General features: G+C 37.3%; 14 protein-coding genes, 2 long non-coding RNA genes and 3 pseudogenes across 24 annotated transcripts; 7 read left to right on the forward strand and 12 right to left on the reverse strand.

The window, feature by feature from the left end:
* Positions 1-355: 355 nt before the first annotated feature.
* Positions 356-5,414, reverse strand: LOC133746393 (uncharacterized). 3 transcript variants are annotated; one of them, XM_062174573.1, is made up of 7 exons: positions 5,292-5,414; positions 4,755-4,951; positions 4,223-4,300; positions 2,867-4,128; positions 2,191-2,785; positions 1,146-1,619; positions 356-1,052 (listed from the first exon to the last, which is right to left on the reverse strand). In XM_062174573.1, the coding sequence occupies exons 2-7, from the start codon at positions 4,761-4,763 to the stop codon at positions 807-809; spliced, it is 2,664 nt and encodes an 887-aa protein (XP_062030557.1). In that variant the 5' UTR covers positions 4,764-4,951; positions 5,292-5,414; the 3' UTR covers positions 356-806. The 3 variants fall into 3 exon arrangements, with proteins under 3 accessions (XP_062030557.1, XP_062030558.1, XP_062030559.1); XM_062174574.1 differs by having other exon boundaries at positions 4,755-4,931; positions 5,292-5,402; XM_062174575.1 differs by having other exon boundaries at positions 357-1,068.
* Positions 5,415-10,529: 5,115 nt separating this feature from the next.
* Positions 10,530-12,306, forward strand: LOC133743349 (F-box/FBD/LRR-repeat protein At1g13570-like). The gene is made up of 4 exons (XM_062171247.1): positions 10,530-10,937; positions 11,034-11,641; positions 11,729-11,884; positions 12,018-12,306. The coding sequence occupies exons 1-4, from the start codon at positions 10,742-10,744 to the stop codon at positions 12,291-12,293; spliced, it is 1,236 nt and encodes a 411-aa protein (XP_062027231.1). The 5' UTR covers positions 10,530-10,741; the 3' UTR covers positions 12,294-12,306.
* A 2,141-nt stretch (positions 12,307-14,447) lies between these two features.
* On the reverse strand, positions 14,448-17,699 carry LOC133743670 (F-box/LRR-repeat protein 13-like). The gene is made up of 4 exons (XM_062171676.1): positions 17,613-17,699; positions 16,161-17,231; positions 15,296-15,475; positions 14,448-14,981 (listed from the first exon to the last, which is right to left on the reverse strand). The coding sequence occupies exons 2-4, from the start codon at positions 17,187-17,189 to the stop codon at positions 14,664-14,666; spliced, it is 1,527 nt and encodes a 508-aa protein (XP_062027660.1). The 5' UTR covers positions 17,190-17,231; positions 17,613-17,699; the 3' UTR covers positions 14,448-14,663.
* A 3,389-nt stretch (positions 17,700-21,088) lies between these two features.
* LOC133744782 (putative F-box/FBD/LRR-repeat protein At1g78760) lies at positions 21,089-26,353 on the reverse strand (annotated as a pseudogene).
* A 354-nt stretch (positions 26,354-26,707) lies between these two features.
* LOC133744783 (receptor-like protein EIX2) lies at positions 26,708-29,304 on the forward strand. Its single transcript, XM_062172827.1, has 2 exons — positions 26,708-29,248; positions 29,293-29,304. The coding sequence occupies exons 1-2, from the start codon at positions 26,708-26,710 to the stop codon at positions 29,302-29,304; spliced, it is 2,553 nt and encodes an 850-aa protein (XP_062028811.1).
* A 1,879-nt stretch (positions 29,305-31,183) lies between these two features.
* Positions 31,184-33,816, reverse strand: LOC133741811 (uncharacterized). The gene is made up of 4 exons (XM_062169527.1): positions 33,728-33,816; positions 32,281-33,332; positions 31,818-31,997; positions 31,184-31,517 (listed from the first exon to the last, which is right to left on the reverse strand). Exons 2-4 carry the CDS (start codon positions 33,289-33,291, stop codon positions 31,200-31,202), a joined length of 1,509 nt encoding a protein of 502 aa, XP_062025511.1. The 5' UTR covers positions 33,292-33,332; positions 33,728-33,816; the 3' UTR covers positions 31,184-31,199.
* Positions 33,817-34,506: 690 nt separating this feature from the next.
* LOC133706837 (uncharacterized) lies at positions 34,507-35,740 on the reverse strand. The gene is made up of 2 exons (XM_062132394.1): positions 35,612-35,740; positions 34,507-35,352 (listed from the first exon to the last, which is right to left on the reverse strand). The coding sequence occupies exons 1-2, from the start codon at positions 35,732-35,734 to the stop codon at positions 35,035-35,037; spliced, it is 441 nt and encodes a 146-aa protein (XP_061988378.1). The 5' UTR covers positions 35,735-35,740; the 3' UTR covers positions 34,507-35,034.
* Positions 35,741-37,281: 1,541 nt separating this feature from the next.
* Positions 37,282-40,264, forward strand: LOC133706836 (U3 small nucleolar RNA-associated protein 18 homolog; annotated as a pseudogene).
* A 10,469-nt stretch (positions 40,265-50,733) lies between these two features.
* Positions 50,734-54,134, reverse strand: LOC133706838 (uncharacterized). Of its 3 annotated transcripts, XR_009844743.1 has the most exons (4): positions 53,854-54,134; positions 52,377-52,605; positions 51,883-51,953; positions 50,734-51,481 (listed from the first exon to the last, which is right to left on the reverse strand). It is a non-coding gene; the product is annotated as an uncharacterized LOC133706838 (long non-coding RNA). The 3 variants fall into 3 exon arrangements; XR_009844742.1 differs by lacking the exon at positions 51,883-51,953; XR_009844741.1 differs by having other exon boundaries at positions 51,883-52,605.
* Positions 54,135-54,855: 721 nt separating this feature from the next.
* Positions 54,856-58,738, forward strand: LOC133745504 (receptor-like protein EIX2). The gene is made up of 3 exons (XM_062173588.1): positions 54,856-54,980; positions 55,235-58,267; positions 58,442-58,738. The coding sequence occupies exons 1-2, from the start codon at positions 54,909-54,911 to the stop codon at positions 58,262-58,264; spliced, it is 3,102 nt and encodes a 1,033-aa protein (XP_062029572.1). The 5' UTR covers positions 54,856-54,908; the 3' UTR covers positions 58,265-58,267; positions 58,442-58,738.
* Positions 58,739-60,015: 1,277 nt separating this feature from the next.
* On the reverse strand, positions 60,016-62,691 carry LOC133743315 (F-box/FBD/LRR-repeat protein At1g78750-like). The gene is made up of 4 exons (XM_062171197.1): positions 62,595-62,691; positions 61,149-62,200; positions 60,686-60,865; positions 60,016-60,387 (listed from the first exon to the last, which is right to left on the reverse strand). Exons 2-4 carry the CDS (start codon positions 62,157-62,159, stop codon positions 60,070-60,072), a joined length of 1,509 nt encoding a protein of 502 aa, XP_062027181.1. The 5' UTR covers positions 62,160-62,200; positions 62,595-62,691; the 3' UTR covers positions 60,016-60,069.
* An 884-nt stretch (positions 62,692-63,575) lies between these two features.
* LOC133744784 (uncharacterized) lies at positions 63,576-67,131 on the reverse strand. The gene is made up of 5 exons (XM_062172828.1): positions 66,886-67,131; positions 66,463-66,780; positions 65,040-65,522; positions 64,472-64,651; positions 63,576-64,211 (listed from the first exon to the last, which is right to left on the reverse strand). Exons 1-5 carry the CDS (start codon positions 67,129-67,131, stop codon positions 63,894-63,896), a joined length of 1,545 nt encoding a protein of 514 aa, XP_062028812.1. The 3' UTR covers positions 63,576-63,893.
* A 697-nt stretch (positions 67,132-67,828) lies between these two features.
* On the forward strand, positions 67,829-70,836 carry LOC133743313 (U3 small nucleolar RNA-associated protein 18 homolog). Its single transcript, XM_062171196.1, has one exon. It carries the CDS (start codon positions 68,883-68,885, stop codon positions 70,563-70,565), a length of 1,683 nt encoding a protein of 560 aa, XP_062027180.1. The 5' UTR covers positions 67,829-68,882; the 3' UTR covers positions 70,566-70,836.
* A 1,029-nt stretch (positions 70,837-71,865) lies between these two features.
* On the reverse strand, positions 71,866-75,192 carry LOC133743316 (uncharacterized). Of its 4 annotated transcripts, none has more exons than XR_009863063.1 (4): positions 74,859-75,192; positions 73,905-74,167; positions 72,248-73,611; positions 71,866-72,152 (listed from the first exon to the last, which is right to left on the reverse strand). It is a non-coding gene; the product is annotated as an uncharacterized LOC133743316 (long non-coding RNA). The 4 variants fall into 4 exon arrangements; XR_009863062.1 differs by having other exon boundaries at positions 72,248-73,016; positions 73,411-74,167; XR_009863064.1 differs by having other exon boundaries at positions 72,248-72,654; positions 72,768-74,167.
* A 57-nt stretch (positions 75,193-75,249) lies between these two features.
* Positions 75,250-79,271, forward strand: LOC133743312 (receptor-like protein EIX2). 2 transcript variants are annotated; one of them, XM_062171195.1, is made up of 3 exons: positions 75,250-75,444; positions 75,530-78,800; positions 78,975-79,271. In XM_062171195.1, the coding sequence occupies exon 2, from the start codon at positions 75,534-75,536 to the stop codon at positions 78,795-78,797; it is 3,264 nt and encodes a 1,087-aa protein (XP_062027179.1). In that variant the 5' UTR covers positions 75,250-75,444; positions 75,530-75,533; the 3' UTR covers positions 78,798-78,800; positions 78,975-79,271. The 2 variants fall into 2 exon arrangements, with proteins under 2 accessions (XP_062027179.1, XP_062027178.1); XM_062171194.1 differs by having other exon boundaries at positions 75,251-78,800.
* A 226-nt stretch (positions 79,272-79,497) lies between these two features.
* LOC133745405 (F-box/LRR-repeat protein 13-like) lies at positions 79,498-80,557 on the reverse strand (annotated as a pseudogene).
* Positions 80,558-81,014: 457 nt separating this feature from the next.
* On the forward strand, positions 81,015-84,122 carry LOC133745404 (U3 small nucleolar RNA-associated protein 18 homolog). The gene is made up of 2 exons (XM_062173469.1): positions 81,015-81,302; positions 82,180-84,122. The coding sequence occupies exon 2, from the start codon at positions 82,206-82,208 to the stop codon at positions 83,883-83,885; it is 1,680 nt and encodes a 559-aa protein (XP_062029453.1). The 5' UTR covers positions 81,015-81,302; positions 82,180-82,205; the 3' UTR covers positions 83,886-84,122.
* A 1,072-nt stretch (positions 84,123-85,194) lies between these two features.
* On the reverse strand, positions 85,195-89,493 carry LOC133745963 (calcineurin B-like protein 1). Its single transcript, XM_062174119.1, has 9 exons — positions 89,201-89,493; positions 88,347-88,487; positions 87,756-87,838; positions 87,545-87,604; positions 87,034-87,142; positions 86,876-86,928; positions 86,034-86,114; positions 85,575-85,687; positions 85,195-85,481 (listed from the first exon to the last, which is right to left on the reverse strand). Exons 2-9 carry the CDS (start codon positions 88,423-88,425, stop codon positions 85,418-85,420), a joined length of 642 nt encoding a protein of 213 aa, XP_062030103.1. The 5' UTR covers positions 88,426-88,487; positions 89,201-89,493; the 3' UTR covers positions 85,195-85,417.
* Positions 89,494-99,310: 9,817 nt separating this feature from the next.
* Positions 99,311-103,879, reverse strand: LOC133707083 (FRIGIDA-like protein 3). Its single transcript, XM_062132618.1, has 4 exons — positions 101,937-103,879; positions 100,342-100,890; positions 100,024-100,196; positions 99,311-99,913 (listed from the first exon to the last, which is right to left on the reverse strand). The coding sequence occupies exons 1-4, from the start codon at positions 103,471-103,473 to the stop codon at positions 99,683-99,685; spliced, it is 2,490 nt and encodes an 829-aa protein (XP_061988602.1). The 5' UTR covers positions 103,474-103,879; the 3' UTR covers positions 99,311-99,682.
* Between the last annotated feature and the right edge of the window lie 8,995 nt (positions 103,880-112,874).

A 112,874-nucleotide genomic window follows, 5' to 3' on the forward strand; every position in this document is an offset into this window, starting at 1 on the left:
TTCAAGTAGTTTCAAAGCATCAATCTCGATCAGCAATTTAGTTTAGCTTTATCTAGAAGATTGCCAGATTAGTAACATGAACATTTTAGACCATAACCTTCTTCCAAGTAAAAGTCTAGGACTGAGTGATGAAAGAAAGTTTCTGCAGAACATGCAAAATGCTACAGAACAAAAAAAAAAAAAAATTCTGGGTATCAATTTTAATATAATTCTTCATTAAATAGCTATTCATTTCAAATATCAATCGATGGTCATGGTGAGGAAGTCTTGGTTCTATATATTCTTGATGTTGAATGATGCAACTGACAATAAGAGTAGGGATGGTTGGGATGCTGTTTTCCACCATCTAAAAGGACCACATCACCCGGGATGTGCAAAACAACCAAAAGCAAGTCATTTTGTTGCTTTATCCAACCGAGCATTTCAAATTCGTACAGCCGGTTGTATCACAAGTTAGTCCTTGTCTCCTTGATACCAATCTTTCCAAATCGTACTCATATCGCAGTCCTCTGATCCGAATTACCCCATAATTTCTCTTGTCAAATTTTAATTATCTAGATACTAATCATGTATCATTATAACAACGACGATGTTACAAAGTAAGATATAATCACAATCAGATCGATCGTACCACTCCTAGCCTTGCCCTCTATGGAACATCATGCACTAAAGGATATTCATGTAACCCACAAATGGTCCTCAAATTTTCCAATAACAATGCTGCGGGGCAATTCTAACAAAGAAGAACAAACAGGTCACATGTCTTGTAATTTCGATACTTTGTCATTAGGAAATGGGATAAGGGTTCAATCCCCTTGCAAAGAATCAAAATAGTAAATCCATATTGTCTTCAGAAGTGCAAGAATCAATATCAAGCACAACTGGGTTCTTTTGTGAGACGACCTCGGGCTGTAAGGATTTGAAATGCTCAATGCGACCGAGGTATAGAGTTGCCCATTCTGTGGAACGTTGTTCATGAAATCTTTCCCAGTTTGTTGCTCCATGAGGATTCTTTCTGGTGGGGGCTGGAGTTGGAGGAGGCATTGGATGATCTGTTTTCAAATATACCTGCACAAGATAAGTGATACAAATGACTACTAATAAAAATATACAATTTAAAATAGTATAAATATAAGAAAGCATACCTGGACAAAATGTTCTTCGACAAATCCAATAACAATCACTCTAGTTGATGATATTGAGAATGATGTGGGTGCAGTTCTAAGTGGAAAGAATGTAAAACACTGAACTGAAGACAAATGCATGAGTACGACATTATAACAAGATGCTATAATATGACCCATGTCAGGCATAGTCATCCAATATTTCTTCTGGAAACAACTACCGTCGTAATAGTCCAATGCAACAAGTAATTCATTAACCCTTTGTTCTGAACCAAAGAGTTCGGCATAGCGAGATGAGTTAAGCTTAAGCTCATTTCTTAAGTCCTCCCGCACTTTCACCCATCCAACCAATTCACTGTAACCCATAAATGCTGCTATAGCTCTAAAACCGCAATGGCCATCTCTTGGAACATCCTTTACATGAGAGATATATTGCCTCAATACCGGACATACATCTACAAACTCAAGTTGCTTAGTTGTCTGGATGTCATACACCTGAAAACACGTTGGTATATAACATGGTTATAACACTGAAGATTATATATACTATTTACGTATGGACATATATAGTAGGTGGTTCCAATTAATGATTTGAATTGTTTGAGTTTTACATTTCCACTCAGATCATTTTCGCCTAAATGAAGCGAAATTTTTGTGGTACTCACCTTGAATTAAACAAAGAGACAAAATAATATCAAGTATATATATTCAGTATTATAAGGATAATTCAAGATAATAAACTGGTTATATCATTTTCGCTTTGGCTAAATTGTTGCAGACAATCAGCCAAAAAAAAATAATAATTGTTGCAGACAAGATATATTAATAGATGTCAAGACACTAATGCTTGGATTGCCAAAATGAGCATGCATACAAATTGGTCTAGTGATATAAGTCATTAAGTCTTTCATTTGTAAGTGGAATGTCGTGAGTACGACTCACGATAAATTAATTGCTACATATGAGTTGTTGATTTGATAAAAAAAAAAAAAATGAAGAAGAAGAAGAAGGAATCTCAATGGAAAGGTTGTTTGTAATTTTATATATATATATATATATATTTTACCTCATCCCCTGGCTGCGACTTTTGTGTCGATAAACAAGCATTCGGTGAATTACGTTCAGATTCCACAGTGCCAGGTAAGGATAGAGCAGAACGAGCATTTGTAATAATCTCCTCACTTAACCTAAGTCGTTTCAGCGTCTCATACACATTGGGGGTCGAAGGTTTCAAGCGGGGAAGAGTCCTCCAATGAGAATTGATGCATTCAAGTGGAATAGGTCGACCTTCTTTCATGTACTTGGCAATTTCATGTGCACATGGTAAGCCATGGGTACGTTTTATAGGACAACTACACTCACTATGGTCATCATCTATCTTATTGGCTAGCTTGGCCTGGTCACGGATCATGTCTAATGCATAAATGGAAATAGCCCCATGGAGTCCCTTCAACACTGGGAGCGCATGTTTGTCATTAATGTACCCATTCTTTAAAGATTCCAGAAACGAATTGTCAATTTCTAGGCGAATTTTCTCATTCCGACTATGCATTCTCTGCCAAAACCTGTCGATTGTTGTTTGCTCTACGACTACAGGATCTTTACATTTATTGAAATAATTCTCCCAAATAAATAATAGCAAGTTCACCAAGTTGCAATAGCTGTTAGAGTAGAAGGGCAAATATTAACAGAGGAAACAATTAAATTTGACAAATGAGTAAACTGAAGGTACATTCTCATACCTCATCCTCTTCTGCCGTTTTGTATTCCCAAAGTGCATAACTTTATCTGTCCATGCTGCAACACACGTTTCCTTAAGCTTCGACAAAGTGTTAAAATATTTAACTGCCACTGGATACCCACTTGACTCGCTGCCTAGCTTCGTTAAATCTTGCTGGAAATCGGCTTCAGTACTGGATTCTATCAAACGATTCCACCTCTGATAGAAGGACACCTCGGAATTACCGATCACTGACCTTAATTGGAGAGGATACTCCACAGAAAACAAAAGTTTAGCCGTACTGAAGACGTCGTTACTGGCTTTTATCAGTTTTGTGAGGCAGAAAATCTTGTCATCCAATTCCAAATAGGTGTCGAGAATTACAATATCAGGCATGACAATACCATCATCATCCATTACACCTCGCAATGAAATGAATGAATTTAAGGCCCATTCATAACCACTAGTATATTTTGAAGAAAGGATAGCCGAAGCAACAGGAAATATCATATCAGTTGACGTAACTCCCGAAAACTCTACCGTGGCCCACTCCCATCTCTGACACTGTGTTCGTATTATCAAAACAGTTGGAAATGCGCGTAACAATTCGAAGCTACTGGGGTGTGTCAGAAAGAAGCAGTCAAACACATTGTCCCTCATTGGACTAGTTCTGTGCTTCGCAATGTAATCGTACTCCTCTGCCTTACTCATTAATTGTTGCAATCGAGAACCCTCAGATTTTTTTCTTTTTTGGTGAATTTCATCCTTAAGTTTATCTCTACGCTTCAAACTTTGAACTTCATTGTATATTGTCCTACATGTGGATTTGTTGTGTTTGTCCCTCCCTTTTAGTGCTTTTATTATATCCTTAGGCTTCTCCCGTCTTTTATACATATCCTTCACTACTGACTTCTCCTCTTGACTTAATCTACCCCGAGATGAATGGCCCCTCTGGGGGCGTCCTTCTGTATGATTATGAACTGTATGATTATGAATTCCAGCATCTACCGTTAGCTTCCACTCATTACCAGCAGCTAGCTTCTCACCCCTTAACCGGAAAGGACAATCACACTTCTTTGTTCCGGTACGTCGACCTTTAGCTGTTGTACTTTTTTTGGAACTAATATTTCGTCCATCACATTTTCCGCTCCTCTCACAAGCCAAAGTAACTCCAGGTTTCTTTTTGCCTTCCCCACTGTCAGATCTTAACGCGACAATAGCAATATCATACTCCTTCCCAACATTTTTGGCCCAGATTTTTAACTCTTCTTTGCTGTTGAATGTCTGCGTTACCAAACAATATCCTTTAAGTACGTATATAAACATACAAACAAATTATAAGCAAGCCAGCTAATTTGCAATTCAAGTTAAAGGTTACCTCAGTCGTTGTGAATTCACTAGTGTAATCCCTTGTACATCCACTGCCTACATTATTACCACTTGTTGATGTAGCCACCTGCAAACGAGAAGAGATGACCCAACAGTTTCACAACCAGATCAGGAGTCATATATATTTTATCAAATATGGATAGAAGCATTCCAATTCAAATCAATTTCTTTCTTTCTTTTTTCCTTCTTTTTTGTTGTTGATTTTGAAAGTATTTAAGTTCTCCAGAAATGATTAAGTGATGCTTCAGCAACTCATTGATTGAAATACAGAGAAGCTTATGGTAGAGCGACTCGATTACAGTTGGGAGAACAAATAATTAAGTGAACCTTGCTGACAACTATTCTTTTCAACAAGTCACATTTTCAGAATTATCGAATAGGAAAGGAAATTTTTGTATTCTTTCATATTTTCAAAAACAGAGAAGGAAAAGAAAAAGAAAATAAGAGAAAGGAGGAAGTCGGTCTAGATATCAAATGATTTGAATGCCACATTATTAGTTAGAGAAGATGGAGAAACTTACATGCTCCATGATAGATGGCGGTAATATAATTTTCTACAATTAGTGGTGAAATTGGCTTTGTAGGCTTGGTTGCTTTGAGCGGTGATCTAATCAATCAACGTCTCCAATTCAGATGAATTTACATGATCTCGAACTCGAAGCGTATTTTTCTGCAGTGGATCCACTAGTAGCCTTCACCTTAGAATGAAAAACACAGACTAACGTAACAAAATCATGCATCAATTATTCAATATCATAATTACCACAAAACTATGGACCTTTCATATGATTACTTAATATCTCAATATGTGTACAGCTAGCTATCGCTCTGAATAAAATTTATCTCCTATATAACAAAAATTACTCTACACTGATATATAGCTAGACGCTTCATAGGTGAAAGTACAGGATACTAGTTCAAGCGAAACTGACGAAACTTCTTTTTTCTCCAAATGTTCTTAGCAGAATCATAAGATGAAAAATCAACCAAACAACAACTGAAAAGAACAAGGATTAAACAAAACGATAGAAGCCAGAATACAAAGATGAGAAGATCACCTAAATTATCAGACGGCCTGAGAATATGAACACCACTTATCTGCAACTTTTTGGGTCAACGATGCCTTCCGATTCAGTTTTCAGACTTCAAACAGATGGGAGGCCGGCAAGCAGACTCCAAATCTTCCGACTTCTGATATTATGCATATGCAGAACCTTTAGAGTCAAAGATTATATATGATTGAAAAAGGAAGGTGACAACTTCACGCCAACAATTAAAAACCAAGGAAGGTGACAAACCTTTGTTGACAATATAATAGTTTTGCATATATTGTTAGGGAAACCACCGAGAAGGCGAGAAAGGGGTGGGGAAAGCATTGTTACTGTAATTTGTTAATGGCAGGTCAATATACTTCCTGTGTGGCATTTTAAGATAATTAATTTGAAGCTTTCTAGCTAGCTCCTCAAAATTGCAAATATTTAAACAACTTTCGATATAGATGAGTATGGTTCGTGCTTAGCTGCAATTGCTAGGCCCGTTTGCCATGTAAGATTTCCTCCCCTTATCAGATGGAAGGGGAGGCAGCATGGCCAATGTGAATATTGAAATTCACTGTGCTGCAATGATTATTGCCTTAATGGAGACACGGAGGACTTCACAGGTTGTACCGTTGAGGATTGTAAAGCATATATGCGCGCAATTCCGTTTTTAACTTTACACCCTATTTATCGTGAAGTAAATGGTGTTGCCCATAGATTGGCACACTTTTGTTAGTATTGATTATTTAATTAGATGATTATTGGTTTGACGAAGCTCCTGTGATTATCCATGGATGCACCTATGAAAATTCTTGTACTAGTACTTAAGGTTACGGTAATATGTCCCCCTCGCTATACAAACAATCATCCTTCAATTAATAATAATATTATCAGGCGTGAGGCTGAGCCTCCCAATTAGGTTGGGTTCCAAACCCCGTTTCAAAAAAAAAAAAAAAAAAAAAGACAATTTTCCACCACCACATACAAGTCACCTAATCATACTTGAGGCAATTTTTTTAGTCGGAGTTCTTTTATTAATTGGTCACATGTGATCGATCAAAGAATTCATTTAGCGCCAGAGCGCTATCGAAGAAAAATAATCAATATATAGTTGTACTTGATCACAATTGTTTTCTTAGATGAAATTTATAGGGCTGGCAAGGCCCAGAAAGGGCCGGTTTTCTGATGAAACCGAACCCGATCCTGAAATTTTACTAAGACTGATAACCTCATTCTGAGGCATGGCTTTATCACAGTAAGTGAAACAGTTTCAAAACTTATTCTCATACCTATATGAGGCCTTAGGTCACACCGAATCTCAAATTTTATGGTTTGTGATTTCAGGCACATTTAGCACCTAAGATCATCAATTCTCATGCTAATGGGTGAGAGAAGAGGATTTGGCAAAGGACTTGAAACTGCACTCGAAGCAACTTCATCGTACTCTGCGATTTTTTTGAGGAGAAACTGGTCATTTGAGACCATAGGAAGGTGGTGATTTTGTTGAACTTCGTTGTTTTCTTTCATGCTTTTTTGTTTCTGATTGGTTCAATACATCTGCGATTGTTTTTTATATAATTCTTTTTCGATTTGTTGTTATTAGTATACATAACGCGTCAATATGCTTGAAGTATTAAAGATTGGGCATGATAAAGGTGCAAAGATATTCAGCGCTCCAGTTGAATCCGATCCAACTGATTTGCAGTCCTATATATGCATATAAATTATATTAAGGCTACACTAACGCGTAGGACCTAATGCAAGACAATACACGCGACAGAGTTGGAGGAGAGAAAAGGTCAAATATTGGACAAAGGTAGCCAGAGTGCTGCTATTTGATATCAGCACCCCCACCCCCACCCCCAAGGCCCCAACCCCCTTCTCCCCCATGACGACGAAGAATCATATTATTACTATATTTATTTTATTTTTCTACGTACTTCTTTAATACTCAAGAGAGTTGAAAAAGAGGATGAAAGGGTGGGGAGAGCGATCCAAATAGCTAGTCACATACAAAAACATGGACAATTGATTTCAACACCCCCTTTGAAGATTCACTTAGTCTCGGGCTATCAATTTCAACACGATCTGATAACACGACTCGAAACCTATACAAAATAGAACGAGTTGAACCCGTACAATTAAAAATCGGGTCAGACGCGGGGCAACCCGTCATGACCCATTTAATAAACGGGTCAGCTGCGGGTCAACCCGTCAACATGAAATGAACTTCTATAACCCAATTATGCTACATTTCTTCTTGAAATTTTGGAAAGTGTGAGTATTTGGTCCTAGGATTGGACAATTTGAAATATATTCCTTCATCATTAATTCATTATTGGATTAATTATTTACGACTTATGTATAATTATTTATATTTTTCATCATGTATAGTTTTTAGTGAATTTTAATTAATTCATGCATTTTTTTAGTTAAATGGGTCGCAATGTTAACCCTTAAATGAGTTATTTTTTCTAACACGACACGACCTATTTATTAAATAAGTTAAGCGGGTGGAAACGGGTAACCCATTTCTTATTTTTTGGATTTGAGTTTAAATTTTTGACACGATTATTAAATGGTTTGGTTTGGGATTGTCTCCTGTCACACGACAAATACCTTAACCCAACATGACCCATTCACAACCCTACGCTATATATGGATATAAAGAAAAAAAAGAGGAGGAAAGGGTGGGGAGAGCGATCCAAATAGCTAGTCACATACAAAAACATAGACAATTGATTTCCACACCCCCTTTGAAAACATCGATATTAGGCATGCTAACCACTTCTTCAATACTCAAAGAGAGTTGAAAAAAGAGGAGGAAGAGGGGTGGGGAGAGCGATCCAAATGGCTAGTAGTCACATACAAAAACATGGACAATTGATTTCCACACCCCCTTATAAAACTTCACTTAGTCTCGCTATATAAGGATATACAGAATAGGCCTAGTTACAGCCAAACCACGTACCAACATGTCATCGATATTAGGCATGCGATTCTCCTAGCAATCAACATTTTGAAATATGGAGTAGGAATGTCATGGGATTGGGATCCTTACAATACAATCAGCAACCTCACCTGGATAAAAGCAATTGTTCATATCATTCTCTTTGTGGTCTTTCCCTTCATCTCCATCAAAGTCCATGTCCCTCTAACCACTCATGCCATTACTAGGACTACCAGCACCGGAGTACTCAAGCAACTTGAAGAGCTTTCTGCACCTCTCGCGGTTACACTGGTGGCTGCTGTGCTTATCCTCCCACAAGCTATCTTCTGGTATGCCTACCTCATTATAATTCTCATCCCCTCTTGCCTCTGTGTGCTCAACCGCTTTGCGAATTGGCTCCATATTGTCCTTATTACCATACCAGTTCTTAACGTTGTACTAAGGGCAACCACTCTTCGTTGGCAAGGCGCAGTTGGGCCTGAACCTGATCATAATGAAGCAAGTGCGGGAGACACACAGGGGGTGGAGATGCGATTAGGTGAAGATCCTGAAGCTGGCAGAGTACCAGTCTAGATTACGTAACTTAATTAAAAAAAGCAGTCATTGTCATATTGTGTTCTAGTCCTCTTTCCTTTCTTTCCTTTTCTGTACGATGCTGTATTTTATTTTATTATTATTATTATTTTTAAATAAGAGGATGTTGTATTTTAGAACTTTATAAAAGTGTTTATTCAATGTAATGAGTATTGATCTAAAATTTTGAATAAAGCTATCCCTTGTAATTTTGTAAATATTTTAGAAGATGGGTTCTCTAAGTCAACTAAATAAGATTACCTTTTGGTAATAATTAATAACCAGGATTAAGTAAAAGTTCACATTTTGGGGCCTACAAAATGTTGACACTAGATTTCTTGGAGTCGTGAGTCCAGATATATCTTATCCCCCAAGTTTTTAGTGCTATCTTGATCCTATGCTTGGCCATACCGGCCAGTTTCTCTAACGAAATTTGGATCTCTATCTTCTACGGCCGCACGCCTGCATCCGATTTGAGTTGGATGGGTTTCGGATCCAAATCGTCTCTATGCCAAATTAATCAGTTTGGAACTTTTATATATACCAACCAGCCACCAAGCCATGTTGATGTAATCCGAACAAATCCAAATCTGTCGACTGCGCTGTCCCTACAAGCTCCCGGAGCTTATTGAGAACTTGCAGTTGCAAATAACTCATGCTTCTGGTCCACGGTACCTGGTTTCTCTTTGTTTTCGTAAGAGAAATTAACACCTACAAGGATTAAAGGACATAAAAACAGAACTTAATTATGTAAATACAAGGTACCTAAGACCATTTAAATATTTAAACTCTATCCGCTTCTATTGGTATCACAGTTTACGAGTCCATCTCTAAGCAATTCTTAATTAAAAGACACACAACAAGAAAACTGCAATAAAGGAGGAAACCATCAGGTGAGCCAATTGTTGAATCAAATTCAAATTAAAGAGCGAAAAAATTATATGAATCCGTCATTTTGTTTACTTAATTATTTTTTTTCAAATACTCCCAGAAAAAAAAAAATTATGCCTCGACGAGACACTAGGCTTAAGACGGCCGACTCACGGGTCTCATGTCAACTACAGTCTGCTGTTCAATCTTCAAATCCTTGGCTAGCAAACAGGGAAATATCATTGATGATGGTTTCATGCATGTCATCAAAAGTAGCTAAAGGAGTAATCTAATGGGTAATACCAAAAAGGGTTTTATATGTATAATTCATGACAATTATATTTGCTAAGTTTTTTTTTGAAAGGTTATATTTGCTAAGTTTTAAGTTGATGGGTTCATCCAAAAATTCCATCTTAGAAATAGAGGGGAATTGAAAATCAAACAGTAACAAAAATAAATAAAATAAAAGAGAGAAAAAAGTAAAAAAAAATTCCAACCTTGGAGACGTCCAGAAATTGATCACAGGTATACAAAGGATTGATTTTTCCGGCGGTTTCTCCGGAAAGAGGAAAGTGAAGACCAAAAGAGAAGATAGGGTAATATAGAAACAGATAAAAATATAAAAGATAAAAAGAAAAAACTAAATGTCCGTTTTACCCCTGTAAGATTAAAAAGGGGGCGTATAAGATGAGGGATGAGGCGGGAATGAAAAACCCTAAAAACCACAACCATTGCTATAAGAAGAGTTCGATCTAAAATCGAAGAATAGCTTCTTATATATCTCCTTCAACCATACCATATCTTGAGAGAAGTTAAACTTCATGGTGAATACAGGTTGTGGAAATCGGTCACTCTGACGGTCGAGTTTGAGATAATGGATTGTCATTAACTGCTCTACCAGCTTTCAATTTCGATTTGTTTGGTTTTGGATGCCGGATAAGCTTTTATATCTAGTTTTGTGTCAGTATTTAGTCAACCTAAAAAACCACTGCCATTGTATTAAGTTGATCATTCTTTTGTACCAATTATTTGGGTATTTCAGAAGCAAATAGAGCCACCGAATCGATCTACTTCAAGAATGGAGAAGAAATTTGACAGGCTTAGCAACTTACCTTTTGATGTTCTAGAACAAATTTTGTCATGTTTGCCCATTAAGGATGCAGTGAAAACGAGTGTTTTATCAAGCAACTGGAGGTACAAAACGGCTACGCTTCCAAATCTTGTGTTTGATGATCATTGTATCTCTGGTGAATTCTTATCTGTTAATTCATCGAGCATTGATAGTTACAATAATTACAATTCTCTTATGCTTCCGTATCATCGTTTGTGTGATAAACAGTACTACTCTGCCTGGTGCCCAAACCATGCAGCCATTGTCAATATTGTTGATCACGTACTTTCTTCTCACATTGGTCCCATACACAAGTTCAGGATTTCCCATCCCCATCTTCAAGCCAGCCATGATATTGATAGATGGATTCTTCATCTATCAACAAAGTCTATCAGGGAGTTCAGTCTTGAAATCTTGACATGGCGCCCCTACAGTATCCCTCCATGTCTGTTTTCGTGTCAAGATATTGTTCATCTAGAGTTGTATCATTGTTTGCTAAAACTACCAAGCAAATTCAAAGGTTTTGAGAATTTGAAGAGCATGGACATTCAGCGTGTTCGCCTCTCCCGCCGTGTTCTTGAAAAGCTAATTATTCGGTGTCCACTACTTGAGAGATTGACACTGGCAAACTGTGATGGTTTCAGCCATTTCAAGATTAATGCACCGAATCTCCGGATACTTGACCTTGAAGGTAAATTTGAGGATTTCATTCTCGAAAATACCTCAAATCTGGCTGAGGTTTGCATTGATTTGGACTTCAAGGCTAACCAAAAACAGATTCTCGACTGTAATTCTAGCAATTTGCTCAAATTTTTTGCTGACTTGCCTAATATTAGAAAGCTCAGAGTTCAGAATCAGTTTATAAAGGTAATACATTCTGTGGTGTCATACTTTCACTTGATTATCATTTTGGAATTTGAGCTTATTTATTGAGTTTGCATCCTTTTGCTGCAGTATCTGGCTGTTGGTCCTCTACCAGAAAAGTTGCCTGAACCATGTCGGTATCTTGAATTTCTTTCTGTATGCGTAAGCTTCAGTGATTTGGATGAGATTCTAACTCTTCTAGGCCTTTTGAGAAGCTCCCCTGCACTAAAAGAACTAGAAATTTTGGTGAGTTTCGCTATTTTCATGCATAGACTTTGGTGAATTAAAATTTGCAACCAACACTACTCTGCAGTGTTATAGTTTAAAAGGCAGTGTTTTCCTAAAAGTTCAATATTCTGATGCTATTAACCTTGTGCAGGTCTGCAAAGAAGATAACGCTGGTGGGGGAGAAATGTATTCTGGGCTACATGACAATGTGAGTTGTCAATTCACCCAACTGCAACTTGTTAAAATAACAGGCATCTCTGTCAAAGCTGAATTAGATTTCATCAAATTTCTGCTTTTAAGTTCACCTGTGCTTAAGACGATGACTGTTACGCCTACTTCTGTGAATGATTTTCTGGAACTAGTTGGAGAGTTGCTCGGGTTTAGGTGTGCCTCAGCGAGTGCCAATATAATCTACTTAGAGCCATGACCTCATCAATGAGTTTCTGGAAATAATAGGACATGCTTTCATTAAAAGAATCCTGTTGTGATGCATGGTCTTTATGATGTATCATCTGATAGTTTTTGTGAGCAATTCTCATGCTAGCTGTAAGCTTTCAAGGTTTCAGTTATCCTTATTGAGTCAGATTTTGACCATTTTCCCCCTCGCATACTTAAAATTTGAATCAATGAATCAATCTCTTCTATTAAGAATGTGGATGAGTTCTGAGGAGCAGTTGGCAACTTACTGGATATGTCGAAACATTCTTGGTGCAGGAGCTAGTCCACTATACTTCATTTATTGTGTTGAGAATGAACCGGCTATTGTTGCTCATTTGCATGAGATTTTTCATTTAGACTACTTGTTTTGATTGAAATATTATTTGTTCATGAATGAGGAATAACAAATAAACAATGGATGTGCAGAAACACCATAACAATTGGTATAACTTCTATATATTCTTGTCTGAACCTGCCACTTCCCTTTGTCTGCGCAGTAGTTTTCCTCTCTGATGACCACAATTGTCAGAAGCTGGCCTAGATACTTATCAATTGATCATTGCTTGCACTAAAAGAATGGACAGTAAAACTCTTTGGAAAGCACAGGACTTATTGCAGCAATGCAAACACTAACACCGTGCCACTGCCATAACCAATCTCAGCAGCAGTATCATCCAAACTCCTCATATAAGAATTATTGGCCTTTGTTAAACTCCTAAATGGGTGTGGATCAGAAATGAAGTTCATTTATGCTTCTGATTAACTTTCTGGTCTTCAGGGCTTTGCTACTTGGCTACTGCTTAAAACTTGAGTTAGTGGTTTGTATGGGGCACATAAAAATATGAAGGTAAAAGGCGTAGAGATTTGGGTTTAGGCAAAGATATTTTGATGTTATATCTTGAGGATGACCCCCAGAATTGCCCGTACAGAGATAATGTACCTGAACTCATGATTCATCAATGAATTATAATCAGGACTATCTTTTTTTCTTTTTTGTGTGACTTAATGTAACATACGAAAAACAAAAAAAAAAGGAGAAGAACAATAATTGCCAACACTCCTAAAAATCTTCACAGATCACAAACTAGCTAAGATGTATAATGCATCATCCAATGAGTGTGGGGTTCGATGCAAGTCTCTGTGATAGCTTTTCTGAGCAATTCTCATGCTAGCTGTACGCTTCCAATTATCTATATTGAGCCAGAATAGGACCATTTTCCCCCAGCATACTTGAATCTGATTCACATGAAGCAATCACTTTTGTTAAAAATTTGAACGAGTATTAGGGAGCAGTTTGCTTACCACTGGAAGATATGTCATAAAAATTATGGTCCAATGTTGGAAAGAAGAGAAACTAAACTTTAAGAATGCATGAACTGATAATAAATATAAATTTGAAAAGAATGTATGAATGAATGTACCTAGAAAATCAAAGAGTCAGCTACCTAGCATATTCAAGAGTCCAGCTACTTTTTGAGGAACATTCAAGTCTAATACATGCATGTAGCAACGCACCTGTTCCTCTTCAATACTTTTTGAAGGTTAATATTTTTTTTTTTTTTTGTACTGAGATATAGTTGAGATATATTTCATACTTTTATTTGATGATCAAGTATAATCTGACCATATTCACTGAATTTATTGTTCTGGCGTTCTGCATCCTTTCTTTTTCATTATTTGAGTGTTGGTGCCTCTGCCAAGAAACCTGCCAAAACCATGTCTATATTTGAAGTTTCTTTTTATAAGGATTTGCCTTTTTGTTCTGGAGGAGATTTTAACAGCTTTATGCCTTCTAAGAAGCTCTCCTGCACTACAAGAACTGCAGCTTGAGGTAAGCTTTGTTTGCGGCACACAATATTCTCAGTTGAATTTAAAATTTAAGCAGCTCGATCTAGTCTAAAACAATATTTGCTGGTTTATTTGTTAATATTTCAAGATTCTAATGACACACACCTTGTACAGGGTTTAGGCAAATAAACCTTTTATTTTAGTATTAACAAATAAACCAGATGAGATGATTAAGGTTTTTATTTTATTTGTTTATGAGATGATTCTAATATTTATGTGTATGAGATGATGCCACAACTCATTGTATCCAGTTCATTATTAATGAAGTTTCTTCTTGATAAAAAAAAAAAGGATATACCAATATGCCTCCACATTGAATTCAACTTCCTCAAATGTACTGAATTTTACAGAAAAGAGTTCCAATATACAGAGATTGAGATATCAAAGATTTTACAAACCTACTATTTTCTTACCAACAGAAGTTCTACTACTAGTAGGTATAATAAAACAAGAATAAGAAGAATTACAGGACTAGGGTTTCTTAATAATATCCAAACAGTCTTCAACCAAATTACAACCAATGCAACCTATTTAAAACCCGATGGTAACTCTTACCCATTACACCATCATCATTCAATTCTCTTTCCTTAAACACAACAATGGCAGAAGAAATCTTCTTGAATTTGTTTACCCTCCCTATAACATAGGATTGGCAGGGTAAATAAAATATGACCATTTGTTTCAAATTCGAGGCATTCTCGAGAATATATCTTACAAACTCCAAGGCATTGTTAATATAACCAGTGGAAAGCGCTATAGATACATCCTGAAGCTGATGAACACAATCCAGCTTATGGGATTTCCAGTATTTACTCTTAAATCCACATGCCTGAAAATGAAACAAGCAAATGAATTTAAAATAAATAAAAACCAAAGATAATTTACAAAACAGAAAGATTGGAAATGATCTTCCCATAACTGCACTACTCAGGATGAGTATACCTTGTGCAGATGAGGGTCACACTTATGCAATGCTCTGGAAATAATTAAGCTCCCAAAAAAAAAAAAAACGTCTTACAAAAATTTTGACCATCAATAATACTTCATATTCTAGGTTTTTTTTTTTGACATAATTCTAGACATTTCATTGGTATAAGGTGTTTAGTGTGAGACGGAGAAAAGGCAACATTGACGTTCACTTACTTTCGGTTTACCAATGTGCAAGGAAGGGTAAGATTTTATGTACAAAGTACTCAAATTAGGCATTCCTCTCAGAAGAGAAACCATTGCAGGGACTAGGTCATCAGTCAAGCTCATAATATGCATACTCAAGTAAGTAATATCATCCAATGGTGCATGCACTAGACCTTCCCTGAGCAAAACCTGCAATATCACAAAGATACGGCAAACTCTTAGACGACAAAACTTGTACAGAAAAACTATTAAAAAAAAAATTAGCTAAATTAAAGATCTAAACCCATATCAAGTTTCCTTATTTACATAATCTCATTTACCAAATCAATTGCTCTCTATTTCAGATTTCATGTATTATTTCGAGTTGAGAAAGGTTACAGAAAGAGAAACAGGACATAAAAATATAAATAGTTTCAAAGAAAACCTTAAAAGAAAAATGAAAAAACTGTGATTTTAGTTCTGATTCTATTTGTTCTGCTACCGTTCTCTTATCTCTGTCCTCCTCTTCCCTCCATTAACTTTTAAACAAAAAAGAAAGGGCCCGTTATACAAGTTTCAAAATTAGTATTCTTTCAGACTGATAAATTTACCTATACATGCTTTCTAACAAACCTGAGGCAATACTATGAATTTTACAGTCATCACTAGTATATCAGCAATGGCATCACTCAGTTTCAAAACATTTTGAAGTTTAAGAAACAGAAATACACAATTTATCATTCCCATGCCATAGCCTCATACCCTAGATATATTCCTCGTAATATCCCTGGAAAACATCCAGGAAAATAATCTACATGAGTATATGAACTTCATGTTGCAAAAATCTTGTTTCTGCAAAGGGTCAATTTATCTCTGAAGGGAAGTGCATCTTTACCTTAGCGGTCTCTTCACTCAGAATAAGAACTTTAACCCTGCACAAACTGCAAAGAACCTCAAATGCATTGTCAAAGTCATAGTCATCTCCCTTGTGCTTCAGAAAAATGTGAGCTTTTTCTAAACACATAAATTTCCCCAGATTTTGGTAATTCAACAAATTCCCAATCCACTTCAAATATTTAAGATTTGGAGCAGAAACATTTAATGATCTGGTAGTGCCGCTGCTAGTTTTATAGAATTCCCACTCTATTCTTATCTTTGTAAGCTTCTCACCTGAGATGCCAATATGGCAGAGGTCATTGTTATACATAGAGACAAAGCTAAATGATTCCAAAGACGAGCTTTCCACGGTGAAACTTAGCACACGAACATCAAATAACAATAATTCCTTAATGCATTTGCATGAGTGGGAGATCCATTTTCCAAAGCCATCTTCCATTCTGACATTTGTCAACTTCAAGTATTGGAGATTATTGGAACAAGTAACAGAGGGTGCTTTCAGAATTGTCTGTGTCTTGATCAATAGAGACCTTAAAGATTCACAACGATAGACGCAAGATGGCAATTCAAGCACCGTCCCATCCGATTCAATCCTATTCAATTCAGGCGCCCACAACCTAAGTTCAAGCACTTCAACATTACACCTCACTGCAATAAGGATCCATGTCATCATCCGGAAAACCTCTTCAGAAATGCCTGCACTGAAACTCCAATCAACAAGAAAGTGCTTAATTTTATCATCCCCTCGATGAATCATGTACCTATCTATAGAATTCAACAAGTTGAGTTGTTGCCGCCTGTTTCCTGCCTCAGATGAAGAAACTTCCAATGATGGGGCTGATAGAGAAAAAACTCTGCACATTTTGGACACACTTCCCAGTCGAATGAGATCCCTAAAATCAAGAAATGCAAGAATATGATGAGCAACTTCCGGTGGAGCATTACTCAATCTGTCTACTGTGTAGTCAGCAGAAACTCCTTCGGCTTGAGAACTTGCAGTTGCCAATGACTTATTCATGCGCTCCATAACACTAGGTTTCTGTTCTGTTTTTGCAAGACAAACTTACACCTACAAGGATCAATAACACGAAAACAGAACTATCTTAAATCCATGATATACTTAGCACCAAGCCTACCACCATTTAATCTCTATATGTCTCTAATCTGAAAATAAACCCGAAAGTTTCTATCTTTAAGCGGTTCTTAGGACACCAACTAAAAAAAATAAAAATAAAAATTTGCAAAATTATAAATGTAAAAGGGCATTATGTGCTAATAACCCTTATGGGTCTATCACGGATGGTTAACAGAACCAGAAAATGTACAAGACTAGAGATGATTTTAATCTCTGCTAAAGTTGGAAGCTTTCACCCTCCATCAATGAAATTGAACACATTCCAAAACCAATTGCACTAATCTACATAAATGAGTAGTCGAAAGTATGAATTACCCAAAACTCAGAGCTTTGCGGCGAAGTCGAGAACCACAGAATTTCAGAAGAAGCGCCAACAGTTTTAGGGTTGCAGCGGGAAAACCTGAATTGAGATCCTATCCCAATTCTCATTTTATATAACCACCTTAATAGAAAGTTTGGGCCGAATAGGAATCAGCCCAATTTTGAGGCCCAGGCCCATCACTCTAATTTATTATTATTATTATTATTATTTTTTTTTTTCAAAGAAAAGACTTCAACTATTATGACACCAAGCTCCGCATCATGAATTCGACTTGAGGAAAACACAGGATCGATTTGCAATTTTGCATCAAGTAAGAGTTCTTGGCCTTTGTTTGGTTGCTTCTTTGATGTATTGCTGATTCTCATGCAAGGCTTGGCTACTTGCTACTCCTGCTTAAAACTGGAGTTGGTGGTGTGTGGAGGGTTTATTGTTTAGGGTTCTTAAAATTGAGGGCCTTTTTTTAGGAATCATATATGAAGGTGTGTAGTGATTCGGATCAAGGCGATATTCTTCTGTTTGTCAGTTCAACTTGATCTAGGGCTCTAAAATATTGTAGCTTAAATGAATGATTTTGTTGATATTAAAGATCTACGGTATTCACTAACCAGATAATCAAATTTTAGAAAGTGAACCATATAGAGTGTTTTAAAAACTGCATGTATTTATAATATTTGTGTAATTCAAATGAATGTATGGACTGTACTAGATATGTGAACTTACCTAGAATATCTAAGATTCGAGGCTTCGAGCTATTATAGATGTAAGCACTAGAAGAATTCCTAATAGCAATTCTGTATATTTGCTCCACAGAGTGAAGATGGGTTTCCGAATATATCATAACACCAAGTAGTCCCGTTCTAAAATGAAGATGGAGCTGGATAAACTTAGCAACTTACCTAGTGAGATTATAGACCAAATCTTATACAAAATGCCGATTAAGGAGGCTGTGAGAACATGTGTTTTATCAAGTGAATGGAGATATAAATGGGCTATGCTCTCACATCTTGTGTTTGATGAACAGTGTGACTCAACTCTAGACCACTCCACCTTTGTGGACATTGTTGATCGCATACTCTTACTTCACATTGGCCCCATACACAAGTTCAAGCTTTCTCATCACAAACTTGTAGCCACAAGTGATATCGATCGATGGATTCTTCATCCGTCAAGAAACCCAGTCAAAGAATTCTACAAAATCCCTTCGTGTTTGTTTTCCTGTCAAGATATTATTCATTTAGAGTTATTCACTTGCTTGCTAGAGCCCCCGCCCGCATTTAAAGGCTTTAGGAGTTTGAAGAGCCTTGATATTCAATTTGTAACCCTGGCCCAAGATGTGTTTGCAAATCTGATTCTTTGCTGTACGTCCTTTGCTTGAATCATTGACCCTATTGCACTGGCACGGTTTTACCCTTTTGAAGATTAATGCACCAAACCTCCGATTTCTTGTGGTTGCAGGTGTTTTTAAGGATGTTATTCTTAAAAATACCTCAAATCTTGTTGATGCTATTATTTGTTTGAACTACAATGACCAGGGACGCTTTCTTAGCAGCTCTAGCAATTTGCTCAAGTTTTTTGCTTACCTGCCTCAAATTCAAAGGCTCATATTGGAGAACTACTTTCTAAAGGTAACTGACAGTTTGATTTTATATACTTATAATTTGATCATATTCATTAGGTCTTTTATTTCAGCACTTTTTAATCTGCAGTATTTGGTAACTTGCGAACAAAGCTTCTATACACATTTGCTTGGTTGATCTGGAGGAGTTTTTAACAGTTCTATGCCTTATGAAAAGCTCCCCTGCACTGCAAGAACTAGAACTCGTGGTTAGTTTTTAGTAGTTGAACAAACACCACATTCCTTTTGTAAGGATAAGTTCTGCTTCTGATTGAATTCAAGTTCCACCAATATACAAGCCCTCTCCTCATCCCCATATTACTGGATCTGTCAGAAAATGTATTCCTATTCGAAGAGTGCATAACCACATGATAAGCTCACACTAACCCGTCAATTTGAGATACAATTTTGTAATTTACAACTCTTGCCCGTCCATGCATATTTGAACCTGCTGCTTTATAATTCTCTTTCTTAATCTGTGGAAAATTACTTATATCCTTTTCAATAGAATGCTGGGGTATAGTTTTCAACCAAGCTTATAACTTCGAGATCGAACATGCATGTGTTTAAAGATTGCAAAAGAATTTCAAGATAGATATCATTTGGAATTCTTTATTTGAGTGAATAAATGTTCTGATATAATTGACACTCATCAGATAATCATATGCAGACAGGCCTTACTGTAAAGTTAAAGTATCACTGTTCCTATAACCGGATAATGTTTCTTAACATGCGATAATTTAGGATGAATGCTTATGGGGGTGATCAGAATTCACATAACCTGTGATCAAAGTCATTGTATATGAATATATGATAATGCAGCTAGTCCTGAGGTGCCTATGAATTATTGGCCTGAGAAAGGCGAGATGGAGATATGTGAGTGCTGCTTTGCAATTTGCAATCTGGTTTTGCATGGTAGGGATTCATGATGAGTTCCCAAAACTCCATGGTCACTGATGCAGAGAGGTCCTTTAGTTGCATATTCATGCACTAGAGCTAGCTGGTAAACTACAAACAGTAACCCAAGAGTTGCAAAACAATGGTAAGTTCCTCATTTTGCATCAAGTATGATAATATAACAAATGGCTCGGGACCATATTTCATCATTGTTTTCCCATTCCAGTGAGAATGGATCGACCGTCTAGACTACCTGTGAACATTTTACAACCTAAGTGGCCTATAATGCAGGAAGGATAAAAGTTGTTACTCGCTTTACTAAGCTCATGCATGGCATAACAACGAAATACGGTTGGATTGACATCACATGATGCAGTCAGATCCTCTAAAAAGATGCTACATACCATTGTTCAGATCTCTTTCTTTTCTCATCCTTTCCCAAACTAGGAACCATCAAGCACCTGATACAAAAATGTAAGTAAAGCTAAAGCATTCATGCATGTTAACACAAATAACTATTATCCAAATTCTCAAGGCATGGCCATATAACTTGAACAATGGCTACAATGAATTATCCTTTCAAGTTTTACTTTTCATGATCTTAATTGACATGAAAATCAAAGTGATCTAGCCGACATGAATTCATTAATGGTACTAATGAAAGAATTATTTCCTTACGAAAGATTGTCCTTTTACATAATGGTGTTGAAAGGATTGAAGAAACCATAACATAGCATGATGAGAACCTACGACTTTCTTTGGATGGCCTTGTTTGTGTACGACCCTTGGAATAGCGTTCAGATCAGCCTGCACTAAGTAAACAGTAATTTTTTGATTTCTGCTGCACTAATATATCAACTGCAGATTTTATGTAAAAGCATAAGTTTTACCTCGTTAGTTTCAATTTAAAATATCCTGAACTATAAGCCTATAATCAGTCACTCAACTTGAACTACGTGAATGAAATTGAAAACTCCATGATTGACATCCATCTCCTTTTTCCACAAAATAAAGAAAAAGTTCAAGATGTCGAACACTATTGTTTATAGCAATATTTCACGGCTACATGCCTACAAAGTAACTTAAAACACTGGATACCCTGTATTTTGCATTTGATATACATACTACTGATTTAAGCTCAATAAGATTTGAAACATAAAAATACAATTCCACCCCATTGATAACAATACCAAAAACAGAAATACAAGAGTAGGTTTCCTCCATGCATTCCTCTAAGAAAAGTACAAGATCAGAACCGGTGCAAGTGAAAGAGCTTCCTATAATAACTTTCACCCATTGCTCCATCGTCATACACTCCTCTTTTCTTAAACACAACAGTTGCAGAGGAATTTTTTTTGCTTTTATTTATCCTCTCTATAATATAGAACTGGTGGGGTAAATAACATATGACCATTTTCTTCAATTTCGGAGCATGCTCAAGAATATATGTTGCTAACTCCAAGGCATTAGTAGGATAACCAGTGGAGAGTGCTACTGATACCTCCTCAAGCTGATGAATACAATCCAGATTTTGGGATTTCCAGTATTTCCTCTTAAAACTACAGGCCTGAGAAGGAAAGAAGCAAATGAATTAAAAAAATAAAAAATAGATATAAGCTGAAGAACAGAAAGATACCGGCGATGGGTTATGATGGGTCATCTACGGATACAATGCTCCAGATTGATATTTAAGCTCCAAAGTAACAAATATTACGGACAATTGCTTATTTGCATTAAATATTTGATTCAATAATGCTTCGTATTCTAGACATGTCATTGGAATATAGTGTGTTGTGTGACAGAGGTAGGCAAGGCAATAATGACGTTCACTTACTTTTGGTTTAACAATGTGCAAGGAAGGGTACGAATTGATGTACAAAGTCTTCAAATTAGGCATTCCTCTCAGAAGAGATACCATTGGAGGGACTAGATCACCAGTCAAGTTCATAATATGCATACCAAAGTAAATAGTACCATCCAATGGGGCATGCATGGAACCTTCCCTGAGCAATACCTGCAATATCAGAGATTAAGGCAAACTCTGAAATAGACAAACTTTGAGCAGCCAAACCTGCTAAGAAAAACTGGTGACAACAATTCAGCTCAATGAGACATACTTTCAGTAACTATATAAGCAATCAACCTATAATTAAGAAAAAACTAAACCCATGCCATGATTATTCTTTTTTTTTTTTCATTTACATAATTCATTTACCAAATCAAGTGTTTCTGGTTTTTTGTATTATCTAATCAGAAGGGATGTGGGGGATAACAGCACTGCCACAATACTAATTAATAACAGAATCCCATAGCGTCATAGTCAAAATCAACACAAGTTAATGAGTTTCTTATTGCACATCTCTCGTTTCTACAAAAAGAAAGCTGTCTCTGAACTCTGAAGGGTGATGTATCTTTACCTTAATATATGGTCTCCTCGCTCAGAACAAGTGATTTAACCCTGTAGAAACTGCAAAGAACCTCAAATGCATTGTCCAAGTCATAATCATCTCCCTGACGCTTGAGAAAGATATGAACTTTCTCTAAACACATAAATTTCCCCAAATCTTGGTTATTCAACAAATTCCCAATCCATTTCAAATACTTGAGATTTGGAGCATAAACATTTAATGATCTGGTAATACTGCTGCTAGCTTTACTATTTTCCCACTCTATATTTATCTCAGCAAGTTTCTCACCTGAGATGCTAAAATGACGGGTCACTATTATGGCAATACAACAACGTAAATGATTCCAAAGACGAGCTTTCAATGGTGAAACTTCCCACATGGACATTGTCTAACAATAGTTCCTTAATGCATTTGCATGAGCCCAAGATCCATTTGCCAAAGCCATTATCCATTCTAACACTTGTCAACTTCAAGTATTGGAGATTATTGGAACAAGCAAAGGAGGGTGCTTTAAGAATTGTCTCTGTGTTGATCAACATTGACCTCAAAGATTCACAGCAATAGATGCAAGGTGGCAATTCAGGTTTTGCCCCATCTTTTGTATTCAACCTCAACTCAAGATCAAGCACTTCAACATTGCACCTCACTGCAATAAGGATCCAAGTCATCATTCGGAAACTCTCTTCTGAAATTCCTGCAGAGAAACCCCAATGAATACGAAAGCTCTTTATCTTATCATCCCTGCGACGAATCATATACCTATCTATACAATTCAGCAAGTGCAATTGCTGCTGCCTGTTTCCATACAAGGAAGAAAAATTCAGTGATGGAGTTGATAGATAAAACTCTCTGCATCTTTTGGACATGCTGCCCACGCGAGTGAGATCTTTAAAACCGACCAATGAAAGAATTTGGTGAGCAACTTCGCATGGAACACTACTCAATCTGTCCACCATGGGGTCAGCACAAGCTCCTTGAGCTTGAGAAGTTGCAGTTGCCAATGACTTATGCATGTGTTCCATGATCCTTGGTTTTGCTTTGTTTTTGTTAGAGCAAATTACACCTACAAGTATTGATGACATGCGAACAAAACTAATGTAAATACTAAATACATCATATATCTACTATTAAGCCTACCGCCTACGACCATTTGATCTCTATATGCTTCTAATCTGTATATACATTCGACATTTTATAGGTCTATGTTTGAGCAACTCTTAAACAGCAACAAAAATTGCAATAAATAGAAACTATCAGTCTAGCTAGTTGTTGAACCAAATCCAATATCAGAGAGCAAGAAACAAAACAAGAATTGAAAATTTTTCAATATAAAAGGGGATTACGTGCAACACTGCAAACAACCCTAATTGCTTTCTCCTTCAATGAAATTCAAAATTCATGAAAATAAAAAACCTAAAAACAAAAATTTAAAAAAACTACAGTAATCGTGTATATTAGTATGTGGGATTACCCAAAATCGATTCATCTGATCTGATCCAAAGCCTTGGCGCACTCAATAAGCCCTTGAGGATTTCCGAACAACTGCGAACTCAAGAACTCTTACACCATGTGACACAACCACAGGGTCCCAACAGCTAAAGTTTTTAGAGCACGGAATACATTCAAGATAATGGACGGTTACTGACGTGACAGTGTCCACCAATGTATGCAACTTAAGGCAATTATAGTAGTAGCACATACAATTTTTATTCCAAAACCAGAGATGTCACTATAAATGCAGCAAACAAGTAGAAGATGTATGACGTAATAAGTAGTTGCTACATCCTAGTCCTAGTTCTAATACTTCACTAGCTTAAGCAGGTTATTATACTGATTTGGTATTCCATTGGTCAAATTCACATAGATGAGTCACATGTTCACATGATACGGTAGTTCTACATTCCAAACAAACTCAAAGGAAATACATGGTCACACATAGGTCAAATAAATGAAAACTATATTCACCTGGACTTCCAGTTCCTCGTGTAGATAAGCCAATCCTTGAGCCAAGGAAGAGGGTTCAAAGCCCTGTTGAAAAGATGATCTTCTAAGCTTCTATTAGGCATATATTCATATACCAGTAGCCGTTGAATCCCTTTTTCTCCATTTATAGAGCAATATCCTGGAAGCTTTACTAGATTTGGGTGATTTACCACACCAAGAAATTGAACCTCTGCAAGCCATGCTTTATGACCTTAAGAGCAAAGAACCATAAATACATAAAAATGATAGAGAGGCACACAATGTCTCCAAAATGGGTGTTTAAAAAAGGATAACTTTGAACTTAGAGTTCAGTTGAATATGCGAGACTTTCTCAACAGTTTAAAAGAGTAATGTGATGCATCTTTTACACAGGCCAATATCATCTCAAGGGCTTAATCATTACTTCTATCCATTCTCAAATATAAAGTACTATTTCCACAAAATTTGACAATCTGTTCCAATTCATGTTCTTGAGAGCAAAAATCTCTTTCTTTAGTAACTGGTAAGAGCTTTGTCAGACAAAGAACACTGCATAACATGTTAGGAATAGTTTTCGACAACTGCAAGAAATCCATTTGCCTTATATTAGTATTCACCTTCCTTTTGGTTCTTGCTAACACTGAAAATTAAATTATTCTCTCCACACTCCTAGAGTTCCAGCACCAGATGGATTCCAAGGTCCACAATTGTCATATACCACAGAACTACAAGTAGGGTCGTTAACTAATGTATACCACAGAACTTCCGTGACTTGATCAATAGAAGACATTCAGATTTCTTTCAACCTCAATAGAAAATCATTGTGTCGCATTAAGTTTTTTTCATGCCCTACTCACTTTAGCACATTCTCTATTGATTATGTACTTCCATTTCATTCCCACTCCAATTGGCCAAGAATTAGGAATGACAGGATGGGTTGGTAACCCCATGCCCTTTTTTCCACCCCACTTCCTAGGCCTAGTGCCTGGTGCCTACCATGTATTTTGGGATTATATTGAAGCAGTATACAGGAAGAATTGAATAGTGTTTCTTATAAATCCAATGAAAATCTGAGTTCAACTGACAAGCTATATTAACATGTATATAAAATCATAGAGACCCAATAAATCTACTAAACAAACCATATGTTTATTAACAAATGCAGAACAGGGTCACTACTAGAAGTATAGTCAAATCTTCATGTTTTATAACTATTCTTTAGGAATAAATCAACCCCAAAAACAAACTAATATAATTCACTATCCAATATAATAACACTTTCAGATCAGATTATAATACCATTCAATGCTACCATCACAATCATTCAACATCCAATACTAAGAAAACCAACCAACCAACCAGGTAGTAATGGAGAAAATCCAAGTGGAAGAAAAACAGAGAAAAAATGGAAAAATGAACCAAACAGCTAAAGTTCCGTAATGAAGATAAGAATTGGAACCTGTAAGCTATGTGGATTCAACTTTTTTATGGCAACCAAAATTGGAGTACCCTTGCCATTTTTGGGCTTGATTATTCCTTCATACACACTCCCAAAGCCTCCTTCACCAAGCTTTTGCGACCTGCTGAAGCCATTGGTTGAATCCCTGAGCTCTTGGAATGAGAAAGCCTTCAAATTCTGCTCTTTTTCTCTTTGTACAATTCTGGTATGCTTCTTAGTGAGTGAGTGAGTGAGAGAATGAAAAAAAACCAATGAAGTCAGGAATGAGGATCGGAATTGGGATTCTGGAGACGAAGAATTAAGCTTCCGAGCTCTTTGCGAGATTTCATTAACAAATTTCTAAAAGGAGTTTTCTCAATTTTACAAGAGAAGAGAGCATTGGGCTAGACTTGAGGGCCCAGCCCCAAGTACTACGTCATGTATTTTTTTTTTTTTTTTAATATCACAAAAACTAGTATTCATTCAGGACAGAAAGCATAGAATGATTGTACAAAACTATGACATATTCGAACCACATGATATGAGTGGTGCTGGGTCATCTTCTGTCATATTCTGAGACTGAGACTAAAGAAAATCAATGAAGAAAAAACCAATTTCCAAGTTATGCCAATCAAGTCAGTCAATGAAGCAACTCCATTGCTGTTTCCACAATTATACATGTGTAGTTTCCAAAATCCTTTTGCTTCAACTATATATACTTCACTTTGCTTTTTGCATATCATCTTCATAATCATGTTTTTCAGTATAATGAGTGGTGGGTCTATGCATTCTGTTTTGGTTGGGCTTGTGTGCCTGGCCATTGCCTCTGCTATTTCTTGTTCAAGTGTTGGAAGCTCCAACAACATCATGTGCTTGGAGAGTGAAAGGCATGCTCTTCTCCAGTTCAAACAAGGCCTTGTGGATAAGTCAAATGCTCTTGCCTCTTGGAAAAGTGAGAAAGATTGCTGCAAGTGGAGAGGAATAGCGTGCAACAACCAAACAGGTCATGTCACCAGACTTGATTTCTCCTTTAATTATGATCCATATCTCTATTCTGCTGAAGTTCCTTTAAGTGGTGAAATTAGTCCTTCACTACTTGAATTGCAATATCTAAATTACTTGGACCTCAGTTATATTGATTTTGGAGAAAATATGATTCCCAAGTTCATTGGCTCTTTGAGTCAATTGAAAGAACTCAAACTTGCAGATGCTAATTTTAGTGGACCTGTTCCTCCCCAACTTGGGAACCTCTCTAATTTGCTCACTCTTGATCTTTCCGGGAACGGATATATTCGTTTAGAAAATCTTGAGTGGTTATCTCATCTTTCTTCCTTGAGATACCTGAACATGTCATATCTAGATTTGTCAAAGGTTGTGAATTGGCCACAATCTTTAAGCAAGCTCACTTTACTGACAGAGCTTCAGTTATCTTCCTGTCATCTTCCTGATGTCAATCTAAGATCACTTTCCTTTATTAATTCTTCCACCTCTCTTCAAATTCTTCACCTCTCTGAGAACTCTCTGCTTAATTCTTCAATATTTTATTGGATAGCCAATGTCAGCAGCAACTTTGTCCATATTGATCTCTCTTCCAACAATCTTGAAGGTCCCATCCCAGATGTCTTCACAAGCATGCTTTCTCTAGTAACACTAGATCTGTCACAGAATCAACTTGAAGGTGGGATACCAAAAGGCTTTCAAAACTTATGCAGCTTAGAGTCGTTGACCTTATGGTCAAACCAATTGTCTGAAAACATTGAGGACTCTGTTAAAACCTTGTCTTGTGCTGAGAACACACTTGAGACCTTGGACTTGAGTTATAACCAATTTTGGGGGTACTGGCCAGATTTGAAACGTTTTTCAAAGTTAAGAGTGTTATGGCTTTCCGAGAATCAACTAAATGGGTCTGTACCCGAGAGTGTTGGGCAACTCTCTAGCCTTGAAACATTATATCTCTCCGGGAATTCTTTGAGTGGTGTCATAACAGAAGCCCACTTTTTGAACCTCTCTCGTTTACAGAGTTTGGATCTTTCTGGTAATCGTTTCTCTATCAACCTGAGCTCTGATTGGAATCCACCATTTCAACTTACTGATTGGTTAGGCATGTCCTCTTGCAAGGTGGGCCCAGCTTTTCCCAAGTGGATTCTAAGGCAGACAAATATTACCTATCTTTTTCTCTCTAATGCTGGACTATCAGGAAAACTGCCGAATCTGTCATCGACAAGCTTGCGTTATGTTAACTTGTCTTCTAATCTATTTTCTGGCGCATTGCCATCATTTTCTCCTATGCTACAATACCTGTATCTCTCGAATAATAGGTTTTCAGGACCTTTGTCTTCCTTATGTGCAACGCAGGCTCCAAATTGGGAGTATCTTGACATTTCTAAGAACCTATTGTCTGGGGAGCTTCCTAATTGTTGGATGCAATTTCAAGAATTGCAAGTGTTGGATTTGGGAAAGAATAAATTATCTGGAAAAATACCAAGCTCGTTAGGCAATCTACAGGGAATCGCGATATTGCGTTTACATGATAACAACTTTTCAGGAGAATTGCCTTCTTTAGAGAACTGTACCCAACTATTGATGGTTGACCTTGGCAACAATAAGTTGTCGGGAAAGATACCAACATGGATTGGCCAAAGCCTAACAGACTTGCTGATTCTACGCTTACGGTCCAATGAGTTCAATGGAATCATACCCTTCTCACTGTGCAATCTAGCCACCATTCATGTCTTGGACCTCTCTCACAACAATATTTCAGGAGGCTTGCCACATTGCTTCAATAACATAACCGCCTTGGCTGATGATTCGGGAGTTGGTGGTTTTATTGTGGAACTTGTGTGGAAAGGAATAGAAATTGAGTTTCCCAATATTACAGGTTTGAGAAGCATTGACATTTCAAGCAACTATTTGATTGGGAAAATTCCGCAAAGCATAGCAAATATGACACAGTTGATTTCTCTGAATCTGTCAAGAAACAATTTGATGGGAAAGCTTCCTGAAAACTTTGGTAACTTGAAGATGTTAGAATCTCTTGATTTGTCAAGAAACCAGATATCTGGTAAAATTCCTGCAAGTTTTGCGAGCTTAAACTTTCTTAGTGTCTTGGACTTATCATACAACAACTTGTCAGGAAGAATTCCAACTAGCACTCAACTTCAAAGTTTTGATGCTTCTAAATATATGGGAAATCATGGACTTTGTGGACCACCGCTGACACCAAATTGCTCACGAGATGGAGCAACTCAAGCTGATGATAACAAAGAACATGATAAAGATGGTCTCATAAGCCTGGGATTCTTTATCAGTGTAGTGCTGGGATTCGTCACTGGATTTTGGATGGTCTGCGGCAGTTTACTGCTTAAGACTTCTTATAGATATGCTTATTTCAGATTCCTGGACAATGCAAAAGATTGGATTTTTGTGCGGAGGACACTTCAAAGATAAATGGTAAACTAAGCTACATAATACTTATTTTTTCTAGTGTTTATGTTTTCTGGCTAGATATACTTATAGAAACTCTTTCAAATTTATAGCATAACAATCGTTTGGAAACACAAAATATTTGTTCAATGATTTAGAAATATTGTTTTTTGACTGTCATTTGTTTTGACATGATGTTAGGAGATTCTGGCATTCAGGGAAATGACCCTAATTATCCCGGAAGTAAAAAAATTCAAGGCTTAATGTTGAAGGTTTTCAGATGTCGTTGCTTTCTCTTTCAGCAAGCAGAAATAACTAGTATGCTTGTTTCTCTTGAGAAATGTGTATGAATAATGGATTGTATGTAGCATGAGCTGGTATAACTTTTGATTCCATGCAACAAGACCTCTATTTAGCTTCCTAATCTTTCTGGCTGTAATTTAAACATATCTTTCTCGATTGATTTCAAAGTAATTGGCTGCAATTATATATTGTTCCATTCCAGAGCATTTCAATTAATCAGATCTATTCCAATCTAACTTGATCATGTTTGTGCATGTTATTCAACTTGTTCTCCAGAAGTTTCATTTATGTCAATCTAACTTGATCACTATAATAATAATAAATTAATAATCCATGTCTCTTAGTATTTCAACTGTTTTAATATCAGCACTATACAGATAATCATATAGAGATAGGCCTTAATGCATTAGGTAGGGTCAAAGTACGACTGTTCCTATAAACGTACAATGTTTCTTAACATACGATAGTTCAGGGGATGAATGGTTATGGAGGGTGAGAATTTACACAACTTTGCGAACAAAGTACATGAAAATGCAGCTAGTTCCTGAGGTGCCAATGAATTATTGGCCTGAGAAAGGCGAGATGGAGATGTGATCAGTGGCAAGCTGCTTTGCAATGAAATCTGGTTTTCCATGGTAGGGATTCATGATGAGATCCCAACAGTTATTCATGCACTGAAGCTAGCTGGTATAGTGCTATAGGAAATTATAAGCAGTAACCGAAGAGATGCAAAACAATGGTATAGTTGCTCATTTGCATTCACATGATAATGTAACAAATGGCTCGGGACCTAATTTCGTCATCGTGTTTCCATTCTGATGGGAATGAATCGGCCATCTAGACATCCATGACATTTCACAACCTAAGATGATGCAGGAAGGATAAAAGTTGTTAGTCGCTTTACTAAGCTCGTGTACAGAATAACAATGAAATAGGGTTGAATTCTCCATCACACGATGCAGTGAGATCCGCTGACAAGATGCTTCCATTGTTCAATCTCTTTCTTTCCTCATCCTTTCTCAAACTAGGAAGCATCAAGCATCTGATACAAAAATGTAGGTAAAGCTAAAGCATACATATTAACACAAATAACTATCTATCCAAATTCTCAAGCCATGGCCATGTAACTTGATCAATGGCTACAATGCATAATCCTTTCATTTTTGGCTTTTCATGATCTTGACATGAAAATCAAAGTGATCTATCCGATATGAATTCATTAATGGTACTAATGGAAGAATTCTTTCCTTACAAAAGATTATCCTTTTACATTATGGTGTCGAAAGGGTTGAAGAAACCATAACATAGAATGATTACCTTTGACGGTTATCGTATGTTTTACATTATTGTTGTCTACATACCAAATGTGACTGTATGACTAGAACTCCCCTTTTGCATTTGATATGGTACTTGATTTAAGCTCAAAAAGATTTGAAACATAAAAATACGATTTCACTCCATTGACAAGAATACCAAAAACAGAGAAATACAAGATTAGGTTTCCTCACTATATTCCCCATCAAAAACTACAAGATCAGAACCCGTACAAGTGAAATAGCTCAAAATAATAACTTTCACCCATTGCTTCATTGTCATTCACTCCTCTTTCCTTAAAGACAACAGTTGCAGAGGAAATTTTCTTGCTTTTATTTACCTTCTCTATAATATAGAACTGGCGAGGTAAATAACATATGACCATTTTCTTCAACTTCCGAGCATGCTCAAGAATATATGTTGCTAACTCCAAGGCATTAGTAGGATAACCGGTGGAGAGTGCTATAGATACCTCCTCAAGCTGATGAATACAATCCAGATTTTGGGATTTCCAGTATTTCCTCTTAAAACCACATGCCTGAGAAGAAACAAGTAAATGAATTTTGAAAAAAAAAAAAAAAAATAGATACCAAGAAATAAGTTGAAGAACAGAAATATAGGAAATGTTATTCCCATAACTACACTTCCTACGGGTGATGGGTTATGACGGGTCATCTACTGATGCAATGCTCTGGATATCGAAATCTAAGCTCCAAAGTAACATGTATTACGGACAATTACTTCAAAAATTTTATTAAATCAATAATGCTAGACATGTCATTGGTATATAGTGTGTTGTGTGACAGAGGGACGGAAGGGAATATTGACGTGCACTTACTTTCGGTTTAACAATGTGCAAGGAAGGGTAAGAATTGATGTACAAAGTCTTCAGATTAGGCACTCCTCTCAGAAGAGAGACCATTGCAGGGACTAGGTCATCAGTCAAGCTCTTAATATGCACACCCAAGTAAGTAGTACCATCCAATGGGGCATGCATGGAACCTTCCCTGAGCAATACCTGCAATATCACAAAGATTAAGGTAAACTCTAAAATAGACAAAATTTGATCACCCAAAACCCTGTTAAGAAAAACTGGTAACAACAGTTCAGCGAAATGCAACATATTTTCAGAAACCATACAAGTAATCAATATATAGTAAGAAAAAGCCTAAATCCATATCATGTTTCGTTATTTACATAATTCATTTACGAAATCAAGTGTTTCTGGTTTTCTGTATTATTTAAAAGGGGGGTGGGGGTAATAGAAAGAAAGCTGTCTCTGAAGGGTGATGTAGCTTTACCTTAATAGCCTCCCCACTCAGAACAAGTGATTTAACCCTGTAGAAACTGCAAAGAACCTCAAATGCATTGTCAAAGTCATATTCATCTCCCTTTTGCTTCAGAAAGATATGAGCTTTTTCTAAACACATAAATTTCCCCAAATTTTGGTAACTCAACAAATTCCCAATCCATTTAAAATACTTCAGATTTGGGGCATAAACATTTAATGATTTGGTAATACTGCTGCTAGCTTGACTATTTTCCCACTCTATACTTATCTCTGCAAGTTTCTCACCTGAGATGCTAAAATGGCAGGGGTCACTATTATAGGTATACACCAATGTAAATGATTCCAAAGACGAGCTTTCAATGGTGAAACTTCCGACATGAACATTTTCTAACAATAGTTCCTTAATGAATTTGCATGAGCATGAGATCCATTTGCCAAACCCATCATCCATTCTAACACTAGTCAACTTCAAGTACTGGAGATTATTGGAACAAGCAAAGGAGGGTGCTTTAAGAACTGTCTCTGTCCTGATCAACAGATTCCTCAAAGATTCACAACAATAGATGCAAGATGGCAATTCAAGTGTTGCCCCATCTTTTCTATTCAACCTCAACTGAAGATCAAGCACTTCAACATTGCACCTCACTGCAATAAGGATCCAAGTCATCATTCGGAAACTCTCTTCTGAAATTCCTGCAGAGAAATCCCATTTAATACAAAAGCTCTTTATCTTATCCTCCCTGCGATGAATCATATACCTATCTATACAATTCAACAAGTTCAATTGCTGCTGCCTGTTTCCAAACAAGGAAGAAAAATTCAATGATGGAGTTGATAGATGAAACTCTCTGCATCTTTTGGACACGCTGCCCACACGAGTGAGATCTTTAAAACTGACCAATGAAAGAATATGGTGAGCAATTTCACATGGAACACTACTCAATCTGTCTACCATGGGGTCAGCAGAAGCTCCTTGAGCTTGAGAAGTTGCAGTTGCCAATGACTTATTCTTATGCTCCATAATACTTGGTTTTCCTTTGTTTTTGTAAGAGCAAACTACACCTACAAGTATTGATGACATGCAAACAAAACTAATGTAAATACTAAATATACCATTAAGCCTACCGCCTACAACCATTTACTCTCCATATGCTTCTAATCTGTATATACATTTGACATTTTATAAGTCTATGTTTGAGCAACTCTTAAACAGCAACAAAAATTGCAATAAATAGAAATTATCAGTCTAGCTAGCAGTTGAACCAAAATCCAATATCAGAGAGCAAGAAACAAAATAAGAATTGAAAAATTTTCAATATAAAAGGGGATTATGTGCAACACTGCAAACAACCCTAATTGCATTCTACTTCAATGAAATTCAAAATTCATGAAAATAAAAACCTAAAAACCCTTAAAAAAAAACTAAAGTAATCGCGTATATTAGAATGTGGGATTACCCAAAATCGATTCATCTCCTCTGATCCAAAGCCCTTGACGATTTCCGTACAACTGCGAAAAGTTTAGGGTTTTTTCCGGCGGGAAAATCAGAAACGAGCTCTTCTCTCTTCCAAAATTTCCCCCTGCTTTTATATACTACTACTAACCTAAGTTTGGGCCCAAAATACTTCAGCCCATTATAAAGGCCCAGACTCATTAGATTAAACCCCTACAAGCCCATCCAAGTCTTTTGATCATTTCTTATCATCTTCATCACAAAACAAATGAGTTTTAGTCATCTCCTTCCAAATCTGTTTGAAATTGCATATAAATTTAGTTGAACATTGTTTGTAAGTTGCTTCAAATAAGAATACTTGAGAATAAACCACTCCACTCAGGGCAGGGAGGAGATCGTTCTTGGTCCAATTACGTTGTCATTGTTTGTACCAGCTTAACATATACATGATACTTTTGGGTATAAGTTTGTGATCGGAATTATTAACTTCATACCAAAAGCAAATACGTGAACAAAGGCTATTGTCCAAACTCTCAAGGCATGGCCATATAACTTGAACAATGGCTACAATGAAATGAATTATCCTTTCACTTTTTGCTTTTCATGATCTTGACATGAAAATCAAAGTGATCTATCGGATATGAATTCATTAATGGTACTAATGAAAGAATTCTTTCCTTACAAAAGATTGTCTTTTTACATTATGGTATTGAAAGGATTGAAGAAACCATAACATAGCAGTGATAGCACGATGAGAACCTATGACTTTCTTTGGAGTTTGGATGGCCTTGTTTGCGTACAGCTCTTGGAATAGGGTTCAGATCATCCTGCACCAAGTAAACAGTAATCTGTCGATTTCTGCTGCACTGATATATCAACTGCAGATTTCATGTAAAAGCAGAAGTTTTACTTCATTAGTTTCAATTGAAAATATCCTGAACTATAAGCCTATAATCAGACACTCAACTTGAACTACGTGAACGAAATTGAAAACTACATAATTGACATCCATATCCTTGTACTGGGTTAAAGGCCAAGTACTGTAAATAACCACTTTCCACAAAATAAAGAAAAAGTTCAAGATGCCGAACACTACTTTTGTTTATAGCAATATTTCACGGCTACATGCCTACAAAGTAACTTAAAACACTGGATACCCTATATTTTGCATTTGACATATATATACTACTTGATTTAAGCTCAATAAGATTTGAAACATAAAAATACAATTCCACCCCATTGATAACAATACCAAAAACAGAAACACAAGACTAGGTTTCCTCCATGCATTCCTCTAAGAAAAGTACAAGATCAGAACCGGTGCAAGTGAAAGAGCTTCCCATAATAACTTTCACCCATTGCTCCATCGTCATTCACTCCTCTTTTCTTAAAGACAACAGTTGCAGAGGAAATTTTCTTGCTTTTATTTATCCTCTCTATAATATAGAACTGGTGGGGTGAATAACATATGACCATTTTCTTCAATTTCGGAGCATGCTCAAGAATATATGTTGCGAACTCCAAGGCATTAGTAGGATAACCAGTGGAGAGTGCTACTGATACCTCCTCAAGCTGATGAATACAATCCAGATTTTGGGATTTCCAGTATTTCCTCTTAAAACCACAGGCCTGAGAAGGAAAGAAGCAAATGAATTAAAAAAACAAAAAATAGATACAAGCTGAAGAACAGAAAGATACCGGCAATGGGTTATGATTGGTCATCTACGGATACAATGCTCCAGATTGATATTTAAGCTCCAAAGTAACATATATTACGGACAACTGCTTTAAATATTTGATTCAATAATGCTTCGTATTCTAGACATGTCATTGGAATATAGTGTGTTGTGTGACAGAGGTAGGCAAGGCAATATTGACGATCACTTACTTTTGGTTTAACAATGTGCAAGGAAGGGTAAGAATTCATGTACAAAGTCTTCAAATTAGGCATTCCTCTCAGAAGAGATACCATTGCAGGGACTAGGTCATCAGTCAAGTTCATAATATGCATACCCAAGTAAATAGTAGTATAGTACCATCCAATGGGGCATGCATGGAACCTTCCCTGAGCAATACCTGCAATATCACAAAGATTAAGGCAAACTCTGAAATAGACAAACTTGGAGCAGCCAAACCTGTTAACAAAAACTGGTGACAACAATTCAGCTCAATGCGACATATTTTCAGTAATTATCTAAGCAATCAACCTATAATTAAGAAGAAACTAAACCCATGTCATGATTTTTTTTTTTTTTCATTTACATAATTCATTTACCAAATCAAGGAAGAAAAATTCAATGATGGAGTTGATAGATAAAACTCTCTGCATCTTTTGGACATGCTGCACAAGCGAGTGAGATCTTTAAAACTGACCAATGAAAGAATATGGTGAGCAACTTCGCGTGGAACACTACTCAATCTGTCTACCATGGGGTCAGCAGAAGCTCCTTGAGCTTGAGAAGTTGCAGTTGCCAATGACTTATTCTTATGCTCCATAATACTCTCGGTTTCGCTTTGTTTTTGTAAGAGCAAATTACACCTACATTGTGGCGGACGCACATAGGGACGAGTGGGGGCAGCTGCCCCCAGTGAAGTTTAATTTTTGTTGAGCCGGTCTCTGTTTTGCCCCCCACAATCAACATCCAAATACTTGTTCTCCTTCTTCCTCCTCCTTCCTACAGGTTCAGGTAATGGGTTATGGTTGGATTGCTTATTTGGGATGGCATGGTTTCCTTTTCAGCTTGCTTTCTTTCCTTGTGGGTGCCCTTATCATATCCACTTGTTGGTGGAGATGGTGAAGTTGGCCTCTGAGGTTCAAGGGAGTGAGGCGAAAGGGTGCCTGGGGGCTGCGTTGGGTGCATATGTGAGGTGTAGATGGGAGGGGTTGCTGTCAAGCCTGTCATGATGCCCTGGGAGGTGTAGTGATGCGCTGCGTTGCTGGCCTCCGACGCTGGGTTTTGCTTTGTTTTTGTTAGAGAAAATTACACCTACAAGTATTGATGAGATGCAAACAAAACTAATGTAAATACTAAATACATCATATATCTACCATTAAGCCTACCGCCTACGACCATTTAATCTCCATATGCTTCTAGTCTGTATACATTTGAGATTTTATAAGTCTATGTTTGAGAACAAAAATTGCAATAAACAGAAACTATCAGTCTAGCTAGTAGTTGGAACCAAAATCCAATATCAGAGGGCAAGAAACAAAATAAGAATTGAAAATTTATCAATATAAAAGGGGACTACGTGCAACACTGCAAACAACCCTAATTGCTTTCTCCTTCAATGAAATTCAAAATTCATGAAAATAAAAAACCTAAAACAAAAACAAACTACAGTAACCGTGTATATTAGTATGTGGGATTACCCAAAATCGATTCATCTGATCTGATCCAAAGCCCTGGCGCACTCAATAAGCCCTTGAGGATTTCCGAACAACTGCCAAGAGTTTAGGGTTTTCTTCCGGCGGGAAAATCAGAAACGAGCTCCTCTCTCTTCCAAAATTTCCCCCTGTTTTCTAGTACTAAAACCCAGAAAGCTAGTTTGGGCCCAAAAGACATCAGCCCATTACAAAGGCCCAACCCATCATTAAACCCCTAAAACCCTTCCTCAACCTCCCTTGCTTACTCTGAAACCTTTCTTCTTCTTCTTCTTCTTCGGCGGATTTGCTCCCCAGAGGTATTTTATTACCTAATCCAGTTGTTTGTGAATTGAGTTTCATTCTGTTGAGTTTAGAATTAAGATTGGTGCTTGGGCAAATAGCTTGCTGTTGCTATTTTCTCTTTCAATTTGGATTTTTGTGTTGTTTGTTGGATTGATTTTGGGTTGGTAACTGGTTTTTAAGTTAGATGAATGAGGTTAACTATGAGTTTGGATGGATGGGTTAAGTTCAGAAAATGATCGAGACTGTAGAAACTAGTGTTGGGTGTTAATGGTGATGAGGGCTTCAGGCTACTATCAGTTTATGCAATTGAAATTTCAATCTCTTTCTTAAACTTGATTGTGCATTGTTCTTTCGGGCTGGAAGATGTGCTAGGCCTAGGCTATCATTTTAGCGGAGATAGAGGCTATTCTTTAGTGGCATGAGTAGTCTCTGTTCTGTATTTGGACTGTCAATGATGTGACTAAGCCACTCATAATCCAGTTTATAGCCTCAGAGATAAAGAATGACATTTCAGGATCAGAAATTCTGATCTTTGAGAAAAATGGTTGTTTAGATGGTGCCATTGATACCCCTCTCTACGTCTCTTCACCCACCTAATTTTCCTGCACTCCTTATTAGTATTATTTTTTACTGAAAGAAGAATTACTCAGCCGTTGCATCTATATATACTGTGTATAAGTGTTTTATTTTGTTGTGTGTGCTTAGAACTTGGGGAATTGATTGCTAAAGTCGATAACTGAATGTAGTGTGAGATTTGTACTTGTCCGTTATAAGAGTTTTCAAAGTGATGCAAGCAAACTTAACTGGATGTATGCTTTAGTTTCTACATACTTTTGAAAGCCATTTTGTGTTATTGCATGTCACCTCAGTTTACTAATTTTGATTTTGCAGAAGCAAAGGCATTGTTCTTATGAAAGATGAGTTTAATATCACAAAACATTCCCGGCCACAAGACTAAGAGGATGGATGCTGATGAACCTTCATTTCTGCAAGGGAATGAAGACAGCGGTGATGGAAAAGAATCTAATTTAGAGATCATGAGGATGACAAAGAGAAAGAAAGCACGCAACGGAGAGGATGAGAAGGTGGCAGTTGAGCAAGAAAAGGAAACAAAGAAGCTGGAAAACTTTTTGTTTGGATCAATCTATTCCCCAGTTGAGTTTGGGAAGGAGGATGAGGAAGAAGCTGTAGACCAGGTCGATAAAGGCTCTGCTTTATTCTTTGTTGACCGTTCTGCAAGTATTGTGCACCCTGGCAATGATGATGATGCAAAATTCTCAGAAGAGGATACTAAGCAAAGGAAACCTGTGTGGATGGATGAGGAAGAGGAAAAGGCCAACATTAATATCGCTAGGGTTAATAGATTGAGGAAGCTGAGGAAGGAAGAGGATGAAAATTTTATTTCTGGTTCTGAGTATGTTTTACGATTAAGGGCTCAGCATGCTAAGCTGAATCCAGGTACAGAATGGTCTCAATTTGATTCACAGTCGAGGTACAATAGATACTCTGATGATGAATCCTCCGATGAAGAAAATGGCTTAGTAGTGCCCCGTGGCTACAAGGAGGTTGGAGCTGTTGATGATCTCCTTCGTACAAATGAGGACCTTGTTGTGAAGAGTGGTGGAAAGTTGCTGCCTGGACTTCTTGAATATTCAACAATTGTGGATGCAAATGGAGAGGAACCTCGTAATGGTCCAATTAATTCGGTGCAATTTCATAGAAATGCTCAGTTGCTTCTTGCTGCTGGATTGGATCGAACGCTTAGATTTTTTCAGATTGATGGCAAACGGAATACTAAAATTGAAAGCATTTTCATTGATGATTGTCCCATACGGAAGGCAGCTTTCTTGCCTGATGGTTCTCAGGTTATTATAGCTGGAAGGAGGAAATTCTTTTATAGTTTTGATTTAGTAAAGGCGAAAGTTGATAAAATAGGTCCCCTGGTTGGTAGAGAAGAGAAAAGCTTGGAAGTTTTTGAGGTTTCCCCTGATTCAAGTACGATTGCGTTCGTGGGAAATGAAGGTTATATCTTATTGGTTTCCACTAAAACAAAGGAATTGATTGGGACACTCAAGATGAATGGAACAGTTCGCTCTTTAGCTTTTTCCAATGATGGGAAGCAACTATTGAGCTCTGGTGGAGATGGACAGGTTTACCAGTGGGATCTGAGAACAGGGGCCTGCTTCTATAAAATGGTTGATGAAGGTTGAATCAATGGTACAGCCCTTTGTGCATCTCCAAATGGATCCTTGTTTGCTGCTGGTTCAGACAGTGGGATTGTTAATATTTATAATAGAGATGAGGTTTTAGGAGGCAAAAGAAAACCAATCAAGACTATCGAGAATCTTACAACCAAAGTAGATTTTATGAAGTTCAATAATGATGCTCAAATTTTAGCTATTTGTTCGAGCATGAAGAAGGACAGCTTAAAGTTGGTACATGTTCCATCATACACTGTATTTTCCAACTGGCCTCCTCAAAGGCAGGTCCTGCATTATCCTCGCTGTTTGGATTTTAGTCCCGGTGGAGGTTTCATGGCTGTGGGCAATGCTGCTGGAAAAGTGTTGCTGTACAAGTTGCATCATTACCATCATGCATAGAACGAAGGTTATGAAACCTCAAGAAACAAGATGCTGTTGTATTATTCCTTGTAGTATTGAAGTTTCGGTTGCTAGGTTTCCTGACAATTCCATTGTAAGGTGCGTCTAGAAAGACAGTTCAGTTTGTGATTCATTTCGATAGTTGCCAGTACTGTGATGGCTTCTTGTTACAAAAAACTGCTGAAGTTTTGACCTCCAATCTTTTTTCCTTTGTGTTCTATTAAATTTTACATTAAAAATTTTTTTGGCAGATGACAAGGTTTACACATTCCATGTAATTCGCTTTTTTTTCTTTTTTTCAGAATAAATACATAGCAGCTTGGTGCTCGTATCCATAATTCATCCATGGTTCAGGTGGTACCCTTTAGCAGGAAATTTTGTGGTTTTGACTTGTACTATCAATGTGGTTCTGGTCCTTGAGGTAAGTGTGTGAATATGCCTTATCTTTGGTTTTTGAGCTAGTTGATATGAATGAAGAGAACCTGTTTGTGCCGAACTGTCCATTGTTGTCAGTACAGTGTTTCTCGTTTATGTACAGTGACCCTTGGCTTCCACGCCTTGCTTGGTTCCATGGTTTTCTTCTATTTCGACAGTCAGTGATGACCCCTTCTGGTTCATGCAATGAAAATTTTGCAAGATGCAAGGTCTCTATGCTTCCAACATGCCCAAAATGTGCGCAAAAGACTGACGAGTTGAAGCAGTTTTGGAGATTCTCTCTTAATATTTTTGTGGGGGCTGGAAATATAATGGAGTTGTTACCCCAATGCCATTTAAAGGAGTCGGAAATAGTAGAAAATATTCTGTATTGAAAGTTCATTGCAAAAATTCTTCAACTCCAAAATTTTCTTTTTGAGAGCCAAGGATGCTATGGTAGTAGTAACTCGGATAGAGTTATAACAGAGATGCCTTCATATTTGCCCGGTGGCGATGGCGCTGTTGTGAGAAACAATAAGACACGAACTAACGATGGCAATGGCATTTCTTCATGGCAGTGACGCATCTCCCCTAACATGTTAAACACTCGGCAGTTTTGCGAGGGCTGCAATTTGTGTGGTTGCTGCCTCTTTTGAAAGTTTGGCACAAGATGGGCACAATAAGTTGTAATATCATCATCATTTCCTACTCATTTTTACATCCACCACTGAATAAGAATGCAAAAAGGACATAGGAAAAGGTTTGTGTTTGCCAAGTAAAAACCCGTTTATGGCGGTGGATGCCCTGGAACATTTTCCACAAAGACTGTTTAGCAAAGAAAATCATATTGTAAGTACTTGGACTACTCCCCTCAACACATGACTTTCCCAAGATCTCAAGGAAAACAGACATGCAAAGAATAAGGAGGATATCTCTCCTAATTGCTCGGTGACTTAAAGCAAGGAAAAGAAGATCGCAGAATCATATCATGAAGAGAGATTCAAAGAAGTTGATTCACTGATCTTGAGATTAAGGTGTCTTTAATTCATATCATATTTGCATGATTCTAAATTGATATGCATTGATTGTACTTATACTCAAAATCTCTTTGGGCATGCATATCCGATTACTTGTTCAAAACAGTTTTAAAAAAACCTTCCTATATTTATCTTATTTGGTAATTAAGATAAGATTTGATTGAGGGGGAGTCTTGCTTCCCTATAAAAGGTTTTTAAAACTATTTTTAACGCAGAGATTTTTCGTTGCAAAAATTGTGTCTATTGAATCACTAGTATTCGTGTTTCAATCATTTTCTGAAAACTCTCATTATGTGTTTCATATGTTCACTTGCATAATCAATCATGCTCATAAATCATTCTCAAGATCAGTGATTCGATCAAGTGCAAGGAAGGATTGAAGAATAGATTGTCTAGAAAGGTCTATTGTTTTAGTTAGGAGTTAGAACAATTATAAATCAAGTTGGCATTTGTTGCTAAGTGAAAGTGTTTGTTATGAACAACACTACTTGTATATTGTAAACTCCTTTGATTCATATTGGATTGATTATTCGTGTTGGCTACGTTAAAAGCCACGCAGTGAAGTTTCCTCAGTGGAGAGGTTTACACTGCGTTAGCAAATCTCGTGTTGTGAATTGTACTTTCTCTAAATAAATTCATAGAAGTAAAGTAATTCATCAACACTTGTTCCATCGAGTATTTTCACTTGGCATCAGAGCGGGTTCTAGAAATTTCTAGTGATCCCAGGAAAGATGGAACATTCACGGGATAGAGCTGCTGGTGGATCTATAAATAGTCCTCTATGGTTCGAAGGTGGATGTGAAAAATATACTCAGTGGAAGATATACATGAAATCATATCTCTATGCTCAAGATGAACATGTGTGAAATATTGTAGAAAATGGCTGGACCATATCTATGATAAAAGCAAAAGGAGAAAGCTCTTCCACTACCACTCCCAAACCAAGGAAGGACTGGACTGAGGAAGAAGTTCATGATCTGCAAGCAGATTTCAAAGCTAAGAACAGCATTTTCACAGCCCTATCTGAACGGGAAAAACTGAGGATCAGTCACTGTGATACTGCCAAGCAGGCATGGGATCTTCTACAGACTACATATGAAGGAAATAAAAAGGTACGTGCTCAGAAATTACAAGCACTGATTTTTGAGTTCGAAACTATGACCATGGGAGATGATGAAACCATTGATGATTTCCATGGTAGAATTCTTAAAATTTCCGGTCAGTGTCGTAGTTTGGGAGCACCTTTTGATGAAGATAAGATTGTCAAAAAGATTCTCAGGGTCTTGCCAGAAAAATTCCATTCAAAAGTCACCAGTATTGAGGACTCGTTTGATATTGATGAGTACCCTCTTGATGAGCTCATCGGCAATCTCAAAACTTATGAGATGAGGTTGAAACCTGAGAAGAAGAATAAGGGTGTAGCCTTCAAAGCAGTAAAAGGAGTTGAAGAGGAAGAAGAAACACTAGATCTTGCTCTACTGACAAAGGAATTCAAAAGATTTCTCAAAAACAAGAACTCCTCTAGAAATCCAAATGCTTCTAGGAAAAACATCTATGGCGGAAGTAGCAGCAGCAGTGACTACAATGGCAAGAGTGGAAAAGGAAGCTTCAAAGGAGCTCACTCTGGAAAACCTAAATGCTATGAGTGTGGTGGCTATGGCCATATCTCTACTGACTGTGGAAATAGGAAACATGGAAACAACAACAACAAGTCTCTTCTTTCAACTTGGAGTGATGATGAGTCTCAAGAAGTGGAAAACCTGGCTCTTGTGTCGTCACTTCTACCTGATTCTGACAGTGATGAGGCATTTTCTGATGATGAAACAAATATCCGCTGCAAGCAACTCTACAAAGCTTCAAAAGCCACGTTACTAAGGAATTTAAGCTTAGAAAAGGAAGTTGAATTTCTAAGAACAGAAAAAGAAAGAATGAAACATTTGTTGGAGACTTCACAATCTACATGGGAACAGGAAAGAAGCAGTCTTGTAACTGAACTGACTACCTCGTCAAGTGATCAGGGCTCATCAAGTTGGAAAGCTGAAAAGGCTGAATATCTCAACAAAATCAAAATGCTAGAACTGGACGTGAGAGGACAACAAGTTCTAAACCTTGAGTTATTGGCTAAAATTGAGTCTCTACAAGATGAGCTAAAATCGACTCAAGAAAAATTCACCAAGTTTGAGGTCAGCTCCAGTACTATGACAAAATTACTTGGGGCAGGAAGAGCTCCACATGACACCTTTGGGCTAGGTTACACAGGAGAAAATTCTAAAATCACAAAGTTTGTTAGAGCATCTGGATCACCTGTCAAAAAGGAGGAAGTCGCACATGATGATCAAGTCTCAATACTGAGAAACATGAAGGAAGGTCAGCTAACATACACCCCTCAGGTAAAAGTTGACCAAGGATCTTCCACTGGTAAAAACAGGTATCCTCACTCTAAAATTTTTATTCCAACTTGTCATCACTGTGGTAAGATAGGTCATATCAGACCTAGGTGTAAAGAGAGAGAGTTAATCTCACATGTTTCTCAAGAAAAATGTACTGTTGAATCCTTACAGTGTGAACTTAGAGAACAGAAGGAACTTCTTAATAAACTAACGAATATGTTCTCTCAGAAAGACTCTCAAATCAGAAGGGGAAAGCCTGTCTGGACCAAGAAAGTCACAAGTAAGTGTCTTTTAGCCCGCACTAGCACTAAAGAAACTGATGATCATTCTTCGTTGACAGGTGCTAGCTCAGATCAGCAAACTATTCATATAGAGGCCACATGCTTGGTAGCCTTAACTGCCTTGGCAGACAAGCAACGAGATTTCTGGTATGTAGCAGTGGATGTTCCAGACACATGACAGGAGACAAAGCCTGGTTTACATCATTTGAGGATGAAAGCACGACCGGTTCAGTCACCTTTGGAGATGGAAGAAAAGCAAATATCATAGCTCGGGGCACAGTAAACACTCCAGGTATACCAAATCTTAAAAATGTGTTGTATGTTGAAGGCTTAACTGCAAATCTGATCAGTGTCAGCCATTTGGCTGATGACTATGAAGATGTTTGGTTCAACAAACACAGGTGTTTGGTGATGAATCAGAAAGGAGAAGGTATCATGGGAGGTAAAAGATCTTTTGATAACTGCTATCATATTCAAGCTAATGAAAATTTCAACCTGCAATCATGTTTATCTGTAAGATCCACAGAGGAAACATTTGAGCTTTGGCACAGAAGAATGGGACACGTAAACTATCAAGATTTTCTGAAGCTATCCTCCAAACAATGTGTAAGGGGTCTGCCTAATCTAAATGGTAAAACAGACAAGATGTGTGGTGATTGTAAAATTGGAAAGCAAACCAAGGCACCTCACAAGGTGATAAACTCTGCAACGACCACAAAGGTACTGGAATTATTACATATGGATCTGATGGGGCCTGCTCAATCTGAGAGCATTGGAGGTAAGAGCTATATACTAGTTGTTGTGGATGATTTTTCAAGATATACTTGGGTAAATTTCTTAAAAGACAAAGCTGAAACATTTGAATCTTTCAAGAATCTGAGTCAAAAACTGATAATCGAAAAGAAATCATCTGATAATTGCATAGTCAGGGTAAGATCAGATAATGGCACAGAATTTAAAAACACTTCCTTTTCTAACTATTTTGATGAGCTTGGTGTGTCACATGAGTTCTCAGCTCCGATTACGCCACAGCAAAACGACATTGTGGAAAGGAAAAATAGGGTTCTGCTGGACATGGCTCGTGTTATGCTACATGCAGCAGGATTAAGCAAAAAAATTTGGGCTGAAGCTATAAGCACTGCATGCTATACCATTAATCGAGTGTTCTTGAGAACAGGTACTGATCAGACAGCATATGAGATATGGAAAGGAAAGAAGCCAAATGTAGGACATTTTCATGTTTTCGGAAGTCCTTGCTATATCCTACGAGACAGAGAACATCTCGGGAAATTTGATGCTAGAAGTGATGATGGTGTATTTCTGGGATATTCCTTGAATAGTAGGGCCTACAGAGTCTATAACAAACGAACTCGTGTTGTTATGGAGTCTATTAATGTCTCTATTAATGATGAATGTATGAAACAGGAAGAAGCAGGTGCAGATACATCATCTTCTTCAATCACCACAACAACAAGCAGTGATATTCAAGCTGAGGAAGAGGAAACAATCGATGGCATCTTTGAACCTGCTCCCACCTTTAGAAGAGGATACAAGCAGGTACTTAAAGATCACTCTAGTCAGGACATCATTGGTGATATTTCAGATGGACCAATAACGAGAAGGCAAGCTGCAACTCAGGTAAGTCAGGACGAGGTAAGTAAAGGAAATGCTCTATTATGCTTTATCACTGAAAATTTGATAAGTATGAATGTGATATCTCATTTCGGTTTCGTGTCCTTAATTGAACCAAAAAATGTTAAGGAAGCTTTGTTAGATGATCACTGGATTAGTGCTATGCAGGAAGAACTAAATCAATTTACTAGGAATGATGTGTGGTACTTGGTATCACGACCTAGTAACTGCAACATTATAGGAACCAAATGGATCTTCCGAAACAAAAGTGATGAAAAAGGAAATGTGATTAGAAACAAAGCTAGACTTGTGGCACAAGGTTATTCACAGATTGAAGGTCTCGATTTTGATGAAACCTTTGCCCCTGTTGCAAGATTAGAATCAGTGAGATTGCTTTTGTCTGTTGCTTGTCACCTAAGATTCAAACTATTTCAAATGGATGTCAAAACTGCATTTCTGAATGGTGTGTTGCAAGAAGAAGTCTATGTGGAACAACCTCAAGGTTTCAAAGATCCACATAATTTGAACCATGTTTATAGACTCAAAAAGGCATTGTATGGTTTAAAGCAGGCTCCACGAGACTGGTATGAAAGGCTATCCACCCATCTGGTTGAAAAAGGGTACTCAAGAGGATCAATTGATAAAACATTCTTTGTAAAACATGTGAAAAATGATCTTATCATAGCTCAGGTGTATGTTGATGACATTGTCTTTGGCTCTACGTCTAAATATCTTGTCAATGAATTTCAATTGGTCATGGAAAGTGAATTTGAAATGAGCATGTGTGGGGAGCTAACCTTTTTCCTTGGACTGCAAGTAAAGCAACTTGATGCAGGTATCTTTCTCTCTCAAACCAAATATGCGGAGAATCTTATCAAGAAATTTGGGCTTGAATCCAAGAAAGTGGTTACAAATCCCATGAGCACCACTACAAAGCTGAGCGAGGATCTAAAAGGAAAATCAGTTGACTCCACTCTCTATAGAAGCATGATTGGAAGCTTATTGTATCTAACTGCCAGTAGACCTGATATTTCATACAGTGTGGGAGTGTGTGCTCGATTTCAAGCAAATCCCAAAGAATCACACTTGGAAGCTGTCAAAAGAATCCTTCGATATATCTCAGGTACAATTGACTGTGGCATTTTCTATACCTTTGACACTAACGTAGAAATTGCAGGATATTCTGATGCTGACTGGGGAGGAAACTTAAAGGATAGAAAGAGCACTTCAGGGGGATGTTTCTTCATTGGCAACAATCTAGTTGCCTGGCATAGCAAGAAACAAAATTGCATCTCTCTCTCTACTGCAGAAGCTGAGTATGTTGCAGCTGGGAGTTGTTGCACGCAAATGCTTTGGATGAAGCAAATGCTTCATGATTATGACATCCCTCAAGGTAAGTTGTCTATCTTTTGTGACAACACTAGTGCCATCAACATCACCAAGAATCCTGTTCAACACTCTCGAACAAAGCACATTGATCTTCGATATCATTTTATTAGGGATTTGGTTGAACAAAACATACTTGAGTTAAGCTTTGTGCCCACTGAACATCAACTTGCTGACTTGTTCACTAAGCCTCTTGACATTGCTAGGTTTGAGATGTTGAGAAATGCCCTAGGGATATGTTCTAAGCATTAAGGCACAAGAATGACTGTCCACTATTGATTGAGAAAATTGTGATCCTAGTATCCCTTGACCACAATCACTAGTGAAATGTACATATTTTCATACATGTATCTTTTGTTGCCATGCCTTATTCTGGACAAATAAAATTGTGTACTCATGTTTAGTCACTGAATCACGTAACCCTACTATGCACTTTCACTTATAGCCTATGTGATGGCATGCTGTGTGTTTCCTGTCAAAAGAGATTCGGTGAAGTAGAAGAACTGCTTAAAATGCTCAAATGATTCATTCCCTCTTCTCCAAGTAATCAGGTCCTAGTTGTGGTGAACTTTCTAGGGTTTGTAAGAAACGAGAATGGATAACTATATCTCATCTCTCCGAGTAATCAGGCCTTAGTTGTGGTGAACTTTCTAAGGTTTGCAAGAAACGAGTTGGTGAGTGATATTTGCACGTAAAATACATTATTGCTGACAACTACTCGAGAATCTCTCCATGGAGCATCCTTGCTATGTTTAGTACCCTAAGAACATCTGTTCTGGGAGTTGCTGAGAAGATTCTTGTTACATGCGTTCAAATTGTCACAAAATCAAAGAGGTCAATGACTCAAATTAACTCCGTGTTTGGGAACAATGTTTCCTACTCCTTTAAGGAAATCTCATGAGCTTGGTGTACATGGTTAGTTCACCTACTTCACTCCTTCTCTCTGTCACTAAACTTATTTCTAAGCCCCACATACTGGTTATACTCACTTTTATCACAGCGTTATTCCCTAAGGTCTAACTATGAGTACCAATTCTTTTTGTTGATAGAATACATCATGCTTCGTACTCTGAACTATGTTCCTTTCACTACGTGATTTGTGCTTTCTGTGATTAAACTATGCTATATTTTCTCTCTTCAATATGACAAATGCATTCATTGCCTTGATACTTAGCCAAGGAAACGATCATGTGATATAATTGCAGATTATGGGAATATTTTTGTCTCTTCGTTTTCCTTTCCTTGCTTGCCATCTGGTTGCACTTAAATTCCTTATTGATTAAGCCTAAGTTGAGGGGGAGAAGTAAGTTGCATGCGTGTATCTCGGAACACTAATTGTCATAATTCCTCTCCCCATTTGAGACGCTATCCCAACCGGTGTAACCTTTGGTTTTCTAACCCTACTGGTTCAATATATATAGCCTCTCTTGTCTCCCTCAGATTTTACTCTTGGTTGTCTCTGTGTGCAGGTTCTTTCACAAACTGCTTTCTCACCAGGGTTCGCACAAAGCAAACAACTCGACTTGGTGGACATTGCCGCCTGCCTCCTCCAGAGGACGGCCGTCAGGCCGCTGCCAGAGCCGGTATTCTCCATCCCGGCATGCATCGTGCACGCCGTCGGAGCCCTCCTCTTCGCTCTTCTGATGCATCCTTTGTTGCTCCTCCTCCTGTCTCTCTGGATAGTCTCCGTGACCAGATCTTGGTGGCCGACTGGCGAATTGCCTGCCTTACTACGGACATGGACGATATGCATTCCCTTCTGGTTCGTACTCGTCATGCTCTGACCACCCTCACACAGGAGATCCGGAACATGCAGCGCCACCCTCCCGGGTTTGACGCTCCCCGTCCTTCCAACGCCATGCAGGAATATCAGGAGCCTGTCGCCCCAGAGGAGAGCTCGGATTCCATTGATGAAGAAGAGTTTCTGGACCATGTCACCAAACTTATTGAGGAGTACGACGTGCCCTCCCATTCAAAGGGGGAGAAGTAAAGATTTTTCCTTGCTGTTTTTGTTTCTGCACTTTTATTTTTTTCTGGACAAAGTTATTTTCTTTTGAAGTTGTAAGTGCATAAGCACAGATACTCTTGGGATGCTTCTTATTATTAGTATTAAGTATTTTTATCTTGGCAACTTGGATAGGAAAAGGATGGAAACTGATTCCTTTCTCCAAGTTGGCACCTTTCGTTCACAATATGTATATGTCTGTTTAAAACATAACATGCAGGAATACCAAGATGAAAAATCGTCATGTGTTGAATGGGATTGCCCAAAGGGGGAGATTGTAAGTACTTGGACTACTCCCCTCAACACATGACTTTCCCAAGATCTCAAGGAAAACAGACATGCAAAGAATAAAGAGGATATCTCTCCTAATTGCTCGGTGACTTAAAGCAAGGAAAAGAAGATCGCAGAATCATATCATGAAGAGAGATTCAAAGAAGTTGATTCACTGATCTTGAGATTAAGGTGTCTTTAATTCATATCATATTTGCATGATTCTAAATTGATATGCATTGATTGTACTTATACTCAAAATCTCTTTGGGCATGCATATCCGATTACTTGTTCAAAACAGTTTTAAAAAACCTTCCTATATTTATCTTATTTGGTAATTAAGATAAGATTTGATTGAGGGGGAGTCTTGCTTCCCTATAAAAGGTTTTTAAAACTATTTTTAACGCAGAAATTTTTCGTTGCAAAAATTGTGTCTATTGAATCACTAGTATTCGTGTTTCAATCGTTTTCTGAAAACTCTCATTATGTGTTTCATATGTTCACTTGCATAATCAATCATGCTCATAAATCATTCTCAAGATCAGTGATTCGATCAAGTGCAAGGAAGGATTGAAGAATAGATTGTCTAGAAAGGTCTATTGTTTTAGTTAGGAGTTAGAACAATTATAAATCAAGTTGGCATTTGTTGCCAAGTGAAAGTGTTTGTTATGAACAACACTACCTGTATATTGTAAACTCCTTTGATTCATATTGGATTGATTATTCGTGTTGGCTACGTTAAAAGCCACGCAGTGAAGTTTCCTCAGTGGAGAGGTTTACACTGCGTTAGCAAATCTCGTGTTGTGAATTGTACTTTCTCTAAATAAATTCATAGAAGTAAAGTAATTCATCAACACTTGTTCCATCGAGTATTTTCACATATACGCACAATAAGAAAGAAAGAAAGAAAGAAAAAATGCCAACAGAAAAACAGGATAGAAAATTTCCATTATCTGGAAGGTGCTCTACAATCGACCAAAGATAGCTACTACAACTTCAGCAACTTTCTTTATAAAGATTTCCTGATGCACCAACATTTAATACCTAAAACTTCTTTTCTTTCCTTTTTTTTTCTGAGCTCTAGAAAAATTACAAGCAACTGACGATGGAACTCTAACTGCAATCTAAGCTATTGTCTCTCATGTAGCAATCTCATCAACCTCTGAATTAAATACAAAACTTGGAAATGTGGTGGTAATATCCCTGCAATTCAATTCAGATAGATGGAACATGAGAATTTCAGAAACTCTGGAATATTTATATTTGTGAATGAGATGGCAAAAATAAGTCTCATACCTAAGGTAGGGGAAGGTCATGATCTTTAACAAAAATAAGTCTCATACGTAAATGATTCCAAAGACGAGCTTTCAATGGTGAAACTTCCCACATGGACATTGTCTAACAATAGTTCCTTAATGCATTTGCATGAGCCCGAGATCCATTTGCCGAAGCCATCATCCATTCTAACACTTGTCAACTTCAAGTATTGGAGATTACTGGAACAAGCAAAGGAGGGTGCTTTAAGAATTGTCTCTGTGTTGATCAACATTGACCTCAAAGATTCACAGCAATAGATGCAAGGTGGCAATTCAGGTGTTGCCCCATCTTTGGTATTCAACCTCAACTCAAGATCAAGCACTTCAACATTGCACCTCACTGCAATAAGGATCCAAGTCATCATTCGGAAACTCTCTTCTGAAATTCCTGCAGAGAAACACCAATGAAAACGAAAGCTCTTTATCTTATCATCCCTGCGACGAATCATATACCTATCTATACAATTCAACAAGTGCAATTGCTGCTGCCTGTTTCCATACAAGGAAGAAAAATTCAATGATGGAGTTGATAGATAAAACTCTCTGCATCTTTTGGACATGCTGCCCACGCGAGTGAGATCTTTAAAACTGACCAATGAAAGAATTTGGTGAGCAACTTCGCATGGAACACTACTCAATCTGTCTACCATGGGGTCAGCACAAGCTCTTTGAGCTTAAGAAGTTGCAGTTGCCAATGACTTATGCATGTGTTCCATGATCCTTGGTTTTGCTTTGTTTTTGTTAGAGCAAATTACACCTACAAGTATTGATGACATGCGAACAAAACTAATGTAAATACTAAATACATGATATATCTACTATTAAGCCTACCGCCTACGACCATTTGATCTCTATATGCTTCTAATCTGTATATACATTCGACATTTTATAGGTATAGAAACTCTTAAACAGCAACAAAAATTGCAATAAATAGAAACTATCAGTCTAGCTAGTTGTTGAACCAAATCCAATATCAGAGAGCAAGAAACAAAACAAGAATTGAAAATTTTTCAATATAAAAGGGGATTACGTGCAACACTGCAAACAACCCTAATTGCTTTCTCCTTCAATGAAATTCAAAATTCATGAAAATAAAAAACCTAAAAACAAAAATTTAAAAAAACTACAGTAATCGTGTATATTAGTATGTGGGATTACCCAAAATCGATTCATCTGATCTGATCCAAAGCCTTGGCGCACTCAATAAGCCCTTGAGGATTTCCGAACAACTGCGAACTCAAGAACTCTTACACCATGTGACACAACCACAGGGTCCCAACAGCTAAAGTTTTTAGAGTACGGAATACATTCAAGATAATGGACGGTTACTGACGTGACAGTGTCCACCAATGTATGCAACTTAAGGCAATTATAGTAGTAGCACATACAATTTTTATTCCAAAACCAGAGATGTCACTATAAATGCAGCAAACAAGTAGAAGATGTATGACGTAATAAGTAGTTGCTACATCCTAGTCCTAGTTCTAATACTTCACTAGCTTAAGCAGGTTATTATACTGATTTGGTATTCCATTGGTCAAATTCACATAGATGAGTCACATGTTCACATGATACGGTAGTTCTACATTCCAAACAAACTCAAAGGAAATACATGGTCACACATAGGTCAAATAAATGAAAACTATATTCACCTGGACTTCCAGTTCCTCGTGTAGATAAGCCAATCCTTGAGCCAAGGAAGAGGGTTCAAAGCCCTGTTGAAAAGATGATCTTCTAAGCTTCTATTAGGCATATATTCATATACCAGTAGCCGTTGAATCCCTTTTTCTCCATTTATAGAGCAATATCCTGGAAGCTTTACCAGATTTGGGTGATTTACCACACCAAGAAATTGAACCTCTGCAAGCCATGCTTTATGACCTTAAATGAAAAGAGCAAAGAACCATAAATACATAAAAATGATAGAGAGGCACACAATGTCTCCAAAATGGGTGTTTAAAAAAGGATAACTTTGAACTTAGAGTTCAGTTGAATATGCGAGACTTTCTCAACAGTTTAAAGAGTAATGTGATGCATCTTTTACACAGGCCAATATCATCTCAAGGGCTTAATCATTACTTCTATCCATTCTCAAATATGAAGTACTATTTCCACAAAATTTGACAATCTGTTCCAATTCATGTTCTTGAGAGCAAAAATCTCTTTCTTTAGTAACTGGTAAGAGCTTTGTCAGACAAAGAACACTGCATAACATGTTAGGAATAGTTTTCGACAACTGCAAGAAATCCATTTGCCTTATATTAGTATTCACCTTCCTTTTGGTTCTTGCTAACACTGAAAATTAAATTATTCTCTCCACACTCCTAGAGTTCCAGCACCAGATGGATTCCAAGGTCCACAATTGTCATATACCACAGAACTACAAGTAGGGTCGTTAACTAATGTATACCACAGAACTTCCGTGACTTGATCAATAGAAGACATTCAGATTTCTTTCAACCTCAATAGAAAATCATTGTGTCGCATTAAGTTTTTTTCATGCCCTACTCACTTTGACACTTTAGCACATTCTCTATTGATTATGTACTTCCATTTCATTCCCACTCCAATTGGCCAAGAATTAGGAATGACAGGATGGGTTGGTAACCCCATGCCCTTTTTTCCACCCCACTTCCTAGGCCTAGTGCCTGGTGCCTGGTGCCTACCATGTATTTTGGGATTATATTGAAGCAGTATACAGGAAGAATTGAATAGTGTTTCTTATAAATCCAATGAAAATCTGAGTTCAACTGACAAGCTATATTAACATGTATATAAAATCATAGAGACCCAATAAATCTACTAAACAAACCATATGTTTATTAACAAATGCAGAACAGGGTCACTACTAGAAGTATAGTCAAATCTTCATGTTTTATAACTATTCTTTACGAATAAATCAACCCCAAAAACAAACTAATATAATTCACTATCCAATATAATAACACTTTCAGATCAGATTATAATACCATTCAATGCTACCATCACAATCATTCAACATCCAATACTAAGAAAACCAACCAACCAACCAGGTAGTAATGGAGAAAATCCAAGTGGAAGAAAAACAGAGAAAAAATGGAAAAATGAACCAAACAGCTAAAGTTCCGTAATGAAGATAAGAATTGGAACCTGTAAGCTATGTGGATTCAACTTTTTTATGGCAACCAAAATTGGAGTACACACTCCCAAAGCCTCCTTCACCAAGCTTTTGCGACCTGCTGAAGCCATTGGTTGAATCCCTGAGCTCTTGGAATGAGAAAGCCTTCAAATTCTGGTATGCTTCTTAGTGAGTGAGTGAGTGAGAGAATGAAAAAAAACCAATGAAGTCAGGAATGAGGATCGGAATTGGGATTCTGGAGACGAAGAATTAAGCTTCCGAGCTCTTTTGCGAGATTTCATTAACAAATTTCTAAAAGGAGTTTTCTCAATTTTACAAGAGAAGAGAGCATTGGGCTAGACTTGAGGGCCCAGCCCCAAGTACTACGTCATTGTATTTTTTTTTTTTTTTTTTTTTAATATCACAAAAACTAGTATTCATTCAGAAAGCATAGAATGATTGTACAAAACTATGACATATTCGAACCACATGATGTAAGACTAAAATGGACTTTATCATTAGTTTACATCGAGTCATCAACAACTTACCAATTTACGCAGAATAAGTAATTGGAGAATTTTGAGACTTTAATTCTATATATTTTATTTATGATGTATCCACGTAAATTATGGAGAAATCTAATATGACTTGATTATTAAGTTAACCTAAAAAGATATGCAATTATAATAGAGATTTGGACTTGAATTGTTTCCTTTATGGGAGGTTACAGAATATCCAATTCTCTATATAAAGCTTGGGTCCCTGCACTCTCTCATATGCTCTCGGTAATACAGTCTCTTGCCCCATACAAGAATACCAAATATTGAGATGCAGTGCAGAAGACTTAGGCTTGGATTGAGTGGCCATTAAGTTCAAAGGTTCATGATCCATTTCTAATTTATTTCTTGTTCTTACTTTTATACAATTGTATCTATATTCCTTGTGAAACTATCTAATGGCTTTTAAGTTTAAGATTACACATGATATAAGTGGTGCTGGGTCATCTTCTCTCATATTGTGAGACTGAGACTAAAGAAAATCAATGAAGAAAAAACCAATTTCCAAGTTATGCTGATCAAGTCAGTCAATGAAGCAACTCCATTGCTGTTTCCAAAATCCTTTTGCTTCAACTATATATACTTCACTTTGCAGGTTGCATATCATCTTCATAAAAGCAAGTCTTTGGAAATGGTGCTGGGTCTTGCTTTCTAATGAACAAAAGCAAGTCTTTGGAAAAAGCAAGTCTTTGGTCATCTCCACTAACTTGGATGAAGTTTTAATATCTGATTGCTTTGTTGAATTTTGACAAAAGTAAGCAAAAAAAGAATGACGCGTTATTTGATCCACTTTTAGGAGTATTAGCAGTATATAGTAGTCTTATAACTTGCATCTTCTTCGCTCTGCAATCTGTACATCATCTTCATAATCATGTTTTTCAGTATAATGAGTGGTGGGTCTATGCATTCTGTTTTGGTTGGGCTTGTGTGCCTGGCCATTGCCTCTGCTATTTCTTGTTCAAGTGTTGGAAGCTCCAACAACATCATGTGCTTGGAGAGTGAAAGGCATGCTCTTCTCCGGTTCAAACAAGGCCTTGTGGATGACTCCAATGCTCTTGCCTCTTGGAAAAGTGAGAAAGATTGCTGCAAGTGGAGAGGAATAGCGTGCAACAACCAAACAGGTCATGTCACCACTCTTGATTTCTCCTTTGGTTATGATTCATATCTCAATTCTACTGAAATTCTTTTAAGAGGTGAAATTAGTCATTCACTACTTGAATTGCCATATCTAAATTACTTGGATCTCAGTTATAATGATTTTGAAAGAATTGTGATTCCCAAGTTCATTGGCTATTTGAGTCAATTGAAAGAACTCAAACTTGCAGATGCTAATTTCAGTGGACCTGTTCCTCCCCAACTTGGGAACCTCTCTAATTTGCTCACTCTTGATCTTTCCTACAATGATTTTGAAGGAATGATGATTCCCAAATTCATTGGCTCTCTGAGTCAATTGAAAGAACTCAAACTTGCAAATGCTAATTTCAGTGGACCTGTTCCTCCCCAACTTGGAAACCTCTCTAATTTGCACACTCTTGATCTTTCCTACAATGATTTTGAAGGAATGATGATTCCCAAATTCATTGGCTCTCTGAGTCAATTGAAAGAACTCAAACTTGCAAATGCTAATTTCAGTGGACATGTTCCTCCCCAACTTGGAAACCTCTCTAATTTGCACACTCTTGATCTTTACCGTAACCAAGTTGTTAGTCCTGAAAATCTTGAGTGGTTATCTCATCTTTCTTCCTTGAGATACCTGAACATGTCATATCTAGATTTGTCAAAGGTTGTGAATTGGCCACAATCTTTAAGCAAGCTCACTTTACTGACAGAGCTTCAGTTATCTTCCTGTCATCTTCCTGATGTCAATCTAAGATCACTTTCCTTTATTAATTCTTCCACCTCTCTTCAAATTCTTCACCTCTCTGAGAACTCTCTGCTTAATTCTTCAATATTTTATTGGATAGCCAATGTCAGCAGCAACTTTGTCCATATTGATCTCCGTGACAACAATCTTGAAGGTCCCATCCCAGATGTCTTCAAAAGCATGCTTTCTCTAGCATCACTAGATCTCTCTTTCAATCAACTTGAAGGTGGGATACCAAAAGGCTTTCAAAACTTATGCAGCTTAGAGTCGTTGACCTTATGGTCAAACCAATTGTCTGAAAACATTGAGGACTCTGTTAAAACCTTGTCTTGTGCTGAGAACACACTTGAGACCTTGGACTTGAGTGATAACCAGTTTTGGGGGTCGTTGCCGGATTTGGCACGTTTTTCAAAGTTAAGAGTGTTATATCTTAGCGGGAATCAACTAAATGGGTCTGTACCCGAGAGTGTCGGGCAACTCTCTAGCCTTGAAACATTATTTCTCCCCGGGAATTCTTTGAGTGGTGTCTTAACAGAAGCCCACTTTTTGAACCTCTCTCGTTTACAGATTTTGGATCTTTATGGTAATCGTTTCTCTATCAACCTGAGCTCTGATTGGAATCCACCATTTCAACTTACTGATTGGTTAGACATGTCCTCTTGCAAGGTGGGCCCAGCTTTTCCCAAGTGGATTCTAACGCAGACAAATCTTACTTATCTTGATCTCTCTAATGCTGGACTATCAGGAAAACTGCCGAATCTGTCATCGACAAGCTTGCGTTATGTTAACTTGTCTTCTAATCTACTTTCTGGTGCAGTGCCATCATTTTCTCCTATGCTCACGGAGTTGTATCTCTCGAATAACATGTTTTCTGAGCCGTTGTCTTCCTTCTGTGCAACGCAGGCTCCACATTTAAGTTATCTTGACATTTCTAAGAACCTATTGTCTGGGGAGCTTCCTAATTGTTGGATGCAATTTCGAGAATTGGAAATGTTGAATTTGGGAAAGAATAAATTATCTGGAAAAATACCAAGCTCGTTAGGCAATCTACAGGGAATTTTGACATTGCAGTTAAATGATAACAACTTTTCAGGAGAATTGCCTTCTTTAGAGAACTGTACCGGATTATTGATGGTTGACCTTGGCAACAATAACTTGTCGGGAAAGATACCAACATGGATTGGCCAAAGCCTAACAAACTTGGTGATTCTACGCTTACGGTCCAATGAGTTCAATGGAATCATACCCTTCTCACTGTGCAAGCTAGCCACCATTCATGTCTTGGACTTCTCTCACAACAATATTTCAGGAGGCTTGCCACATTGCTTCAATAACATAACCGCTTTGGCTGATGATTCGGGAGTTTATGATGTTATTGTGGAACTTGTGTGGAAAGGAATAGAAATTGAGTTTCCCAATATTACAGGTTTGAGAAGCATTGACATTTCAAGCAACTATTTGATTGGGAAAATTCCGCAAAGCATAGCAAATATGACACAGTTGATTTCTCTGAACTTGTCAAGAAACAATTTGATGGGAAAGCTTCCTGAAAACTTTGGTAACTTGAAGATGTTAGAATCTCTTGATTTGTCAAGAAACCAGATATCTGGTAAAATTCCTGCAAGTTTTGCGAGCTTAAACTTTCTAAGTGTCTTGGACTTATCATACAACAACTTGTCAGGAAGAATTCCAACTAGCACTCAACTTCAAAGTTTTGATGCTTCTAAATATATGGGAAATCTTGGACTTTGTGGACCACCGCTGACACCAAATTGCTCACGAGATGGAGCAACTCAAGCTGATGATAACAAAGAACATGATAAAGATGGTCTCATAAGCCTGGGATTCTTTATCAGTGTAGTGCTGGGATTCGTCACTGGATTTTGGATGGTCTGCGGCAGTTTACTGCTTAAGACTTCTTATAGATATGCTTATTTCAGATTCCTGGACAATGCAAAAGATTGGATTTTTGTCAAAACTTCTGTGTACAAGGCAGAAGTGCGGAGGACACTTCAAAGATAAATGGTAAACTAAGCTACATAATACTTATTTTTTCTAGTGTTTATGTTTTCTGGCTAGATATACTTCTAGAAACTCTTTCAAATTTATACCATAACAATCGTTTGGAAACACAAAATATTTGTTCAATGATTTAGAAATATTGTTTTTTGACTGTCATTTGTTTTGACATGATGTTAGGAGATTCTGGCATTCAGGGATATGACCCTAATTATCCCGGAAGTAAAAAAAATTCAAGGCTTCATGTTGAAGGTTTTCAGATGTCGTTGCTTTCTCTTTCAGCAAGCAGAAATAACTATTATGCTTGTTTCTCTTGAGAAATGTGTATGAATAATGGATTGTATGTAGTATGAGCTGGTATAACTTTTGATTCCATGCAACAAGACCTCTATTTAGCTTCCTAATCTTTCTGGCTGTAATTTAAACATATCTTTCTCGATTGATTTCAAAGTAATTGGCTGCAATTATATATTGTTCCATTCCAGAGCATTTCAATTAATCAGATCTATTCCAATCTAACTTGATCATGTTTGTGCATGTTATTCAACTTGTTCTCCAGAAGTTTCATTTATGTCAATCTAACTTGATCACTATAATAATAATAATCCATGTCTCTTAGTATTTCAACTGTTTTAATATCAGCACTATACAGATAATCATATAGAGATAGGCCTTAATGCATTAGGTAGGGTCAAAGTACGACTGTTCCTATAAACGTACAATGTTTCTTAACATACGATAGTTCAGGGGATGAATGGTTATGGAGGGTGAGAATTTACACAACTTGTGAACAAAGTACATGAAAATGCAGCTAGTTCCTGAGGTGCCAATGAATTATTGGCCTGAGAAAGGCGAGATGGAGATGTGATCAGTGGCAAGCTGCTTTGCAATGTGAAATCTGGTTTTCCATGGTAGGGATTCATGATGAGATCCCAACAGTTATTCATGCACTGAAGCTAGCTGGTATAGTGCTATAGGAAATTATAAGCAGTAACCGAAGAGATGCAAAACAATGGTATAGTTGCTCATTTGCATTCAGATGATAATGTAACAAATGGCTCAGGACCTAATTTCGTCATCATGTTTCCATTCTGATGGGAATGAATCGGCCATCTAGACATCCATGACATTTCACAACCTAAGATGATGCAGGAAGGATAAAAGTTGTTAGTCGCTTTACTAAGCTCGTGTACAGAATAACAATGAAATAGGGTTGAATTCTCCATCACACGATGCAGTGAGATCCGCTGACAAGATGCTTCCATTGTTCAATCTCTTTCTTTCCTCATCCTTTCTCAAACTAGGAAGCATCAAGCATCTGATACAAAAATGTAGGTAAAGCTAAAGCATACATATCAACACAAATAACTATCTATCCAAATTCTCAAGCCATGGCCATGTAACTTGATCAATGGCTACAATGCATAATCCTTTCATTTTTGGCTTTTTCATGATCTTGACATGAAAATCAAAGTGATCTATCCGATATGAATTCATTAATGGTACTAATGGAAGATTTCTTTCCTTGTAGATTATCCTTTTACATTATGGTGTCGAAAGGGTTGAAGAAACCATAACATAGAATGATTACCTTTGACGGTTATCGTATGTTTTAGATTATTGTTGTCTACATACCAAATGTGACTGTATGACTAGAACTCCCCTTTTGCATTTGATATGGTACTTGATTTAAGCTCAAAAAGATTTGAAACATAAAAATACGATTTCACTCCATTGACAAGAATACCAAAAACAGAGAAATACAAGATTAGGTTTCCTCACTATATTCCCCATCAAAAACTACAAGATCAGAACCCGTACAAGTGAAATAGCTCAAAATAATAACTTTCACCCATTGCTTCATTGTCATTCACTCCTCTTTCCTTAAAGACAACAGTTGCAGAGGAAATTTTCTTGCTTTTATTTACCTTCTCTATAATATAGGACTGGCGAGGTAAATAACATATGACCATTTTCTTCAACTTCCGAGCATGCTCAAGAATATATGTTGCTAACTCCAAGGCATTAGTAGGATAACCGGTGGAGAGTGCTATAGATACCTCCTCAAGCTGATGAATACAATCCAGATTTTGGGATTTCCAGTATTTCCTCTTAAAACCACATGCCTGAGAAGAAACAAGTAAATGAATTTTGAAAAAAAAAAAAAAAAAGATACCAAGAAATAAGTTGAAGAACAGAAATATAGGAAATGTTATTCCCATAACTACACTTCCTACGGGTGATGGGTTATGACGGGTCATCTACTGATGCAATGCTCTGGATATCGAAATCTAAGCTCCAAAGTAACATGTATTACGGACAATTACTTCAAAATTTTTATTAAATCAATAATGCTAGACATGTCATTGGTATATAGTGTGTTGTGTGACAGAGGGACGGAAGGGAATATTGACGTGCACTTACTTTCGGTTTAACAATGTGCAAGGAAGGGTAAGAATTGATGTACAAAGTCTTCAGATTAGGCACTCCTCTCAGAAGAGAGACCATTGCAGGGACTAGGTCATCAGTCAAGCTCTTAATATGCACACCCAAGTAAGTAGTACCATCCAATGGGGCATGCATGGAACCTTCCCTGAGCAATACCTGCAATATCACAAAGATTAAGGTAAACTCTAAAATAGACAAAATTTGATCACCCAAAACCCAGTTAAGAAAAACTGGTAACAACAGTTCAGCGAAATGCAACATATTTTCAGAAACCATACAAGTAATCAATATATAGTAAGAAAAAGCCTAAATCCATATCATGTTTCGTTATTTACATAATTCATTTACAAAATCAAGTGTTTCTGGTTTTCTGTATTATTTAAAAGGGGGGCGGGGGTAATAGAAAGAAAGCTGTCTCTGAAGGGTGATGTATCTTTACCTTAATAGCCTCCCCACTCAGAACAAGTGATTTAACCCTGTAGAAACTGCAAAGAACCTCAAATGCATTGTCAAAGTCATATTCATCTCCCTTTTGCTTCAGAAAGATATGAGCTTTTTCTAAACACATAAATTTCCCCAAATTTTGGTAACTCAACAAATTCCCAATCCATTTAAAATACTTCAGATTTGGGGCATAAACATTTAATGATTTGGTAATACTGCTGCTAGCTTGACTATTTTCCCACTCTATACTTATCTCTGCAAGTTTCTCACCTGAGATGCTAAAATGGCAGGGGTCACTATTATAGGTATACACCAATGTAAATGATTCCAAAGACGAGCTTTCAATGGTGAAACTTCCGACATGAACATTTTCTAACAATAGTTCCTTAATGAATTTGCATGAGCATGAGATCCATTTGCCAAACCCATCATCCATTCTAACACTAGTCAACTTCAAGTACTGGAGATTATTGGAACAAGCAAAGGAGGGTGCTTTAAGAACTGTCTCTGTCCTGATCAACAGATTCCTCAAAGATTCACAACAATAGATGCAAGATGGCAATTCAAGTGTTGCCCCATCTTTTCTATTCAACCTCAACTGAAGATCAAGCACTTCAACATTGCACCTCACTGCAATAAGGATCCAAGTCATCATTCGGAAACTCTCTTCTGAAATTCCTGCAGAGAAATCCCATTTAATACAAAAGCTCTTTATCTTATCCTCCCTGCGATGAATCATATACCTATCTATACAATTCAACAAGTTCAATTGCTGCTGCCTGTTTCCAAACAAGGAAGAAAAATTCAATGATGGAGTTGATAGATGAAACTCTCTGCATCTTTTGGACACGCTGCCCACACGAGTGAGATCTTTAAAACTGACCAATGAAAGAATATGGTGAGCAACTTCACATGGAACACTACTCAATCTGTCTACCATGGGGTCAGCAGAAGCTCCTTGAGCTTGAGAAGTTGCAGTTGCCAATGACTTATTCTTATGCTCCATAATACTTGGTTTTCCTTTGTTTTTGTAAGAGCAAACTACACCTACAAGTATTGATGACATGCAAACAAAACTAATGTAAATACTAAATATACCATTAAGCCTACCGCCTACAACCATTTAATCTCCATATGCTTCTAATCTGTATATACATTTGACATTTTATAAGTCTATGTTTGAGCAACTCTTAAACAGCAACAAAAATTGCAATAAATAGAAACTATCAGTCTAGCTAGCAGTTGAACCAAAATCCAATATCAGAGAGCAAGAAACAAAATAAGAATTGAAAAATTTTCAATATAAAAGGGGATTATGTGCAACACTGCAAACAACCCTAATTGCATTCTACTTCAATGAAATTCAAAATTCATGAAAATAAAAACCTAAAAACCCTTAAAAAAAACTAAAGTAATCGCGTATATTAGAATGTGGGATTACCCAAAATCGATTCATCTCCTCTGATCCAAAGCCCTTGACGATTTCCGTACAACTGCGAAAAGTTTAGGGTTTTTTTCCGGCGGGAAAATCAGAAACGAGCTCTTCTCTCTTCCAAAATTTCCCCCTGCTTTTATATACTACTACTAACCTAAGTTTGGGCCCAAAATACTTCAGCCCATTATAAAGGCCCAGACTCATTAGATTAAACCCCTACAAGCCCATCCAAGTCTTTTGATCATTTCTTATCATCTTCATCACAAAACAAATGAGTTTTAGTCATCTCCTTCCAAATCTGTTTGAAATTGCATATAAATTTAGTTGAACATTGTTTGTAAGTTGCTTCAAATAAGAATACTTGAGAATAAACCACTCCACTCAGGGCAGGGAGGAGATCGTTCTTGGTCCAATTACGTTGTCATTGTTTGTACCAGCTTAACATATACATGATACTTTTGGATATAAGTTTGTGATCGGAATTATTAACTTCATACCAAAAGCAAATACGTGAACAAAGGCTATTGTCCAAACTCTCAAGGCATGGCCATATAACTTGAACAATGGCTACAATGAAATGAATTATCCTTTCACTTTTTGCTTTTCATGATCTTGACATGAAAATCAAAGTGATCTATCCGATATGAATTCATTAATGGTACTAATGAAAGAATTCTTTCCTTACAAAAGATTGTCTTTTTACATTATGGTATTGAAAGGATTGAAGAAACCATAACATAGCACGATGAGAACCTATGACTTTCTTTGGAGTTTGGATGGCCTTGTTTGCGTACAGCTCTTGGAATAGGGTTCAGATCATCCTGCACCAAGTAAACAGTAATCTGTCGATTTCTGCTGCACTGATATATCAACTGCAGATTTCATGTAAAAGCAGAAGTTTTACTTCATTAGTTTCAATTGAAAATATCCTGAACTATAAGCCTATAATCAGACACTCAACTTGAACTACGTGAACGAAATTGAAAACTACATAATTGACATCCATATCCTTGTACTGGGTTAAAGGCCAAGTACTGTAAATAACCACTTTCCACAAAATAAAGAAAAAGTTCAAGATGCCGAACACTACTTTTGTTTATAGCAATATTTCACGGCTACATGCCTACAAAGTAACTTAAAACACTGGATACCCTATATTTTGCATTTGACATATATATACTACTTGATTTAAGCTCAATAAGATTTGAAACATAAAAATACAATTCCACCCCATTGATAACAATACCAAAAACAGAAACACAAGACTAGGTTTCCTCCATCCATTCCTCTAAGAAAAGTACAAGATCAGAACCGGTGCAAGTGAAAGAGCTTCCCATAATAACTTTCACCCATTGCTCCATCGTCATTCACTCCTCTTTTCTTAAAGACAACAGTTGCAGAGGAAATTTTCTTGCTTTTATTTATCCTCTCTATAATATAGAACTGGTGGGGTAAATAACATATGACCATTTTCTTCAATTTCGGAGCATGCTCAAGAATATATGTTGCGAACTCCAAGGCATTAGTACGATAACCAGTGGAGAGTGCTACTGATACCTCCTCAAGCTGATGAATACAATCCAGATTTTGGGATTTCCAGTATTTCCTCTTAAAACCACAGGCCTGAGAAGGAAAGAAGCAAATGAATTAAAAAAAATAAAAAATAGATATAAGCTGAAGAACAGAAAGATACCGGCGATGGGTTATGATTGGTCATCTACGGATACAATGCTCCAGATTGATATTTAAGCTCAAAAGTAACATATATTACGGACAATTGCTTTAAATATTTGATTCAATAATGCTTCTTATTCTAGACATGTCATTGGAATATAGTGTGTTGTGTGACAGAGGTAGGCAAGGCAATATTGACGTTCACTTACTTTTGGTTTAACAATGTGCAAGGAAGGGTAAGAATTGATGTACAAAGTCTTCAAATTAGGCATTCCTCTCAGAAGAGATACCATTGCAGGGACTAGGTCATCAGTCAAGTTCATAATATGCATACCCAAGTAAATAGTACCATCCAATGGGGCATGCATGGAACCTTCCCTGAGCAAAACCTGCCACAAAGATTAAGGCAAACTCTGAAATAGACAAACTTTGAGCAGCTAAACCTGTTAAGAAAAACTGGTGACAACAATTCAGCTCAATGCGACATATTTTCAGTAACCATATAAGCAATCGACCTATAATTAAGAAAAAACTAAACCCATGTCATGTTTTTTTTTTTTTCATTTACATAATTCATTTACCAAATCAAGTGTTTCTGGTTTTTTGTATTATCTAATCAGAAGGGATGTGGGGGATAACAGCACTGCCACAATACTAATTAATAACAGAATCCCATAGCCTCATAGTCAAAATCAACACAAGTTAATGAGTTTCTTATTGCACATCTCTCGTTTCAAGAAAGCTGTCTCTGAACTCTGAAGGGTGATGTATCTTTACCTTAATGGTCTCCTCGCTCAGAACAAGTGATTTAACCCTGTAGAAACTGCAAAGAACCTCAAATGCATTGTCAAAGTCATAGTCATCTCCCTGACGCTTGAGAAAGATATGAGCCGTCTCTAAACACATAAATTTCCCCAAATTTTGGTAATTCAACAAATTCCCAATCCATTTCAAATACTTGAGATTTGGAGCATAAACATTTAATGATCTGGTAATACTGCTGCTAGCTTTACTATTTTCCCACTTTATATTTATCTCAGCAAGTTTCTCACCTGAGATGCTGAAATGACAGGGGTCACTATTATGGCGATACAACAACGTAAATGATTCCAAAGACAAGCTTTCAATGGTGAAACTTCCCACATGGACATTGTCTAACAGTAGTTCCTTAATGCATTTGCATGAGCCCGAGGGAAGTTTCCCCTGTTTTCTAGTACTAATACCCAGAAAGCTAGTTTGGGCCCAAAAGACATCAGCCCACTACAAAGGCCCAACCCATCATTAAACCCCTAAAACCCTTCCTCAACCTCCCTTGCTTACTCTGAAACCTTTCTTCTTCTTCGGCGGATTTGCTCCCCAGTAGGTAATAAAATCCAATTGTTTGTGAATTGAGTTTCATTCTGTTGAGTTTAGAATTAAGATTGGTGCTTGGGCAAATAGCTTGCTGTTGCTATTTTCTCTTTCAATTTGGATTTTTGTGTTGTTTGTTGGATTGATTTGGGTTGATAACTGGTTTTTAAGTTAGATGAATGAGGTTAACTATGAGTTCGGATGGATGGGTTGAGTTCAGAAAATGATGGAGACTGTAGAAACTAGTGTTGGGTGTTAATGGTGATGAGGGCTTCAGGCTACTATCAATTTATGCAATTGAAATTTCAATCTCTTTCTTAAACTTGATTGTGCATTGTTCTTTCGGGCTGGAAGATGTGCTAGGCCGAGGCTATCATTTTTGCGGAGATAGAGGCTATTCTTTAGTGGCATGTCAGTCACACGAAACGCGGAACGCTGCGGTACGGGAACGCGGTACGGGTACGCGGTACGCTAGTCTTCAAGGTACGCGGTACGCTAAGATATATTAGCTAATTTTAATTAAAATAAATTACTTATGATAAATAAAATTATAAAAAATAATAAAGAGATAACCATACCATAAATAAAAATCTCAAGAAAAATTATAAAATAAAAATAAATTGTCACTACTATTCAAAAATTAATTGAGTTTTTCAATCCAACAAAGAAAAATAATGCTTAAAAGTAATTTTTTTTTTCGATGGCTGGAACCTAGTGGGAGGCTTGGCCATCACGCCTGTCTAAGTTCTTATTTTGAAGTGCCGCTTGAGTCTCTTGCTCTTGCAAATCTAGATATATGAGTTTGATGTGTTCCTGGCCGAATCGGTTGTGTATTGAGAATGGGTGGAACAGGTCTGCTTGAAGTATTCTTGGTACGCGATGATTCTTCCTCATCAACATAGTCTTCGTCTAACATTCTCCATCGCAAGTCCTCCAATCTCATTGGCGAATCATCTACTTCCGTTGATTCTGGATTAATGTCCCATCTCTTATAAGTTCCATTATTGTAGCCTTCGGAGAAACGTGAAAGCAAACGAATATTGGAATGAATAAAAACTAATTTATCAGCTCTTTCAGCATTCAGCCTATTTCTCTTGACACTGTGAATGTATGAATACGTACTCCAATTCCTTTCAGCAGATGAATTTGATATTGGTTGAGCTAGTACCTGTTTATTTGTGATATCGTGTGAAACAAAACATACATATATCAAGTTAGTAATTAAACTAATTAATATACTTGGTAAAATGGAATTCCTTTCAGAAGATGGTGCCTTATAACCCCTGGGTCCATTATTTATAGCTGAAATCATCTCATGAAATTGGGGATTTCTTAACACATTAAATGGAATTCCATTAGCACACAATCCTCTCATCACCTTCATATCAACACTATTTTTGTCCATAATCTTGAACATATCATCAAGAGCACCTGCAGTGGATTTTTGCGGTTGTTGCCTCAAGATTGTTGAGCTTTTCAAAGATGAAGAAACCCCTTTTTTTTCAGCTTCCATAACCATTTTGCGAACCCTCTCATATTCCTCCCGATTATTAATCAATCATTGACATCGACGAATCTCTGATTTTTTCCCAGGGAGATTACCAAAAAAGTGATAGTGAATGCGAGTATATGAACTCTTAAACTCACTATTACAATGTTTGCAGGTCCATGTCTTTGTTCCACCTGAATTTTTTCCTTGCGCTCCAGCTGTGATAACAACTTCATTGAGTAATGGTTTTATGTTAGAATTCATCGGAATTTCTTGAGATTCTTGAGTTTGTTCATGGCTGTTTCTACTCGATGATTGGTCTGTATTACTCGATTGAGTTTCTTCGACAATATTATTGTCTTCATGCTCACCAACATCACCTTCATAATTTTCTTCTAAAATTGGTTCTTGACGGGATGGTTTTCTTTTTCCAAACGCCATAATTGAGTTGAGCTAAAATAATAGAGTTCTGTATTGTGCTTTGTAGTCTGTACGTACCATTATGAATGCATGTAGCTTATATAGAGTTTGTTTTCAACTTTGGAATTAGGATTCCTTATCAATCAGGAGATAGGATTCCTAATGCTGATCCCTTACCCCTTATTTTACCAATATACCCCTTATTAATATACTAGGAGAAACACTTTACATATGAGGATAAATAAGTAAACTAACAAATAACAGAAAATAAATAACAAAGAAACTGCTTTTATTTTTTTATTTTTTATTGGAGAATCTTGGAGACTTGCGTGAACAATCAACAATGAGATTATCTCTAATTAGAGATGATGAGTTGACGACTGACGACAGAATCCTAGAGATTCAATTAAGATTTTGTAATCCAAAATCCAAATCGAAGATTACGGTGGCGTTTGACGATGCGGTGCAGCTGAGTTCGACTTCCTTAGACTTAGACCGGAAACTCTGCAGCGCCGGCGACGAACTGAATCTGCGGCTCTGCAGTCTGCACTCTGCACAATGAAAATCACACAAATTCCTACACCCACCTCTAGTCGCATTCCTATTCAGTCTGCCCAATGAAAATCACACAAATTCAACTCCCCTAACATCTCTGTGGCCTCCCGCACCAACAACCTCACCTCCTCTGCCCAGAAAGAATCAGTGGAATGTTTCCCCAGCATCATCTTCCTCCGCAGCTCCTCACTGAGATTCACAGCGGAACGCTATGTTTGGCGATCCGGATCGCGAACGCCCCGCGATTGGGTTCGTACGATCCGAAACGCGGGTCGCCGGCAGGTGCAGCGTTTCCGGTGACTTTCATGAGTAGTCTCTGTTCTGTATTTGGACTGTAAATGATGTGACTAAAGCCACTCATAATCTAGTTTATAGCCTCAGAGATAAAGAATGACATTTCAGGATCAGAAATTCTGATCTTTGAGAAAAAATGGTTGTTTAGATGGTGCTATTGATACCCCCCTCTACCTCTCTTCACCCACCTAATTTTCCTGCACTCCTTATTAGTATTACTTTTTACTGAAAGAAGAATTACTCAGCCGTTGTATCTATATATACTGTGTATAAGTGTTTTATTTTGTTGTGTGTGCTTAGAACTTGAGGAATTGATTGTTAAAGTCGATAACTGAATGTAGTGTGAGATTTGTACTTGTCCGTTATAAGAGTTTTCAAAGTGATGCAAGCAAACTTAACTGGATGTATGCTTTAGTTTCTACATACTTTTGAAAGCCATTTTGTGTTATTGCATGTCACCTCAGTTTACTAATTTTGATTTTGCAGAAGCAAAGGCATTGTTCTTATGAAAGATGAGTTTAATATCACAAAACATTCCCGGCCACAAGACTAAGAGGATGGATGCTGATGAACCTTCATTTCTGCAAGGGAATGAAGACAGCGGTGATGGAAAAGAATCTAATTTAGAGATCATGAGGATGACAAAGAGAAAGAAAGCACGCAGCGGAGAGGATGAGAAGGTGGCAGTTGAGCAAGAAAAGGAAACGAAGAAGCTGGAAAACTTTTTGTTTGGATCAATCTATTCCCCAGTTGAGTTTGGGAAGGAGGATGAGGAAGAAGCTGTAGACCAGGTCGATAAAGGCTCTGCTTTATTCTTTGTTGACCGTTCTGGAAGTATTGTGCACCCTGGTAATGATGATGATGCAAAATTCTCAGAAGAGGATACTAAGCAAAGGAAACCTGTGTGGATGGATGAGGAAGAGGAAAAGGCCAACATTAATATCGCTAGGGTTAATAGATTGAGGAAGCTGAGGAAGGAAGAGGATGAGAATTTTATTTCTGGTTCTGAGTATGTTTTACGATTAAGGGCTCAGCATGCTAAGCTGAATCCAGGTACAGAATGGTCTCAATTTGATTCACAGTCGAGGTACAATAGATACTCTGATGATGAGTCCTCCGATGAAGAAAATGGCTTAGTAGTGCCCCGTGGCTACAAGGAGGTTGGAGCTGTTGATGATCTCCTTCGTACAAATGAGGACCTTGTTGTGAAGAGTGGTGGAAAGTTGCTGCCTGGACTTCTTGAATATTCAACACTTGTGGATGCAAATGCAGAGGAACCTTGTAATGGTCCAATTAATTCGGTGCAATTTCATAGAAATGCTCAGTTGCTTCTTGCTGCTGGATTGGATCGAACGCTTAGATTTTTTCAGATTGATGGCAAACGGAATACTAAAATTGAAAGCATTTTCATTGATGATTGTCCCATACGGAAGGCAGCTTTCTTGCCTGATGGTTCTCAGGTTATTATAGCTGGAAGGAGGAAATTCTTTTATAGTTTTGATTTAGTAAAGGCGAAAGTTGATAAAATAGGTCCCCTGGTTGGTAGAGAAGAGAAAAGCTTGGAAGTTTTTGAGGTTTCCCCTGATTCAAGTACGATCGCGTTCGTGGGAAATGAAGGTTATATCTTATTGGTTTCCACTAAAACAAAGGAATTGATTGGGACACTCAAGATGAATGGAACAGTTCGCTCTTTAGCTTTTTCCAATGATGGGAAGCAACTGTTGAGCTCTGGTGGAGATGGACAGGTTTACCAGTGGGATCTGAGAACAGGGGCCTGCTTCCATAAAATGATTGATGAAGGTTGTATCAATGGTACAGCCCTTTGTACATCTCCAAATGGATCCTTGTTTGCTGCTGGTTCATTCAGTGGGATTGTTAATATTTATAATAGAGATGAGGTTTTAGGAGGCAAAAGAAAACCAATCAAGACTATCGAGAATCTTACAACCAAAGTAGATTTTATGAAGTTCAATAATGATGCTCAAATTTTAGCTATTTGTTCGAGCATGAAGAAGGACAGCTTAAAGTTGGTACATGTTCCATCATACACTGTATTTTCCAACTGGCCTCCTCAAAGGCAGGTCCTGCATTATCCTCGCTGTTTGGATTTTAGTCCCGGTGGAGGTTTCATGGCTGTGGGCAATGCTGCTGGAAAAGTGTTGTTGTACAAGTTGCATCATTACCATCATGCATAGAACGAAGGTTATGAAACCTCAAGAAACAAGATGCTGTTGTATTATTCCTTGTAGTATTGAAGTTTCGGTTGCTAGGTTTCCTGACAATTCCATTGTAAGGTGGGTCTAGAAAGACAGTTCAGTTTGTGATTCATTTCGATAGTTGTCAGTACTGTGATGGCTTCTTGTTACATAAAACTGCTGAAGTTTTGACCTCCAATCTTTTTTCCTTTGTGTTCTATTAAATTTTACATTAAAATTTTTTTTGGCAGATGACAAGGTTTACACATTCCATGTAATTTGCTTTTTTTTCTTTTTTTAGAATAAATACATAGCAGCTTGGTGCTCATATCCATAATTCATCCATGGTTCAGGTGGTACCCTTTAGCAGGATATTTTGTGGTTTTGACTTGTACTATCAATGTGGTTCTGGTCCTTGAGGTAAGTGTGTGAATATGCCTTATCTTTGGTTTTTGAGCTAGTTGATATGAATGAAGAGAACCTGTTTGTGCCGAACTGTCCATCGTTGTTGTCAGTACAGTGTTTCTCGTTTATGTACAGTGACCCTTGGCTTCCACGCCTTGCTTGGTTCCGTGTTTTTCTTCTATTTCAACAGTCAGTGATGACCCCTTCTGGTTCATGCAATGAAAATTTTGCAAGATGCAAGGTCTCTATGCATCCAACATGCCCAAAATGTGCGCAAAAGAGTGACGAGGTGAAGCAGTTTTGGAGATTCTCTCTTAATATTTTTGTGGGGGCTGGAAATATAATGGAGTTGTTACCCCAATGCCATTTAAAGGAGTCGGAAATAGTAGAAAATATTCTGTATTGAAAGTTCATTGCAAAAATTCTTCAACTCCAAAATTTTCTTTTTGAGAGCCAAGGATGCTATGGTAGTAGTAACTCGGATAGAGTTATAACAGAGATGCCTTCATATTTGCCCGGTGCAAAGGATCGTTGGCGCTGTTGTGAGAAACAATAAGACACAAACTAACGATGGCAATGGCATTTCTTCATGGCAGTGACGCATCTCCCCTAACATGTTAAACACTCGGCAGTTTTGCGAGGGCTGCAATTTATGTGGTTGCTGCCTCTTTTGAAAGTTTGGCATAAGAGGGGCACAATAAGTTGTAATATCATCATCATTTCCTACTCATTTTTACATCCACCACTGAATAAGAATGCAAAAAGGACATAGGAAAAGGTTTGTGTTTGCCAAGTAAAAACCCGTTTATGGCGGTGGATGCCCTGGAACATTTTCCACAAAGACTGTTTAGCAAAGAAAATCATATACGCACAATAAGAAAAAAAGAAAGAAAAATTGCCAACAGAAAAACAGGATAGAAAATTTCCATTATCTGGAAGGTGCTCTACAATCGACCAAAGATAGCTACTACAACTTCAGCAACTTTCTTTATAAAGATTTCCTGATGCACCAACATTTAATACCTAAAACTTCTTTTCTTTCCTTTTTTTTTCTGAGCTTTAGAAAAATTACAAGCAACTGACGATGGAACTCTAACTGCAATCTAAGCTATTGTCTCTCATGTAGCAATCTCATCAACCTCTGAATTAAATACAAAACTTGGAAATGTGGTGGTAATATCCCTGCAATTCAATTCAGATAAGATGGAACATGAGAATTTCAGAAACTCTGGAATATTTATATTTGTGAATGAGATGGCAAAAAATAAGTCTCATACCTAAGGTAGGGGAGGGTCATGATCTTTAACAAAAATAAGTCTCATACGTAAATGATTCCAAAGACGAGCTTTCAATGGTGAAACTTCCCACATGGACATTGTCTAACAATAGTTCCTTAATGCATTTGCATGAGCCCGAGATCCATTTGCCAAAGCCATTATCCATTCTAACACTTGTCAACTTCAAGTATTGGAGATTACTGGAACAAGCAAAGGAGGGTGCTTTAAGAATTGTCTCTGTGTTGATCAACATTGACCTCAAAGATTCACAGCAATAGATGCAAGGTGGCAATTCAGGTGTTGCCCCATCTTTTGTATTCAACCTCAACTGAAGATAAGCACTTCAACATTGCACCTCACTGCAATAAGGATCCAAGTCATCATTCGGAAACTCTCTTCTGAAATTCCTGCAGAGAAACACCAATGAAAACGAAAGCTCTTTATCTTATCATCCCTGCGACGAATCATATACCTATCTATACAATTCAACAAGTTCAATTGCTGCTGCCTGTTTCCATACAAGGAAGAAAAATTCAATGATGGAGTTGATAGATAAAACTCTCTGCATCTTTTGGACATGCTGCCCACGCAAGTGAGATCTTTAAAACTGACCAATGAAAGAATTTGGTGAGCAACTTCGCATGGAACACTACTCAATCTGTCTACCATGGGGTCAGCACAAGCTCTTTGAGCTTAAGAAGTTGCAGTTGCCAATGACTTATGCATGTGTTCCATGATCCTTGGTTGTTTTTGTTAGAGCAAATTACACCTACAAGTATTGATGACATGCGAACAAAACTAATGTAAATACTAAATACATGATATATCAACTATTAAGCCAACCGCCTACGACCATTTAATCTCTATAAGCTTCTAATCTGTATATACATTCAACATTTTATAGGACTATGTTTGAGCAACTCTTAAACAGCAACAAAAATTGCAATAAATAGAAACTATCAGTCTAGCTAGTTGTTGAACCAAATCCAATATCAGAGAGCAAGAAACAAAACAAGAATTGAAAATTTTTCAATATAAAAGGGGATTACGTGCAACACTGCAAACAACCCTAATTGCTTTCTCCTTCAATGAAATTCAAAATTTATGAAAATAAAAAAACTAAAAAAACTACGGTAATCTTGTATATTAGTATGTGGGATTACCCAAAATCGATTCATCAGATCTGATCCAAAGCCTTGGCGCACTCAATAAGCCCTTGAGGATTTCCCAACAACTGCGAACTCAAGAACTCTTATACCATGTGACACAACCACAGGGTCCCAACAGCTAAAGTTTTTAGAGTACAGAATGTATTCAAGATAACGGACGGTTACTGAAGTGACAGTGTCCACCAATGTATGTAACTGAAGGCAATTATAGTAGTAGCACATACAATTGTTATTCCAAAACCAGATATGTCACTATAAATGCAGAAAACAAGTAGAAGATGTATGACGTAATAAGTAGTTGCTACATCCTAGTCCTAGTTCTAATACTTCACTAGCTTAAGCAGGTCATTATACTGATTTGGTATTCCATTGGTCAAATTCACATAGATGAGTCACATGTTCACATGATATGGTAGTTCTACATTCCAAACAAACTCAAAGGAAATACATGGTCACACATAGGTCAAATAAATGAAAACTATATTCACCTGGACTTCCAGTTCCTCGTGTAGATAAGCCAATCCTTGAGCAGCACCAAGCATTATTTGTAACCTCGTGATCCAAGGAAAAGGGTTCAAAGCCCTGTTGAAAAGATGATCTTCTAAGCTTCTATTAGGCATATATTCATATACCAATAGCCGTTGAATCCCTCTTTCTCCATTTATAGAGCAATATCCTGGAAGCTTTACCAGATTTGGGTGATTTACCACACCGAGAAATTGAACCTCTGCAAGCCATGCTTTATGACCGTCTATGAAAAGAGCAAAGAACCATAAGCTTGACAACTAAATAGATAAAAATGATAGAGAGGCACACAATGTCTCCAAAATGGGTGTTTAAAAAAGGATAACTTTGAACTTAGAGTTCAGTTGAATATGTGAGACTTTCTCAACAGTTTAAAAGAGTAATGGGATGCATCTTTTACACAGGCCAATATCATCTTAAGGGCTTAATCATTACTTCTATCCATTCTCAAATATAAAGTACTATTTCCACAAAATTTGACAATCTGTTCCAATTCATGTTCTTGAGAGCAAAAATCTCTTTCTTTAGTAACTGGTAAGAGCATTGTCAGACAAAGAACACTGCATAACATGTTTTCCAGCTTAGAGAAACAAGTCTATTTACCATTCACTTTAGGAATGGTTTTCGAGCACTGCATGAAATCCATTTGCCTTATATTAGTATTCACCTTCCTTTTGGTTCTTGCTAACACTGAAAATTAAATTATTCTCTCCACATTCCTATGAATAACAACTATGTCACAGCAGAAAGCTGTAATCTTCTGTTTTTGGCATTAACAGTGAAACCCTTTTAGTTTTAGTCAATTTTAGTTGCAACAAGAGCACACGTTGAGCCCAACCAAGCACACCCAATTAAAATTCTTTAGTAAACAAATAACTATGTGGGTAGTGAGTGAGTGAGAGAGAGAATGGAAGTACCCAAATGAAGTTAGGAATGAGGATCGGAATTGGGATTCTGGCGGCGAAGGTCTTCGATTAAGCTTCCGAGCTCTTTGCGAGCAGATTCTCTTCCAAACATGAAGCCGTACCTGAAAATAATGGAATTCCGGGAAGTGAGAGAAAGTAAGTACCAGCCGGAAACGGTAGAGAAGACTGGTGCCACTGCAACTGTCTGAACCAGAGTGAAAGCTTTTTCCATTTTCATGAATAGAGAGAAGGAGAGGTGCCCTTTACAAATTTCTAAAAGGAGTTTTCTCAATTTTACAAGAGAAGAGAGCATTGGGCTAGACTTGAGGGCCCAGCCCCAAGTACCACGTCATTGTATTTTTTTTTTTTTTAATATCACAAAAACTAGTATTCATTCAGAAAGGACAAAAAGCATAGAATGATTGTACAAAACTACAACATATTCGAACCACATGATATAAGTGGTGCTGGGTCATCTTCTGTCATATTGTGAGACTGAGACTAAAGAAAATCAATGAAGAAAAAACCAATTTCCAAGTTATGCCAATCAAGTCAGTCAATGAAGCAACTCCATTGCTGTTTCCACGATTATACATGTGTAGTTTCCAAAATCCTTTTGCTTCAACTATATATTACTTCACTTTGGTTTGGTTGCATATCATCTTCATAATCATGTTTTTCAGTATAATGAGTGGTGGGTCTATGCATTCTGGTTTGGTTGGGCTTGTGTGCCTGGCCATTGCCTCTGCTATTTGTTGTTCAAGTGTTGGAAGCTCCAACAACATCATGTGCTTGGAGAGTGAAAGGCATGCTCTTCTCCGGTTCAAACAAGGCCTTGTGGATGACTCCAATGCTCTTGCCTCTTGGAAAAGTGAGAAAGATTGCTGCAAGTGGAGAGGAATAGAATGCAACAACCAAACAGGTCATGTTACCAATCTTGATTTCTCCTTTAATTATGATCCATATCTCTATTCTGCTGAAGTTCCTTTAAGTGGTGAAATTAGTCCTTCACTACTTGAATTGCAATATCTAAATTACTTGGACCTCAGTTATATTGATTTTGGAGAAAATATGATTCCCAAATTCATTGGCTCTCTGAGTCAATTGAAAGAACTCAAACTTGCAGATGCTAATTACAGGTCCCCTGTTCCTCCCCAACTTGGAAACCTCTCTAATTTGCACACTCTTGATCTTTCCTACAATGATTTTGAAGGAATGATGATTCCCAAATTCATTGGCTCTATGAGTCAATTGAAAGAACTCAAACTTGCAGATGCTAATTTCAGTGGACCTGTTCCTCCCCAACTTAGAAACCTCTCTAATTTGCACACTCTTGATCTTTCCTTCAATGATTTTGAAGGAATGATGATTCCCAAATTCATTGGCTCTATGAGTCAATTGAAAGAGCTCAAACTTGCATATGCTAATTTCAGTGGACCTGTTCCTCCCCAACTTAGAAACCTCTCTAATTTGCACACTCTTGATCTTTCCTTCAATGATTTTGAAGGAATGATGATTCCCAAATTCATTGGCTCTCTGAGTCAATTGAAAGAACTCAAACTTGCAGGTGCTAATTTCAGTGGACCTGTTCCTCCCCAACTTGGAAACCTCTCTAATTTGCACACTCTTGATCTTTACGGTAACGAAGTTGTTAGTTCTGAAAATCTTGAGTGGTTATCTCATCTTTCTTCCTTGAGATACCTGAACATGTCAGAAGTAGATTTGTCAAAGGTTGTGAATTGGCCACAATCTTTAAGCAAGCTCACTTCGCTGACCGAGCTTCAGTTATCTTCCTGTCAGCTTCCTGATGTCAATCTAAGATCACTTTCCTTTATTAATTCTTCCACCTCTCTTCAAATTCTTCACCTCTCTGGGAACTCTCTTAATTCTTCAATATTTTATTGGATAGCCAATGTCAGCAACAACTTTGTCCATATTGATCTCTCTTTCAACAATCTTGAAGGTCCCATCCCGGATGTCTTCACAAGCATGCTTTCTCTAGTAACACTAGATCTGTTTGAGAATCAACTTGAAGGTGGGATACCACAAAGCTTTCAAAACTTATGCAGCTTAGAGTCGTTGACCTTAGGGTCAGACCAATTTTCCTTACAATCAAACCAATTGTCTGAAAACATTGAGGACTCTGTTAAAACCTTGTCTTGTGCTGAGAACACACTTGACACCTTGGACTTGACAGAAAACCGGTTTTGGGGGTCGTTGCCAGATTTGTCACGTTTTTCAAAGTTACGAGTGTTATATCTTGACAGCAATCAACTAAATGGGTCTGTACCCGAGAGTGTCGGGCAACTCTCTAGCCTTGAAGAGCTATATCTCTCCGAGAATTCTTTGAGTGGTGTCATAACAGAAGCCCACTTTTTGAACCTCTCTCGTTTACAGGATTTGGATCTTTCTGGTAATCGCTTCTCTATCAACCTGAGCTCTGATTGGAATCCACCATTTCAACTTACTGATTGGTTAGACATGTCCTCTTGCAAGGTGGGCCCAGCTTTTCCCAAGTGGATTCTAACGCAGACAAATCTTACTCATCTTGATCTCTCTAATGCTGGACTATCAGGATCATTACCTATCAAGGTTTGGGATCTATTTTCTGGCTTGGATTACTTAGATCTCTCTATGAACCAAATCCATGGGAAACTACCGAATCTGTCATCGACAAGCTTGGAGTATCTCAACTTGTCTTCTAATCTATTTTCTGGCGCATTGCCATCGTTTTCTCTATTTTCTGGCGCATTGCCATCATTCTACAAGCGACAAAGCCTGTATCTCTCGAATAATAGGTTTTCAGGACCTTTGTCTTCCTTATGTGCAACGCAGGCTCCAGATTTAGAGACCCTTGACATTTCTGAGAACCTATTGTCAGGGGAGCTTCCTAATTGTTGGATGCAATTTCAAAATTTGATTTCGTTGAATTTGGGAAAGAATAAATTATCTGGAAAAATACCAAGCTCGTTAGGCAATCTACAGGGAATTCAGGGATTGCGTTTACATGATAACAACTTTTCAGGAGAATTGCCTTCTTTAGAGAACTGTACCCGATTATTCGTGGTTGACCTTGGCAACAATAACCTGTCGGGAAGGATACCAACATGGATCGGCCAAAGCCTACCAAACTTGTTGATTCTACGCTTACGGTCAAACGAGTTTAATGGAATCATACCCTTCTCCCTGTGCAGTCTAGCTGCCATTCATGTTTTGGACCTTTCTCACAACAATATTTCAGGAGGCTTGCCAGATTGCTTCAATAACATAACCGCTTTGGCTGATAATATGGGAGTTACTGGAATTGTGGAACTTGTGTGGAAAGGAATAGAAATTGAGTTTCCCGATATTGCAGGTTTGAGAAGCATTGACGTTTCAAGCAACTATTTGATTGGGAAAATTCCGCAAAGCATAGCAAATATGACACAGTTGATTTCTCTGAACCTGTCAAGAAACAATTTGATGGGAAAGCTTCCTGAAAACTTTGGTAACTTGAAGATGTTAGAATCTCTTGATTTGTCAAGAAACCAGATATCTGGTAAAATTCCTGCAAGTTTTGCGAGCTTAAACTTTCTTAGTGTCTTGGACTTATCATACAACAACTTGTCAGGAAGAATTCCAACTAGCACTCAACTTCAAAGTTTTGATGCTTCTAAATATATGGGAAATCTTGGACTTTGTGGACCACCGCTGACACCAAATTGCTCACTAGATGGAGCAACTCAAGCTGATGATAACAAAGAACATGATAAAGATGGTCTCATAAGCCTGGGATTCTTTATCAGTGTAGTGCTGGGATTCGTCACTGGATTTTGGATGGTCTGCGGCAGTTTACTGCTTAAGACTTCTTATAGATATGCTTATTTCAGATTCCTGGACAATGCAAAAGATTGGATTTATGTCAAAACTTCTGTGTACAAGGCAAAAGTGCGGAGGACACTTCAAAGATAAATGGTAAACTAAGCTACATAATACTTATTTTTTCTAGTGTTTATGTTTTCTGGCTAGATATACTTATAGAAACTCTTTCAAATTTATAGTATAACAATCGTTTGGAAACACAAAATATTTGTTCAATGTTTTAGAAATATTGTTTTTTGACTGTCATTTGTTTTGACATGATGTTAGGAGATTCTGGCATTCAGGGATATGACCCTAATTATCCCGGAAGTAAAAAAAATTCAAGGCTTCATGTTGAAGGTTTTCAGATGTCGTTGCTTTCTCTTTCAGCAAGCAGAAATAACTATTATGCTTGTTTCTCTTGAGAAATGTGTATGAATAATGGATTGTATGTAGTATGAGCTGGTATAACTTTTGATTCCATGCAACAAGACCTCTATTTAGCTTCCTAATCTTTCTGGCTGTAATTTAAACATATCTTTCTCGATTGATTTCAAAGTAATTGGCTGCAATTATATATTGTTCCATTCCAGAGCATTTCAATTAATCAGATCTATTCCAATCTAACTTGATCATGTTTGTGCATGTTATTCAACTTGTTCTCCAGAAGTTTCATTTATGTCAATCTAACTTGATCACTATAATAATAATAATCCATGTCTCTTAGTATTTCAACTGTTTTAATATCAGCACTATACAGATAATCATATAGAGATAGGCCTTAATGCATTAGGTAGGGTCAAAGTACGACTGTTCCTATAAACGTACAATGTTTCTTAACAATGTATCTTTACCTTAATAGCCTCCCCGCTCAGAACAAGTGATTTAACACTGTCGAAACTGCAAAGAACCTCAAATGCATTGTCAAAGTCATATTCATCTCCCTTTTGCTTCAGAAAGATATGAGCTTTTTCTAAACACATAAATATCCCCAAATTTTGGTAATTCAACAAATTCCCAATCCATTTAAAATACTTCAGATTTGGGGCATAAACATTTAATGATTTGGTAATACTGCTGCTAGCTTGACTATTTTCCCACTCTATACTTATCACTGCAAGTTTCTCACCTGAGATGCTAAAATGGCAGGGGTCACTATTATAGGTATACACCAATGTAAATGATTCCAAAGACGAGCTCTCAATGGTGAAACTTCCGACATGAACATTTTCTAACAATAGTTCCTTAATGAATTTGCATGAGCATGAGATCCATTTGCCAAACCCATCATCCATTCTAACACTAGTCAACTTCAAGTACTGGAGATTATTGGAACAAGCAAAGGAGGGTGCTTTAAGAACTGTCTCTGTCCTGATCAACAGAGACCTCAAAGATTCACAACAATAGATGCACGATGGCAATTCAAGTGTTGCCCCATCTTTTCTATTCAACCTCAACTGAAGATAAGCACTTCAACATTGCACCTCACTGCAATAAGGATCCAAGTCATCATTCGGAAACTCTCTTCTGAAATTCCTGCAGAGAAACCCATTTAATACAAAAGCTCTTTATCTTATCCTCCCTGCGATGAATCATATACCTATCTATACAATTCAACAAGTTCAATTGCTGCTGCCTGTTTCCATACAAGGAAGAAAAATTCAATGATGGAGTTGATAGATGAAACTCTCTGCATTTTTTGGACATGCTGCCCAAACGAGTGAGATCTTTAAAACTGACCAATGAAAGAATATGGTGAGCAACTTCACATGGAACACTACTCAATCTGTCTACCATGGGGTCAGCAGAAGCTCCTCGCCTCCTTGAGCTTGAGAAGTTGCAGTTGCCAATGACTTATTCTTATGCTCCATAATACTTGGTTTTCCTTTGTTTTTGTAAGAGCAAATTACACCTACAAGTATTGATGACATGCAAACAAAACTAATGTAAATACTAAATATACCATTAAGCCTACCGCCTACAACCATTTAATCTCCATATGCTTCTAATCTGTATATACATTTGACATTTTATAAGTCTATGTTTGAGCAACTCTTAAACAGCAACAAAAATTGCAATCAAAATAGAAACTATCAGTCTAGCTACTAGTTGGAACCAAAATCCAATATCAGAGAGCAAGAAACAAAATAAGAATTGAAAATTTATCAATATAAAAGGGGACTACGTGCAACACTGCAAACAACCCTAATTGCTTTCTCCTTCAATGAAATTCAAAATTCATGAAAATAAAAAACCTAAAAAAAAAAAAATTAAAAACTACAGTAATCGTGTATATTAGTATGTGGGATTACCCAAAATCGATTCATTTGATCTGATCCAAAGCCCTGGCGCACGCAACAAGCCCTTGAGGATTTCCGAACAACTGCCAAGAGTTTAGGGTTTTCTTCCGGCGGGAAAATCAGAAACGAGCTCCTCTCTCTCTTCCAAAATTTCCCCCTGTTTTCTAGTACTAATACCCAGAAAGCTACTATGGGCCCAAAAGACATCAGCCCATTACAAAGGCCCAACCCATCATTAAACCCCTAAAACCCTTCCTCAACCTCCCATGCTTACTCTGAAACCTTTCTTCTTCTTCGGCGGATTTGCTCCCCAGAGGTATTTATTACCTAATCCAATTGTTTGTGAATTGAGTTTCATTCTGTTGAGTTTAGAACTAAGCTTTGTGCTTGGGCAAATAGCTTGCTGTTGCTATTTTCTCTTTCAATTTGGATTTTTGTGTTGTTTGTTGGATTGATTTTGGGTTGGTAACTGGTTTTTTAAGTTAGATGAATGAGGTTAACTATGAGTTTGGATGGATGGGTTAAGTTCAGAAAATGATGGAGACTGTAGAAACTAGTGTTGGGTGTTAATGGTGATGAGGGCTTCAGGCTACTATCAGTTTATGCAATTGAAATTTCAATCTCTTTCTTAAACTTGATTGTGCATTGTTCTTTCAGGCTGGAAGATGTGCTAGGCCTAGGCTATCATTTTAGCGGAGATAGAGGCTATTCTTTAGTGGCATGAGTAGTCTCTGTTCTGTATTTGGACTGTAAATGATGTGACTAAGCCACTCATAATCCAGTTTATAGCCTCAGAGATAAAGAATGACATTTCAGGATCAGAAATTCTGATCTTTGAGAAAAATGGTTGTTTAGATGGTGCCATTGATACCCCTCTCTACCTCTCTTCACCCACCTAATTTTCCTGCACTCCTTTTTAGTATTATTTTTTACTGAAAGAAGAATTACTCAGCCGTTGTATCTATATATACTGTGCATAAGTGTTTTATTTTGTTGTGTGTGCTTAGAACTTGAGGAATTGATTGTTAAAGTCGATAACTGAATGTAGTGTGAGATTTGTACTTGTCCGTTATAAGAGTTTTCAAAGTGATGCAAGCAAACTTAACTGGATGTATGCTTTAGTTTCTACATACTTTTGATAGTCATTTTGTGTTATTGCATGTCACCACAGTTTACTAATTTTGATTTTGCAGAAGCAAAGGCATTGTTCTTATGAAAGATGAGTTTAATATCACAAAACATTCCCGGCCACAAGACTAAGAGGATGGATGCTGATGAACCTTCATTTCTGCAAGGGAATGAAGACAGCGGTGATGGAAAAGAATCTAATTTAGAGATCATGAGGATGACAAAGAGAAAGAAAGCACGCAACGGAGAGGATGAGAAGGTGGCAGTTGAGCAAGAAAAGGAAACGAAGAAGCTGGAAAACTTTTTGTTTGGATCAATCTATTCCCCAGTTGAGTTTGGGAAGGAGGATGAGGAAGAAGCTGTAGACCAGGTCGATAAAGGCTCTGCTTTATTCTTTGTTGACCGTTCTGCAAGTATTGTGCACCCTGGTAATGATGATGATGCAAAATTCTCAGAAGAGGATACTAAGCAAAGGAAACCTGTGTGGATGGATGAGGAAGAGGAAAAGGCCAACATTAATATCGCTAGGGTTAATAGATTGAGGAAGCTGAGGAAGGAAGAGGATGAGAATTTTATTTCTGGTTCTGAGTATGTTCTACGATTAAGGGCTCAGCATGCTAAGCTGAATCCAGGTACAGAATGGTCTCAATTTGATTCACAGTCGAGGTACAATAGATACTCTGATGATGAATCCTCCGATGAAGAAAATGGTTTAGTAGTGCCCCGTGGCTACAAGGAGGTTGGAGCTGTTGATGATCTCCTTCGTACAAATGAGGACCTTGTTGTGAAGAGTGGTGGAAAGTTGCTGCCTGGACTTCTTGAATATTCAACACTCGTGGATGCAAATGCAGAGGAACCTTGTAATGGTCCAATTAATTCGGTGCAATTTCATAGAAATGCTCAGTTGCTTCTTGCTGCTGGATTGGATCGAACGCTTAGATTTTTTCAGATTGATGGCAAACGGAATACTAAAATTGAAAGCATTTTCATTGATGATTGTCCCATACGGAAGGCAGCTTTCTTGCCTGATGGTTCTCAGGTTATTATAGCTGGAAGGAGGAAATTCTTTTATAGTTTTGATTTAGTAAAGGCGAAAGTTGATAAAATAGGTCCCCTGGTTGGTAGAGAAGAGAAAAGCTTGGAAGTTTTTGAGGTTTCCCCTGATTCAAGTACGATTGCATTCGTGGGAAATGAAGGTTATATCTTATTGGTTTCCACTAAAACAAAGGAATTGATTGGGACACTCAAGATGAATGGAACAGTTCGCTCTTTAGCTTTTTCCAATGATGGGAAGCAACTATTGAGCTCTGGTGGAGATGGACAGGTTTACCAGTGGGATCTGAGAACAGGGGCCTGCTTCTATAAAATGGTTGATGAAGGTTGTATCAATGGTACAGCCCTTTGTGCATCTCCAAATGGATCCTTGTTTGCTGCTGGTTCAGACAGTGGGATTGTTAATATTTATAATAGAGATGAGGTTTTAGGAGGCAAAAGAAAACCAGTCAAGACTATCGAGAATCTTACAACCAAAGTATATTTTATGAAGTTCAATAATGATGCTCAAATTTTAGCTATTTGTTCGAGCATGAAGGACAGCTTAAAGTTGGTACATGTTCCATCATACACTGTATTTTCCAACTGGCCTCCTCAAAGGCAGGTCCTGCATTATCCTCGCTGTTTGGATTTTAGTCCCGGTGGAGGTTTCATGGCTGTGGGCAATGCTGCTGGAAAAGTGTTGCTGTACAAGTTGCATCATTACCATCATGCATAGAACGAAGGTTATGAAACCTCAAGAAACAAGATGCTGTTGTATTATTCCTTGTAGTATTGAAGTTTCGGTTGCTAGGTTTCCTGACAATTCCATTGTAAGGTGGGTCTAGAAAGACAGTTCAGTTTGTGATTCATTTCGATAGTTGCCAGTACTGTGATGGCTTCTTGTTACATAAAACTGCTGAAGTTTTGACCTCCAATCTTTTTTCCTTTGTGTTCTATTAAATTTTACATCAAATTTTTTTTTTGGCAGATGACAAGGTTTACACATTCCATGTAATTCACTTTTTTTTCTTTTTTTAGAATAAATACATAGCAGCTTGGTGCTCGTATCCATAATTCATCCATGGTTCAGGTGGTACCCTTTAGCAGGAAATTTTGTGGTTTTGACTTGTACTATCAATGTGGTTCTGGTCCTTGAGGTAAGTGTGAATATGCCTTATCTTTGGTGTTTGAACTAGTTGATATGAATGAAGAGAACCTGTTTGTGCCGAACTGTCCATCGTTGTTGTCAGTACAGTGTTTCTCGTTTATGTACAGTGACCCTTGGCTTCCACGCCTTGCTTGGTTCCGTGCTTTTCTTCTATTTCGACAGTCAGTGATGACCCCTTCTGGTTCATGCAATGAAAATTTTGCAAGATGCAAGGTCTCTATGCTTCCAACATGCCCAAAATGTGCGCAAAAGACTGACGAGGTGAAGCAGTTTTGGAGATTCTCTCTTAATATTTTTGTGGGGGCTGGAAATATAATGGAGTTGTTACCCCAATGCCATTTAAAGGAGTCGGAAATACTAGAAAATATTCTGTTTTGAAAGTTCATTGCAAAAATTCTTCAACTCCAAAATTTTCTTTTTGAGAGCCAAGGATGCTATGGTAGTAGTAACTCGGATAGAGTTATAACAGAGACGCCTTCATATTTGCCCGGTGCAAAGGATCGGTGGCGATGGCGCTGTTGTGAGAAACAATAAGACACGAACTAACGATGGCAATGGCATTTCTTCATGGCAGTGACGCATCTCGCCTAACATGTTAAACACTCGGCAGTTTTGCGAGGGCTGCAATTCGTGTGGTTGCTGCCTCTTTTGAAAGTTTGGCACAAGATGGACACAATAAGTTGTAATATCATCATCATTTCCTACTCATTTTTACATCCACCACTGAATAAGAATGCAAAAAGGACATAGGAAAAGGTTTGTGTTTGCCAAGTAAAAACCCGTTTATGGTGGTGGATGCCCTGGAACATTTTCCACAAAGACTGTTTAGCAAAGAAAATCATATATGCACAATAAGAAAGAAAGAAAGAAAGAAAAATTGCCAACAGAAAAACAGGATAGAAAATTTCCATTATCTGGAAGGTGCTCTACAATCGACCAAAGATAGCTACTACAACTTCAGCAACTTTCTTTATAAAGATTTCCTGATGCACCAACATTTAATACCCAAACCTTCTTTTCTTTCCTTTTTTTTTCTGTGCTTTAGAAAAATTACAAGCAACTGACAATGGAACTCTAACTGCAATCTAAGCTATTGTCTCTCATGTAGCAATCTCATCAACCTCTGAATTAAATACAAAACTTGGAAATGTGGTGGTAATATCCCTGCAATTCAATTCAGATAGATGGAACATGAGAATTTCAGAAACTCTGGAATATTTATATTTGTGAATGAGATGGCAAAAATAAGTCTCATACCTAAGGTAGGGGAGGGTCATGATCTTTAACAATGATGGATTCTTTGAAACAAAATTTTTCCACTCAGAAAAGTCTATTTTCCCATCTTGGTTCACATCAGCTTCCATGAAAGTCTGTCCACAAACATGAGAATTAAATCTCTTATTAATATGTGTTGTTAAAAGTAAGTAGATAAACAGATGAAAAGATGATGAAACATTCAACTTGTACATCACCCCTAATTTGTCCAAGTAAAATTCAGTTCCAAACCGGTAGACCAAAATGCAGCTAAACAGCTAAATAGTGTATCTTTTTTGTTAATCCCAATGAGGTTAGAACTTATAAACTCACATAAGAGCAGGTATCCACACTTCAAATTTAATTTGAAAAATTTCAGTGGAGCACTTCAATGAGTTTCACAAGACAAATGTGCACATGTTTATCCCTCGGATGCTGAGCACAATAATAATGACAACTCACCTTATCAAGAATTAACTCGATGGTGTCATCTGCCAGTTTCATTTCAGATTCACAAAGAAGTGCAATTAACATTTGCTTGACCTGTCAAAAGCAAACGAAAAAAGGGTGATTGCAAGGAGGTCTAACATTTCCAGTATGTGAAAGCTTCATTAGAAAAATGCAAATAGGTGCCACCCTAGTAGAGAGGTAGTATATGAAACAAAAACACCTAATGAGATATAAATTACACAGACTACCTCCTAACTTCATAAGTATCCAAAAGGTCTATACAGAACGAAATATTGAAGACCATACCTATGTTTAAAAAGAATCTAAAATACAATGGAAGAGAGGGAAAATTGATAAAATGGGCTGCAACTTTCTTTTCCTCTCAACTTCCAACAGTATTATTGTCTTTTGACCTGAGAGATTTATGCGGTACTCTCGAAGAGTACAAACTATATATTATAACATTGCCAGACTTTAACATCCAATCTCTTTTTCTTGAGAATTCAAACCAATTATATTTCCATTTTATCATTCACCTGAAGAAAGCTATGCAGAGGGTTAAGGATAGAATTTCATGAATATAGCCAGTATCAGAACATAATAGCATAATGGTTTGATCACTTTTTAAATGTTTTATATAGTTTACTACTTAAAACTAAATTTTCTGTGCAACACATGCTACTTATGCCAAGTTCATCAAAGAAATGGTTACAGTTACAGTCACACTCCACTAGAGAACATAATAGTTGACCACCCCCAAAATTTCTAATTGGCTTTACATATGCTATAATATCTGGCCATAACCCAATAGAGTAGACAGAGGGGGGGGGAAGGAGGAGATGAACACGAAATACCTCTTGGCGCTCAATAAAGCCCGTGTTATCCAAGTCATAGAGCTTAAATGAAACTGCAGAGTGATAGAAACCGTTTAGGCAAATATTTCAATATAATAATGGTGGGACACTAAACTACCCTGCTCTGTGAATATTTCTCATGCATCCTATAAACTTACAATCGATCTTGTCTTCTTGTGGGGCATTGGGATGGAAGACCGTCAGTGATCTAACAAAGTCATTGAAATCAATGACACCCTTCCTCTTCACATCAAATAGATCAAATATCTGCATGTCAAGTCAGTTCAAAAACAAAAGTCAAAACTTAGGAAAAATAAGATAATAAAATACCCTCAATGGTACAAAATCAAATCCGGTTATTACTTTTCGTAAATCAACTCTCCCAAAAAGGAGCTGCATATTTTCACACTATAATTCAGTTGGATATCGAATACTTCAGGATGATGTATGTAGTCGATCGAATCAGTCATTTGGCATAAGAATTTTCTTAAGAAAATAACCAATTTTTTTTTTTAGACAATAAGAAAATAACCCCAAGTTACAAGAAATTCAATCTGAACATGTTATGGGTAAATTTTCTTATTTTTTAACAGCATTACTATATTTCTAGATGCCAACATAATCTACACCCTATAAGTTCAGTATGATATAACAAGATAAATTACATACCCGATTTGCAAACAAATTTTCTTTCTTTCTATTCTTGAAAATGGCTAACTGGAACTCTTCCTGCATATTCAACAAGACCACTCAATTACATATTCTCGAATAGATGTACCTAACATTTAAATGTACAAATGTAAATATAGCAATATCCACATATAAATATATGTAAATTCGAAACAGAATTTAAAGATTTGTAAGAAAGTACCAAGCATACCTTGTTTATCAATCCATCATCAATCACAGAACTGCTGATACTCTTATATAGCTCAAAGAGTGCTTCAACTTCACTAACAGTAACTGGGCAATCAAAATTGACACACAAGACAATTGTTAAAAACAGTATGAGGTTGCGTGCAAGATAGTTGAAACAAGCAGTTCACATCTAAAATTTACAGTAAGGAAGATAAATATATAAATGAGAAGGAAAGCTAATTAGATATTGTTGATTGCCCCAACCGAGAGTTTAACCTGCCAGACGGGCATAAAAATGTATTTCAATTCACAAACTGTATTCAAATGCCTTCATTATGCCCTGACGCCACAGTTGAGTCTATCACCCATCAAAGCCAAGAATAATTGAAAGATTGGAAACTAAAAGCTTCATGATAAGAGACTTTATACTGTTCTCCAATCTTTAGAGTTCTAATAGGAACAAATTCCAACAGAGGATGGGACATATACCAACCATTACCAGACACTAAGGATGTCAATACATCTAATTATCATGCATCAAAACAAAAATGTATAGAGCTTGGTAACCATATCGCAAAACCAAGAATGAAATAGTGAACGGTAAACAACTTACATGCTGTTTGTGAAGCAAGGGAGACAGGATCCTCGTATCCTGGAAACTGCCGTTTCCCTTTAGAAGTAAAGCACCCCATTTAGAACATTTACTCAAAACCCAAGGCTAGCTTAGCCCTCCCCTCCCCAGGCCTTACGCTTCCTTTTGTACCCAAAACACAAAAAACATCCAATTTAGTGAAGAAGACACCAGCAAATCTGAACTAAAGCTTAGCAGTCACTACACATCAAAACCATTTCAAACTCGCATCCAGATATCCAAATTCAAACAGCATCATGCATACACAATTAGTAGATAAGACAATCACATAGACACTTAATTCTTAGCTCTGAAAAAATTAACAAATCAAATTACCTGATCAAGGATTCAAAAGAAACGGTCTAATCAAGAAGAACTCAATCAAAATGGTCCAATATCTTAAAAACCAAAACAACAAATACCAATTTCTTAAAATTTGTCAAAACAGGAGGTAGAATAAAATAAAGTTGGAATCTTTTTGAACTTTCACATACAAAGGATCCAAATTGCCAGGCTCCCCATTTTCTTTGAAATAAATTATCAAAGAAACAAATTCAGGAGCTCAAATAAAATCAAACCAACAATCAAACAGAGCCCATTTCATTTCCTTCTCTGTCCTTTTCTCTTCAATCTCCCAACAACCAAGGATCACCAGAAGAGCATCAAAAACCCAATAACAACCAAATTGAACCAAAACCCAGATCATATAAACCCCAGAAAAATTCACCAAAACTAACATCTTCTTCAAAAACAAACCTTAAACGACCAGAACTATCACATCCACCAAACAACAACAACCGTACGGTCGGAAACAATGTAAGGAAAGGTTAACTTACCCGACCAAGAATTTGGCCGGAAAATCTCAGCGTGCGGCCAACTGAGGTCGGACGAAAATGCAACAGAAACAGAGACGAGGAGAGGAAAGCAGAGGTAGAACAAACTCCTGAAGCTGCGAGATTCGGTTTGGTTTAATGGGTTTGTTTGTGGGAGAAGCAGAAGAATAGGTTGCGGGGAGGTGATCGGACGGCTGGGGTTGAGTTTGTTTCTAGAGAATTTCACGGTGATTTGTCTAAAACTGCGACTTGTGAAGTTGGAAACAGAGACTATCGATGGAACATATAGCTGGTGGGAGGAGGAAGAAAGTTCAGTGCACGTGAGTTGGAGCGCGTGGTGGGGACGTGGAATTTTGGGGGCTTTACAAAGGAATCCGAATATTCCAGAGATCAAATCACGTAATTAAATAACTATGGGCTTAAATGCTTGCCCTAACCCTATATTTGTTTCCCTCTGCGGGATAGCTTACCTTATTTTTTGATCGAAAGGAAAGCTTTTCCTTGGTGGTATGATGTTTCCTTTTCTTTTTCTTCACATTTAAGGGGATCGAACACCAGACCTAGTTTACCTTATTGTGCGCAACACTGTTAGTTTGGCCATCGAGTTTCAAGTTTGGTATATCACAGTTAAACTTATGTTGCATTGGGTTTCACCTTGTTAAAAATAAAAAAGAATATAACCACCTGGTATGGTAATGTGACTAAGGTCGATCGAGCTGCTTAACATGGAATCCCCCATGTCTAGCGTTTGAGCCAAACTCCCTCTAGTTTGTGGTTGGCAGGTTTAAGAGGCCTTCGGATTTGTGCAAATGTGGCTATGGATTAATTTGGTTTTGTTTGGGTACTGTAGTGGACCTCGGTCTGAATAGTGACTGGGTAAGTGTGTTACTAACTCACTAATGTAAATGTGGTGGTTTGCTACCTCACTCCCGATAAAAAAGAAAAGTACATGAATATATATGTTGGTTTATTACATTATAATATTCATAGTGATTAGTTTAAGAATTCCTATTAGTAGCTTAAAAATGATGACATTATTAGGCATTGGATTGCTTTTGTTGCTGATTATGATTTTTCATTATTGCAATTTGGTCGGGGATACAATATGATATGAAATTAGTTGACCTCTTCCATAGAGGAAAAGATAATTAAGTTGACATTTCCCAATAGAGTAAGGATAGCATGAATTTGATAGTGTTGTTCTCTTCAAAGTATGGGTTTGCAGAATGTATGTTTGACAATAAAATTGTTTTTGCAAGTCAATTTTCTCCTACCAATTGCACTTTTCCCCCATTTATGTCAATGGTTGGAGCAGAATACCTTATCCTACGAAAATTTTTTTAGTGGCAAATAATGAATCTCAAAGATAGACAATGCATCAACTTGGTGAGGCGTCTGATTGGTTTTATTTTGTTTGATGTTATGATTGGATTGATTGGTTGCTGCGACTTTATTCAATTATGATTGGTTCCCTTCCCACTATTATTGATTATCTTCTTCAAATCTTCAATTGACATTATCGATTATCGATATTGTTCATGCATATAATCGATCTACTCGGCATGACGTTATTTAGTTTTATAATTTGAGAATAGAATTATGAATGTAGATGACACGACTATATATTGTTCATGAAGGAAGTATTTAGAATGAGTGATAATAGTATACGTAGTAGTGGACAGGTATTGCGGAGAAAAGAGTTGAAAAGAGAAGGAGAGATTTTATTTATATAAAAGCTTTAATACGAGCTTAAACATCAACTTGAGAGTTGTAATCAATTCGGTAAAAAATTTCAATATCTGTAATGTGGAGAAGGGATCGAAAGAGCCTTGAAGTAACTAAATATTGCTCTTTGGAGTTGTTCCTCACTATGTAAACTGCTAGTGCTCCAATTATGATGGATTGTGGGACATGTTGGCTAAGGTAGTTAAAGCTACTTGTAGGTTGTCTGAACCCATGAAAAACTATCTCGATGATATAAGTTCGACTGATTTGACCTTAGCCAACGATCCAGAAAAGTGGTTTGAGAGATAATGAATAAGTTTGGAAATGTCAACTTACACCTTGTTACGAGATCCACCACTATAAGTCCTTGGATGAGTCGACTCCAAATGCTCAAAATTCTTTAATAGTACAACACATCATAAATGACAAGAATGAACACATGGTTGTTGATGACCAGCTGAGCAAAATTCTTTATAATTCTAAATTTTGATCTAAATTACATTTTTTTTTAGTGAAAATGTTGATAATTACAATCGAAGATATATAACAACTAATTTGTAAATTGAACTCATGATCTTCTATTCACAGATTAAGAAGTCAAATGTCGGAGTCATACGTCCACTTGGGTTATAAAACCAGGAATTGGCTAGTCTCTCATGTTAGTTTCATCCCCAAGTTAAATTACTCTTCCTTGTTATCAAGAAATACTTTTTCAAAAAAAAATATCTACATGTACACACTTTGAACCCATGAAAAACTATCTCAATGATATAAGTTCGACTGATTTGACCTTAGCCAACTATCCAGGAGAGTAGTTTGAGAGATAATGAATAAGTTCGGAAATGTCAAATTACACCTTGTTACGAGATCCACCACCAGTCCACCATAGGTTATTGGATGAGTCGACCCCGAACGCTCAAAATCTTTAGTAGTACAACACATCATAAATGACAAGAATGGACACATGGTTGTTGATGACAGCTACGCAAGATTCTTTATATTCTAAATTTTGATCTAAATTATATTTTTTTTTTTAGTGAAAATGTTGATAATTACAATCGAAGATGTATAACAACTAATTTGTAAATTGAACTCATGATCTTCTACTCACAGATTAAGAAGTCAAATGTCAGAGTCATACGTCTATCTTGGTTATAAAACAAGGAATTAACTAGTCTCTCATGTTAGTTTCATCCCCAAGTAAATTACTCTTCCTTGTTATCAAGAAATACATTTTCAAAAAAAAATAAAAAACTACTTGTACACACTCTGAACCCATAAAAAACTATCTAAAATGATACAAGGTTGACTGATTTGACCTTAGCCAATGATCCAGGAGAATAGTTTGAGAGATAATGAATAAGTTCGGAAATGTCAACTTACACCTTGTTATGAGATCCATCACCATAGGTCATTGGATGACTTGACTCCGAAAGTCCGAATGCTCAAAATTCTTTAGTAGTACAACACATCATAAATGACGACAAGAATGGACACATGGTTGTTGATGACCAGCTGCGCAAAATTCTTTATAATTCTAAATTTTGATCTAAATTACATTTTTTTAGTGAAAATGTCGATAATTACAATCGAAGATGTATAACAACTAATTTGTAAATTGAACTCATGCTCTTCTACTCAGAGATTAAGAAGTCAAATGTTGGAGTCATACGTCCACTTGGGTTATAAAACCAGGAATTAACTAGTCTCTCATGTTAGTTTCAACCCTAAGTAAATTAATCTTCCTTGTTATCAAGAAATACTTTTTCACAAAAAAATATATATACTTGTACACTCTCTGAACCCATGAAAAACTTTCCCAATGATATAAGCTCAACTGATTTGACTTTAGCCAACGATCCAGGAGAGTAGTTTGAGAGATAATGAATAAGTTCGGAAATGTCAACTTACACCTTGTTACGAGATCCACCACCATAAGTCATTGGATGAGTCGACCCCGAATGTTCAAAATCTAATTTGTAAATTGAACTCATGATTTTCTACTTACAGATTAAGAAGTCAAATGTCGAAGTTATACGTCCACTTGGGTTATAAAATCAGGAATTAACTAGTCTCTCATGTTAGTTTCATCCCCAAGTAAATTACTCTTCCTTGTTATCAAGAAAAACTTTTCGAATTTTTTTTCAAAAGAATTATTGGTTAAGCACTTTGCGTGGGATCAAACCAACCAGCGCCATAGGCTCAGAAGAACAGTCGGAGAGGGCGACACCCGGACCGACCAAAGACAAACTCCATGTGAAAACTGTTTGTAAATTCATGATGTTAAGTATTCAAGTTTTGAACTTTAGCTTTGAATATCATGCCTATGCCTTTCTTTGATTCTCATCGATTGAAACTTTGTCCCCCCTTACATTTTTATATTTGTTGCTATACTTGTTCCACATCGGAATATTCTGCTGGTATCGCAGGACGCCGGTAGTGCTTCTTCGTCGGCCGGGAGATCCATTGGCTTCTGAAATAGAAAAGGCATTTTTCTTGTCCAATGTGAGTGCCACAAGTGTCTCCCTAGGGGAGTAGGGGGGCATTGCTTAGACCAGAAAAAGTAGAATAGTCTAAGGGGTTCTAGCATCTGTTTTAACAAAGTAGTGGTAAAATGTCTCCCAACTATGATGGATTACATTGAATCTAGCTAAATTCTCTGAATGAAACCTTTTGACATCTGAATTCATGATTTTAGGGTTTGCACCGCTGTAGCGAATCTCCTAATAATCGATAGGTTTTTCTTTTTGTGGATAACAGTTGAACTGTAATTTTTACATAGATTCACTTTTCAATAGTAAATTTTAATAAATAGAGAACTCCTAAAAACTCAGAGCTCCGCATACTGAAACCTAGAGTTTTGTGCAGCAGAGCGGCGGTGTCGGTTTCGATCCTTGCCTGCTAGAGGACGTCTTCCGTCGTCGATCTCGTCTGGTGCGTGTCGGGCGTGTGCAACAGCGGGAAGTCGGGCTTCAAGGCAAGGCGGCGTCGGGTCTGGATCTACGGTGCTGGTTGTAGTGATCTGGGCTTCGAGTTGTAGGGCGGCGGTCTCCGGATCTTTGTTTGTTGCGCGGTGAGAATCGTCGCTGATTGATTGGGTAGCTGACGAAGGTGCTTGGATCGTGATTGGATCAGGCGGTTGCATCGTCGGCAGGAACAAGCTTTTGGTGAACGGGATGGCTGTCATGGGTTCGCGTCTAGGTAGGCCACCGAACTGAGTTGGGTGCGGCAACAGTTCTGGCAGTCTTTCTAGGGTTCCGGCAAGAACTGGTCTGGGTTCAGGGATGAGGGTAGTGAGAGTGGTTTAGGCATGTTGGGTCAAGGCCACTTTCCCTCCTCTCTCTGACTTGGGCTTGTATCATTGTTGGGCCCTTTGACTAACCCGTTCGGGGCAGGACTCAACACAATCCTATTTTGAAGCTATTCACTGTCGGGTCTGGTGGAAGGGTACACCAAGAGGTCCTAGGCCCCAAGCCAGTCTGGGCAGATGCAGAGAACTAGGGTTGTGTATGAATAAATTTAGTTGTTAGTTGTTTTTCTTTGCATTTTCATTTTGCATTAGTGTTTTGCATCTTCCTCTTTGGGTTTTAGTGTTTTGCATCTTCCTTTTTGGATTTTAGTTTTGCATCTTCCTTTTGAAAGTTTGCCTGACTAAGGTCAGTGAAGCAATTAATGTAATGAGTGATCTTCAGATCCCCTAGATTGAACTTGTAATGTCGTTATGATCTTTGATCACAAGAATATATTTTCCTTTCCCCTAAAAAAAAAAAAATAGTAAATTTAATAAATACATTTTCAGATAGGTCTGCTCTTCAATAGTAAATTTTGATAAATGCTTCAGCTCCGACTTGATTCGGTTCTAATGTCACAAAAGCGTAGAAACCCATCTTCCTTCTTTGGAAGTCACTAATTTTTGGCATGTAGAGTGAAGTTGAGAACTTGCATAAAGACAATTTGAGCCTTGATATATTCATTAGAGATGCTCAAATTATCTTATTACATATAGCATATGTCGTATATCAAAAACTACAACTCGGGATTAAAACTCAATAATCGATAACGTTTGTTTCTTTTCCTTACAAGAAAAAAGAGACATTTTCTTGCAGAATTGAACTCAACATGAAGTGTTTGGAACACAACTCTTTTAACCTCTTTGTTCAATCACAGTGAAAAAGTTAGCAGAGGAACTTTGTAGACATTGTTGTAATCGAGCTAGACAATGTGGGTCGTCTTGCTTCTTCCTTTTGCTTGTTTTACATGTACAAACATCATCATCACTTTCCTTTCCCATTGCTTTATTCCTCTATTTCAAATGGTTGGGTGCTTTGTTGGGTTCAAATTCATTCCCATATATATATAGTAGGTTTCTTTACGCTTTGCATTCACCTTTCTGTATTTTAATCGTTGGTATCTTTTCCTTTTCATCAATTGGAAACGATGGTGTGGTTTGTGTTCAAAGTATCCTTGAATAGTTTGTTTTTCATTTTTTTGTCTTTTGTATTGTTTTAGGGTATCCATTCCATATATGGTACTGAGTTCCAGAAATAATTAAGATGTAATTACGTATGGAAAAGTTGCTCTCTATGATGTGCATGGTTCATGAATAATATTAGAGCAAGAAAAATTTACAAGTATATACTTGACTAAGTAATAAGGTATGTGTTCGAAGTACCCTTGAATGGTTTGCTTTTGATTTTTGTGTCTTTTAGGGCATGCATTCCATATGGATTAGGGTATGGAATTAGAAACAAAATCCGTATGGGCAACTGGGTGTCACTCTCTAGCTAGAGTTGGTTTTTAACCACATTAAAGGCCAAAGGTTTTGGTGCTTCTTGTTGCGGTTGAATGAGCAAAATTTGATTTTCCCACACCTAATTTAGATGTCAAGAAATGTGGGTTTGATTTTTCTGTCTATTACAGATTGATTTAAATGGTTGAGGATAATTATTTCCAGAAGTTGCAATTCATTTAGTACTGCAAGGGTGGCTCTATTCATACCTCCTAATTTGCTATTTGGACCTCCTTTAATATTTTTGTACATCAAATTTCCAATTTTACCCATATTCGACCCCAACCCTATCCTTTTTCACTTCCCACCTCCTGTCCCTATCTCTGCGACCTAACCTCTGTGATTATTGATGATGCCAAACTCTGGGAAGATGAACTTTGATCAGACTCTCCCGGGAAAACAAAATCGGCTCCTCATGAACTAGCCTTAAGGAACCCATAGTATAAACCGAGTTTTAGAAAATTCAGTCGTTGGATCTCTATCACTTTTTAGGACATAACAGGAATTTCCAAGCTCATCGGCTTATCCTGAGAAGAAATGATAGAAAACCCATATTGCAACCTGTAAGTACTGGTTTTGTATAGTTGTTCAGTAGAACAATTATTCACAAAGTCAAGGATTAGAGATTTATTCAGTTATCTAATATACAATATAAATTATGAATTGTAGCTAGCGACCTCCACCAGAAACCAAGGAACCAAAAGGAAAATCAAATTGAAATAATCGCAAAAGCCAAATGAAGGGGCTAACTACCTACAAGAGATTTTTTAACTTGATGTACAAAGATGATGAGAGAAAGAAAGAGAATTGAGTGATATGCGAAGAGACAGTAAGGACTCAGCCAAGTTGAAATTGAATTTTTTTTTTTAAATTTTATTTAGGGGTATAATTGGTGAGATTAAATTTTTTCAGAAAAAGTGAGAGGTTCAAATAACGAATTTGGAGGTCTGAATAGAACCACCCGTACTGCAATCATGTTATTTTTGGTGGAGAGGGACCTAGCGTCTAATCGCTTAGGCGGGTGCCTAGGTGGATTTTATTTTATTTTATTTTATTTATTATAATATATATAAGTGTCTAATTAAAACAAAACTAGAAGTAGTAGTAATTGAATGAAAATATGGAAAAAAAAAAAACAGAAAAAAAAAAGTTAAAGTATATAATGAGACAATGAGTATTTACAAATTAAAAGTTAGTTTTAAGTATTTGATCCAAAAAAAAAATTTATTCTGAATTTTTTTTGGGTGATTCTAGTTTGACCTCTGAATTTAATATTTAGAATATTTAGACCTCCCTAATTTTTTGAAAATTTTAAAATCCAAATCTACCCCTGAAAAAAAAAAAAAAAAAAAAAAAAAAAACTGAGATCTTCATGATCGTCGTTGTCGCTGCTCTGGACGTAGGAGAGTGATTTCTGGCTTATGAGATCAAAGTTTATTCCTTCAGTTTGCTAACGACATGATTGGATTACAATTAACAACCAAAGCATAATGAACAAAAATCTCATAATTTCTTCATGCTTCATTTTGTCTTTTGCAATTATTAGAATTGATTTTCCTCTTGGAATCTGGGTAAAGCGTTTTTCACAATTCAATATATCTTTGATTGTGAATCATTCTCAATTCTCAACTACTATTGCTACTTCAATTGGTCTTGATTTTCTGTATGAATTTTTGTTAAGGTTTATTAATCATAATTCAAGGTGAGAGCTTGATGAAAGCTCTTTCAATTCCCATCCTCCATCAACATCGATGAAGAAAACAAAAGGAGGAGAGAGTAAGTGTTTGATCAAGTTAGGAGTTTGGTGATGAAGTCATCCATCTTGCTTCACAACAATTATTTTAAGAGTTTTGGATGAGAGAGTCACAAAGTTTAGGTCGCAAAGATAACAGTTGAGACGGGGAAGAGGAGGTAGAACTGAAAAAGAAAAAATATGGGCAAAATTGAAAGTTTGATGTGTAAAAATATCAAAGGAGGTCCATATAGTAAATAGAGATGTTTGAATAGAACCACCAACATGCATAGGCTGCTTGCCATGTTCTCGCGCCTAGGCGACTGGCCAGGAGAATTTTTAGAACACCGACTGCAATTCGTTTTTGTTTCTTTGCATTTACTATATTTCGTAACTCAAACTAAAATTTCTTTGAACATACTGAATATTTTTGTTTTTTTAACCCAGCATGCCTAGGCGACTGGCCACGTTCTAAAGCCTAGATGGAGCCTAGGCGGCCGCCTAGGAGAATTTTAGACCACCGACTACAAATTTGCATGTGCTATATTTAATTATTTAGTAATACAATTCAAACTCAAATTCCTTAATACGTTAGAGCAATGGATTTGACACATACTTATGCATCAAATGTCAAGTAGCAGTGACATTTGTGTCTCTAGGTTCCAAGACATTCCAACAACTACATCCATGTCAAGGTTTTCTAACCTTTTCTACAAGAAAGTCAGTCAAAATATACGTGCTTCGTCTAACTCCTAGCAATGCACTTCAAAATCTCTGTGCTGCTTGCTATAATCTTCAAAATTAGGAATACATACACCGCTCCTAGTAGTTACCATCTGGGGCAGCTTCCATCGAGGATTTAGAAGAGAAGATGTATTTCTTCTAGGCCTGTTGTGGAGCTTGACACTCGGTCGCAGAAATGCTAGTATTAGGTTTCTTCCTTTTTCTCTGCTCTTGTCGTTAGAAATAGTAGCACAAAAGCTGATCAAAACAGTTTCTGTTAATAGTGAGAAGATCAGCGGAGCAAACCAAAATACAGATACATAAACCTACTAGTAGAAATTTAAGTAAGAGTAATGCATGGCTTATGTTTTGAATTTTCAAGAAACACTTACTAGATGCATGAGAGCACTATTAATGATGTCAAAGGCCAGTTCCAGATGTATGTTTAGATCTTGGCTTCGTCTACAGTAGTACATCACACTAATTCGATTGTAACAATTCCAGCCACCAGCATTGACAAAAAAGAAACAAACTTGTTACAAGCTCAAGACGAAATTCAAGTCCCGAAAGGAAATGACTATTCCATGACAAAATTTTGTTAGGGCATGCATTCTGTATATAGTATCTATGCTATTAGGGTATAGAAATAATAGATCATATAGCCATACAGGACTCATGAATAATTGAACATAGCAAGCAAATTTCACAAGCTAGCTGGTGAACCACCAACTCATACATTAATTCCGGTGGTAGCAATGACTAGCGGTAGACCTAGTAGACCAAGAAAAGAGTTGGTCTACCGCCATAGTTACTTGGTCTACCACTACATGAAGCTAGTTCGCTATTACTGCAAAGGTGGCCACATCATTGTACCGTATCTTTCTGTATGTCTGTGATTGCAAAATTCAATTTCTTCCCAGCTAATTTGGATGGTAAGAAACATAGGTTTAATATTTCTGTCTATTACGGTAATCATTTATATAGCTGGGGACATTCATCTACAAACCAGAATCTGCACTCATGTATACTCAATTACTCATGTCTTTGGTGCTGCAATTCATTTTTGTTCTTTTGCACCTTCGCTTCAATTTGTATTACACTTCACAGTTTAAATTCCTTTTAACCTAACGTAACAGAAGAGCAGTGGACAATTAGATTCTGCATCATTGAAATCATCAAAATGTTTAATCAACACAAACTTTCCAACCAGCTGGAATCATATAATAGCTAAAACCACCCAAAGTAGCAGTGACCATGTGTACCAAGGGCTTCATCTACTCGGAACATTTCAACTACTCCTTCTATGACAAGGGCCTCTCTACAAGAAAGTTGGTCAAAATACATGTACTTCTCCAAAATGCAAGCAATGCAACTCAAAAACAGCTGTGCTGGTAAGGTATAATCAGCACTTTGCACTGGGAAAGGGGCGTTCAAAATAAGGATATACACCGGTCCTTCAAAATTACCATGACAGGCAGCTTTATAGTAAGATATAGAAGAGAAGATGAATTCTCTCTTAGGCCTGTTGTGGTGGTTGGATCTCAAGGGTCGAAGTGCCAGCACTAGGTTTCTTCCTTTTTCTCTGCTCTTGCTGTTCGACATTGGAGGCAGGGGAAGACTTTACTGTTTCCAGCTTAACTATTTGCATTTCAATGTCTGCAGATGGGTATTTGGACTCAAGATTGTAATCCTTAATGTATTGATGCACAGCTCTTAGATCACCTAACAGACCATCTGCCACCTTCTCCTGTGAGCAAAAAAACCAAGTAAGCCTTCATAGAAGTATATCTATATTCAGGATGGCAATAGAATTAACTTTATAAAGCAGTTCGAAAGTTCAGCAAAGAGCTAACGTACCTTTTCATCTTGTGATATCTGCAACATGAAAATTGCTTCAGAACACTTTTTTGTATCCTCCAAATATTCTTTTAAAAGTTGGACTGGGGAAAGCTTGTCAGTTAACTTGAACGCGAAAATAAATCTAACAGCCTCAATAAGTTGCTTCTTTTCAACAAGGATCCGAATAAATTCTGCCATGTGTAAAATAAGATGGTGAGGTTCATATCATACTGCTCCATAGGAGTCTTAAAAGGAGAATTGCATAGTACTAAAAGAAATAAGTGGAGCACAAATAATACACTGAAAAATTGAAAACTATTCTCAATATAAACTTACCACCAATCTTATCTGCAAAACCACGTGCCTGGCATAATTCTAGAGCCTGTTTATGGTGACAAATCAACCCAAGATGCTTTACAATCTCATCAGTATTTAACGTAGAAAGTAATCCATATGTAGATAAAAATAGCAAAAATCCTACACCCTCCAATGACTTCTCAGTATTTCCTGTCATCTTTGCTTTCCACTGGACTGATAGATTTGTTGCTTCTGCTTTCAGATTAGGTCCAACATTTGGTGAGACTCTCATTAGCTCCTCCAATAGGCTAATGTTACTTGACATGATACTTTCTTCACAATCTCCATTTCGCAAGTATTCAGCAAGAGACTTTTGGATGCTATCCAACACGAGTTTAGCTGGGTCTGATGACAATGGAACAGAAGCAGCCAGTATAGAATGATTCCCACTTAAAGGCATATTTCCAAACCCCGACACATTCCCTGCATCCTTAGTGACATTTGATTGAATATTTGAAGAAGGAAAGGCTGCTGCATTGGTAGATGCTGGTTCCACCACTTTGACTAGGGGAGAAATGCTGTTGGTTGCTATGCAATGGCAAGAAACAAATAAAAGGCAGTAAACAGGGGTTAGTGAGTGAAGATTTTAAATATAACTTATCAAAAGATATTAATTCATTGTGTTACTTGTGCCTTGATCCAAGAGGTAAGATGTGGGGTTGGAGCAGGTGTCCGGGCAAAGCTACTATGTTAAATCTTAACAAGCAAAGCTGAAAATAAGCCATAAAATGGTTGTTTCACATATTTCAAGCAGCAGATGGAATCTGAAACATTTCTCAAGAATCTTCAATTCCAAAAATAAATGATGTAGTGACAACCATTTAGTTTTACAAAGTGTGCATCATGGAGGGGTAAACAAGGTTGGGCGTCTTCATTGAAGCAAATTATAGATTCAGTTTTAATTTTTAACTATTCTTTTAACAATATACTCCATTAGTGAAAAAAATAGAATAACATTCTTAGGACAAGGTCGGCCAAAATTTGTAAGGTTGAAAAGCTCAAGGGAACTAACATTTATATTGGTTACTGTTATTCACCAAATCACAGAACAAAAGCTGATCATACAAAATAGTAAATATGAACAGTCAGTGAAACTAATAATAATGCAGATAAACAAATCTTTTACAAAATAAAGTAAACATGCATACTTTTCATGAAAAGTCTACGTGGTGCATTAGTAATGATGTCAAAGATCAGCACCAAATGTATGATCAGATGGTTAGAAGTTTCAGACTCTCAGCCCAGATACTTGAAGTAGGTAAAAGGGACAAAGAAAACTGTTTACAACTTTAGGCCAGTTAAAAGGTGAAACTGTACTTACTAAAGTAAAAGGAAAAAAATAAATCGTTGCAAAATATTCAATGCATAAAAGGAAATGACTACTCTAAACAGCAAAAGTATAATACAGGGAAAGTAAAAGTTGCAATCTTACAAATGCAAAAACTATAACCATTCCATTTTTCATTTTTCATTTCCTGTGAAGAGGATCTAAATATTTCAGAAATATTTTTTGTCACATCTATGGTTTGTCAATGTTATGCAATGAGAAGATTTAAAACACAAAGGGAGCTTACAAGGTTCCTTATCTTTGACACCAAGAGCCTGTCTTAATTGAGCTGCTTGTTTGGGCTGAGTAACACCAGAAAGAAGACTCTGAAGCTCATTGGCATCATAAGCAGAAGTTAATTCAAACGCAGTTACAAGCCGCAAAAATCCCAAAACCTCCAATGAATTATCAGTGGCCACTGTCAACTTGGCCTTCCAATGAGCTGCCAACTTCAATGCTTTTTCTCTTACCCCAGGATTAAGTTGTGGTGACATCCTCTTTAACTCCTGTAAAAGAAGAATACAACTTCTTCTAATAAAGCTCAGATCAAAATCAGTCTCCCTCTTTCCCATATTTGAATTTGAAGGGTAAAATCCTTGCATTGCGTCCAAAACCAAATTTCCTGGGTCTGATGACACTTGAAAAGCAGCCGACATTTGGGCACGCATTGAATCAATTTTCTTCAATTGTTCATACATAAAAAACTGCAAGCCTCGACCATCCATATTGATGCTGGACCTGGATTCATCAGTTGCAGATGAAGGAATAGTGGCATTGTTAGCAGCAGGTGCATGTATCAACTGGACCATCTTCACCTGAGAATCAAATTGTTTTTGCTTCAAGTCAAGCTCTTTTGCCTGTTGTTCAAGTTTCCTCTCTTTCATCTGAAGTGTCTGCGAAACTGAAACAATTTGCTGTTGTTTGGGTTCAAGCTCTTTTTCCCGCTGTTCAAGTTCCCTTTCTTTCATCTTAAGTAGTTGAGAGATTGAATCATTTTGTTGCTGTTTGAATCCAAGCTCCTTGGCTCGATTTTCAAGTTGCGACTCTTTCATCTGAAACAGATGGCGGATGGATTCAATTTGTTTGTGTTTCAATTCAAGATCTCTGGATTGCTTTTCAAGCTGCCCCTCTTTCATCTGAAATAGATGGAAAAGTGACTCATATTGTTGGCGTTTCAAATCAAGCTCTTGGGCCTGCTGTTCAAGTTCATTCTCTTTCCTCTGAAACACATGGTAGACTGAATCAATTTGTTGTTGTTGCACTTCAAGTTCCCTCGCCTTTCCTTGAAGTCCATTTGATACCAAACCCAACTGTTTTTCATGCTCTTCCACCGACTTTTGGAGCCAATCCAAATGCTGTTTGTCTTCTTGTATTAATTTCATAACAGAATCCAACTGCTTTTCTTTCAACTGAGCATCACCAAGGCACTCATTAACCCTCTTATCAATCATATTAAGCTCCTCAAATCTCGATTCAACTTGTTTCTCCTTCAATTCAAGCTTGGCAACACACTCCTCAATCCCCCTCTCTTTCAATTCAACCTTACAGCACCACTCCTCCATCGACTTCTTAAGCAAACTAAAACCTCCACATATTTCCCTCATCTTTCCCTCTCTCAATTCAACTGTATCAGAACATTCAGCCATCGATTTCCGATTTGAATCAAGCTCCCCTCTTTTCAACTCCATCTCTTTCTCACATTGCTCAATCGAGTTCTGGTCCAAACCACACTCTTTCTTGCTCTTCTCTTCCAATTCCATATCCTCACTGCACTTGTTCAACATACTCCTCAAACTCCTTTCACTTCCTCACCTCAAAACCCTAAATTCTTCTCTGTGCCCTAATTTTTCAAATTTCAGCTCAATTCCCTCTCAGCCCAAAACCCTAACTGTAAGGACGTCGGCGGTGGTAGCTAATACATAACATCCTAAAGCGTCAAGACCTAGACTAAACTGAACAGAAAAGAAAGATAAAAACTTTAGGGCTAAAACCTAGCGGAGCCGGAAAATGTACGGACGGTTCATTTCGTGAAAACCCAAACACAGAGGACAAAACAAGTCGGAAACTTTAGGGCTCATACCTTGTGCTGAGCTAGCGTTTCAGTTCTTCTTAGCGATTTTGGAGAAACGTTTCGTAGTCATCGTCGTCGTCTTCTTCTTCAAGCCACTGCTCTTCTCCTCTGCAAGGTTTTGAAGCTCTGAGGATGCTTCAGTGGGCATCAGAGTGTTCAAATTATGGGTTATTTCCAAGTTGATCGGGGACCGTTCGTTTAAAAGTAGCCAAAACGGACGGACGATATTCATACTGAACAGTGAGGTCAGACTTTAGCTTCTCCGAGAAGCTATTAGCTCTGCACTTGACACCTGTCCTACTTTTTCTGTGTATGTCCAAAAAACGGGTCGGGCCGCTTAAGATTACTCCACAGTTCACGCAGCACTGCCACCGTTAAAGACGGTCCGGTCGACCCGGCCCTAAGCAGAGTTTGGTTCGAGCACTTATTATGAGCCGGTCTGTTAGAAATAATTTAATAATTAACTTTTTAAAATCCCACGTCTATTCACTCCGTCAAGCCCAACAATCTCATATTACCTTTACTCGAAAAAAACACAATCTCATACTACTGGTGAAATTTAAACCATGACCTCCACGTTGTTACAATTCACCACATTTACAGTAATAAAGTTTAGACTTGATTTAAGGAAAAAAAATATATTACAACTTGAAATATATTTAGTTCTTTTGCTTAAGGACAAGATCTTATGGGATGAAAATAGTCTTTATGAATTTGTAATTATTTTTCATTTTCAGGAAATGTACTTCATTTATCTTGATACGACACAATGGTACAGTTTAATGCACCAGTTTGTTTGATTTTCCTTAGATCCCAATGTAAACCAATTTCGGTTTCTTTTCCATCAAGAGATTATCAAATATGTCTCTCCAAATGCTTGTGATTCCCGTGATACTTTCCAAAAACACACAAAAGAAAAAAAAAAACAAAAGAAAAACTAAACGGGGTTGTTTCTACAAAAAATCATTACTCGAAGCTTATTTTGTTTTCATAATATCATGCTTTCGGGTGAATATAAATTTTTTTTTTTTCTAATCTCATTTAGCCCGCCTCACCCTTACATATATGTCAGTGAGAATCGAACCCATGACATTTTCAATATTGGAATTGCAATTTACCAACAGGTCCCTAAACCCTACACAAGAATACAATCTTACCTTCACTAATAGTGTTGGAGTTGGGTTGTTTCCTTTTACAGTTTAATTTGTTCTGTTTGCATTCGTTTCAATTTGTATTTTTCCGGCTAGAAATTGGTTAAACGCTCCTATTCACTTGGAGCTAGGGTAAGAAGTTTAAAACCTGTATAAACGTGAACGACGTTAAACTAGTGCTTTAGAAGCAAGGAATCTGCTATCTTCTATTTTACAATTAGAAATTTAACATGGCAGCCAGCCTACCAAAGTGGCATCAGAAACTGAGCTCTTCTGTTCTTCTCTGAGATGATATTATTTTAGAGATATTGTCTAGGCTACCGGTAAAATCTATACAGCGATTTAAGTGTGTATGCACTTCATGGCATGCTTTTAAAATCTTCGTTAAACTCCGATTCTCATTTTATAAGAAAACACTGTTGATGTCATAATTTGGTTTGACAAATACTTTTGACTTTTCAACCCATTCCACGTGGTACGTACGCGTTGAAATGTCAAAGAGTCCACGTAGGACTCTGACATTTCGACGCACTTAAACCTTTCATCGAGAAAGAAAAGATAACCCTAAGATGGAAATAATCATGACTAGTGAGATGCCTCACTTTGGTACTCCAAGTCTTCAACCTTGGATCTCCACCTCTTAAGTCTCGGACGGTCACCATGTGATTGACTCACCATCTTGGATGGCAAGGTAAAAGCATATCACGACCTCACTACTAGAATAGCACAGTCCAAAGGAACCAAGAGTCTCAACCCCCAAGACCAAGAGTTCAACCTCCAAGCTTAGAAGCCTCGACCTCTAAGGATCATGACCACGAGCTCCAAGGCTAAAGCCTCGACCTCCAAGCTCACGCACATGTAATCGTCATGATGAGACATGGAGCACCAATCAAAGGCAAAATCTCACCAACCATGCCACGTGTCAAGTTCCGACATAAGGCATGGCCTAAGAGTAATTCCAAGAAAAGGGAAGCTTGGATAGGCGACACCTGTCCCTGACCCTTCACCAACCATATCGGACCACATGGTGGTGACATCTGTCACATACCAACTCTGTCAGCCCATCCCGGAGTGTCAGTAGGCAGAGAGTGGGAGGCTGACAACCCGATTTTATGGGATTAAGCCATGCCTTTCCCTTTCCACGCGCGTCAACTCTCTTCTCCTATAAATACCCAGCCTTCACAAGGCTGAGGGGGGGACTTCAACTTTCTCTTCTCTCCGAAAGCTATGCCAAAATGCATAGTCCTTTCCATAGAGCTCCGCCAACTCGAGGTGGTGGAAGCCTAACATCAGGTGGAGGAAGCCCGACATGAGGCCATCAGTTCCACCCAAGAAAGGAGCTTGGGAGCCCAACATCAGGTGGAGGAAGCCCGACGTGAGGCCATCAGTTCCACCCAAGAAAGGAGCTTGGAAGCGCAACATCAGGTGGAGGAAGCCCGACGTGAGGCCATCAGTTTCACCCAACAATGAGCTTGGAAGCCCAACATCAGGTGGAGGAAGCCCAACGTGAGGTCATCAGTTCCACCCAAGAAAGGAGCTTGGAAGCCCAACATTAGGTGGAGGAAGCCCAACATCAGGTGAAGGAAGCCTGAGGCCATACCTTCAGTCACAAGAGGTGAACGACCAAGGCTAGGCACAGGACCACCAGGGCATACCTTCAGTCACAAGTGGACGACCAGGGCTACTCACGTAGTCAAACTAATCGAAGGAAAAGATAGGCCTACTTGAAGAAAACAACCCCACCACTTTACACTTGGATTTCAACGGAACTTCCATTGACTCGTTGATGCCGAAATTGGCACCAACAAACACCTCAGGCATGCACTTACAGGCATCAACAACTCTAGGCTCCTTCTCTTATCTAGCTCTCCTCTATCCATAAACTATGAAGCAATCAAAGATCCGAATGTTCAGTTTTCAAGCATAGGAGAGAGCTTAGTGCTGAATTTATGGATAGTGGAACATACACGGGACATATGGAAATTTTAGGTTCTTGCAATGGATTGATAGGTCTACAAGCTAGATGGTTTAAATACTATGGCAACCTCTTCTTATATATGGAACCCTTGTACTGGAGATATCAAGGAGTTACCGCTACCTAATTTTTATCACTATAGGGATTCTCGATTTTATGGATTCGGATATGATTCCAACACCGAAGATTACAAGGTCATACTCAGCGGCAACTCGTCGCTTGATTCTCCAAGTCCAACAAAAATGGCCATCCTTGCCTAAAGACAGGTTCATGGAGGATTTTCGAAGACCTAGGTTATATTTTTCTGAATATGGCCAGGAGTGTTTACTAGACGGAGCTGTACATTGGATAGAGCATAGTAAAACGAGGTCAGCAATCATGGCTTTTGATCTGGCGGAGGAGAAATTTCATTCACTGTCCCATTTTGACAACATGACTGATTATGTACGTTTACTTTGAAACTGGAATTGGGACTATATATAAGTTGTCTGTGCTTTTACACTTGTAACCGAATCAATTACGGCCAAATCAGTGATATGGCAATGACAATGTGGGTGATGAAGGAATATGGGGTTGGACTAAACTCCTTGAAATTCATACAGAGATTTTACCTCGACACGTAAATTTTGGAAAGCCTATATCCATTTTAGAGAACGGTGAAGTTTTGATGAGTTTGAGTACGTTTAGGGGAGTTAATAGCATATAATCCTGAAGAAAATAATTATAGAATTGTTATGCGTGATGCTCTTGCAGGTCTTTTTTGTCCTGGACCAGCTCTATATGTAGAGACTCTAGTTTCACCAGAAATCGGTAGTAGCACAGACATCTGATCAGCCAACAGCCAAGCTTCTTTCGCTTTAGAGCATGTATCTGATTGGGTTAATCTCAACCAGGTATTATCACTTGGTCGAAGACGTGTCATGACTTCTAATCGTTCCGATCATGTATTTGTATATGATAATATGAACAACGTATGTAATTCTCACTTTGACTCTTTCTGTGCACCAGAATCATTATAGCCAACTTGAAAATGAGGAGCAGCAGCTCACTTAAGATATGCCACTTTACGTTAATTCATGAAGGAACATCCAGTCATCCCCCCTTAAATTATTTAATTTAGGTCTATTTACCAAAAGTCGAGCTTAATTTGGGTTATATGAGCTAGGTCTTGCTCTCTGTATATTTCTCTTGTAAACCAGCTGGCTACCCGTCCTTCTAGCGAGATATGAACTAGCTTACTTAACAGTTTTTAATTAATCAACTCCAGCTTCTACTTTATCCATTACGATTTAGGGTTTAGCCACTTATTGAGAAAAAATCATGGATGTCTGTGTAGCCAAAGATGAGACCATTTGACTGAAAATGATCCATATGTTACCTAGACTTTCTGAAATGGATAATCCTTTTTAAAGCTGATATAAAACCCAGATATTCATCAACTGTTATAAGACATCCACTTTCTTTGGCCTTTCACTTTCATAATAAACAACACAAGCTATATCGATCGAGAAAATCTATACCCCTTTCACATGCATCATCCGTTTATCTTTCGGTGGTGGAGTTTGGAGGAAAAGATGAAAACCCAAGCAGCCAATCAAGGCAGAACACTTTTCTTCACAGTTTCCCTTGATTCAAGCAACTTGATCGTCGGTTTTGTTATGGACTTATGGTCAAAGTCGCGTTAGATTGGATTCATGCTGCCATGTTGGGGATTTTGAAACGCAAGTTCTACCAAAGCAATATCATTAATTTTCTCCATATATCTGAAACTTTTGAGGGTAAATCGATGTGATATAAGTAACAATATCCTCATGCCACTAATATATAAGGTGGGCATAAACTTCCATTAATTCCAAGGACGTCTTAATCTCTTAAAGGTTTGTTATGGGAAGAATTGAGAAAGATTACAACTTGCAGAAGAAGGTAATCCGTTAGTTAACGAAAGATGCCTCCCAACTAACATAGGGGACCTCCTATAGTCATAAAAAAATATAAGTCCCATCAAGTTTTTTTTTTTTTTTTTGACAAAATAAGTCCCATCAAGTGAATGTTTCACTTTGTTAATTTTCTTTTTCGTTTTAAATAAAGATTTTGTTCATCTTTTAAAATTTAAAATTTTGAAGCAGCCTAAATTTAAAATAATAAATTCTAACTTCAATACTAGACCAAGATAGTTCTATTTCGAAAGTCGTTTTTAGTAATTTAGTGACCAAACAATGTCAAGATCGGAAGCGACATACTCAGAAAAAAAAAAACATAAATAAAATGAGAAAATAAAGAACAAAACTATCATTGTCTGTGACCAAACAGTGTCAAATACTCAAAACTCAAAAGCGTAAGCGACATATTCAGAAAAAAACAAAAAACATAAATAAAATAAGAAAATAAAGAACAAAACCATCCAAATGGCACCTCCTTAAGCAATTTTGGGTGGGTGAGTTTTCTATTCGCAACAGTGTAGCTTAGGTTTCGCACGGACCTCTTCCCAAACCCTAATGATCGATCGATACACAGAAGAACAAAAAAAACACCCGGTTTCTTTGTCTCTCTCTCTATCTCACGATCGTTCTTGATAATTGATAGGAATGACTACAGGACTGGACTGTAGAAGAAAGGGGATAAGTATGCAGAGGCAAGGAAACAGAGCCACGCGGAAAGCCTCGGACGCCAATGAAGACGTACACCAGCCGGGGCAATCAAGTAAAAAGCCAAAGAGAATGCAGGGGCAAAACAGGAAGGTCACTGTATTACTATTCATTCAACAGTACCATTCTCATTTTACTTTTATATATGTATAATAATTGGATTTCTCTAATCATGGAGTGCATCTCCTTTAGCTTTCCTTCTTTGACCTTAAAAAACAAGATAATCACGCTTTAGCTTGGAAATGAATTCTTCATCTCAGTGAGCTTATTTTGTAAGGTATGCATTGGATTGTGGACAATGGAAATGATGTCAGATTTTAGACTCTCAAATAGGCCTTTGAATTTTCTCTAATTAATTTACTTGATCCTTCTGCAGGAAACTCTATTGATTTAAATGAATCTGTTAGTGTCTATATTATTAATGGTTCTTGGAATATTTTGAAACTATCTATTGCTCTAGACCATGATATAGTGAACTCTATAATTGGCGTTCCAATTCCTTTTTCTTATATTTCTAATGAGTCTATTTGGGCCCTGCCTCAAATAAGAAATTTTCAATTAAGTCTGCTACTTGGTTACAATATGATAATACTAAATACTAATGCTCATGCTCATGCCAAAACTTTAAACCAAATTTTGCGCTTGAATATTTCTCTCAATACTAAGCTTTTTGTTGGGCTCCTTTTGAGAGGCAGATTAAAAACAAGGGCTTGAATTGCTCGTTGTACTCAGATTATGGATTCGTCTAGTGCTCTTTGTGGTTCAGGTTTGAACGATGTTAATAAGGTTTGGGGTCTTATTTACTCATAAGGTTTGGGGTCTTACCTCTAACCTGCCGAAAACTTTTGATTTTTCTACTTTTAGTGATTGAATCCAGTTTCTCTTTACTAAGAGTTCAATCACAACTATCGAAGATTGTTTATTAATCTGTTGGAAGACTTGGGAAGCTAGAAATAACCTTATTTTCATGCTCTCCCCTCGATCCTCTTCGAATGTGATAGTGTTTGTTGCTGTTGTTGCTGCAATTGAAAATGATTATAGGAGCCACAAGCTCACCATGATCTCATCCATTGGCACGTGTGAGACTCCTTGGTGTCTTAACTGTTAAATAGTGAGAAGCGTGGCCAGTGTGGTCTACCATTGTACTGATATTGTCCAAACTTAACCACTCGTTAGGTGTTGGGTTTTAATAAAAAAAAATCTCGGTACAATTGGGTGCGAGTCACCCACTTATAAATTATATTATCTTTTTTTCATTTTCTAATATGAGATCTTTGCTCTCCAACACGCCTCTTCATGTGCAACTTAACTCTAGGTCTGCACGTGAAATCAATTGAGAAATCCAATTCCCACATTGAAAATTGGGGCACAAGTCCCACATTGGAGACTTGGCCAATCATGTAACAGTCCAAGTCCCACATGACACTTGGTAATAATCCAATCGAAATCTTTATGATGACCAATTTAATGAACCAAAATTGGGTCTATGACAATTAGAGACATAATTGGAGAGAGATCCGCTCTGATACTATGTTAAACAGTGATAAGCGTGACCCGTGGTCCATCATTATACCTATATTATCTTAACTTAACCACCCGTTAAGTGTTGAAAAGTCTCGATATAATTAAGTGTGAGCCACTCATTTATAAGTTATATAATCTTTTGTCACTTTTCTAATGTGAGATATTTTCTCTCCAACATTAACTCTGTAATTCGAGACATTAAGGAGCTGGCTTCCAAGTTTGAAGACATTCTTTTTGTCATATTTTTTGTGAGGCTAACTTCGTCGATTCTATTATATAAATGAGTCACAATTCTTCCTCACAACAACTTTGGTCCAACAGATTTCCTCTTCCGGTGCTGAATTTCTTTAATTTATATCAGTTTAGTTTTCATTGTATTAGGGGTTTATCTTTGTAATTTTTTTCTTCTTCAAATTACTTAAGCCAATTCTGTTTTATTTTATGACTTATTAGCTTATTCCTCAAATTAGCATGGGTTTTACACGTTTATCTGCTTCTAATATTAACATTGTTATTGGCCAAACAAGATTAGGGATTTCTCCACTTTTATGAGCCACCTACACTTACAATATTTTTTTTGTCACATTTTTTAGCGTGAGATATCAACTTTCCAATTCCCTCATTCAACTACTGCTCAAATTTAGAGTTTAGGGGTGCTAATTTTTTTTTTCAATTTGAGATCGTTCCTATGTTAGTCATATTCTAGCCTTTCTATGACCATTTTCACTCTTCAGTTCTTCATATTAATAGAAGGAAAAATTATCACTTTAGTTATTCAACTATAACTCAATTGACACTTGAGTCACTCTATCTTTAAAAATATCACTTTAGTCATTCAAGTTTAGATTTATTTTTCACTTTAGTAACTGCCGTTAAATACTACATTACACCGTTAAAATTAAGGATATTTTGGTCAAATTACTAAAAAAAACATTAAAATTTGGCTATATTTATTGAATAAACTAGAAGGATCAAGCTTAGTCTCTCTTTGAGAATAGTAAAATAAAAAAGTTTAGAACTTTTTTTTTTGGCTATAATATCTTGAAAATAAAAAGGCAAAAAGAGGAATTTAGTACTCAATTTGACTAAAATGCTATGAACATATGAGTTATTTATAAGATTTTAACAGTGAAGTTGACGACAGTGACCAAAGTGATAGACAGTGTTTAAATTGAATAATTAAAGTGAAATTTTTAAAAGTATAGTAACCAAAATGTCGATTAAATCATAATTAAGTGACCAAAATGATAATTTTCACTTAATAGTATTCCGTGCTTTTGATATTCGTTTTATTTATTACACTGAAAATAATATTTAAATAAATATAAGAGTAGTATTCACACGGTCAATAATAACTAACGATTTTATAATTACTCACTTTTAAATTTAATATCAAGAGTTGAGATTTTAACGTAAAGAGTTGAAGTTGACACATTTTTCCTTTACAAATCACTCTCGCATATTCATCCAAAAAAAAAAAAAAAAACACTCTCGCATATTCATTGATGATGCCAATTTCAATGTCAGTATAAATTAAGCCGAGTGCAGACAAACTTTTTGACTATCAACTAACTATTAACTGTTCTGGCATCACAAAACATTTTTATCCAATAAAATAACCTCGTCGGTTCACGAACTCCAACACGCGGGAACCTCTCCCGTCAAACAAAAACGTTATTCGTTACTACCCCTGACTCCAAGAAACCAGAAAACGACATCAACCCCTCCAAAACGTCGGCAATACCACCGAAATCCCCAAACTACCCCTCACCGGATAATCTTCTTTATCCAAAAATCGCAGACGCTGTCCCTCCCGTCT

Source organism: Rosa rugosa, chromosome 4 (genome assembly GCF_958449725.1).
Source record: "Rosa rugosa chromosome 4, drRosRugo1.1, whole genome shotgun sequence".
Taxonomy (NCBI): Eukaryota; Viridiplantae; Streptophyta; class Magnoliopsida; order Rosales; family Rosaceae; genus Rosa; species Rosa rugosa.

What these genes read in the sequence shown, in the direction of transcription:
- LOC133743315 (XM_062171197.1), bottom strand. Translation starts at nt 62,159, where the DNA reads ATGGAGCATAAGAATAAGTCATTGGCAACTGCAACTTCTCAAGCTCAA. An exon ending in TGAGTGGGGAGGCTATTAAG is followed by an intron (nt 60,866 to 61,148) that starts GTAAAGATACAT and finishes GTGATATTGCAG; the next exon opens with GTATTGCTCAGGGAAGGTTC. An exon ending in TGCACATTGTTAAACCGAAA is followed by an intron (nt 60,388 to 60,685) that starts GTAAGTGCACGT and finishes GTTTCTTCTCAG; the next exon opens with GCATGTGGTTTTAAGAGGAA.
- LOC133707083 (XM_062132618.1), bottom strand. Translation starts at nt 103,473, where the DNA reads ATGTTGAACAAGTGCAGTGAGGATATGGAATTGGAAGAGAAGAGCAAG. An exon ending in TTTTGCAGATAAGATTGGTG is followed by an intron (nt 100,197 to 100,341) that starts GTAAGTTTATAT and finishes TACACATGGCAG; the next exon opens with AATTTATTCGGATCCTTGTT. An exon ending in AGATATCACAAGATGAAAAG is followed by an intron (nt 99,914 to 100,023) that starts GTACGTTAGCTC and finishes TTTTGCTCACAG; the next exon opens with GAGAAGGTGGCAGATGGTCT.
- LOC133745404 (XM_062173469.1), top strand. Translation starts at nt 82,206, where the DNA reads ATGAGTTTAATATCACAAAACATTCCCGGCCACAAGACTAAGAGGATG.
- LOC133743349 (XM_062171247.1), top strand. Translation starts at nt 10,742, where the DNA reads ATGGAGAAGAAATTTGACAGGCTTAGCAACTTACCTTTTGATGTTCTA. An exon ending in CTTATCTGTTAATTCATCGA is followed by an intron (nt 10,938 to 11,033) that starts GCATTGATAGTT and finishes CAAACCATGCAG; the next exon opens with CCATTGTCAATATTGTTGAT. An exon ending in TTCAGAATCAGTTTATAAAG is followed by an intron (nt 11,642 to 11,728) that starts GTAATACATTCT and finishes CTTTTGCTGCAG; the next exon opens with TATCTGGCTGTTGGTCCTCT.
- LOC133741811 (XM_062169527.1), bottom strand. Translation starts at nt 33,291, where the DNA reads ATGGAGCATAAGAATAAGTCATTGGCAACTGCAACTTCTCAAGCTCAA. An exon ending in TGAGTGGGGAGGCTATTAAG is followed by an intron (nt 31,998 to 32,280) that starts GTAAAGCTACAT and finishes GTGATATTGCAG; the next exon opens with GTATTGCTCAGGGAAGGTTC. An exon ending in TGCACATTGTTAAACCGAAA is followed by an intron (nt 31,518 to 31,817) that starts GTAAGTGCACGT and finishes GTTTCTTCTCAG; the next exon opens with GCATGTGGTTTTAAGAGGAA.
- LOC133743313 (XM_062171196.1), top strand. Translation starts at nt 68,883, where the DNA reads ATGAGTTTAATATCACAAAACATTCCCGGCCACAAGACTAAGAGGATG.
- LOC133745504 (XM_062173588.1), top strand. Translation starts at nt 54,909, where the DNA reads ATGAAGCAACTCCATTGCTGTTTCCAAAATCCTTTTGCTTCAACTATA. An exon ending in CTTCACTTTGCAGGTTGCAT is followed by an intron (nt 54,981 to 55,234) that starts ATCATCTTCATA and finishes TGCAATCTGTAC; the next exon opens with ATCATCTTCATAATCATGTT.
- LOC133744783 (XM_062172827.1), top strand. Translation starts at nt 26,708, where the DNA reads ATGAGTGGTGGGTCTATGCATTCTGTTTTGGTTGGGCTTGTGTGCCTG.
- LOC133743670 (XM_062171676.1), bottom strand. Translation starts at nt 17,189, where the DNA reads ATGGAGCGCATGAATAAGTCATTGGCAACTGCAAGTTCTCAAGCCGAA. An exon ending in TGAGTGAAGAGACCGCTAAG is followed by an intron (nt 15,476 to 16,160) that starts GTAAAGATGCAC and finishes GTGATATTGCAG; the next exon opens with GTTTTGCTCAGGGAAGGTCT. An exon ending in TGCACATTGGTAAACCGAAA is followed by an intron (nt 14,982 to 15,295) that starts GTAAGTGAACGT and finishes TTTCATTTTCAG; the next exon opens with GCATGTGGATTTAAGAGTAA.
- LOC133745963 (XM_062174119.1), bottom strand. Translation starts at nt 88,425, where the DNA reads ATGGGGTGCTTTACTTCTAAAGGGAAACGGCAGTTTCCAGGATACGAG. An exon ending in AAAATTTGTTTGCAAATCGG is followed by an intron (nt 87,143 to 87,544) that starts GTATGTAATTTA and finishes CTTGACATGCAG; the next exon opens with ATATTTGATCTATTTGATGT. An exon ending in TCGAGTTAATTCTTGATAAG is followed by an intron (nt 85,688 to 86,033) that starts GTGAGTTGTCAT and finishes GTTTGTGGACAG; the next exon opens with ACTTTCATGGAAGCTGATGT.
- LOC133743312 (XM_062171194.1), top strand. Translation starts at nt 75,387, where the DNA reads ATGCCAATCAAGTCAGTCAATGAAGCAACTCCATTGCTGTTTCCACGA.
- LOC133706837 (XM_062132394.1), bottom strand. Translation starts at nt 35,734, where the DNA reads ATGCATATTATGAACTTGACTGATGACCTAGTCCCTGCAATGGTATCT. An exon ending in TGCACATTGTTAAACCAAAA is followed by an intron (nt 35,353 to 35,611) that starts GTAAGTGATCGT and finishes TTTCCTTCTCAG; the next exon opens with GCCTGTGGTTTTAAGAGGAA.
- LOC133744784 (XM_062172828.1), bottom strand. Translation starts at nt 67,131, where the DNA reads ATGGTTATGGAAGCTGAAAAAAAAGGGGTTTCTTCATCTTTGAAAAGC. An exon ending in ATGGACCCAGGGGTTATAAG is followed by an intron (nt 66,781 to 66,885) that starts GCACCATCTTCT and finishes ACAAATAAACAG; the next exon opens with GTACTAGCTCAACCAATATC. An exon ending in TGCACATTGTTAAACCAAAA is followed by an intron (nt 64,212 to 64,471) that starts GTAAGTGAACGT and finishes TTTCCTTCTCAG; the next exon opens with GCCTGTGGTTTTAAGAGGAA.
- LOC133746393 (XM_062174573.1), bottom strand. An exon ending in GTGAATTCACAACGACTGAG is followed by an intron (nt 4,129 to 4,222) that starts GTAACCTTTAAC and finishes TTGGTAACGCAG; the next exon opens with ACATTCAACAGCAAAGAAGA. An exon ending in AAACGGCAGAAGAGGATGAG is followed by an intron (nt 2,786 to 2,866) that starts GTATGAGAATGT and finishes CTACTCTAACAG; the next exon opens with CTATTGCAACTTGGTGAACT.